Below are 142272 nucleotides of genomic sequence, written 5' to 3' on the forward strand. Positions count from 1 at the left end.
GCCTCACCATCCACTCGTACAACTGCAACATAATGTCCCAGTTCCTGTACTCAGTGCCCTGACTGATGAAGGCCAGCGTGCTAAACGCCTTTTTCACCACCCTGTCCACCTGTGACACCGCTTTCAACGAACTATGCACTTGTACTCCTAGGTCCCTCTGTTCCATTATACTCCCTAGTGCCCTACCATTCATAGTATAAATCCTATGCTGGTTTGACTTTCCAAAATGCATCACCTCACACTTATCTGTATTGAAATCGATTTGCCACTCCTCAACTTCCCCAACTGATCAAGATCCCCCTGGAGTCTACGATAACCTTCTTCACTATCAACAATACCTCCTAATTTCGTGTTATCTGCAAACCTACTGATCAAGCCTTGTGCATTCATATCCAAATCATTGATATAAATAATGAATAACAAGGGTCCCAACACTGACCCCTGCAGCACACCACTCATCACCGGTCTCCATTCTGAGAAACAACCTTCAGCCACCACCCTCTGCTTCCTACCGCCGAGCCCAACTTTGAAACCACCTAACTAGCTCTCCCTGGATTCCATGGGACCTAACCTCCCAGATCAGCCTGCCGTGCGGGACCTTGTCGAAGGCCTTGCTAAAGTCCAAATGGACGCCACTGTCCATGGGTAGCTCTGTCCCCATGGTGCTGCAGTAACACCGCGATCTCAGACACAATGCTCTGGAGAAAAGCTGTGTGTGGCCTGGGAGGCGGTGATGGGAACTGCAGAGCTCTCGGGGGGGTCTGGATTCACCAATCCACCATGAGCCGCACTGCCGTCCCGTTACTTCACTGGACCCACGCTGGATACGGCCAACACATCCCCAGCCCAGACACCCAAGGACAGTGGTGCCTGTCCCCTCTCCTCATCCGCGTCTTTCTTGCAACCATCAGTGCACGTTGCTGGCAGGGAGAGTGCCCTGCCTCACAGCTCCAGTGACCTGGGTCCAATCCTGACCTTGGGCGCTGTGTGGAGTTTGCACATTCTCCCTGTGACCGTGTGGGTCCCCCAACCCTGGGTGCTCTGGTTCCCTCCCACATCCCAAGGAGGTGCAGGTTGGTAGGTTAATTGGCTGCTGTAAATTGTCCCTAGTGTGTGGGTGAGGGGTAGAATGAGGGGGTGGGGGGGGTGGGGGCAGAGAAAATGGGATTGGTGTAAATGGGCAGTTCACGGTCAGCACAGACTTGGTGGGCCGAAGGGCCTGTTTCTGTGCTGGATCTCTCTGTGACTCTGTGACTTGCTGCAATTGTTGTCAGCAGCTGCTCCCAATCGGCTGAGTGGACTGACTCATGCCACTTCCCGGACAGCGACGGGTTCCTGGCAGAGACTGACTTTCCCAGATACACACCCACGGCTGGCATAGACCACCAGCTTTTCCCGCAGTGTGGTTGGTGTGGGAGCCCTGGCCACAATCTTAGATCCCTTCAGAAACAAAGGAGTGTCTGCGCAGACATGTTTTCTCAGATGTATTTATTGAGGCTGGATGACGGCCAACGAAAACTCCTGCACTTTGTGTACAAGTTTTAGAAAAATTATTCAAGATGCATTAAAAAAAACTGGTAGAAAATATTGAAGATTTATGGAAGACCGATTTGCTGAACCTCTTACAGGCTGAAGAGGAGAGTGAGAGTCTCAGTCCTACACAACTGGAAGCTCTCTCAAAGGTACATTCCTGCCCCAACATTTAATATAGAGACTCGGTATAATGATCACATGCATGCTTGAATCCTTATAACAATTCCTTCCTTACAAAGATACCATGCTAAAAGTTCTCTAAGTAGAAAACGTCATCTTTACAAAATAGATACTGATCAACAGTTTTAATAAAGTACTAAAGTGCTGAAGTATATAAGGTGAAGTTAACAAGCAGTGAAGCGAATACAAAGATTGAACAATCAAATCCTGTGTGTGTTGGTTAGTCACTGATTCATCGTACACACTTCAGGCGACCCACAGCTGTGTTGCCGAGTACCTGGAATGCCTCAGTACCTAGGGACTTTACTATAATCTTCTTGCTCCACGTTCTTACACAGGCACATCGATAGGACCATTCCTAGCAACTGCAAACAGAGAGAGAGTCGCATTTTAACCAGAGGAAATGCAGCTTTTAGTTGGCAGCTTGTTGCATTTCTCCAACGGGTCCTGTACAGAGAAAACCTTGCGGTTGCAATGAGCTATTTGGGCAGCTGTTGTACGTACGCATTGTCCCGAAAAGCAACGTGTTGTTTGCTGTCCCTTGACAGCCTATGCATTTTGAAAGCTTGTTGGTGATATCAATGAGAAATGTCCTCTCCGAATTTACCCTGTGTGGCCCTCTAACAATCCTACATGTTTCAGTAATGTTGCCTCACATTCTTCTGAACACGGTAGTGTAGCAGTTAGCGTAACGCTATTACAGCACCAGTGACCCGGGTTCAATTCCCGCCGCTGTCTGTAAGTTCTCCCTGTGTCTGTGTGGGTTTCCTCCGGGTGCTCCGGTTTCCTCCCACATTCCAAAGACGTACAGGTTAGGAAGTCGTGGGCGTGCTATGTTGGCACCGGAAGCGTGGCGACACTTGCGGGCTGCCCCCAGAACACTCTATGCAAAGGATGCATTTCACTGTGTGTTTCGATGTACATGTGAGCCAATCCCCTATCTCTGCCAAAATGTCACTGCTAACGCCGTGGGCTCTCATGACTTCAACTTCTCTCCCTCCCCTCACCTTCCCTCCCCCTCTCCTCTCACCCCCTCTCACCCTCATCTTCACTCTTACCCCATTTTCCCTCTCCCCTACCCTCCAACCCCCTCCCCTCACCTCCCCCTCCTTACCCCCCTCTCCTTCCCCTCCCCTCCCTCTCTTTCTCCTCTCTCTTTCTCCTTCCCCCCTCCTTCCCCCTCTCCCTCCCCTCCCCTCTGTTGGACACGCAAACCTTCAGGATCCCTCCAAGCCAAGGGGCCTTCACTGCTGGGCCTGCTCACTGTTGTTGTGTTCGGAGCAGCTGGAGGAAGTTCCCTGGCCTGGAGAAGACCGTCTCCTTGGCTCCCGCACGTGGTTTCGAGAGAAGGGGTAATGAAGAGCATGTTTGCAAATTCCTTTCCTCGACAGAATTCAGTAACACAATCCACAACAGAGGGGATGCGGCCTCAGTGTGAGTGATATATTAGTTTGTTTGCTCGCTGGGAGGGATGGGGACTGACTGCCATCTCCCGAGAGGAGCGCTGAGGGTCCAGGCGAGAGGGAAGGGTGAGGGTCTGCCTACCTCGATCACTGCCACTCCGATACACACACCAAAGATCAGGCCGATGTTGCTGTAGAGCCACTCCTCGACGCTGGAGACACAGCCCTGGGGCAAGCAAAGGGGAGAAGGCTGTAGAGGGGGGAACTCTGACTGGGTCCACGCACCCTGGGGTGCAAATCACCCGCTGGGTGTCATCTGGGGCCCAGTGACCGCGTGGAGGCACATCCCACCTCCCCGACAGCCTGGACCACACTCCGGCCATTGCCCACCTCCCCAAACCTCCCCTCCCCTCCCCCACACCCCTCCCTTCTTACACACCTGCTTCACAGATACCCCTCCCCTACCTGTCCACCATCCTAATACCCCCCCCACCCACCTCTGCATCCTTCAGTCCCCTCCCTCTCCTACAGCCCCCAACCACCCCCCCACCACCACCTCAGCCCACAGAAAGCTGACCCCACTCCCTCACTCCCTCCTGACCACCGAGCAGGTCCCCGGGGCTGGATCGGGTGCGGGTGGGGTGGGGGGGGCTCCAGATGCCTCTGAGTTCCCGTCAGGGACCCGTTTCCCGCAGGAGTCCAGCCACACGGGGTCCTCGGCCTGACTGCGGTGGGGGTGGAGTCCTCTCCCTGGGATGAGGCATTGAAACACCACCACCCACCACCCTCCCCCCCCCCCCCGCCAGTGCAGGCTGCAACACGGCTGGACTTCCCTCTTCTCCTCCTCACTCCCCCTCCCTCTTCACTCCCCTTCCTCCCTCCCCCTCCTTGTCCTTGCCCTCCTTCCCTCTCCCTCCCCCGCTCTGCCTCGAGGAGGGGTTGCGGACACCCCAATGCATGGTTCACCTGGGCCTGGCCTCAGGCCACCCTCCTGAGGGACTGCCCCGTGGTCCCCAGAGGCTGCGGTGGGTGTCCCCAGAAGCCTACAGCCTCACAGGAGCTGGCAGATCCGTCCCCATCCATCCTACCCCACCTCGCCCCAGGTCTCCCAAACACTCGACTGCACGCAGAGAGTGCCAGGCGTCTGTAACCCAGGGAGCCTCTGTACTTCTGTCAGGGACCCCACCTCAGCCTCCTTCGCTCCAGGGAAAACAAGCCCAGCCTCTCCGAGCTCTCCAATCCACTGATCCAGGTACCATCCCGGTGAATCCCCTCGGCACTCCCTCTGCCTCCCGGCAGCGCGGTGACCAGAACTGCACACGGCTGCTCCAACTGCAGCCCAACCAGTGCTTTGTAAAGTTGACTCTTTATATTCCGGAGAGTCTTACATTCCGAGAACGGGGAAGGATCTGGAACCAGCACACAGACCAAGAACTTCTCACTGTTTTGTTTGTTCTTCATCAAGAGACAAACTTCGCGTGGGTTTAACATCTGAACATTTTTATTAACCAACACCAGAGTGGCTTGCTTTTCCTCTCTTTTTACAGCCACCCGATGTGACCCCTTGCATTGCCTACTGGGAACTGTAGTTCTTTGTTATACCTACATAATAACACACTCACCACGTCCAGCGGCCCAGGAAGCTCTGGGCAAGGAGTCTGCAGGAGAGGCGAGGTTAGTGCCCAGGCCGGTGTTGGGGGGACCAGGCCGGAGGCCTCCCTACAGTGTGGCTGGGTCATCCCAGCCGCTCGACACAAAGCACCCGCCGCCTTCGGCATCTCTCTGCCGCATCGACTGCACAACGCACTGCAGTTCATCACCCAGGCTTCTCCGACCAAACCCACCTGCTCCTCCACCGCCCAGAACAAGGGCAGTAGGTGTGGGGAGGGGAGCGGTTCCCTGCCAAATCACCTGCCGCCCTGATGTGGAAGGGTTTCACCGGACCTTCTGTGTTATTATGTCGTTCTAATAAAGAACTACAGTTCCCAGTAGGCAATGCAAGGGGTCACATGGGGGAGCAGGGAATAGTGGCTGTGAAAAGTGAGGGAAAGCCAGCCAGCCTGGTGTTGGTTAATAAAATGTTCAGATGTCTCTTGAGGAAGAACAAACATAACATGGTGTCAGAAGTGGGAATCGAACCCACAACCTTCCTCGTCCACTGGGGTCCAACTCCCAGAGCTGGCCGAGGGAGCCCCCTCACCGCAGCGGCTTGAGAAGGCAGCTCACCTTCCTGGGGGGGCAGTAAAAATGAAGCACACGGCCCGGGAGGGTGGAGCAGAGCCAGCGGGCACCGAGGGTTGTCCGGTGAGGCGGAGGAGAACACGGGGGCTACCGTTTTGGAAGATTTCCCGTGGGGATCTCGGTCTCCGGGGAGAGGGAAAGCAGGAGAGTGTGGGGGAGAGCGGACTCGATCCGTGCGCCGCCTCCCGCCCCCTGCACGGGGAAGGGGGGCCGGAGGGGGTGCAGGGTGGTCGGTGCCAAGGAGCAGAGGTGGGCACAGAGAGCACTGTGCCAGTGGTGGAGTCTGGCGCACCGGTTTTCTCGTGCCCTGCTGCCCAGGGATCTGGCCACACACAGTCCCACCCCAGATCATCTCGCAGGAAGGACATGGGCTGGTGCACTGGAGCCGGGGGTCCAGCACAGCGGGCGGGCTAATGAGAAGAGGGTCTCTGGAGCTGAAACGGGCTCAGGTTCCAGTGAGCAGACAGTCCAGAGGCTGCTGGAGGCTCCTGCAAACACCTAACGGCAGGGGGAATCCCAACACCAGGCCGGCTCAGGCCGAGCTGTGGCCGGTCACCGACGGTGGGCATCTGTGGGGGGGGGCCACCCAGTATCCACGGCGGCCGAGGGATGAGGGCAACGGAAGGGGCAGGGGGTGGAGGAGGGGTGAGGGATGAGGGGAGTGGAGGGCGGCGGGAGACCGAGGGAGACACAGGACTGAGGGCGAGGAAGGATGGGAGGTGGGCGGTGGTTTCCGGTGCTGCAGGGTCTGGCCTGGGGAGGCAGTGGGGGGTGGGATGAGTGGTGGAGGGTTGAGGTTGCAGGAGGGCGGAGGGAGGTTTCTGGTGCCACAGGGTTTGGGCTGGAGAGGGTTGAGGGCCGAGGGATGAGAGTGAGGGGAGGGTCAGGGGGTGAAGGGAGGTCGCTGGTGCTGGGGGCTCTGGGCTGAAGGGGGGGGGGCCCAGTGCACACTCCCGTTACACCAGGGCCGCGCGGGCTGGCACCCTTGGTTTCCCCAGTCGCCCTGCCGGGGCAGGCTCACTCACCTTGTCGTACGGCGTGACCTCCTTGCAGAAACCCGTCTCGGGCATCGTGTCGTTGTCCTTCCTCTGGTGGCAGGAGCAGGGGTAGAGGGTCCCCGAGCTGTTCCTGATCACCAGGTTCTCCGTCCAGTTTGCGGGGCCCATCCAACCGCAGCAGTGGAGCTGAGGGAGTGAGCAAACACCTCCTGTGGGAACTGCAGCAACAGTGCGCAAAGTCTACAGCACTCGGCATTCCCCACCGCCTGGCCAGTGAAGAGTTAAATACTCACACACTGGGGGAGGGGAGGAAGGTTTAAAGTCACCAGTCAGGCAGAGGTTGTAAATCAGAGGGGTTAAAGTACCAACATGTGATGAAAGGATTAAAAATTAACACTGCGGGCAGGGTTAACTCTTTCACTTAGCGTAATGCTTTACAGCGCCAGCGACCCGGGTTCAAATCCGGCCGCTGTCTGTAAGGAGTTTGTATGTTCTCCCCAGGTCTGTGTGGGTTTCCTCCGGGTGCTCCGGTTTCCTCCCACATTCCAAAGACGTACAGGTTAGGAAGTTGTGGGCGACACTTGCGGGCTGCCCCCAGAACACTCTAAGCAAAAGATGCATTTCACTGTGTGTTTCGATGTACATGTGACTAATAAAGAAATCTTATCTCATCTCACTGGCAGAGCAGTGTGGGATTAATTCTTCTCTGTCTTCCCATAGCCTGCTCCTCGTCCCCATTTGTGTCTGTCCTCCCCCTCCTGTTCTCCCCTCCTGTGGGCATCTGGGCACGTTGTGGTTCTTGGGCCTCCGGACACTGCCTTCCAACTATGTCAGATAACCTGCCCTCGCTGTTCGTGATACTCCCAGCTTCCGATTTTGTTTGAGATTCCCAGCCACGGGGCAGTGCTCCTGCATCTCCCAGCTCTCTGAGACCACCCTCGCTCGTCCCCCTCCGTGCCGAGGTTCGCAGGCGTCCCTTGCCCCTCTCTCAGGACCCACGCGGAAAGTACCGTGTCAGCTGGACCCCCCACCCCACCAGTGAGAGACCTTCCCTCACTCACCTTCCTCTGGATGTAATCCCATGTGGCCCCAAAACTTTTGCCCTGGTTGTCCTGCGGGTTGTAGTTCACGATCATTTGATGAATAACATCAGCTATTTCTGCCTTCAGCTGGAAAGAAAGGCACAGGTTTCAGGGGCCGAGCTGGTGTTTAACCCTCCGAGGAACTGATTGGTGCTGGGTTGTGAGGCTCTCCTGGGAGCCCCTCGAGTCAAAGGGTCAAAGGCTGCCCTGTTGCAGCTGGCACACCACAGAACTGGCTGAGTGACCCGTGGGCCGAGGCACGCGAGGAAGCTGCGCACTTTGTGCTTACTCCACTGCCTTTGCGGTGACTGACCAGAGAGAGAACCGCGCCCGCCTGTCTGGACACCCAGCTGCAGCTGCCAACCGAGCCTTAGGGTGGACGTAGAGAGGGCGTTTTCATTAGTGGGAGAGTCCGGGACCCAAGGGCACAGCCTCAGAATAGAGGGATGTCCCTTTAGAACAGAGATGAGGAGGAATTTCTTCAGCCAGAGGGTGGTGAATCTGTGGAATCCGTCGCCAAGTCATTGGGTGTATTTACTGCAGAGATTGATGGGTTCTTGATTGGGAAGGGGGTTAAGGGTTAAGGGTTACGGGGAGAGGGCAAGAGAATGGGGTTGAGAACGCAAAATCAGCCACAATCGAATGGTGGAAGCAGACTCGATGGGCCGAATGGCCTAATTCTCCTCCAACGTCTTACAGTCTTTAGCCAAGAGCTCCATGTGATGCGGTTAATGTGACTGCTCGTGCAGAGGGCAGAGGTTTATACTGACAGGGTGGAGGGGGCTGGTGTGGGCCACGAATCCCAGATCTGTTACCCTATGTGGTGGATCCCACGTGAACCCACATTGCAGGTGTGAACGTTTACTTCCACTGACGTTGGGCGTGGAGGGAGGAGGGAGTGGGATCGGGATTTGTTCCCCTGGAGTGGAGGAGGCTGAGGGGAGACCTGACCGAGTTAAGCAACATTGCGAGGGGGATAGACAGTGTAGATATTTCACATCTTTCTCCCCTAAAACAAGAGGACGTGGGTTTAAATGAGGAGGAGGAAGTTTACAACGGGTGAAAAACACGACGATGCTGGAGGAACTCAGCAGGCCAGGCAGCATCCGTGGAGAAAAGCAGGTGGTCAACATTTCGGGTCAGGACCCTTCTTCAGGACTGAAGATAGGAAAAGGGGAAGCCCGATATATAGGAGGGAAAAGCAGGGCAGTGATAGGTGGACAGGAGAGGGGAGGTGGGGTGGGCACAGGGTGGTGATAGGTAGATGCAGGTAAGAGATGGTGATGGGCAGGTGTGGGGGAGAAGGGCAGAGCAGACCCACTGGGGGACGGGTCAAAGGTAAGGAGGGGGAAAGGGGGGGTTGAAAAAAGAGAGGCTAGGAAAGGGAAGAAGAGGAGAGTTGGCGGGGGGGGGGGATTACCTAAAGTGGGAGAATTCAATGTTCACGCCATCAGGCTGCAAGGTTCCCAGACGGAAAATGAGGTGCTGATCTACATTCCAGATTCCAGCATCTGCAGTCCTTTGTTTCTCTTGTTTACGGCGGGTCTTGGGGGGTGGGGAGATTTTCCCCCCCCACAGACGGTGGCTGGAATCTGAAACCCACTGTCCGAGGAGGAGGTGGTGGAGAGAGAGAGAGAGAGAGAGAGAGATAGAGAGAGAGAGACCCTCACAGCATTCGAGTAGCCGCTGGGTGAGAATTGTTCAGCGCAACACCCCACCCCCGGGCTGCTGAGCCCACCGGGAGGGGGGAAAGGAGCAATTTGAGTCAGTCGGAGAGGGAGGAGTGTGGGAGGTGTAGGTCGAGGGGGAAGAGAGGAGGAAGGGGGGGACAGGAAGGGGAGTCAGGCACGGGGGGGGAGGAGGGAGTAGGATGAAGAGCAGGAGTTTGGGAGGAGGGGAGGGGAGAGGAGGGGGAGGAGGGGGGAGCTGGGCAGGGAGCGAACGAAGAGGGAAGGAGGAGGGGATATGGTAGGAAGAGGAGGAGCGGAGGGCAGGAGGGAGGAGGAGGGGCAGGGTGAGGAGGGGGCGGGAGATGGAGGGGCAGGAGGAGGAGGGACGATGATGTGAGGTGGGAGGAGGTAGGAGGGGGGCGAGAGGAGGAGGTGAGGAGGTAGGAGGGGGCGAGAGGTGAGGGCGGGGTGAGGAAGGGGTGCAATGAATAGACGGGGGACACGGTATCCCACTCAAGGGCCTCTGCTTTCCCCAGGAGGGATGATTGCGGCCAGCGGGATGGGCTGGGGTGGCAGCGGGTGGTACACCTACAGGATACCCTGCGCCCACCACCTGACTAACCCCCCGCCGCCCACCCACACCCTGAGGGAAGTACCAACCTCCAGGAGGGAGAGGCCGGGTATTCCGGGCAACACTGCTCCCACAACGAATGCTGCTCGCGGGATCGCACTGTGCAGATGGCGGCACCAGCGCCGTTCATTACAGACGAACTCAGGGACATTGAGGCTATATATAAAACGTCCCGCAGCCGAGCAGGAGACATAACAGCAGACAGGAAGTATAGAGGCTGCATTCCTCATACTGGGAGCTTGTTCAAAGATTAACAGATGGGGAAAAGCTGTCGGAAATGTGCGGATCTATCCCAGCGAGCTGCCTGGGACCGGGTCTGGTTAGAACACAGCCTTGGCTCCTGGTCCCTGTTCCTGGGGAAGGTTCCAGGCTCATGTACTGGCAGCACTCCCCATCCCTGGCCCGTCTCCAGCTTCGGAAAACTAAATCATCCCCAGGTCACTCCGCAGAAGTCAGAGCCACGTGTCCAAGGTGACGGAGGCTGTGAAGGAGCATTGTTTAGTTTTATTTTTGGGAGCTGAGCATCACTGGTCGAGGCCAGAGCTTATCGCCGGTAGAAATGGAAAATTCCAGCAGCTCAGGCAGCGTCCATGGAGAGGGAAACGGTTGACGTTTCCCCACCAGAGCCCCTTTGTCAGAACAAACCCCGGTGGAGGGTGGCGGACATGAAACGTTAACCCAGCTTCTCTCCCCGCAGGTGCTGCCTGACCTGCTGAGTGTTTCCGGCATTTCCTGCTCAGATTTCCAGCATCTGCAGGGTTTTTGATCAGTAATTATTGCCCATTTCCTCACTGCACCTGAACTGGGGCCACCTGCTGTGGCTGTTCAGGGGACATTTAGGAATCAGCCCCACTGGTGATGTCGGGAGATTTCCGATGTCCAGATGGCTCTGTACAACAACTTGGCAGGTCTGTGGTCAGATACCACTGACTAATCCTTCTCCAATTCCTGATTATTAACGGAATTTAAACTCCGCAGCTGCGGTGGTGGGATTTGAACTCACACCTCCGCAGTGGTAGCTCAGCGGCCAGGAGTACTAGCCCGCTGTACTACCGCTGTGCCAATACAAGTTGCCTGTGGGGAACGGGTCAGTAGACAGAAGAACTCCCCCTGCCCCAGAGAGAACCAGAACTGGGAGAAGGGGAGGTTGGGTAGGTGGGAGAGAGAGAATCTGACGATTTACTGACGGGACAAGGCGAGGATGTGGCTCTGGATCACCCCGAGGTCCTCATTGGTTTGTTCCTGCGCCTCCCAACCCCTCCAGCTGCTGGATTGGCGGTTAAGCCACCTGTGGGGATGTCTGCCCAGGTCACACCACCGGTGGGGCTGGACCTCATCCACATCCCAGCACTGGAAGCCACCCTTGGAGCACAGGCTGGTGACCCCTCACACACACGCACACACTCGCACACACGTATGCACATGCTCACACATGTATTTGTACACGCACACACACATATGCACACACATGCAGATGCACACACACAAATGCACACACACATACACAGTCTAGCCCAGCTTCTCCAGCCACGTTGGGTCCTCTCCCCAGCCCTCTGAAGCTCGCGAACATGGCCAGCGACTCACCGCGTCTCTCTGGAGGTAGATTAGGACTCCAGCGGTGATCTGTGCAATCAGGATTAGCAGCAAGCAGGTGAAGTACTGGAAAATAAGACTGCCCGTGAGAACAAACCCCGAGCCCCAGGGCAGGGTCGGGACGTCGCAGTCGGTAGAAGGGAGACGGTGTCAACATGTCGATCCGGCCCCAGTGCTTTTGCAACCACTTCCCAACTTCCGCTTTACCCCCAGCCAGAGGATCACGGGCCGCAGTGGGATTTCTTCCAGCTGACCGTCTTCCGAAAGGGAATCATTCTGCACGGAAATGCCTTCGGCCAACGCAGCACCGAGTGCAGTGAGGGGTGGGCTCAGAGACCTCCTATGGTGGGGCAGGCGGGCACGAGCTCCTTCCAGATCTACAGGGGCGGGGCGGAGAGGGGAGGGGAGGGGCCCCTACACTCTCCACCTCTGACAGGGGTGAGCAGGGCCTCTGCCGCCAGACACAGGGGAACGACACCCCTGCCCCGTCGACTTGCCTCAGCACCCACGGGTGTTTGGATCGACTGCCTCCGAGCCCGTTGTACCCGGTCCGGCATTCCACGAGATCCCGGGCTGATCCAGCCCTCCAGGACAACCACCTCCCTGCACAGCCCCACACCATCCCCCACTCCAAGGCCTCGGGGGGGGGGGGGGGGGGGGGGGGGGGGAAGGCTCGTGTGGAGGGAGCCGACCCATGCCCCATGCTCCGATGGCACTCACCAGTCCCAGGAGGCACTTGACCTCGTTGACCGCTCCCAGGCAGCCGAGGAAGCCCATCAGCATGGTCACCGAGCCGACCCCCAGCAGGATGTAGGACCCGATCCTCAGCGCAGACGATGAGGACTCTGTGCGGGGGTGGGTGGAGGGAAACAGAGGCTCTTTTACCCACGGGGACACCACCGGCCGTTGCTGGGATGACCCACGGACCCTGGCTCGCTACACGACCCCTGACCCGGCCGCAGTCTTGCCCCTCCGCCTTTGCACCCATGACTCTCGTTCCAAACACGGAGACACCACCGATAACGTCACACCCCCACCACCCACCACCCCCCACCCACCCTGCTCCCACTCCACCCGGGGTCATGGGGGCGTTAGCAGAAAATCAGCAATGGTACTGACAGCCACGGCCAATCAGGCCCCACTGTCTCCACCAACGTACCTCTCCCCCCGTCCTGCCCCACAATACACCCCCTCCTGCCCCACAATACACCCCTCTCCCACTGTCCCACAAAACACCCCCTCCCACTGCCCCACGATACACCCCCCTCCCACTGCCCCACGATACACCCCTCCTGCCCTACAATTCACCCCTCTCCCACACTGACACACAGATACTCACGCAGGACAGCGATGAAGCTGGTGTTGTCGAGCAGAATCCACAGCCCGAAGCCCAGGATCACCGCACCCAGAATCTGCCCACACAAGTGAGAAAGGTGTTAGCCACATGGCCCGTTACCGTAGAAAAATAGGGTGTTAGCAACGTCGTGCACAATATCAGGCTGGGTCAGAGGTTGGGCCGATGGTGCAATCCCTGAGAAAGATGGAGGAGCCACTGACAGGGAGTGAGGGGGTCCCTGTATCTCCAGAGAGTGAGAGGTCCCTGTATCTCCAGAGAGTGAAGATCCCTGTACCTCCAGAGAATGAGGGGGTCCCTGTACCTCCAGAGAGTGAGGGGGTCCCTGTATCTCCGGAGAGTGAGGGGGTCCCTGTATCTCCGGAGAGTGAGGGGTCCCTGTATCTCCATGGAGGGGGCTGAGGAGGCAGTATCAGTGAGTAGCACCCAGAGTGAAAACCAACAAACTGCAGATGCTGGAAACACCCAGCAGGTCAGGCAGCATCTGTGGGGAGAGCAGATCCTCGTGTGGCTTCCACAGAGAGCATCGACGTTTCAATTGGAAGTGCCAATTTTCGGTGAGGGGGAATCTCCAACATTAATATACTGTGCCTGAGAGGACACATCCCCAACACTGATACACCCTCCCTGTGTGGAGACCACAAAAGGAACCCTCTCTCCTGCCAACGTTGATGTTCAGTCCCAATTTCACTCCTGCCTTAACTTCAACGCTTGGGAGGTTTTGCAAATCAATCAGCGCAAGGATCAGGTGAGTGTCCTTCCGGGGGAACCAGACAAATTCACCCTGAGTCGGTGCTCTGATGCGTGTTGACCTCCATGGTGTTTGGTCCAAGCCTCCAGTGTCCACGTTGCATTTGAGGAGAATGCGGGCCTCCGGACTGTGCTGGAGGTTGCGTTGTGGGCACATGTGTAGAGCGGCAACTGTGGAGGGAGGTCGCTGGTGTCACTGTTGCGAGGGACGGGGCAGGGCCTGTACTCCTAAAAGCCCGCGATGGACTGCGTGTGGGTCAAGGTGTGCGCGGGACTGCCGGCTGAGGACAGTGGGGTGAACTGGACGTCAGCTGTTCCCACGGCCAGGGATGCGGGAGAGTTTCAATGGCCTGTGTCCTCCATAAAGGAGTCGCCGACTCACTGGGCTCCTACCCACGGTGCTGTCCTGGGATCTGGCCTCAGTGGGACGGGCAGTGACGGGACGTGTCAGAACTGAGAGGACAGGGCTCAGGTCGAGGTTAGCAGGGGGTGTTCCTGGACACCCTACGTGCTGGGAGCAGGGCAACGGAACAGGATCCTCACCGCTGCCCTGGTTTGGCCACCGTCTCAGATTGATTCCAGATGCTTGGAATGGTGCCTGAGCTGCAGGTGTTGGGAATGCAGGATACAAGGTTAATGGCAGGACTCTTAGCAATATAGAGGAACAGAGGGATCTTGGGGTCCACGTCCATAGATCCCTCAAGGTTGCTGCGCAGGTCGATAGGGAAGCGTATGATGTGTTGGCCTTCATTAGTCGGGGTATTGAGTTCCAGAGCCACGAGGTAATGTTGCAGCTCTATAGAACTCTGGTCAGACCACACTTGGAGGATTGTGTTCAGTTCTGGTCGCTTCATTATAGGAAGGATGTGGAAGCTTTAGAGAGGGTGCAGAGGAGATTTACCAGGACGCTGCCTGGGTTGGAGAGCATGTCTTATGAGGATAGGTCGAGTGAGCTGGGGCTTTTCTCTTTGGAGAGGAGGAGGATGAGAGGTGACTTGATAGAGGTGTACAAGATGATAAGAGGCATAGATCGAGTGGACAGTCAGAGACTTTTCCCCAGGGCGACAATGGCTAACACGAGGGGACATAATTTTAAGGTGATTGGAGGAAGGTATAAGGGGGATGTCAGGGGTAAGTTTTTTTCCCCACAGAGAGTGTTGGGTGCATGGAACGCACTGCCGGCGGAGGTTGTAGGGGCAGACACATTAGGGACATTTAAGAGACTCTTAGGTAGACCCATGAATGATAGAGAAACGGGGGGCAATGTGGGAGGGAAGGGTTAGATAGATCTTAGAGCAGGATAAAATGTCGGCACAACATTGTGGGCCGAAGGGCCTGTACTGTGCTATGTTAAATATGGGGAATTCCAGAGAGTCATAGAGTCATACAGTATGGAAACAGGCCCTTCGGCCCAACTGGTCCATGCCGACCGAGGTGCCCATCTGAGTTAGTCTCATTTGCCCGCGTTTGGCCCGTATCCCTCTAAACCTTTCCTATCCATGTACCTGTCCAAGTGTCTTTTAAATGTTGTTATGGTACCTGCCTCACCCACTTCCTCTGGCAGCTCATTCCCTATTCTGACCACCCTCTGTGTGACAAAGATTCCCCACAGGTTCCTATTAAATCTTTCCCCTCTCACCTTAAACCTGTGCCCTCTAGTTCCTGATTCCTGTGAAGACTGTGCGCATGCACCCTATCTACGCCCCTCATGATTTTATGCACCTCAATAAGATCGCCCCTCGTTCCCCTAACGCTCCAATGAATAAAGTCCCAACCTGCTTAATGGCATCTTTCCTACAGCAGGGTGACCAGAACTGACCACAATATTCCAAACACGGCCTCACCAACGTCCTTGTACAACCGCAACGTAATGTCCCGACTCCTGTACTCCGTGCCCTGACTGAAGGCGGCCAGCATGCCAAGCGCCCTCTCCACCCAGCGGGGAGGTTGGCGGAGTGGCCAGGTTGGGAGGGGGATGCCGTCTGCCTGTGAGAAGGCACAAGGTTGGCACCATGTGGGACCAGCCCACAGCGCAGCACCACCCAGCCTCCTGACCCAGACCAACGCCTTGGCTGTTCCAAGACCACAGGCCCTGGGATAACCACGGCGGGGGGCATGGGAACACTCGGATAAGAGTGACTGCTGAATCTCAGCTCTTACAGGTAGCTCAACAACTAATCTCTGTCAATTTAATGAATATTAAAAACAGTCATATATTGGTCATAATGTCATGGACAAAGAGAGATACAGGACAGAGACAGGCCCTTCGGCCCACCGAGTCTGTGCTGACCATTAACCACCTATCACAACGCTAATACAGCGCCAGTGACCCGGGTTCAATTCCAGCCGCCGTCTGTGAGGAGTTTGTACGTTCTCCCCGTGTCTGCGTGGGTTTCCTCCGGGTGCTCCGGTTTCCTCCCACATTCCAAAGACGTACGGGTTAGGAAGTTGTGGACGTGCTATGTTGGCGCCGGAAGCGTGGCGACACTTGCGGGCTGCCCCCTGAACACTCTACGCAAAGGATGCATTTCACTGTGTGTTTCGATGTACATGTGACTAATAAAGAAATCTTATCTTACACTAATCCCATTTTATTCTCCCCACGTTCCCATCAACTCCCCCCTGGATTCTACCCCTCACCCACACACTAAGGCCAATTTACAGCGGCCAATTAACCCACTGACCCACACGTCTTTGGGATGCGGGAGGAAACCGGGAGCACTCGGTGGGGGGATCCCATGCAGTCACAGGGAGAGCAGGCAAACTCCACGTGGACAGTGTCCAAGGTCGGGATCGAACCCAGTTCTCCGGTGCTGTGAGGCAGCAGCCCCACCCACTGCGCCACCGCGCAGTTCCGGCTGCCGGATCACGGGAAGGACGCGGAGCCTTTGGGGAGGGTGTGGGGGAGGTTCACCGGGATGCTGCCCGGATCAGAGGGCATGAGCTACAAGGAGAGGTTGGACACAAACTCAGGTTGTTTTCTCCCTGGAGCGGCGGAGGTTGAAGGGAGACCTGGTAGAAGTACGTAAAAGAGCGACAGGTAGGGTAGACACTCAGAGTCTTTTCTCCCAGGCTGGAAATGTCGAATACCAAAGGTTTAAGGTGAGAGGGAAGGTTTAAAGGGAAGTTGTTTTTCATACACACACACACAGAGTGGTTAGGTGCCTGGAACACTCTGCAGGGGAGGTGGTGGGAGCAGACACAAGACGTTTGAGAGGCTTTTAGACAGACCCACGGACAGGCAGGAGACGGAGGGATATGGAGCGTGTGCAGGCGGTAGGGATTAGTTTAAATTGGCATCGTGATCGACACACCGCGCGAGGAAAAGGGCCCGTTCCCGTGCCGTACTGTTCCACTCTACTCTGTACAGCCGAACAATGGCTCAAGAAATAATTTTTAAAAATGTACTTACAAAGAAGAGAAGGTTGAAGAGGAAAAGAAAGTACTTGGTGGCTTTGATGCAGCCCTTCCCCATGTTTCACAATCTGTGGAAAACAGGAGGAAAGAAAGTCAACTCAGGGTAAAACCGACGTCCGCCCGCACTGTCGACGTGTCGCTGCCCAGTTCTCCTGGCAGATCGGGAGTGTCGGACTCTGTCCTCGGCAGGAAGCTGCGGAGCAGGCCGGCAGCTGGTTCGTTGACCCGGGTGTTGGGCAAGCACCCTACTCCCCACCGCCACCTTCCCCCGCGCCCCCCCCCCCCGGCCTGTGGAGAGATGCAGACTCCGGGAGGCAGGGAGCCGTCTGCCGATCACGCACGAGGGGCCCGGCGTTGGCCAATGACAGGGCGCGTTGCTCCACACCAGCCCCCCGCTTCCCCCCACAACCCCGCCAGCAGTGACCCTCGGGCTGGTCTGGAACCAGGGCAGCCAGGACAGGACAATGTTGGAACCAACTCTGCCGCACTCTCGACTCTGGGTCGGACACAGCGGCTCCTCATCCACTGCAGGGGTTTGGTTCTGTCCCCACAGGAGCTGCCCGATCTGCTGGGCGTTCCCAGAATTTACTTCCCTTCCCCACGTCACACTGAACAGCCGTCAGCCAAACTTCATGGTGACAGTTCCCCACACTCAAGCCAAGATCACACACACACACGGCACCTGGCTCCCTGCTCCAGGTCCCCTGCTCCCTACTCCAGGACCCCTGCCCCCTGCTCCAGGACCACCGCCCCCTGCTCCAGGACCCCCGTCTCCCCTGTTCCCCAACTCCCATCTCCACCACCCTCCCGACACCTCCCTGCCCACGGACCCCTCCTCCCTTCCTCCCCCCTCCCCCTGTCCCCAGACCACTCCCCTGACCCCCTCCCTCTGCCCTCCCCTGCCTTGACCCCTGGCCCCTACCCCCTCCCTCCTCGATCCCCTCCACTGATCCCCTCCCCTAACCCCTCCCTCCTCTGCCCCCGACCTCACTCTCCCCTCCCCCACCCCTCCCTCTATCCCCGACCCCTCCCTCCCCTTGCCCCAATCCCTCCCTCACTCCCGCCCCTCCCTCCCCCTCCCCGCCCCTGATCCCTCCCTCCCCCTCCCCCCCGCCCCTGCCCCCTCCCTCCCTCCTCCGTGAGCCCGACCCCACTCCTTGCCCGGAATGTGTCGCCCGACGCCCAGAGTTCCCCACGTGGAGCCACATCTCCCCCGGCAAGAGGACTGGGCTCGTGGACAGCCCACACCTGTCCTCGCTTCCCCCCCCCCCCCCCCCCCCCATGAGGACTATGGGAGCGTTGATCCGACAGGGGAGCAGCCCCGTGTTGTTAGACCACCTCACCTCCTGGGGTGGTGGGGGTGGGGGGGGGGTCACCTCACTCCCTGTCCCCAGGGTACCTCTGCTTCCCCCGTAGCAACCGGATCTCTCCCCATACCTGCCAGCTACTCCCCCTGCCCTCCCACCCACCCCGGGACACCACTGCAGGGGAGAAGGGTTGTTGTTGTCATGCTCACACTGTGAATGTTGGTACTGAACAGGCAGTCAAAGGGTTAATGAGAATCAGCTGCACCTCCTGCCTTTAACGCCCACCCCTTCCCCGGGGGATCAGTCACCTGACCCCGGCTCCCCGCAGCACCCCTTCACAGGGTGTTTTGAGCGACAAAATTCTGGAGCCTACGATTACCTGGAGCCCAAGCAGGAAGTTCTGGCTATTGCACTAGGTGTGGCAGCGCACGCCCCGCCCTCAGCTTCACAACCACACAAGGGCAGGAGGCCAGCCCACAGAGTCACAACGACACAGGCCCCGCCCACCGGAATTAACCCCTTCCCTCCTCACACCCACACACTGCCCCAGGGGGTTCCGGTGGTTACCCAGTGCACGGGAAGGTGTGGAGGGGGTGGGTGAGGTCAGTTCTGGGGAGGGTTGGGACAGTGAGGGGGGTCATTGAGGGGGGACAGTGAGGGGTCAGTGTTGGGAGAGTGAGGGCAGTTCATAGACACGTGCAGGGGGCATCGTCAGTGGGTGAGGGGTCAGAGCGGTGGGGGTCTCCCATTGGGTGAGGGGTCAGGCGGTTTGGGTCTCCCATTGGGTGAGGGGTCAGGCGGTTTGGGTCTCCCAGTGGGTGAGGAGTCGGGAGGTGGGGGTCTCCCAGTGGGTGAGGGGTCAGGGTGGTGGGGGTCTCCCATTGGGTGAGGGGTCAGGCGGTTTGGGTCTCCCATTGGGTGAGGGGTCGGGGCGGTGGGGGTCTCACATTGGGTGAGGGGTCAGGTGGTGGGGGTCTCCCAGTGGGTGATGGGTCTCCCAGTGGGTGAGGGGTTGGGGCGGTGGGGGTTACCCAGCCTGGTACCTTGCTCCCCTCCGGTTTATTCCCGCTCCCTATCCCCCCGCAGACCCCGTGGGGGCCAGGTGACTGAGTTTGTTCGGGCAGACGGGTCAACAAGGTAACTGCGGTGGGAAGGTCACTGGTGTTACAGCCCAGAGCTGGGGCTAACCTCTGAACGCCCACCCCGTGCTGCACCAGGTGCTCACGGCCGGGCAAACTGTGACTGTCCCCACTAATCACCACCGTCATTATCTACACCCCCCTCTCTCCCCCACCTGCCAATCACCCCCTCCTCACCCAGATCTGCCTATCGCTTGCCAGCTCCTGCCTCCAGCCCTCCCTCCCACCCTCTTACCCTCACGCTCTTGATCCTGATGCGGGGTCTCGATCCAAAGCGTCGACGATCGCTTTCCCTCCACAGATGCTGCCTGACCCGCCAAGTTCCTCCAGCACTTTGCTCTGTGGCCCTGTGACCTCCTGGTAGATATAAATTACAGTTTCAGGCTGTGCACAGGTTTGTACATAAGGTAAGATATAAGATATTTATTTATTAGTTACATGTACATTGAAACACACAGTGAAATGCATTTTTTGTGTAGAGTGTTCTGGGGGCAGGCACAGTAGTGTAGCGGTCAGCGTGACGCTATTACAGCACTAGCGACCTGGGTTCGATTCCTGCCACTGTCTGTAATGACTTCTCCCCGTGTGTCTGCGTGGGTTTCCTCCGGGTGCTCCGGTTTCCTCCCACATTCCAAAGACGTACGGGTTAGGAAGTTGTGGGCGTGCTACGTTGGCGCCGGAAGCGTGGCGACACTTGCGGGCTGCCCCCCAGAACATGCTACGCAAAAGGTGCATTTCACTGTGTGTTTTGATGTACATGTGACTAATAAAGAGATCTTATCTTCTAAGTGTCGCCACACTTCTGGTGCCAACAGAGCGTGCCCACCCATACATGTTTGGAATGTGGGAGGAAACCGGAGCACCCGGAGGAAACCCACGCAGACAAGGGGAGAACGTACAAACTCCTTACAGACAGCGGCGGGAATTGAACCCGGGTCGCTGGCGCTGTAATAGCGTCGCGCTGACCGCTACACTACCGTGTTGGTCTAGGTGCCTTTTGCACAAACGCTGGTCAATAAATAGTCCTCCCTGCAGCTGCTCAGGCATTTATTTGAAAACAGGGGCAACTCAATCAGCAGAGTCGCTGCCTCACAGCTCCAGAGACCCGGGTTCGATCCTGACCTCCGGCGCTGCCTGTGTGGAGTTTGCACGCTCTCCCTGTGACCTCCGGGTGCTCCTGTTTCTTCCCAACGTCCCAAAGACAAGCAGGTAACTTCACTGGGCAAATCTAGTAAATCAAACGGGTGAGGTGGCAGGTGGATCAAAAGGGAGCTGATGGAGACGGGTGTGTGTAGTGCTCCAGGGAACTGAGGAGAGGGGTTGCAGGAATGATGGGACTGATCCTTTGGGGGCTGGCATGAACCTAATGGGCAGAACTGCCTCCTTCTGTGCCTTATTTAAGGAAGGGCATTGCCAGTGTGTCAGAGGGTGGAGTTTCTACCGGTCAGTGCTCCACACCTCCCCAACTCCCCCTTTCCAATGGTGTTCCAGACTCTGTCCCAACAGCCACACGCAATAAAAAATCCCCAGGCTGCAGCCTCCGTGATACAAATCCCTCGAACTTCCTCAGTCCCACTCTCTGACCTCTTGTTATGCAAACAGTGCAAATAGATTCAGGCCCTTGAACATGTGGCACATGCAGTTCTAATTCAGCTTGACCCGGAGCATGACGCTGTTGTGCACATTCCTTGCTGCCTCAGAAGGTGGGGGATATTCTGCTGCTGACTTTAATCTGGGGATATTGCTCACCGCAGCACTTCCTTCACGTACAGTACTCTCCCAAGTGACAATCACGCCGTCCAAACAGGTAAACTCAGTCTAAAACCTCTCTGATCCAAAAATCAACAGATCATTTTTTTCTCTCAGGGCACAACTCATCTCAGTCCCACTAAAACTGTGCAACACCCACAGAACATAGAATGGTACAGGATAGGAACAGGCCCTTCAGCCCACAATGTCTGTGCCAACCATGATGCCAATCTAAACTGCCATCTGCCTGCACAAGGTGTATGTGCCTCCATTCCCTGCCTGTTCATGTGTCTGTCTAAATGCTTCATAAACCTCACCGTTGTATCCGCTCACACCACTTCCCTGGCAGCGCATTCCAGGCTCCTAACCGTCTCCATGTAAAAAAACTTGCCTCGTAAATCTCCTTCAAAAAGTCTCAGCACGGTGTTACACTGGGAGCACGGACAGTGTCAGTCTCAGCACGGTGTTACACAGGGAGCACAGACAGTGTCAGTCTCAGCACGGTGTTACACTGGGAGCACGGACAGTGTCAGTCTCAGCACGGTGTTACACTGGGAGCACGGACGATATCAGTCTCAACGCGGTGTTACACTGGGAGCACAGACAGTGTCAGTCTCAGCACGGTGTTACACTGGGAGCATGGACGATGTCAGTCTCAATGCGGTGTTACACTGGGAGCACGGACGGTGTCAGTCTCAGCACGGTGTTACACTAGGAGCACGGACGGTGTCAGTCTCAGCACGGTGTTATACTGGGAGCATGGATGGTGTCAGTCTCAGCACGGTGTTACACTAGGAGCACGGACGGTGTCAGTCTCAGCACGGTGTTATACTGGGAGCACGGACGGTGTCAGTCTCAGCACGGTGTTACACTGGGAGTACCGACAATGTCAGTCTCAGCACGGTGTTACAGTCTGAAACCAGACAGCAACAGTTTCAACATCCTGTCACAATCAGAAGCTGGCGTTACCACAAACAAATTGGACATTGTTCTATGAATCCCCTAACCGTCTTGTTCGTCCCCTGACTCCCACCAACCGCGACTGGGTGATCAACTACAACATTTCACTTACATCAGCAGACTCACCCTCTGAGGACTAGAAGCAGAGTGAATGTCTTGTCCCCTCGGTGGGACAGTGGCTGTGGGTTTCGTTCTGAGAAATCAGTTGGAGCCGTCTAGAATATGTCAGAATTGTATCTCATGGCCCTAATTATACCTGTGAACTAAACGGGAGGGAGTGGGATTCACCGCTGACCTTATCTCAGCACTCCCTGCTAATTAAAGTAGGAAACCTTGCCTTTCCAACCTGCCCACCCAGTGGCGTGTGCTCAGGCCCCAGTCTCAACCATACTCTGCTGTTACTCTTTGAGGAACACCAACTGCTGTTCCTCTCCTGAAATGTCTTAGTGAACATTTCCTGCAGCTCCAGGCACCTGCCCCACTCCTGCAGCCCACAGGCTCCAATAACAACCCTCGTTTGTTGGGCCACCCCCCCCTTGGTCCGAGACCATCGGCTCTGTGGCAACCACAGATCCCCCTCCTCCCCCCGTTGCCTCTGACGTCACCTTCCGAACTTCAACGACTTCCATTCGTTTATTAGCTAAAAGCACTACAAAAGGACAACCAGTGTCAAACTACTACAACTAATACAGAAAAGAGAAGAAAACTATGCATCTACAGAGCTACAGCGATAACGCTAACACCTGCTAAACGCACACGCAGCACTTCAGAGAAGAACGTGGTGCCTTTAACACAGCAAAACATCTAATAAGGTAAGATCTCTTTATCAGTCACATGTACATCGATACACAAAGATGCATTTCACTGTGTGTAGAGTGTTCTGGGACAGCCCGCAAGTGTCGCCACACTTCCGGCGCCAACATAGCACGCCCACAACTTCCTAAACCGTATGTCTTTGGAATGTGGGAGGAAACCAGAGCACGCAGAGGAAACCCACGCAGACACACGGGGAGAACGTACAAATTCCTTACAAGACAGTGGCCGGAATTGAACCCGGGTCGCTGGCGCTGTAATAGCGTTACACTGACCGCCAATGACCTTTGACAGAGAGTCACATTGGGGCCAACGAGTAAAGCTTAGTGAACGAGGTGGGTGCTGGGTGCTACAGACAGGCACAAGAGTCCAGGAGGACCAGAGTCGGTTAATAGATGACAGTCGGTGGGGGGGGGTGGACACAGGTATCTCATGGGCGGGGGGGTGGGTCTGTAGGGCTGGAGGAGGTTACCTAGAGGGGGAGGGGATGGACAAAGATGATAATTTAAAAATTGAGGCATCGCTTAAATGGAAGCCAGCGTAGGGGAGGGAACAGAGGGGAGGTCACTTCTGCGGCCGGAAGGAGACGATGTACCACATGTACGTGGAGTGCGAGAGGCTGCAGCCCCTCTTCGCCTACCTGAAGGGGTTGCTGCTCAAGTTCTGGCCGCGCTTCAGCCCCGCGCTGCTGATCTACAGTCACCCGGTGCGGCGGGGGGAACAGGTCTCGCGGGGGATCTCCTGGTGGGTCTTCTCCTGGGCCTGGCTAAGCTGGCCATCCGCGGGTCTGGGCGGCGGGCGGCCGGCGGCCGAGGGTTCCGGCCGGTCCGCCTGCCCGCCACTCTCTCCTGGGCTTACATCTATGCCCGGGTGTCCTTGGAGAGGGAGCAGGCGGTGTCCGCGGGCACCCCAGGTGAGTTCCGCGATGGGTGGGCCCCTCAGGGGATTGCGTGTGTCATGGACGGTGAGAATGCGCTTCTCCTCCGAAGTGTTGCGCGTGCGTTTAGCGGGTGTTCGTTAGCTTTATTGCTGTAGTTCTGTAGTTTGCATCGTTTTCCTTCTAGTTTCTGTATTAGTTGTAGTATTTTAACACTGGTTGTCCTTTTCTGGTGCTTTTAGCCAATAAACGTTATATAAATAAAAAAGTGTCCAGGAGGACCAGAGTCGGTTCATAGACAACAGTCGGGCGGGGGGGGGGGGGGGGGGGGGGCACAGGGACAGGTATCTCAGGGGAAGGCTGGGTTTGTAGGGCTGGAGGAGGTTACCTGGGGGAGGGGATGGACAAAGATCATTGAGGCGTCGCTGAAATGGAAGCCGGCGTAGGCGAGGGAACAGAGGGGGCAGCGTGGGGTGAACAGGAGGGGGACACCGGTCGCAGAACTCGGCGTTGTGGGGAGTGACACAAGAGTGAGGGGAGCTTTCACAGGTACCAACGGCAGCCTGACCAGTCCCCTACACCTCAGCCACTCCAGCGTCAGTCCCCACTGGCCCTTGGCCCGGCTCCTGGTCCAGCCCCCTCACTCCAGCCTCCTCACTAAGTTCCACCACCGTCACTCCCTTGAAGCGACGGACCCGCCATTCATTAACGCGGCGTCAGAGGCGCTCGGCCTGCGTCGGCAAAACCGACAGCTGATCAAAGACTAAATCTGCCAGATCAGCAAGGGACCCAGTCCCACTTCACCCCTTCTGTGATGTCACTGCAAGATCCAACACAGAACAATCCAGGGATAATCCGTAGGGATGATCTGAGTCGATGCAACACAGGCACAGTAGTGTAGCGGTCAGTGTAACGCTATTACAGCGCCAGCGACCCGGGTTCAATTCCGGCCACTGTCTGTAAGGAGTTTGTACGTTCTCCCCGTGTGTCTGTGTGGGTTTCCTCCGGGTGCTCCGGTTTCCTCCCACATTCCAAAGACGTACGGGTTAGGAAGTTGTGGGCGTGCTATGTTGGCGCCAGAAGCATGGTGACACTTGTGGGCTGCCCCCAGAACACTCTACGCAAAAGATGCATTTCACTGTGTGTTTCGATGTACATGTGACTAATAAAGATCAGTACCTTTATCTTATTTTAACAAGACCTGGGATAATCCATAAGGATGATAGGAGTATACAACACAAAACAATCCAGGGATAATCCATAGGGATGATCAGAGTAGATACAACGCAGAACAAGACCTGGGATAATCCATAGGGATGATCAGAGTAGATACAACGCAGAACAAGACCTGGGATAATCCATAGGGATGATCGGAGTAGATACAACGCAGAACAAGACCTGGGATAATCCATAGGGATGATCGGAGTAGATACAACGCAGAACAAGACCTGGGATAATCCAAAGGGATGATCCCAGCATATGGAACACAGATGAGACAAGGATGGGAACCAAACAAAAGGCCAGCCACACGGAGAGTTGCAGCACAGAAGGAGAGCAGGGCCGTGGGTGACTGTGCGGACGGCTGGGTCTGCTCAACGAGGGAGATGGTGGCTGCCAAGGGGGGGGGGGGGGGGGGGGGGGGTTGGTCAGGAAGAGCTGAGTAACCTCCACAGCGGGGACCCAGGAAGATGTGAAGCAGCCAGGCGGCGAGGCAGTGGGCAGACAAGAAAGGCTCCACTCTGCTGAACCCCCTGAACAGGAAGAGTATGTTTATGGTGCGGAGAATTATTGCAGAACATCAGACAAGGGCCAAGGAGCAGGAAGTGTATCACCCAGTGTATTGAAAGCAGACTCTGTGACAGCTGGATGCATTCAGCTAAAGAGGCTCATGTACAGCTGAGAAACAGTAAATACTGGGCCAGACCAAACCTGGCTCTGCTTTCCAACAGAGACACAGGGGCTGTCAACCCCCACACGCCCCCCAACCCCCGCCCCCCACCCCCCCACAGCCTTGGGCTCCCTCTACGACGAAGCGTGCTCTGACTTACCCTGACAACACCTACATCAAAACCAGATCCATGAGCACCTACTTCATGGATAGATCCAGGGACACATTCTCAACTGTGCCTCACTCACTTGTCCCAGGAAAGGAAGGAGTAGTGTCTTCGATCTGCCCCTCCCCGTGTCCCGAACCTCCACACCCCTGGCCCTTCAGTCCATTGTTCCGATTGCATCCCGACCTCTCTGTTCCCTGCTCCCTGATATTCCCTCCAGGGGCAACTCAAAGCTCAGCTGATTTGGACAATTCTTCATTATCTTTTCTCTGCAGTTACTATTTCTCCAAAGCCTCAATCGTTGATTATCAAATTCAATTACAATTCCCTTCACTGCCAGTACCTCAGTGAACAGGGCTGTGCTTGTTGTCATCTCACAGGTGAGTTCCTGGTATAAAAAATACACTGTTCACCGAGGATCATCTTAATCAGTCCCTCCCTGGGGGAAACTGATGAAATTCAGTCAAAAGTCAGTGACTCCAGTGGAGAATGAACATGCAGTGCGTAAAACGGGTACACACCCCAAACCTGTTGCTTTCAATCAAGGCAGTTAGATTAAAATGGGCCACTTTTGGAGTGGGGGAATCCTCTATTTTAAGGGCCAGCCACTTTTTGCTAGTAAGTAAAGGGAGACAGTACGAAATTATAAGGAGGGTGGATAGTGAGGGACTCAGCCATAACAGAGTTGTCTAAAACTGGAAGGGCACAGATTTAAGGTGAGAAGTGGAAGGGTCAGAGGGAACCTGAGGAACAACTTTTTTTCACCCAGAAGGTGGTTGGAATCTGGAACACACTGCCTGAAGTGGTGGCGGAGGCGGAGACTCCCACATTTAGTAAGTATCCGTCTGAGCGCTTGAATCCCCAAGGGAGAGAAGCCACAGACCTAGTGCTGGGAAATGGGACTGGTATAGATGGGTATTTGATGGTCGGCAGAGACACGGTGGGCTGAAGGGCCTGTTTCTGTGCTGTCTGATCCAATGACAAAGTTGATAAGAAGTATGGGGGTACTGACGAGGGAATTCCCACCGCAGGGAATCCTGTATCCTGACAGAGCAGCAGGGGTACAGTCACTGGGGGTCAGAGAGAGGAGTGATAGACCATAAGACCATAAGACAAAGGAGCAGAAGCCGGCCATTCGGCCCATTGAGTCTGCTCCGCCATTCTATCATGAGCTGATCCATTCTCCCGTTTAGCCCCACTCCCCCGCCTTCCCACCATAACCTTTGATAGGTATCTGAGTAGCCAGGGCATCAATCTCTGCCTTAAATACTACCAATGACTTTGCCCCCACAACCGCCCGTGGCAACAAATTCCACAGATTCACCACTCTCCGGCTAAAGAAATATCTCCGCATCTCTGTTCTGAATGGGCGCCCTTCAGTCCTGAAGTTGTGCCCTCTTGTACTAGACTCCCCTACCATGGGAAACAACTTTGCCACATCTACTCTGTCCAGGCCTTTTAACGTTCAAAATGTTTCTATGAGGTCCCCCCTCATTCTCCGTACTCCAAGGAGTGCTGCCCAAGAGCCATCAAACGTTCCTCATCTGTTAACCCTCTCATTCCTGGAATCATTCTAGTGAACCTTCTCTGATACGTGCCGGCTGCCGAGGGAAGGTGTGCAGGTGAAGGTAGCACCGGTGTTGATGGCGGGGGACTACTCTGCAAGCCCCCACAAGCAAGAGGCATCGGACAACGCTGTGTATAAAGTGAGCCAGTTCCAGACACAATTGACTGACGCTTGGTAACATTCCCATTGGGCGCAGTGCACACCAGCCGCTGAAGCTCCCACCCCCTCAGGAAATCCTTGCGTTCCACTGGCAGGCCCCATGATCACATGGCCAGTGCCTCCCCAGTCACGAGTACCAGAGCTGTTGATGGGCCGGGGCCGGGGCATGGTCACAAACAGGACCAAGGTCCATCCAGAGTCAGAGCACAAACTACCATGGACGGCGCAGACCATGATCCCACCTCTGGGGACATCTGGGGTGCGATGGGCTGGCCCCATCCTGAGAGAGTGGCCTTTTTGATCACAGTCTCTCCCCTGCCGGGGTAAGTCTCGACCCAGCGTGTGGAGATTGACTCACTGAGTCTCAGGGAGTCTGGCTGGAGTCCAAAGAGGCAAATTAAAAATTGGGATTAATGTGGGATTGGATTGGTGTAAATGGGACGTTGGTGGTTGGCACAGACTCGATGGGCCAAAGGGCCTGTTTCTGTGCTGTATCTCTCCGTGACTCCATGAGGCAGCATAGGGTCATATTTCAAAGGCTGTGGGAAAAGACCCTCGAGGTTCACGACATGTTACTCAGGCTGAGCACCGTGCTATCCACTGACGGCAACGTCCCAATGTGATATACCTGCAAGAGAGGGAGTGTGAGGAGCCTCACCCAACATGGAGGGAGTTTGTCCCATGAGGCGTGATGAAGCAGATTGTGCCTGTACTCCCAAGAACTCAGAAGAATGACAAGCGATGTCACTGAACTGCAAAATTTTGACAGGTATTCACAGAGTCAATGCAGGGGTGATTTTCCCCCTGACTGGGGAGTCCAGAAAAAAGCCACGGTCTAGATTAAGCTGTCGGCCATTAAGGATGAAGATGGGAAGACGTTTCTTCATGGCGATGGTGAGTCTTTGGAGTTCTCCACCGTGAAGGACTGTGGAGGCTCGATTTGTTGTTTGTACTCAAGACGAAGATCGGTGGATTCTTGGACATTAAGGGAATTGAGGGATATGGATTTAGTGCAGGAAACTGTGAAGGTAAAAGATCAGCCACGATGTTACCGAGTGTCAGAGTAGTCATGGAGTCTTGAAATAGCCCGTTCCTGCTCCTATCTCAGCCGCAACTCACTGACATTAAAGCTGGACTCTGTCCCAACTGGTGGTTACGGAAACAAAGAAGTCAGCCACCTGGCAATATACTCCTTCACAGAGAGAACACCCCAACGCACCTCTGGGGCAAAAAGGGAAAAATGGTTGCCCACCCCGGACATTCTCTCTTCTCCCCCCCTCCCATCGGGCAGAAGGTACAAAAGCCTGAAAGCACGTACCACCAGGCTCAAGGACAGCTTCCATCCCGCTGTTGTAAGACTATTGAACAGTCCCCTAGTACGATAAGATGCACTCTGGACCTTACAATCTACCTCGTCATGGCCTTGCACCTTATTGTCTGCCTGCACTGCAGTTTCTCTGTAACTGTAACACTTTATGCTGCATTCTGTTATTGCTTTTCCCTTGTACTACCTCAATGCACTGATGTGATGAAATGATCTGTATGGACGGCACACAGAACAAAGTTTTTCACTGTACCTCAGTACATGTGACAATAATAAACCGATTCACCAACTGTAAAGCAGGACAGAAAGGTGAAGGCTTTCAAGTAATAACACAAGGAGTGGACGAGTTAAGGCAATATCTGCATCTGCTCTGTCACGCCCTGTGAAGTGTGTACAGTTCACTGCGATCACCTCTCATTCTTCTGATCTCCAGAGAGTATAGACGCAGTCTACTTACCCACCACCTCAGAGTGAACCTTCAATGCACCCTTTATTGCAAGTGTAGCCAGGACCAATCCATGATATTGCATATGCATTCTCCTAGAGCCCAGTAATAGTTGGAGTAAGATGTCTCTACTCCTGCCCTCTTGCAATAGGAACAACACACCCTTTGCCTTCTGAATCGCATGGTAACTTTGAGTGTCAGAGACACACAGGTACATCTGGACACCAACACCTTCCAATCTCGCGTCACTTAAGAAATACACCCGTCTTAATCTTTTTAGTCAGGGAACTTCACAGTGCAAACTTAGCTGAGGCACGACTCTTAACGTGTGAAGAACTGGGAAAAATCAATGATCAAGAAAATCTAACTTTGCCCAGTTCTAATAAAAGATGTTAAATCTGTTTCTGTCCCCAAAGATGCTGCCTGACTTGCTGAGTCTGTCTGTTTTTATCTCAGATTTGCAGCATCTGCAGGATTTTGCTCACGACCCTGGGTTTTCACATAAATCAGACGAGGAGCGGGACAAACTATTTTCCTTGAGGGCTCTTACAAAGGTCATTGCAAAAACTGACCTCCATTAGTATTATTTCTGCAGGTCATTCACCTCGAGTATTGCTGTTCCTCTTGTATCACACAAAGCTAACCTACCGCCTTCCCTTGGTAGAATCATAGACACAGCATGGAAATAGGCCCTTCAGTCCACTGAGTCCATGCCGACCCTCAACCACCCGTTTACACTCATCAATACCAATCTCATTTTTTATTCTCCCCACGTTCTCATCAACTCCACCCCCCTCCACCCAAGACTCCACCACTCATCTACACGATTTATGGTCACCTATTAATCGAACGACCCGCACGTCTTTGGGAGGTAGGAGGAAACCGGAGCACCCAGCGGGAACCCACGCCATCACAGGGAGAACGTGCAAACTCCACACAGACAGCAGCCGAGGTGAGGATCGAACCCGGGTCTCTGGAGCTGTGAGGCAGTGGCTCTGCCCACTACACAGTGTGCCATCCATGCGTAAAACCTCAATTTTTGCATATTCTGGATTCTCCTGTTGGAAAAGACACCTTCTGATCCTTAACTACTCCAGTTTGTTTCCATGAACCCAAGGCTATGTTCATTTGATCCCATGATCTCCGGATGTCCCGGTAAAACCCCAGCGACCCACGAATTCCTTCCTGACACATCGGGCAGTTGATACAGAGGGTCCCTCCAAACCCATGGTCCCAAAATATTGTCTGACCCCACCGGTCATCAGATATCCCAGTGGTGATCATGTGACTCTATCTTCTTCCAACCTTTTCAGTTGACCCAAGGATGTACGATAATGTTGGGATAGATTGAACTCATCCTTGTAACAGCCCTCACCCCTCGTAAAGCTACTGTCACTTGGAACCTGCAGTAACCCTACAGCATCATAACCCTGAACTATAACCCAACCGTAAGCATATATACCCAACCTACCATAATGCTTTAATAACCTGAACCCTACAGTGACTCAAACACCATCATAACCTTATAGTAACTAAGGCTACATTAACTATTACCCTACCATAACACCTTAATAACCTGAACCCTACAGCGACCCTAATCGTACCATAACCCTAACTCGACCAAAACTCTATAGTAACTCTATGCCTTCCATAACTCTAACCCCATTGTTACAAATATAGTGATCCTAACCCTACAACCTGAACCTTACAGAAACCCTGTAACAACCCAAACCCAAGTGTGACCCCACTGTAACCCTCCCGTTACGGTACCCACTCAGTGTCCAGGCCTGACCTCAAGGCCTGAAACACCCTGTCACTTCCTAAAGCGAACACAACATTTTCCAGCTTGATCCCGGGATCCTGAGAGGTCCCAGTACAATATCAGTGATTCTATAATATCCCAGCGGGATCCCATAAATGTAAATTCCACGTCTAGTGCCGGTCACTCCAATCAGATCCTGAATCAGTTCAGCCTGATGCATAACTGATCCCAGTAACCACAGTGTATCCCTGATCCCGGTGACCCAGGATATCCTGGACTGATCGCGGTGATCCCGGGATATCCCGAAATCAGTGATCGGGATGTCTCTGTTCCCAATTCATGGCCCCAGTGTCGATGGAATTTCCCAGTCGGATCCCAAGTACCTGGAGTTTATCTCTATTCCCAGTGACCCGGGATATCTCGTCCGGATCCCAGTATCCCGGGCTATCTTGTCCCCCCCCCCGTCCGGATCCCACTGACCCCGGTTGTCTCTGTTCCTGGCGACCCGGGATATCTCGCTTCCTCCCCCACCCCCCACCACCACCCCCCCCCCCCCCCCCCCCCACCGTCCGGATCCCAGTATCCCGGGATATCGCAATCTGTCCCGAGTGCCCCGGGATAGCCGCGGGCGGAGGTTCGGGCCGGGGCTGCAGCGAGAGTCCACCAGTACTCACCGGGCGGAGGGCGGCTCGGACCCCGGGCGGAGGGTGGCTCGGACACCGGACCCCGGACGGAGGGCCCTCTCTCTAGGCGGCAGAGCGGAGCGGGACTTCCCGTGCGGAGCCCGGCACCTGATGTAACCGAGAGGGGAGGGCGGAGAGAGGAAGTGAGTGGTGAAGCTGTTCACCCCGGCAGGGGAACGGCGGGGGGGAAGGGAGAGAGAGAGGGGAGAGGGGAGGGGGGGGAGAGGGGAGGGGGGGGAGAGGGGAGGGGGGGAGGGGGGAGAGGGGAGGGGGGAGGGGGAGAGGGGAGGGGGGAGAGGGGAGGGGGGAGAGGGGAGAGGGGAGAGGGGAGAGGGGAGGGGGAGGAGAGGGAGGGGGAGGGGGGGAGGAGAGGGGAGAGGGGAGGGGGGAGGAGAGGGGAGGGGGGAGGGGGGGAGAAGGGAGAGGGGAGGGGGGGAGAAGGGAGGGGGAGGGGGGGAGAAGGGAGGGGGGAGGGGGGGAGAAGGGAGGGGGAGGGGGGGGAGAAGGGAGGGGGAGGGGGGAGAGGGGAGGGGGGAGAGGGGAGGGGGGAGGGGGGAGAGGGGAGAGGGGAGGGGGAGAGGGGAGGGGGGAGGGGGGAGAGGGGACGGGGAGAGGGGAGGGGGAGAAGGGAGAGGGGAGGGGGGAGAGGGGAGGGGGGAGGAGAAGGGAGAGGGGAGGGGGGAGAGGGGAGGGAGGAGGGGGGGGAGAGGGGAGGGGGAGGGGGGGTGAGGGGAGGGGGGGAGAAGGGAGAGGGGGGAGAGGGGAGGGGGAGGGGGGGTGAGGGGAGGGGGAGGGGGGGTGAGGGGAGGGGGGAGAGGGGAGGGGGAGGGGGGGTGAGGGGAGGGGGAGGGGGGGTGAGGGGAGGGGGGAGGGGGGGAGAAGGGAGAGGGGGGAGAGGGGAGGGGGGGTGAGGGGAGGGGGGAGAAGGGAGAGGGGAGGGGGAGGGGGGGGTGAGGGGAGGGGGGAGAAGGGAGAGGGGGGAGAGGGGGAGGGGGGGTGAGGGAGGGGGGAGAAGGGAGAGGGGGGAGGGGGAGGGGGGGTGAGGGGAGGGGGGAGAAGGGAGAGGGGGGGAGGGGGAGGGGGGGAGAGGGGAGGGGGGAGGGGGGAGAAGGGAGAGGGGGGAGAAGGGAGAGGGGAGGGGGAGGGGGGGGAGAAGGGAGAGGGGGGGGGGGAGAGGGAGGGGGGAGAGGGGAGGGGGGGAGAAGGGGGGAGAAGGGAGGGGGAGGGGGGAGAAGGGGGGGAGAAGGGAGAGGGGAGGGGGGAGGGAGAGGGGAGGGGGGGAGGTGAGGGGGGAGGGGGGAGGTGAGGGGGAGGGGGAGTGGGGAGGGGGGGAGGTGAGGGGGGAGGGGGGAGGTGATGGAGTGGGGAGGGGGGAGGGGGGAGAAGGGAGGGAGGGGGGGAGAAGGGAGAGGGGGGGCGGGAGGGGGAGGGGGGAGGGGGGAGAGGGGAGAAGGGAGGGGGGGAGGGGGAGAGAGGAGAAGGGAGGGGGGAGGGGGGAGAAGGGAGGGGGGAGGGTGGAGAAGGGAGGGGGGGAGGGGGAGAGGAGGGGAGGAGGGGAGGGAGGGGAGAGAGGAGGGGGAGGGGAGGGGGGAGAGGGGAGGAGGGAGGGAGGGGGGGAGGGGGGAGAGGGGAGGAGGGAGGGGGAGGGGGGAGAGGGAGGGGGGGAGGGAGAGGGGGAGGGGGGAGGAGAGGGGGAGGAGGGGGAGGGAGGAGGGGGATGGGGGGAGGGAGAGGGGAGGGGGGGAGGGGAGGTGGAGGGAGGGGGGAGAGAAGCGGTGGGGAGGAGGAGGGGGTGGCGGGAGGGGAGGGGGTTGGGGGAATGGTGGTGGGGTGGGGGAGGACGGGATGGGGGTGAGGGGATAGGGGGTGGGGGAAGGGTGGGGGTGGGGAAGAGTTGGGGGAGGAGGGGGCTTGGGAGGGAAGGGAGGGGGAGATATGGGGATGGGGAAGAGAGGTGGGGGTAGGGGGATGGGAGGAGAGGGAGGAGGGAGGGGGAGTGTATGAGGTGGGGTGGGGGAGAGGGAAGAAGGGGAGAGAGGGAGGGGGAGAGAGGGAGGGATGAAAGGGGGGGTGGTTGAGGGAGGGCAGGGCTGAGAGGGAAGGCTGGGAGGAGTGAGGGATAGCGGGGAGGGAGTGGGGAGGGAGCGCAGGAAGGGGTGAAGGTGAGAGGGAGGGTGGCGAGTGGGGAGAAAAGGCGAGAGGGAGGGTTGGTGTGAGGGGGGTGGGGGAGAGGAGGAGGGTGGAATGGGGGTGGATGGGGAGTGGGAGGGCAGGGAGGGGGAGTGGGAGGGCAGGGAGGGAGGAGGGAGGGGGAGAAGGGGAAGAGGGAGAGGAGGGGATAAAGAAAGAGTAGAGGGGGAGAGAAGGAAGGTGTAGAGGAGGGGGAAGGTGGTGTGGGAGAGGGGGGTAGAGGTAGTGATAGCGGAGGGAAAAATGGGGGAGTGGGAGGTGGGGAGAGGGGGAAGAAGGGAGGGAGGGGTGGGGGGGGAATGGGGAGAGGGATGAGCTGGAGAAGGAGGGCGATGGGGAGGGAGGAGGGAGAGAAGGTGGGGAGAGGGAGGGAGGAGGGAGGAGGGAGAGTTGCGGGCCCTGCCCACTGTTCCTGGGCCACGTGGGACCCATCACATCTCGAAACGTACAACAACCTGAGAGGTTCCCTGGGAGAATCTCGAACTCGGCGGGGGGGGGGGGGGGGGGAGGTCAAGGATTTAAAGATAAGGGATGGACAGTTTAAGACAGATGAGGAGATTTTTTTTTCTCTCAGTGGGTCCATCAGTCCTGGAATTCTCTCCCTCAACGGCCAGTGGAAGCAGAGTCATTGAATATTCTTCAGGTTGAATAACCTTTAGATGAGGTGGGAGTCCCACCCCCCACCCAGTGTTCACCAACACAAACCACCAGAGCAAATACTGGACGAGGTGAAATGAAATGACAAACGACCTCGGGGAAGCGAAGTACCTGCAAGCTTCCAGTCTTCTGTCATCGCTCTGGTAGATCAATGCCCCAGAGTTCAGTCGGGCACAGACTGTTACCTCCGTTCTCCTGCACTTAAAGGGACAGTGCTGGCAATTAGCACCTTTGGAGGCCGGAGTTTCAGGAAGAAGGACTTTAACCACTGTACATCCCGGGGTAATGACAAAGGACAATACGTCACTTTAATGAGAAGGGGCAACGATTTGGTCAACCAAGAGATGAGGCAGAGCCGTATCACCGCGGTATATTCCGACAGAGCCGTATCACCACGGTATATTCCGACAGAGCCGTATCACCGTGGTATACTCTGACAGCACCGTATCACCGCGGTATATTCCGACAGAGCCGTATCACCACGGTATACTCCGACAGAGCCGTATCACCGCGGTATACTCTGACAGCACCGTATCACCGCGGTATACTCCGACAGAGCCGTATCACCGCGGTATACTCCGACAGAGCCGTATCACCGCCGTATACTCTGGCGCCGTATCACCGCGGTATACTCTGACAGCACCGTATCACTGCGGTATATTCCGACAGAGCCGTATCACCGCGGTATACTCCGACAGAGCCGTATCACCGCAGTATACTCTGACAGCACCGTATCACCACGGTATACTCCGACAGAGCCGTATCACCGCGGTATACTCCGACAGAGCAGTATCACCGCCGTATACTCTGGCGCCGTATCACCGTGGTATACTCTGACAGCACCGTATCACCGCGGTATACTCTGGCGCCGCATCACCGCGGTATACTCTGACAGCACCGTATCACCGCGGTATACTCTGACAGCACCGTATCACTGCGGTATACTCTGGCGCCGCATCACCGCGGTATACTCTGACAGCACCATATCACCGCGGTATACTCTGACAGCACCGTATCACCGCGGTATACTCTGGCGCTGTATCACCGCGGTATACTCTGACAGCACCGTATCACCGCGGTATACTCTGGCGCTGTATCACCGCGGTATACTCTGGCGCTGTATCACCGCGGTATACTCTGACAGCACCGTATCACCGCGGTATACTCTGGCGCTGTATCACCGCGGTATTCTCCGACAGAGCTGTTTCCCTTTATCCCCTTTTCCAAAGGAGGTTCATTCAGTGATTACGGCATCACATTATTTCAATATCCCATGATTCACAATATTTACAGTCAATAGTTTCACATTACAACACAGCAATCTCTATCCACAATAGCCCCTGTGTCCTCCACCGATCCCAGAAATTCCCCAATGTACCCGTGGATACTGCTCGCTCCTTCTCTAGGGACACACAGATATGGATGTAGCCCCGGGAGAGGGACAGGCGATCGACTGCCCACCCCCACCCCCCCTGCCTAGACCCATGAATGGCCAATTTGGCCAGGCCCAGGAGCAAACAGACCAAGAGACCCCCCACCCCAACCTGACGCACCCCCCCCCCCCTTCCCAGCACTGTGTCACCATGGTATATACTCTGACAGGACTGAGACTCTGTGGTAAACTATAAACAAGGTCATCTGGCCAATATGTGGATGGGAGCAGTTCAAAGGGAAGGACATAGACCAAAAGAATGTAGGATTTGCCTAATGCAGAGCAGGGAGACCTCCCCGGCAGGTCAGGTGGGTCATGTTCTGCGCTCCCAGAGGGAAAATACAAAAAGCTGCAGGGGGAAAGAACAACCAGCAGAACCAATGTCATGAATGGAGAGGGATCAAGTAACCTGAAGCCTATCGAGTATCTGCTTTCCTCTGCATTAAAAATATTCAAAGGTTCTGCCTCCACTGCCCTTTGAGGAAGAGATTTCCGAAGATTTGCAAGAGAAATATTTTTCCCCATCTCTGTCTGAAACCGGTAACTCCTTATTTTTAGCAGCAACCTCGTTCGAGATCCTCCCACAAGAGGAAATGTCCTCTCTGTATCCACCCAGGCCAGATCCCTCGCAGTATTGGAGGTTTCCTGGGACTGCGGCAGCATCCGCAAATTGGGGCTTGGAATGAGAGTGCTTCTAGCGTGCTTTGTCGTTCCATGTGCTTGGTGTCGGGGGACCGACCCTCCCCACCCATTGCCAGTGCGATAGGGCGAGTATCCCGCGGGTACGGCCTGTCTAAGCAGCTGGAAGGACCAGGAAGGGACTTCTGTTGTGCAGTGAGTCCACTTGCCTGAAGCAATGATGTCAGCAGGTTCACTAATAACTCTCCACAGGGATAAGCTATCTTTATTAGTCACATGTACATCGCAACACACAGTGAAATGCGTCTTTTGCGTAGAGTGTTCTGGGGGCAGCCCGCAAGCGTCACCACGCTTCTGGCGCCAACATAGCATGCCCACAACTTCCTAACCCGTACGTCTTTGGAATGTGGGAGGAAACCGGAGCACCCGGAGGAAACCCACGCAGACACAGGGAGAACGTGCAAACTCCTTGCAGATGGCGGCCGGAATTGAACCCGGGTTGCTGGCGCTGTAATAGCGTCACGCTAACTGTGCCTGCCCCTAATATCCCATAAACAGAGAACGGGGAAGGATAGGCGAGTGGGAGCACTCAGATACTCCAGCCAAGAACCAGCACAGCCTCAGTGGGCTGCATGGCCTTTTGCCGTGGCAGGTTTGTGACCCCAGCTCCCATCTTTGACCGGCGAGAGGTCTCCCAGGCACCGCCCAAGATTGGGATCCATCTCCTCTGTTCTGTACTCCAGCCGGTAGCCCTCCCGGCCTCTGTTACCGCCTCCCTCTGTGGAGGACCCCGACGGGAGGAATCAGCCCTGCGTCAGTGATGGAGCTTTCCCCAAAGCACTTAACGGCATGATCACGGCAGTGGGGCTGGATTGGTCCCAGGGTCACTCGTGTTTGCCCACCCGCCCTCAGCCCCCCTCCGAACCTGTGCCTAGACGGGGTTCACTCCATAGCCTCGCACACCCAGCCTGGTCGTCACTCCAACCCTCTGCCAGTAGCCCTCCTCTGCTTGCCCCTACCCCACTACCCCCTCCCCCAAGACTGGAAAGCACCTGCTTCCGTCTCCCTTTTCCTAAACACCTCCGTAAAGTTCCCCATTAACCTGCTCCAATAGCGGCTGTATGTCGGTTCATGCCTGTGCTCCCTCCGACCACCCACCACCCCCACCAGTGTTCCCTCTCTCGTGTGTCAGTCAGCTCCCTCCTGTCACAGTGGGCCCGTGAATTGCAGCACAGCGTCCGCTGAGGCTGAGGAGATTGGAAGAAACCCCCAGTTTAACCCAACGTGAGCTGGGTGCCAGGGGTAGAGCAGCAGCACCTGCCCTGTCCCTGGTGTCCATCCTCAGTGGGGCGGCCTGATGACTGCAGCACCAGGGGCCCTGAGAAATGAACAGCCCCCGCCCTTACCGAGGCTCCACAGACCAGGGTCACACCTGGTTCTACCCCAGATACCCAGCATCTCCCACATCCAGTCCAATGGCCGTCTGCAGCCGAGCGGTGCTGATGCTGGGGATAAGGGTGTGGGGGGGAGAGGAAGGTTGGAGGGGGAGGGTGATGGGTGGGGGGGAGAGAGGTGGGTTGGAAGGGAATGCAGAGAGGGGGAGGGGATGTGTGCAGGAGGAGAGGGGTAGGGTTGGCTCCCATCCCACAGACAGACACACGGACAGAGCACGGAGCAAGTCTGAGACTCCGCACACAGTCCAGGGGTGGGGGTGAAAGAGAGGCACCAGGCAAATCTGCCCGGTGAGGGACGGTCACCCTGTTTGGGGGGGTTCACCCGGTGGGCAGACTCAAGCCTCTTCCATCACGGGTACAGCTGTCCCCACCGTCGAGGACATCCACAACAGGCGATGTCTCAGGAAGGCGACACCCCATCATCAGGGGCCCCCACCACCCAGGCTGTGCCCTCTTCTTGATGCTGCCATCAGGCAGGGAGTACAGGAGACTGAAGACCCCACACCTCAAGGTTCAACAACAGCTTCTTCCCCACTGCCGTCAGGTTCTTGAACCGACCTGAAAGACCCCAACTCTACCTCGGACTATATGTTTCTCTCTCTCTCACAGTTTTGCAGTAGCGTCTCAATCTTGCAGTAGTGTCGCTATGTTTATTGTTTTTTATTTCTGAGTACGTGTAGGTTGTGTCTAATGTATGTTAACTTATGTTAGCTTATGCTTGTCCTCGTCTTGTAATGCACTGTGCTGCTGCTGCTACAAAAGGCTCATTTTCATGGCATTTATACCCTGTACCTATGAAAACAATAAACTTGAAGAAATTTCTTGGTTCCTCAGGTGTAAGTGACTGCTCTCTTCCCTCATAACTATGTTCTAAACTTTTTTTAAAAATTTAAAAATTTTTAAAGTTTTATTTTTACAGCGTGGTAACAGGCCCTTCCGGCCCGACGAGTCCGCACCACCCATTTTAAACCCATATTAACCTAGCCGTACGTCTTTGGAATGTGGGAGGAAACCGGAGCACCCGGAGGAAACCCACGCAGACACGGGGAGAACGTACAAACTCCTTACAGACAGCGACGGGAGTCGAACCCCGATCGCTGGCGCTGTAATAGCATTGCGCTAACTGCTACGTGCTCTCTGGAGCTACCTAATATCTTCCCCTCCCTCCCTGCGATGTGGCTATAACATATTCTCAGAAGGTTAAGTTATTTGCCACACCTACGGAAAGCCTTTGCAGATGTTAAAGATGCTGCTGTAGTGTGTGTTTTCCCCCTGGGTTTTCTTTTGCTATATTACAGAACAAGTGCCTGTCTGAGCTCACATTCAAAACCGAGTGGACAAATGCTTTGCATCTGAGGGCTCTGGAGGAGTTGGTGATGGGGGCAGTGGTTGTCGTCTTCCAGAGTCTCATAGGTCCTTGAATGGAAGATTGGAGAACAGCAAAACATAACTCCACTGCTTAAGTGAGCAGGGAGAGAGAAAGCCAGGAGCTATAGATCAGCCAGCTTGTGAACAGCAGTAGGAAAATTACTGGAATCTATTACTGAAGAAGTGGTAACAGACCACTTGGAAAATAATAACAGGATTGGGCAGGGTCAACATGGATTTATGAAAGGGAAATCATGTTTGACAAATCCATTGGGATATTTTGTAACTAACAGTATAGACAAGGGTGAACCAGATACATCGTGTTTGTGGATTTACAAGATATTGAACAAAATTAGAGTGCACAGTATTGGGGAGAAATCTTTTGGCAAGGACTCAGGATTGGTTAACTGACAGAAAAAAAGGAGTAGGGATTAATGGGTTGTTCTGGGGTTGGGAGTGTGTGATCAGTGGGTTGCTGCAGGGATCAGCACTGGTGTCCACAGTGGTTGACAGTGTGTACCAACGGGATTAGAGGGCATGAGCTCTAAGGAGAGGTTGGACAAACTTGGGTTGTTTTCTCTGGAGCAGGGGAGACCTGATAGAAGCATAGATAGGGTAGAAATGTCAAATACTTGAGGACATGCCTTTAAGATGAGAGGGGGAAAGTTTAAAGGAGATGTGCGGGGCAAGTTTTTTTTACACAGAGAGTGGTGGGTGCCTGGAACGGGCTGCCAGGGGTGGTGGTGGAGGCAGATACAATAGTGGTGTGTAAGAGGCTTTTAGATAGACACATGAGCATGGAGGGATATGGATCATGTGCAGGTAGAAGAGATGTAGTTTATTTTGTCATCGTGTTCGGCACAGACACTGTGGGCCGAAGGGCCTGTTCCTGTGCTGTACAGTTCCGTGTTCTCTGGACCATGAGACCCTGCTCGCTTCTGCTACAGCACTACTCGCTCAGACACTCCTTGCTTATTAGGTCCAAGTTTGATGCTGATACCGAGCTGGGCGACGGTGTGGCTGTGGGGAAGAAGCAGAGAGGGGAATATAGCCAGGCTAAATGAATGGACAGATGTAAGAATGTGAGGTCATTTACACTTAGAAAAAAGAGGGTTTTAAACGGTGAGACATTGAAATGTGCTGGTGTTTAGAGGGAACTGGATGTTCACAAGTCACCGGTGGAAAATGAGCAGGTACAGGAAGCGATTACGAAAGCAAATGATACATTAGCCTTTGCTGCAAGAGTATCTCAAGTCAAGTCGAGTTTATTGTCACATGCACAAGTGCGGTGAGGTACAGGTACGATGAAAAGCTTGCTCGCAGCAGCGTCACAGGCACAGGTACAGATAACACACAGAATGTAAATTATTCGTAAATTATACAAGACAGTAAAGAGAAAAAAGACAAGACGTTAATGCAAAACAAATGCACAATCATAGACAAGTCTGTGGCAGTGCAGGAGGTGGTCCACAGTGTCCCGTTGCTGAGGTAGGGGTTAGGGTTGTGCAGGTCAGTTCAAGAACCTGATGGTTGTAGGGAAAGTAGCTGTTCCTGAACCTGGTGGCGTGGGACTTCAGGCTTCTGTACCTCCTGCCTGACGGTAGCAGCAAGAAGAGGGCATGGCCCGGATGGTGGGGGATCCTCCATGACAGATGCCACCTTCTTGAGGCCAGGCCTCCTGTAGCTGCTGTCAGGGGCAGGGAGGATGGTGCCCGTGGTGGACCGGGCTGCGTCCACCGCTCTCTGCAGCCTCTTGCGTTCCTGTGCGTCGGAACTGCCGTACCATGCAGGATACTTCCAACAGTGCATCTGTAGAAGTTAGTTAGAGTGCTTGGTGACATGCCAAATCTCCTCAAGCTTCTAGGAAAGTAGAGGAAGCAAAGAATCTGAGTCCAGGAGAACAGTCTGAGCCCAATTAAATAGGGTCCTGGTCAAATAACGTCTAGGACACTGGTCTTCCAACCTAAGGAGGGATGGAAATTGTCCATTTTGGCAGGAAGACTAGCATATTATCTAAGTGCTGAGAGATGACAGAGTTGTGAAGTGGAGAGGAGTGTAGGTGCAATAGAGGGGGTGGAGAAAAGGGTCACCGTCTTGGGAGTGGACGGTGTCATGTGATGAAGTCAAACAGAATGGGCCGATATTTGCTCGAGGTTACACAGACAAGCAATGATATTGAAACCAGCAAAATCTTTCCAGGCTTTTCACAGGGCCGATGTTCCCCTGCCAGAACCAGGGATCTCAACACGAGGAGTCAGACATTGTGGACAAAGGTGAGAAGAAGTTTCTTCCCGTCGGAATTAACTGTGAGAGCTGTGGACGTTCAGTTGCTGAGGATATTCACGGCAGCCACCGACTAATTTTAAGACGCTGAGGACGCAAAGTTGGGTGGGAAAGTAAGTTGTGAAGAGGTCACCAGGAGGCTACAAAGGGACCTCGATACATTAAGTGAGCGGGCAAAGGTCTGGCGAATGGAGTGTCATGGGGAAAATGGGAAATTGACCCTGGAGACACAGATACGGCTCGGCCTGCTGAGTTCCTGCAGCGGACTGTTTGTTGCTTGGGAAATTGACCCACGTCGGGAGCAAAAAGAGAAGAAAGCAGCAGATTATCCAACTGGTGAGAGATTGTCGAGCTCTGAGATGTATAGGGATCTGGGTGTCTCAGTGCATGATTCATAGAAGGCTCGAGTGCAGGTATAGGGAAAAATAAGGGCAGCTAACAGAATGTTAGTGTTTATTGCAATAAAAATTGACTACAAAAGCAGGAAGGTTGTACTTCATTTATAAAAGGCATTGATGAGACCACATCCAGAGTACTGCGGACAGTATTGGTCTTCTTATTTAAGGAAGGATGCGTTGGAAGCTGCTCAAAGGTTTACTGGACTAATATCTTGGGATGGGTGGATGGTCCGCAGGAGAAAGGTTGGACAGATTAGGCTTGTATTGGTATTGGTTTATTATTGTCACTTGTACTGAGGTACAGTGAAAAACTTGCCTTGCGTACCAATCGTACAGGTCAATTCACTACACAGTGCAGTTACATTGAGGTAGTACAGAGTGCATTGAGGTAAAAACAATAACAGTACAGAGTAAAGTGTCACAGCTACAGAGGAAGTACAGCCCCATTGCAGGCTCCTGTACTGTAACACAGCTGGTGTACAGCCCCAGTGCAGGGACTGTACTGTAACACAGCCAGTGTACAGCCCCACTGTAGGCTCCTGTACTGTAACACAGCTGGTGTACAACCCCACTGCAGGGACTGTACTGTAACACAGCCAGTGTACAGCCCCACTGCAGGGACTGTACTGTAACACAGCCAGTGTACAGCCCCACTGTAGGGACTGTACTGTAACACAGCAGGTGTGCAGCCCCATTGTAGGCTCCTGTACTGTGACACAGCCGGTGTACAGCCCCACTGCAGGGACTACTGTAACACAGCCGGTGTACAACCTCACTGCAGGGACTGTACTGTAACACAGCCGGTGTACAGCCCCACTGCAGACTCCCGTACTGTAACACAGCCTGCATTGAGCCAGCTGTCACCTCGCATCTGCAGGCTGTTGCTGCGTTGATCTCGAGCAGACAGTGCTGCGATGGGCTGCAGCTGGTTACACATTGGCCTGGTCCCCAGGAGCCCTGGCAGGGAGGAGTGGGGGGAGCTGAGGCGATGGTGGAGGCAGGCCAGCCTTGGGATGTGCTCGGCATTCCTCCACAGCCCAGCCAGTGCCAGGTGACCACACTTCCTGCTCCACAGATGAAAACATTCACATTCTTCCTTTTATTTTTTAATTCTGTGCTCTTGTTATTTGTTTTCCCATCTCCTTCTCTCAGTTCTTCTCCCTGGGGTGTCTCGACTGTTGCCAGGGCCAGCTGGGGTGTTCCAAGGCTTCGGCCCGACCCGACCTCTGTGACAAAACCGCACCCCCTCCCCTCCCCTCCCCTCCTCCCCTCGCTCCTTGCCCCTCCCCCTCCCTCCCTCTCTCTCCCCAACCTCTCCCCCTCTCCCCTATCCCTCCCCAACCTCTCCACACCACCATCAGCCCCTCCCCACCCCTCCCCTTCTCCCCATCCTCCTCCCCTGAGCCTCTCCCCACACCCTCTCTCCAAACCCCTCCTCTCTCCTTCCCCTCCCCTTCTCCTCCTCTCCCCTCTGCCCACCATGATCCCCTCCCCACCCCTCTCCCTACCCCCACCCTTCTGCTCAACTCTCTCCGCCTCCTTGCCCCCTCCCCCCTCACCCCCTTCCCCCCACCCCCTCCCTCAGCCCCTCTCCCCACCCCCCCCACACCCCTCCTCTCGTCCCCACACACCCCCTCAGCCGCTCCTCACCCCTCCCTCAGCCCCTCTCCCCACAACACCCCCTCTCCCCACCCCTCCCTCACCCCCTCCCTCATACCCTCCCTACCCCTCCCACTCCTTCTCCCCACTCCCTCCCTCACCCCCACCCCTCCCACTCCCTCTCCCCACCCCCCACCCCCTCTCCCCACCCCTCCCTCACCCCCACCCCTCCCACTCCCTCTCCCCACCCCTCCCTCACCCCCATCCCTCCCACCCCCTCTCCCCACCCCTCCCTCACCCCCTCTCCCCACCCCCTCCCTCACCCCTCCCCCCACCTTACCCCTCTCCCCACACACCCTCAGCCACTCTGTCCACCCCACCCCATCTCCCCACACCCCTCCTCACCCCTCCCCACACACCCCCTCACCCCCTCCATCAGCTCCTCTCCCCACAACTTACCCCTCTCCCCACACCCCTCCTCACCCCTCCCCTCATCCACCCTCCACCCCCTCTCCCCACCCCCTACCAGCTCCACCACTGTGCCCCCAGTGTCCCCTCCCTCACCCACCACCGTGGTGTCTGGTGCACAACCGATCGCAAGCTCTGTCTCCCCCATCAGCTCCATCCCTGCGGTGGGACAGGCTGAGCCCCTGTCACCAGCAGGACTGCACGGTTCAGTGGGTGGGGGGGGGGGGTGCAGTATCTGCTGGCCTTGGGGGCCACACCTGCGTCATGTAACATAACACGATAAAGCCTGGCGTGTTGCCCTGTGAACCCGTGCTGGGACGCAGTGGTGTTTGGTAATGGATGCTGCGGCTCTGGGACACTTGCCCCCCCCCCCCCTCCCGCCCCTCCCCAACCCCCACCCCTAACGCACTGCCAGTCCCTGTTCGTGCTTCTCCTCTTGTGCTCCACAGCCGACCACGTCTACGGGCTGCCCCACCCCACCACTGCCCACTACCCTCAACCCTCAGCTGTCGCAGTGAAAGCTGGGACATCTGACGTGCGTCTCTGTGACTGACAGTGAACGTGCCGCAGAACTGTGCTCTGGACAGCCTCCACTCTGGGGCCGGCTCAGTGGCGCAGCTGGTCGAACCGCTGCCTCACAGCACCAGGGACCCGGGTTCGATCCTGACCTCAGGTACAGTGTGTGCGTGTGTGTGCGTGTGTGCGCATGTGTGTGTGTGTGCGTGTACGCTTGTGCATGCACATGTGCGCGCACATGTGTGTGTGCACGTGCATGCGTGTGTGTTCATGTACGCATGTGTGTGCACACGTGCGTGTGTGTGCGCGCGTGTTCGTGTGCGTGTGTGAATGCATGTGCAGGCGTGCGTCCGTGTGGAGTGTGCACGTTGTCCCTGTGGCCGCGCGGGTTTCCTCCGGGTGCCCCGGTTTCCTCCCGCGTCCCAAAGTCCTGCAGGACGGTGGCTTAATTGCCCGCTGTACATTGCCCCCGGTGTGCAGGTGAGGGGCAGAGTCTTGGGGGGGGGGGGGGTTGAGGGAGGATAAAATGGGATTAGCATAAATGGATGCTTGGTGGTCAGTACAGACCCAGTGGGCCGAAGGGCCTGTTTCCTGTGTGACTCCTTAACACTTCATCTATGTCCTTTAGAGTTTCCACCGTGATGTTAAAAAGCATTTTCCACTGACATTGACAGCGCACTGGCAGCGCATCTCTCGTACGCTGTTGCTGAGATTTTGCCATTGCCAGAAGGTATGGAGGATTAGTTACTGGCAGCAGAGCTGAGAGAGAGAGAGAGAGACACACACACACACATACAGGAGCCCCTAATCCTTGCCAGGACCTCGTCTTGAATCTCAGTCAGAGTTAACTGCTGCAGACCTCGCCTTTGATTCCGAGGGAAGGAATGTGCTGATAAGTCAGCGTGTGGCAACAGAAGAGGAGCAGGGAGAGTTCGGAGCGCTGCAAGGACCCCTGGCAGAGGATGAGGATAGGAGTTAGACTGCGTGGGTCACTGACCGCTGGCCTCTCGCTCATCGTAAGGCTGTGCACCATCATCATCCTCTTCAGCGACACGGGTGAGCTCCTCCACACTCTGTCGGGGGGGCGGTTTCACCACCGGCGCTGTTCGCTCACCTCCCGTAGGAGGTGGGCATCGTGGGCACTGATCGCCCGTCCCCGGGTGCCCTCGAGAAGGCAGGGGTGAGCCGCCCCCTTGCACCACCGCAGTGGGTCGGGAGAAAAGGTGCACCCCACAGCGCTGGCGGGGAGGGAATCAGAGGTAGGAGTTTCAGAGGTAGGAGTCACGCACAAAAATGGTCCGATTTGCTTTCCTAAAGGACATGGGAGAACCAGATGTTTTTATTTATCTGTTGATCAAATAGTTGCCTAGCCACCACGCAGAGAAGTGTTTAATTGCAGAGTTATTCAATTTGGGGAATTTTTAATTCCCCACAGCTGCTGTGGGTGGGATTTGCATGCACCTGGGTCATCAGCCAAGCCTTGGGAATGTCCTCCAGAAGAGGAGGCTCAACGTCCACCCATTTAGTTTGACCTAATTTATTCCAATTTCCAATACAAGCGATATTCAGGTTTAAGTTACTGACTATACTTTATCCACTGATTACTGGACGTTAGCCATTTTACTGAGCACTGTGAGGTATGAGTATTGTTTCCCAACAGTATTCACACACATTAATTACTGTGTACATTTATCCACTTCCAGTAATTACCGACAGCACTAATGCTAAATACAGATTGCATTTAGCCACTGGTTTTAATTACTGACCGTATTTATTACTGAGTATTTCTTCACTTGCATTAGTTACTAACTGCAGCTATTATTACTGGCAGATTTAGGGCGGGTTTTGCTCTGGTTTGGCCCAGGGTTTGTTGACAGACTGACCTTGAAGTGTTAATGAGTGTGAGGCGTTACTCCCCACTGATTGCATTGATCCGTGTGGTTCAGTGTGAGCTGCCCCAGCTCGGCAAGCAGCCTCCCTTTCGTCATTGCTAGTGAGGGGCCTAGTGTGTGTGGTAACTAGGGCAAGTACAAGCGGGATGATGTACACAGTCATGGGACAATGGTGGACACTGGGTCCTAGTGCCCCAAGGTCACCACGTCTCTTCACAGCCCATCTCTTAACTAGATAAATGCATGGTGAGTGGGGAGCCGTGTGGACATGTCAGGGTGGTGGGGAGCCGTGTGGACACGTTGGGGTGGTGGGGAGCCGTGTGGACACGTTGGGGCGGTGGGGAGCCATGTGGACACGTTGGGGCAGTGGGGAGGTGTGTGGACATGTCTGGGTGGTGCGGAGCTGTGTGGACACGTTGGGGTGGGCGGTGGGGAGCCGTGTGGACATGTTGGGACGGTGGGGAACCGTGTGGACACATTGGGGTGGTAGGCTCAGTAAACACTTGATCTAGTCTAATAGTCTCACTGATCCATCTGCGTCGCTACACTGGACACCTAGTTCCATGTGAACAAGACCAATTCTCCTTCCCCACTGGCTTCACGCTGCTCAGTTGCTTGAACTTGCCTTGGTTTCCCTTGTGTTCAACTGTGGCTCACTGCAAAACCTTCCGTCATCTCTCACAGAAACCGCCTGCTCAGTTCTGGCTAGTTACAACTGAATCATTTTATTGACCCAAACACACAGAGAATCGACACTTCTCATTCACCCTGAAGGGCTTGGCATGAGTAGAGTAGCCACCACTTTCCATTATTAGACTCAAGTAGCCATCCAAACACATGGTGCATTCCCAGTATCTGTACCACAGTCAGCACAGGACCCTAGTGACCTGTGGTTACCACAATAACAAATTAACGTACATTGCCAATGTTGCTTGATTGCAGACTCAACTTGGACACAGCGCCAAGAAGGAAGAAGTGTTTTTCTTCAGGATGCAGCAGATACCTTCCTGATGTATGAGGTATGGTCCTTCAGTCTCCACAGCCAGGCAACGTGACATGTACATGTACAAGCAAGCACACACCAGCAGACGCATTGACACACAGATCTTGCTGTGGACGCGGTAACCAAGCAACCACGTGTATTGTTGTCTGTGCACAACGTGCCAGTGTACAACCTGCAGAAATTTCAGAAGCATACAGCCACTCTGTGTGGAATACCGTGCTCCTGACTCACACCCGCGCAGTCACACTCCCAACGATAAGACTTGGACACTCAAACAGTCTTACTTACAGACAGTCAACTCTCATTAACAGTTACACTCTTGGACAGTGGCACTCTGGACAGGAATGGGTACCAACGTGTTCCCAACAACCCCACACCCCTGTCATGGCCCATCTCCTCACTCACCGCCCGCTTGGATAGAGACGTGTTACGTCTCCTACCATCCGACGTACTCGGATTGCTGTATCTGTGCAGCCACCCCCAGGACACATTCTGTTCCATCCAGCGGGCTTCAACCCCCTTCGTTTCTCCAGCACAGGGGCTCCCCATGTTACGGACGACCTGACTTATGGACATCCGACTTTACGCAAAATCTCCCATACATTCTCGAAGCATTTGTCAAGATACGGATAATACTGTTTCATGGTATTCATTAATGACAGGATACGGTATATATTACCTTAGTTTAATTATGGGTAGTGTCGGGGTGATTCTGCAATGAACTGAAAGAACTATAGCTAGTGTACAGAGAGTGATAGGATGAGGGGTACGGCAGAAAATGGACATTTCTGACATGGAGAAATCAGCTTACGGGCAGATCTCAGGAACAGAACCCTTACGTAACGCGGGGACAACCTGTACCTCCCCTTCACCAGCATTAAATACTGCGTCCCTCCTATCATCAAGTCCCTGGTTCTGCTCCATTTGCTTAGCTCTCTGCACTGAGGTCAATACACAAACTGCTTACTTAATGTCTGAAACATTTTCTGATTTTCTCCTCCAGTACCCACATTTATTTGTAGAAAGTCAAGGTCTTTTTATTTAATATGACTTGCTCAGTCTTCTGATCACTTCACCCTCGAGCTCTCTGTCCCCAGGCCACTTCTTGGCAACTTTACAAGACTCTCCTTGGAACTAATACTCACCCTTACCCCCTCAATTAGCCACGGATGAATCACTTTTGCCTTAGGTCTTTTATTTCTCAATAGCTTGTACATTTGCTGAGGATATACGAAATATTTCTTGAAGTGGTTGCTAACGTTTATCCACTTGAAAGACTTGTAATCTAATTTACTCATCTCCCTCGGTCACTACCTAAACCTTTGGGAATTATTTCAGTCCAAAGCTGAACATAAGTTCAAGATTGAATTGAAGTAAATCGAATTCTTCTAATTGTGATGAATTTTCTGAGATTATTAACTACCCCTGTCTCTTATACACACGAACACTCAGAATCAGACACTCAGAGGCACACTATCTGAGACACAAACACACACACACACACACACACACACACACACACACACACACACACACACACACACACACACACACACACACACACACAGATATCACAGACAAACATGACCCCGGCACATAGACTGACACATGCTTACAGATACGTGGTTCCACAGACACAGGACGCTCACCATGAACGGAAGATCAGAGGCTCACAGTCACAATGCCACCCAAAAACAGATAGACAAACACCCCCAGACCCAATGTACACACAGCCTTGCACAGACTCAGACACTCACACCAACACGTGTGCAGAGAGACAAAGTTGCACTCACTACTGTACACATAGAGTCATAGATTCATAGAGAAACATCACAGAAACAGGTCCTTCAGCCCAACTCGTCCATGCCGACCAAGATGCCTACCTCAGCCAGCCCTATATGCCCATGTTCTGGCCCATATTCTAAACTTTTCCTATCCATGTACCTGTCCAAATGTCTTTTAAATGTCGTTATTGTACCACTTCCACTGGCAGTTTGTTCCATATATACCCACCACCCCCGTGTGAAGAAATTGCCCCTCGGCTCCCTTTTAAGTTTATCCCCTCTCACCTTAAACCTGTGCCCTCTAGTTTTTGCTTCCCTTTCCCTGGGAAAGAGACTAAGACCATTCACCTTACTTATGTTCCTCATAACCTTATACACCTCCGAGATGTAAGCCCACAGATTTGTACACTGACACGCTCTCACAGATGTACAAACCCACTGACACACACAACCTCACACTGTCACGTACGTTCTCAGACACAAATACAGACACAAGCTCGAAGACACTCTCAAATACACACACTCACACACAGATACACACATACCTGCTCATACATGAAGATATCTACACACTTAACATACACACATGTGCCTACACAGACACACACACTTGTTCATTAATGCACACTACAGTCAAACCCACAGGCAAGGTATACACAAAGACTTGTATCAGCTCGCACACAGAAACATACCTGAGACCAACACACCCACAGATACAGCAACACAGGCTCACAACCAATCACACGCATGGGGAGACACAGGCCAGAAACTTGCTGACATCCAGGAATGTGCCCAGATATGCAGCCCTGAGACACTCAATGGGTACCACAACCACAGGTATGGACTGGTAGGTATTCACACTCAGACGTACACCAGCTGACACAATTTCAGACACACAGACTCACAAATACACACACACACACACACACACACACACACACACACACACACACAAACAGTGACAGCTACACACCTACAGATGCACATGCTCAGACACACTCACAGATGTCAATGTTCACACACACACACACATTCATGTATGCACAGGGTCACACTCATGCCCACAGACACAGCTGCTCACAAGTACACATGCTCACAGGTACACATAGTGACAGCTACACACCTATAGATACAAAAATGTTCACACTCACAGATGTAAATGCTCACATACACACAAGCTCCCAAATGTACCAGCTCACAGATAAAAACTCACACACATTCATGGACACTCGTTCTCACAAACAACACCCTCATAGGCACTCACACTCAATCCCACACTCACTTTTTCTCACAGACACTCTCGCTCACAAATGTACAGCCTCAAAGGCACAAACACTCCCTCACAGATACACACACACAGACGTACACATTCACGCTCACAGAGACACACCCGCCCACAGATGCACACAATCGGACAAATAGACTCAGACGCAGTATCATTTACACAAATAAAAACACACACTCACACTCAGACACATACACTCTGTATGTCAGTATTTTATAGGACAAACTATCACCAATGGACTAAGCTGATCTTTTGGAGTCTAAGCACTATTATTCAAGTTCTGAACTCAGCTATCGGACACAGTACACTCCACTACTGAAAATAGGGTGTACTTTAAAGTACTAAATCAATCTCTTGGAAGAAAGGACACTATTTTATAAAGTAAGCCAACTTTTCTGCCATAGTGTATCATATTACTAAAGTACTAAGTGTGAGCTTGGTTCACTGCTCGCTGTGTATTGAACCTATCCATCAAACAGAGTGCACAGTCAGTGTACAGGATGGATCTAACACAGTGCACAGAATGAGTGAGGGACTGAACCTGCTCCATCACTGCGTTGTGAAAATGTCCGGGTTGGCGAAGTGTCTCCGTCCGTGCGGTCAGAGATATAATGGTTCCCGTTATCAGAGTCCAGCACTGGGAGCCCCTTTGTGTTCCTGCTCATCTCCCTCCTGCAGCTGTCTCCAATCTTCACCCTCCCCCCTCCCCACACCTCGCTCCATCTGCCTCCACCCCATCACTCACCCACTGTCTCCCAGCTCCTCCCCCGCTCCCCTCCCCCACCTGGCACAACCTGCCTGTCATCTCACACCCCTCCTCAGTCCGCCAGTCACCTCGGGCTCCTCTCTCGCCACTCCCCTTCCGCTCTTTGCACCGCCCGTCTCACCTCTCCACTCTCAGTCCTGATGCAGGGTTTCGACCCGAAACGTCGACAATTCCTTCCCCCCCCCTCCACGCAGATGCTGCTCGACCCCCTGAGTTCCTCCAGCAGATTATTTGTTGCTCTCTGTCTGTATGATTGTCAGCAGCTTTAAATCCCTGGACATTAACATATCAGGTGACCTGTCCTGGGCCCAGCACATAGCTGCAATCACAAGGAAGGCGCGCCAGAGTCTTTACTTCCTTAGAAGGTTAAGGAGGTCTGGCTTGTCACTGAACACTCTAACAAACTTCTACAGATGTACTGTTGAAAGTGTCCTGACTGGTTGCATCATGGTCTGGGACGGCAATTCCAATGCGCAGGAATGCAAGAAGCTGCAGGGAGTGGTGGACTCAGCCCAATACATCACAGGCACATCCCTCCCCACCATCGGTGGTATCTACGGGAGGTACTGCCTCAAGAAGGCAACATCCATCATCAAAGATCCCCGCCATCCGGGCCGTGCCATCTTCTCGCAGCTACCATCGGGCAGGAGGTACAGAAGCCTGAAGCCCCACACCACCAGGTTCAAGAACAGTTACTTCCCTTCAACCATTCGGTCCTTGAACCAACCAGCACAACCCTAATCACTACCTCAGGAGAACAACACTATGACCACTTTGATCCCCTTTGCACTGAAATGAACATTTTTTTGTTCTAATTGTATTCTTCCTTGTAAAAATTGTGTTTAATGTATGTTTTCCTTGTGAATGCTGCTTATCTGATGCTGTGCGCCTGTGATGTTGCTGCAAGTAAGTTCTTCATTGCACCTGTGCGAACATGTACAGGCACAGGCATGTACAGGGGCAGGCATGTACAGGGGCAGGCATGTACAGGTGCAGGCATGTACGGGTGCATGCATGTACAGGGGCAGACATCTACAGGCGCATGCATGTACAGGCGCAGACATGTACGGGTGCATGCATGTACAGGCGCAGGCATGTACAGGCGCAGACATGTACAGGCACAGGCATGTACAGGTGCATGCATGTACAGGTGCAGACATGTACAGGCGCAGGCATGCACACACATATGACAATAAACTTGACTTTGGCTTTGTTCCTGTTTCCTCAGTTCTTGTCAGGGGGCTTGGTGATCGGGGAGAACCACACGGTGACTCTGAAGGACGAGGAATTATCTTCAATGCGTCCGGCCAAAGCTTTCCACCGCATAGTGTACACACGCGTTCCGAAAACCCCCTCCGCCATTGCCAGGACCCTCGCTGACCTGCCCAGCATGGGAGAAACACTGGAAATGGACACTTTCGAGCAACTGCTGCTGGCCTCGGTCTACGTTGCTCACCGAGGTCAGCGCACCGGCGCGGAGAGCCGCCAGGCCTGGGGCCACCTCTTCTGTCAGCTGGTGGCCGCCATCACCCACGACCTGACCCGCCAGGTGGTCAGGTGTTAAGGCTCTTGGCTGCTGTCCCCACCCAACACCCGCCCCTCCAACCCAGACACTACAAGGCAGCAACAACACACAGGAATTCCGGAATGAAAATGCCGGAACGCCTCAGAAAGCTGGGCTGAAGCTGCGGAGAGAGAAAGGGTCCTCACCTCATTCATTCAAGGAGCGTCCATCGGGTCTGGGAAGGGGTATTGGTGTTGGTTTATTATTGTCACTTGTACTGAGGTACAGTGAAAAACTTGTCTTGCAAACCGATCGTACAGGTCAATTCATTACACAGTGTAGTTACATTGAGTTAGTACAGAGTGCATTGATGTAGTGCAGGTAAAAACAATAACCGTACAGAGTAAAGTGTCCCAGCTACAGAGTAAGTGCAGTGCAATAAGGTGCAAGGTCACAACAAGGTAGATCATGAGGGTCAGAGTCCATCTCATCGTAAAAGGGAACTGTTCACAGTGGGGTAGAAGCTGTCCTTAAGCCTGGTGGTTCGTGCCCTCAGGCTCCTGTATCTTCTACCCGATGGAAGAGGGGAGAAGAGAGAATGACCTGGGTGGGTGGGGTCTTTGATTAGAGGTAAACAGGATGCAGAGAAAGGGGGTGGGGGGGAGGGCAGGGCAGTGGGAAGAGTGTGCTGGCCCTTGGCAGAGTACACAGCCGGAAAGATTTAACAGGATGGGAGGGGGGCGTCGGAGCAAGACAAGCAAAGCTGGGCGAGGAGGAAGTGTCAGCGGAGACATCAGGAATGTCACCTGAAACGTTTGAAGCCGTTGAGGCTGGAAGTCTGCATTGATCCCAGTGACGAAAATAAAGAAAGTAAAAAAACAACCGCGGACGTTGGAAACCTGAGACAAGAACAGAAAGTGCTGGGAAAACTCAGCAGGTCAGGCAGCGTCTGTGGAGAGAGTAAAACGGTCAATGCTTCCGGTCTGAGGTCCTCCTTCAGGTCTGGGAAAGAGAGAAAACACATTAGTTTTCAGTGGGGGAGAAGGTGGGGGGAGGGATGTGTAGGACAGGGGGAATGTCTCCGTTAGGGTGTTGACATGGATTAGTGGGTTAATTAATGGGCTAATTAATCAATTAATGGGTTAATTGACCTCTTGGTCAACACCTAATCCAAGACTAGAAGGGGAAAGCGTTAAAAGGGTTAAACCTAGTCAGCCATTTCCTGTGATCTACACATCCCTCCCCCACCGTCTCCCCCACCGACAACTAATTTGTTTTCTCTGGAGAAACAAAGAACTGCAGATGCTGGAATCTAGATGAAAAACACGACGATGCTGGAGGAACTCAGCAGGCCAGGCAGCATCCGTGGAGGAAAGCAGGCGGTCAATGTTTCAGGTCAGGTCCTGAAGAAGGGTCCTGACCCAAGACGGTGACCGCCTGCTTTTCTCCACAGATGCTGCCTGGCCTGCTGAGTTCCTCCAGCATCGTCGTGTTTATCAACTTGTTTTCTCTCTTTCCCCAGTTCTGACGAAGGGTGTCAGACACGAAATGTTGACTGTGTGTGTCTCTCTCTCTCTCTCTCTCTCCACAGATGCTGCCCGACCTGCCGAGTGCTGCCAGCACCATCCATTTTCCCGTCCTTGACCTCTTTTGGGCTTTGTTGGGAGAGTGTCCGAGCCTGACACCGGGACCGGGACGGGGAGCCGCCCCAGTCCCCACTCCACCCGAACCTCTCCTCACTTCATCCCTCCAGCCGTCCACCCGATAACTCTGCCTGCACCTTCGGATATATTGCTCCCTTGGTTCCCTCCTTGATGTGCTGCATTTTCAACAAAGGGTGGCACTGATCCTCTCTCCCCTGCCATGTCTCTCCCGCACCCGGAGAGAGTGTGACTGCTGTTGTTGTTGCAAAAGTTCTCTGCTACAAAACCCAGAGCTGATGTTACCAGGCAACAGGCTGTTTCCATTGTTATGCCAAGGGCTTTAGAGCTTTACAGTCCTCATAAATCTGTTTGTTATGTATGTGTAATGTAATGACAAAGGTCAGCCAGCCTTTTGCCTGGATTCAATCTTCCTTCTCTCCTTCCACACGCTGTTAAACATTTTCTGATTTTTGTGTCAACAACTCTGGAAGTGCTTCGCCGACTGTAAACCACGCAGGGTCATTCCACGGTCAGGAACGGCTCTGTGTAAATACACGTTCTTTCTCCTGAAAGCCGGGCGTCGCACGGTTCCCTCACCAGGACCCCTCAATCCACTTGAATCCCACAACCTCCTCTGATAGATTGCACTTGGCATGGAGAGGGCTGTGAGTCCCCAGTGAGGGAGGGGCAAGTGGGGTGGGAGGGGGGAATGGGAGGGGAATGGGAAGGAGGGGCAAGGGAGGGGAATGAGAGGGAGGGGCAAGGGAGGGGAATGGGAGAGGGGCAGGGGAGGGGAATGGGAGGGGAATGAGAGGGAGGGGCAGGGGAGGGGATTGGGAGGGAGGGAGGGGCAAGGGAGGGGAATGAGAGGGAGGGGCAGGGGAGGGGAATGGAAAGGAGGGGCTACTAGTGAGAGGGATGAGAGGGAGGGCCGAATGGCCTGCTTCTGCTCCCTTGTCTTGTGATCTTGTGAAGTGCGGGGGGTTGGTGGGGGCAATGGGAGTGAGGGGCTGCCAGAGGGTAATAGAAGTGAGGGGCAAGCGGGAAGTCTCAGAGGGGTATCGGAGACTGAAAGTAGCAGAAGAATTAGTTTTATTTGAACATTTTAATACTGCAAACCCTTGTTTATGATGATCCAGCCGGGAAGGTGCCAGAGGCAGGACTGACTGAAGGCTTTGATGAGGACCTGATTTTGGAGCTGGTGGGGACGCATTGAAGGGATGGGGAGACCTGCACTGTGACTGAGGTCACCGGCTAAAGTGTAGCTGGGACCTGGGTAGCAGAAGAGAAAGTGAATCGGAGGAGGGGTGTGTGTGTGTGGTGGGTCAACTGCAGTATGTTAGCCTTTGGGAGATTCTGGGCTGATGCAGTTCAGGAACAGGACGACAGGGGGGTGGAAGAGTGGGTCTTCGGGATGCGTTAAATTTTGGGAATTAAATCTCCCAAAGCAGGAGGCTGTGGAATTCCTTGACCCCCAAAGCGGCCTGGGTGGGTAATTGGTTTATTGTTGTCACATGTACCGAAGATACAGTGAAAAGCCTTGCGTGCGTGCCATCCAGACAGTCCGCCTGATGAACGGGCTAACAGGTGGGGGCTGCAGGAACTCGGTGCTTTCCCGGGAACGTCGGCCAGAGGAGAGCGAAGCCCACCCCCCCCCCCCCCCGCCGCCTCTCTCCGGGAGCTCCCGGCCCCATCTCCGGGTGCGGGCCGGGCGGCGTGTCGCTGCTGCCACCTCCCGGCGAGGGGCGGCGGTGGGGGGGGGGGGGCAGAAGCACCGGGAGCCAAGGGCGGACAACCCTGAGCTCTGGAGTGGTCGCTGCTTCGTCATACAAGGGGTCGCCCGTTTGGGACAGAGAGCAGGCGGGAGGTTTTCAGTGGGAGCGCCGTGAGGTTCTGGGACTCTGCTCCTCAAGGAGCGGGGTGGGGGGGGGGGGTGGTGAAGCAGAGGCCGTGGGGAGTTTTGTTTTGGGGAGAGGGAGACGGGAGTCCCGGGGAGCGGGGGGGTACCTATCACGGGCAGGGCAGGAGAACGGGCAACGGATGCCCCCCCCCCCTGACTGAATGCCCTGCTCCTGCTCCTGACCCGGCCGCCCAACACCGGACAACCGCTTTTGGGACTTGGGGCGTCGGGGGCGCGCATTGAGCGGCGTCACCTCCACCCCCCCCCCCCCCCCCACCCAGCCAGATTGTGGGCGCGCACACGGTCCCGGGGTGGCTGGGCGTGGGGAGGGGCGGTGGAGATGTTGGGAGCTGGGGGCGGCGGGGGTGGGTGGGTGGTGTCCGTGGGTTCGGTTGCCGGGAGAGGAGGCTCGAGTGGGGTGGGGGGGGGGGGGGAGGGAAGGGTCGATCTTCCCGGAGGGTCCCACGGCCGAGGGACGCGGGGGGTGGGGATTCTCCCGGGAGACCGCGTCCTGCCGCCGGGGAAAGAGCGAGCCGGCAGCGTCCTACCGGGACCCCTCAACCGGGATTCCCAGCCGGGACAACCTCCGGCTGTGGCCGCTCGGCCCGTGGCTGTCTGTGCTACACCGCCCACGTTGTGATGTGTATTGGTTTATTATTGGCACTTGTACCGAGGTACAGTGAAAAACTTGTCTTACAAACCGATTGTACAGGTCAGTTCATTACACAGTGCAGTTACATTGAGTTAGTACAGAGTGCATTGATGTAGTACAGGTAAAAACAATAACAGTACAGAGTAAAGTGTCACAGCTACAGGGAAGTGCAGTGCAATAAGGTGCAAGGTCACAACAAGGTAGATCATGAGGTCAGAGTCCATCTCATTGTATAAGAGAACCATTCAATAGTCTTATCACCCTGGGACAGAAGTCTGGTGGTACGTGCCCTCAGGCTCCTGTATCTTCTACCCGATGGGAGAGGAGAGAAGAGAGAATGACCCGGGTGGGTGGGGTCTTTGATTATGCTGGCTGCTTCACCAAGACAACGAGAGGTAAAGACAGAGTCCAAGGAGGGGAGGCTGGTGTCTGTGATGCGCTGGGCTGTGTCCACAACTCTCTGCGGTTTCTTGTGGTCCTGGGCAGAGCAGTTGCCGTACCAAGCCGTGATACGTCCAGAGAGGATGCTTTCCATGGCCCCAGCTATCGGCCACACCTGGCCGTTCTCCCAGTGTGAGGGGTCTGGGGGTAGGACTACAGTTGTCACTGGATCCCACTCCTGACAGATTAGGAGCAGGCATGGTAGTGTAGCGGTTAGTGTAAGGCTTTACAGCGCCAGCGACCCAGGTTCAAATCCGGCTGCTGTCTGAAAGGAGTTTGTACGTTCTCCCCGTGTGTCTGCGTGGGTTTCCTCCGGGTGCTCCGGTTTCCTCCCACGTTCCAAAGTCATCGAGTTAGAGAAATGTGCTCATTCCCAGTGCACCCCTGCCCTCCCTCCCTCCTCTCCTCCTCCCTACTGCCACCTGACACCCGGTGTCCTTTCATCCAACGCTGTGGTCACTTCCTGCAACTTGTCTATCAATCTAACTACAGTTACTGCAGCTTTTATAAAAAAGAAACTGCGGATGCTGGAAATATAAATTTTTTAAAAATAAATTTTCACTTTCCAAATGCAGCAATGGTTTTACAAGGAACCCCAAAGAGACTGGGGCTGAAAATGCTGGGAACACTCAACAGGTCGGGCAGCATCTGTGGAGACAGAAGCCGTTACTGTTTCAGGTCTAGGGCGCTCTTTATTTCAACGTTTCCAGCGTTTTCAGTTTTATTTTTGCATCCAGGAAGTGCCCAGGTGGGTTCGCGTCGACCTGCATTGGCTCCTGTGCCGGAATGTCGCCAATCTGCACACCCAGTCACACCCCTTCGATGGTCTTTCCATCGTCGCCGGACTTTCAGACGCCGCAGAGACACCCCGCCCAGAAACAGGCCCTCGGTTACACCGACCACCAGGAGTCATAGTATCACCTCATGGAATTAAAGCGGGAGCCTAATATTTGGATGTTTATCATGGATATCATCAACAAGGCTTTGCAATGTTCAAATAAAACTAATCTGTTATTATTGAAGCAAATTAAAGTCCTGATGATGGGTCTTGGCCTGAAACGTCGACTGATTATTTCCCTCCACGGATGCTGCCCGACTTGCTGAGTTCCTCCAGCATTTTGTGTGTGTGTGTGTGTGTGTGTGGCTTCAGATTACAGCATCTGTAGAATCTCTTGCGCCCCTGCTCTATTGAAGCTGCTGCTTATCTAACGGGCGCCGACAAAACGACGCTCGGGAGACCGCCTGCTTTTCTCCACGGATGCTGCCTGGTCTGCTGAGTTCCTCAGGCATCACAGTGTTTTTCGTTCAAACGATGTTTAGGATTGGGCGAGTCTCCGCCTACTTCGGAAAGTACAGATTAACCATCCTGGGATGGTGGCCATCCGTACATCTGAACCGGTTCAACTAGAGGAAGGCGCCGTGAGTTCGCCATCCCTGCCCTGGCGCCTGCTGTTCGGCCAATGTCTAAACCAGCTCAGTGCTCTCCAAGTCTCTCTCTGCTGAGGTCGGGATTGATCAGTCCCACCGAGACGCCCTGATCACACCCCCTCCTTCTGAAGGCCAACCGGGCACGACCCATCCCGCCGCTGCTCTCCGATCGGTCCCCACGCACTCTGCTCCTCCACCCACCCTCGGTCACGTTGTCAGCCGGGGGTGGGTGGACATTGCAAATACTTAATGCTCGTCCCCAAATCCCTCCGCCGGGAATTGGGTATGCAATAGGGAGGGAAGAGGGTGGAGCCGGAGCTGTGGAACTGACGGTTTTGTTTTCAGAAGCGGATGGAGGAGCAAACTAGTGTCGAATCACAGATGTGGATTCACTAAAATTAACATCAGCGGGTTACCCAGAGATGAGGTCACGACGGGAATGTAGAAGTGAGAATGTCAGGTCTCCGGGTTGGAGATTATTCCGGTAGAGTCATCCCGAAGAATGGGTGTCAACCAGCGTCTCTGACTCCCTCGGTTTCCAGCGGGGGTCTTGCACGTCAGACGGGGTCTGGGACAAAGCCAGCTTTGGGCGATTATAGGCAGGGTATTCGTAATGCTCTGGCCTCTTGCCCGCGAAGGCAGTCCATTCCCCGCGGTCCTCACTTTCGGCTCTCGTTCCCCAGTGACCACCATCCCACTCCGCCCCAGATCAACAAGATGCCTCGGCGGGGAATTTCGGGAAAAGTTGGCCATGTCTCCCAATATCTACATCCTGGAAGAAATAAGGAGGGCCAATTTGCCTACTCTACCGTTTGTATGGCGCCTGGTTAACCCGGGCATAGATCACTGTGTAGCCAGGAGGAGGGTCTGTAGAAGGGAGTCCGTGGTCTGCTCACGCCGTCGTCTAGGAACCGGCAGCCGGATGGTTGAAGGGTTCCCGGCGCCGGTACCCAAGGCTGAGGGGAAACCTGTGTATCTACCCCTCTGTGTTTTGGGCAGCTTGGGTGTGTGTGGGGTTGGGGGGGGGGGGGGGAAAGAGACGTTGTAATTAAAACAGTGCTCAGTGTGGGAGGCAGACGCGGGGAGGGGGGGGGGAGAAGCGAAGGGAGACAGGTGCGGAACCCCGAACGTCTCCCCGCCGGACACCGGCTACGGGAGGCTTCAGGCGTTAGGATTACCGCTCAATAAAGCACCAATGCCCTCGTCTCTTCTCAGCCATCCCCCACCTCCCCCCCCCCCTTCATTCTGTGACCTTTAAGAAGAATCTTCCCAGGCTCTTAATTGAGAAGATGGGTGCCCTCGGGAGACCTTAAACCACGGGGGGGGGGGGGGGGAGCAGAGATAGGGTGAACGCACGCCGTCTTTTTTTTCCCGGGGTAAAGAAACCAAAAACTAGAAGGCAGAGGTTTAAGGGTGAGAGGGGGAAAGGTTTAAAAGGAACCCGAGGGGCAACTTCCTTACCCAGAATGTGCTGTGTAAATGCAATCAGCTGTCAGAGAAAGTGGTCCAGGCCGGGACAGTAACTTGGACGGGTACATGGGTATGCAAGGTTTAGAGGGGTATGGGCCAAACCCGGGTGATGGGCACCTTGGCCGGCATGGACGAGTTGGGCCGAAGGGCCCGTTTCCGGGCGGGTGTCACTCTCGATGACTCTTATGAATGGGTGTCACCGAACTGGGTCCCATCCGTGGGCGCCTCTCCAGCGGAGGAGAGGGTCCGGGGTGGGGTGTATGTGTGGGGTGTGTGTGTGGGGGGTTGGTGTGTGTGTGGGGGTGGGGTGTGTGTGTGTGTGTGTGGGGGGGGGTGTTTTTGGGGCCGAGAGGGGCGGTGAGATCTGTAGGGTGAGAGGAGGGCGAGGTAAGTGCGTTACACGCCGCTGGGAAGGGGCGCACTGCACTTGACTCGAACAGTGCTGGAACCCAACGGAATTAAGACATGTCTTACCTTGTAGTCTTCCAGTGCGCCGACAACCTCGGGGAGGGGGGGGGGGGCGATGCTACTGACCTCACCTCTCTCCACGGGCCCCCGGTGGGCTTCCTGACCTCGGGTGATGAGGGCTGTCCCTTCCCTTCGCCGGCAACAGCAGCGGGGAGTTCTCCCCCTTTTGGCAATTTGACTGATGTGACAGCATCTCCCCTTTAAGAGGCCACCCTCAAGAACATCATAAAGGGCCACTCGACCCCTCCGCCCTGTTCTATCACTTCATCGGATCCTGGTTGATCCAATCTTGGCTTCAGCACTACTTTACCCTCGTAGTTCAAGTGTCCATCTCGTTCTTCCTTGAATATATTCAATGACCCCCCCCCCCCGGAGACAATTCTAAATGTTCCCCACACTGGGAGAAAAGAGATTCCTCCTCTGTTTTAACCCCATTCCGAAGTGGTGCCCCTGGATGTAGATGCCCCAGTAGGGGGAAACATTCTCTCAGCATCCACCCTGTCACCCTCCCTCCAATGTTTCAGTAAGCTCACCTCTCGTTCTTCCAACCTCCAGTGAGTAAAGATAAGATTTCTTTATTAGTCACATGTACATCGAAACACACAATGAAATGCATCTTTTGTGTAGAGTGTTCGGGGGGGGGGGGGGGCAGCCCGCAAGTGTCGCCACGCTTCCGGCACCAACACAGCACGCCCACAACTTCCTAACCCGTACGTCTTTGTGGAATGTGGGAGGAAACCGGAGCACCCGGAGGAAACCCACACAGACACGGGGAGAACATACAAACTCCTTACGGACAGCGGCGGGAATTGAACCCGGGTCGCTGGCGCTGTAATAATGTTACGCTAACTGCTACACTACCAAGAACCCAGTCTGCTCCAGCCCTTCACCCCCGGAATCAATCCAATGAACCTTCTCCGCACAGCCTCCAATGCAAACACATCATTCGTAAATATGCAGACCAAAGCTTTACGCAGTACCCCAGCTGCTGTTTCACTGGTGCCCTGTAAAAACTGCATCAAAAGTCCCTAAATACTCCTTGCAATGAGGCCGACATTGTATTTGCCTTCCTAATCAGGGTGTTAACACTTCTGCATGCACTAGAAGCTCCAAATCACACTGTGTCACATTTTGTAGTTTCAGCTCCTTAAATAATAATTTGCTTTTCATTCTTCCTTCCAAGGCATGGGTTCCACTCAATATTGCCTCCTCCGCTCGGATATTCCCCGCCATCTGTTTATCTTTGGCACTCTCAGGTGCAGGGTCCAACCCGCAGGTGTCAACCTGCAGAAGACTCGTGGTGAGAACTGGCACTGACTGGGTGAGAGCCGCTCGCAGCTGTTGGCCGGATACCGTATCTGGCAGCTCTTCTCTCAGCCTTGGCCCCTCCCAGTGTCGAAACCAGTGCTGTGCTTTAATTTAATCGAAAGTGCATCACTTTGCTGATCTTTCCCCAGTGATGAAGTTTTACATTTATTCCTTTCTGGGAAGGCCATTGTTTATCACCTGTCGCTCACTGCTGCTGAGAAGGCGCCGCCTTCCTGAACCATTGCAGTCATTGCTTCACAGAGAGTTGGAGCGTCCAGTGCCTAGGACTACTTCATACCTGAGTGGGTAAAGGCTGCAGGTATCTTAGTTGAGAGTCTCCCAATAACATTTTCGGGTGATGGCGGATCTTTTGGAATTATCTACCCTCATTGATTGCATTTCAACAGAGAGATTGATAAGATTTCTGTTTATTAAAGTATCCAGGCATGCACGGCACAGTTCACACCGCCCCGCAGCTTCAGGGGTCCGGGTTCAATCCTGACGTTGGGTGCTGTCTGTGTGTGGAGTTGGCACAGAAGTCCCCGTGACCACGTTGGGTTTCCTCCCACATCCCAAAGACGTGGCAGTTGGCGACTGTAAATTGCCCCCAGTGTGTTGATGAGTGGTCGGATCTTGGGGAGGGGGAAGTTGAAAACAGGGGTCCATGTAGGATCGGTGTCAATGGGCATTTGGTGGAATTAGAGGAACAGGTATGTAAGCGAATTGCAGGGATGTGTAAAGGTTATAGTAGTGGGAGATTTCAACATTCTCAATATTGACTGGGATTGCAATCCTGCAAGGAGCTTAGATGGGGTGAAATTTGTCGATCGCATCCAAGGAAGTTTTATGAGAGAAGATGTAGAAACTTCTACTGGAGTACTCAACCTGATCTTCGGAAATGAAACCGGCGAGGGGGGCCGTTTACAGGGATCTGCAGGAGGATGGCCTTGAGATAGAAGAGCGTCGGGACAGGTTGGAAGGGCCGAAAGGCCCGCTCCCGCTCCCATTTCTGGTTCAGCCCCCACCCCCCCCCCACCACCACCACCACCCACCCCCCTCCCCACCCCCTCAATGCCAACAGAAGAGACACACCCCTCTTCCTTCAACAAAATATGAATCTCGGCGAGGACTCGTGGCGGACACGGGACATCCACAGAGAGAGAAGGGTCGAGGGGGTGGGGAAGACCCGGGGGGGGGGCGGGGGACCCACCCCAGGGGTCCCGGGCCGGTCAGAGTCTGTTGGCGGCGGGGCCCGAGTCCCAGGCGGGCTCGGGGTAGACCAGGAAGCCGGTGAAGGTGATGTATTTGCCGTGGTTGCTGTAGGCGCCGTAGCCGTCGTGCTGGTGGCTGTAGAGCCAGACGCGGTCGCCGGGCCGGAGGGACAGCATCAGACTCTGGCTCTGCACCTCCCGCTGCTCGGACGCGCCGTCGTCGTAGATCATGGCCTGCACCTCGTCCTCGTTTTTCATCAGCTTCACCGACATGGTCTTGCGGGGCAGCTTGCCCAGGTTGAAGGCGAAGTAGTAGGCGCCGGCGGCGCGGCAGGTGAAGACGCCCCGGGACGAGTTGAAGTCGCCGCCGATGTTGACCAGCTCGGTGTCGAAGGCCACCGGGTCGTGGCGGTAGCGCTGCCCGCTGCTCCCCACCACGCTCTGGGTGCGCGCCACCGAGAAGGCGGAGCGCGGCGGCGGCGGCGGCGGCGCGGGGTAGGACTCGGGCTCGGGCTCGGGGTAGACCAGGCAGCCGCTGAAGGTGGTGTAAGGGGCCGCCTCGCTGTACAGGGCGTACTGGGGGTGGCCGTGCAGCCGCAGCCAGACGGTGTGGCCGCGGGCCAGCCGCAGCATAGCGCTCTGGCTGCGGGCGCGGCGCTCCGGGCCCCGGTGCTCGTCGTAAGCGATGGCCTGCACCTGGCTGCCGTCCCGCATCAGCATGACGGACAGGCCCTTGCCCGGGTGCTTGCCCACCGTGAAGGAGAAGTAGTAGGCGCCGGGCACACGGCAGGTGAAGAGGCCGCGGCGCGCGTCGAAGTCGTGCCCGACGTTCACGTACACGCGGTCGAAGGTGACGGCCATGCGCGGCCCGCCCACCATGCTGCGGGTGCGCGCCGCCGAGAAGGCCGAGCGCAGCTCCTCCTCCTCCGCCGCCGCCGCCGCCGCCGCCCGGCTCGTCACCTGCCACAGCACGGCCACCAGCAGCGGGGCCCGGGCCTGCATCGTCCCTGCGGAGCACACAGCCGCGTTAGACCGCCCGAGGGTGGGGGCGCGCACGGAGGGTCCCCGGCGGGGGGGGCGCGCGCACGGGTGGGTGTCCCCCCCGGGGGGGAGGGGGGCGGGAGCGCGCGCGGGTTCCCAGGGACGTGACGCGCACGGGGGGAGAGGGGGATCCCCGGCGGGAGCGGCGTGCGCGGGGGTTTCCCGGGCGCGCGCCGGGGAGGGGGTGTCCCAGCGGGAGCGGCGCCCGCGGGGGCCAGAGTCCGAGGGCTGCGGCTTCTATCCCCCCCCCCCCTCCCCCCCACTGGAGGCCGCAATCCCGTCGCTCCGGGCCGGGGACATTCGTGCCGGAGTCGCAGCCCCAGCCCCTTGCAACGGGACCAGCTGCTTGTTCCTCTGCCCGGGGGTCCGCTGAGCACAACAGCGGGGGCTGATCTGCAGAGTGACTCGGCGTCTCTGGAGCATCGCTGAACCCCGGAGCTGCCGGGAGTGTAGGATGGGGCCAAGCCACTTTAGGGAAGGAACCTTCCTCTGCCCCCGATCCCGGGCACGGCTCCCGCCTCGGGCCGGCAAGCTTCCCACCAGACTGAAGTGGGTGACTCTCCTACCGCGGAGCCAGAGCGCAGTGCTCGTCCAGGACCCCCAGGGCTATGAATTGTGCCACGTTTCCCTGCCGAATCATTAACCCTGCTGAAATACCTGTCCTCGACACTTCGTCCACACTTTCAACACTGGATCAGCCTGCGGAAATCATAGGATGGAAATGGGGCGCCGGAATCGGGGCCCCGGTGGGTGGGAGGGAGGGAGCGTGGGTACCAGGGTCCCGGTAAGTGGAATGGATCGAGGAAACAAGGACACCGTGGGTGGGAGGGACCGTGGGAACCGGTGCCCCGTGGGTGGGAGAGACCGTGGGAACCGGTGCCCCGTGGGTTGGAGGGACCGTGGGAACCGGTGCCCCGTGGGTGGGAGGGACCGTGGGAACCGGTGCCCAGGTGGATGGGAGGGGGCGTGGAGACCGGTGCCCCGGTAGGTGGGCGAGCGGGAACAGGTGCTCCACTCGGCCACCGTGTCTACCGGAACTTCAACCTCTCCCGCAAATAACGGGGCTGGGGCGGGGGAGACTCCCGCGGGATTCAATGTGGGAATTACAGGCTGGGATCCAGCCCGAGGGGGTCCCATAGTTAACACTGGGCCGTGGGGCAGATCTGTTACTCCCAGGACAAGCTTGTCCTGGTTCTCTGCAGCTCCCTGGCGGGGTTTAGGAAAGTGTATCGTTCCGCCTAGACGCTGGAAGTTGTGTGTCAGATCCCCTGGATTTGACGGTGTGTGAACCCCTCGGTGCCGTCCCCCTGAACCACAGACACGCGTGCCCTGCTCTATTCTACGTGGGTCCCGAGTCATTCCTGCCTGCCTAACCTCTCCGGTCGGGGAACCATGGGACCAGCCCGCCTAAGCGGGGGGAGTTCACACACTGTCGGCACCGGGAGCGTCAGACATCAGTGTCGGGACGTTTCTCATTGGGAAACTGCGCCCAAACTCAGCTCCGCATCCCCCGCGTTGAACAGCCCCAATATAGACAGCACTCTCGTTATACTGGACTTCATAGAGTCATACAGCACGGAAACAGGCCCTTCGGCCCATCTTGTCCATGCCGACTGAGGTGTCCACCTTAGCTAGTCCCAGTTGCCCGCTTTCCCCATATCCCTCTGAACCTTTCCTAACCACGTCCAAATGTTGTTAATGTACCTGTCTCAACTGACCACCCTCTGTGTGAAGAAGTTACCCCTCCGGTTCCTCAGGAGGCTCAAGAAATTTGGTTTGTCCCCTTTGACTCTCACCAACTTTTACCCATGCACCATAGAAAGCATCCTATCTGGATGCATCATGGCTCAGTATGGCAACTGCTCTGCCCAGGACCGCAAGAAACTGCAGAGAGTTGTGAACAGAGCCCAGCGCATTACGGACATCAGCTTCCACTCCTTGGACTCTTTCTTTACCTCTCGCTGCCTTGGTGAAGCAGCCGGCATAATCAAAGACCCCACCCACCCGGGTCATTCTCTGTTCTCTCCTCTTCCATTGGGTAGAAGATACAGTCCCCACACAAGACATTCTCTCTCCTCTCCTATTCCATTGGGTAGAAGATACAGGAGCCTGAAGGCACGTACCACCAGACTTAAGGACAGCTTCTACCCCACAGTGATAAGACTATTGAACAGTTCCCTTATATAATGAGATGGACTATGACCTGACGATCTACCTTGTTGTGACCTTGCACCTTATTGCACTGCACTTTCTCTGTAGCTGTGACACTTTACTCTGTACTGTTATTGTTTTTACCTGTACTACATCAATGCACTCTGTACTAACTCAATGTAACTGCACTGTGTAATGAATTGACCTATATGAATGGTTTGTATGACAAGCTTTTCACTGTACCTCGGTACAAGTGACAATAATATACCAATACCAAATTTCACCTTAAACCTATGCCCCCTAGTCTTTAGCTCCCTTTCCCTGGGAAAAAGACTGTGTGCCTTCACCCTATCTATGCCCCACATGATTTTATACATCACCTTCCCCCTGGATCCTTGCTCCCCTCTCCAAATGATGCACCCTCCTACTCAGCTTCCAGCTGCCCTCAGCTCTGACTCCCTCCCACACAGTCCTGAACCCTCATTCCTGGCTCCCTCCTCCAAATCCACACTCCCCGTCCTGCTGTGAATCTGTCCCCATTTCTCCAGCCCCAGTCCTCTGGCTGACCACGTCTCCCCGGGTGCGACCAAACCAAACCAAACTCTGTCCAAGAGGCGTCACACAATATCACTGCTCTCAAGGGGAAGTCTAAATGACAGTATTCCAAGAAATCACAGCATCTGGCAACCCTCATCTATCCTTAACTAGAAATATGAATGAACCTCATGTGTAGTGAAAGGCCCCGATGGAATAAAAAATTGCACAACCATTTATTCATTTACTACCACCCATTAAATCCATGACCCAGTGCTATTCTGGATCTCTCATCAAAATATTCTTCCTGACGTAGTTGAGCAACTCAATGGGATCATGTAGCTTTCCACAACTTATCCCCAGTGCAACCCTGGCCTCACCCTAATGGAAGATAGGTCTCTTTGGTCTCAACCCAGTACGCCGACTGTCCACTTCCCCCCACAGATGTTGCCTGACCCACTGAATTCCCTCGGAGGTTTGTGTGTTGTCCCAGGGTCCAGCATCTGCAGTCTCTCTTGTGTCTCTGGATTTCTTTGTTATATCTGTCCCTTCCCTACGCACCCAGAACTTAAAATTAACTCCATGATAGGGAAACATTGACTTTGTTTCTCTTTCCTCACCTGCTCAGTGTTTTCAGTATGTTCTGTTTTTTTTAAGCGGGATCACTGCATAGTGAGTCCCTAAATCGCCACTGATGCCTGCTTACTCACCAATGTAAGTCTATTAGTCCACCTTCCTGGAACTGTACAATGCAATAATGCCAGACTGTCTATCATTCCCACGCTATACAAAAAACAAGAGTCACTAAGGCTGCTCCAACTTCCCAGCCAAGTCTCCTCCAGGAGCTCATCAACATACCACTGACATGTAATGACATTTTCTGGCTCCACCAACCCTCCAGGTACTGAGTTCCAGACACCCCCACTCACTAGGGGAACATAATTTCCCCACTTACTTCTTGGATGGTGTTTTCTAGTTTATTGTCACTTAATTGGTCTCAGATGGACAATTATTGGTCAATCACTGCCCAAAGATAATTATTATTCTATCACAGTTCCAGTCTCCTTTTGTTTAGAATTGACATCTCGTCGTAGTGATCATGTTGTAAATCGAGCAATCTGACAATCTCCCCAATTCCTCTTCAATTATTGGCAGTCAGATATGGGATTACTTTACCAACCACAATGATCTCTGACAGTTGTCTTGTAGGCTTCAACACCAGTCATAACCATCCCTTGATTACTCTGTGAGTTGGTCTCTAATTAGGTGTAAAATGTGGGTTGACTTTGTGATTCATGTCAAATTGACATTACTTTTTGTGGTGATAATTTGACATAAACCCAAACATCAACCACTGGGTAACCACTGAGAATCAATAGTTGTCTGCTTGATGTACGCCTCGTGATTATAGTTGGTCAGGTCTAATCATGAATTATCAGATTGGTAGGCAAGTCAAGACCGATTGATTATTGTTCTGTTCATGTCCATTTCTCAGTAACTTACTCACTGACCGTCACAAAATCAATGATATTGTGATTGGATTATGGTGTATGCCCTGGTCCCTTTCTGTTTTCTATGTAAGTTATAGATTCACACGTCTTTAGCCCGCTGAGTCCACTTCACCCATTACACTCATCCTACACTAACCTCTTTTATTCTCACATTCTCATCAACCCCCTCCAGATGCTACCACTCGCTAGTGGTAATTTACAGCGGCAAACTAACCTACCAACCCACACCTTTGGGACGTGGGAGGAAACTGGAGCACCTGGAAGACACCCATGCAGTCACAGGGAGAACGTGCAAACTTCACACAGGCAGCACCTGAGGTCAGGATCGGACCCAGGTCACTGGAACTGCTAAGCAGTCACTCTACCAGCTGGCCATCTCTGATTACCACTTGAATATAAATTAGTTATCATTCCTATATCATCATCGAATCTCCTGCGTACAGGCAGAGGTTCAAGTGCGGTGTCAGTGGAGAGGACAATGAAGGGAGACAGACTTCTACAGATGTGCAGTGGGGAGCATCTGACTGGGTGCATCGCGGCCTGGTGTGGAAACTCCAATGCACAGGAACGCAAGAGGCCACAGAGAGTGGTGGACGGCCTGTTCCATCATGGGTACAGCTCTCCCCACCATCGAGGACATCCACAAAAGGCGACGCCTCAGGAAGGCGACGTCCATCATCAGGGACCCCTATCACCTGCGCCGTGCCCTCTTCTCGATGCTGTCATCAGGCAGGAGGTACAGGAGCCTGAAGACCCCACACCTCAAGGTTCAACAACAGCTTCTTCCCCACTGCCGTCGGGTTCTTGAACCGACCTGAACAACCTTAACACTACCTTGGACTGTATATTTTCTCTCTCTCTCACTCTCTCTCTCTCTCTCTGGCAGTCTCTCTCTCTCTCTCTCAATCTTGCACTAGTGTGGTTATGTTAATTTTGTTGTTTATTTTGGATAATTTGTGTTAATTTAAGTTAATGTTAACTTATGTTTGTCCTCGTCTTGTAACGTAGTGTGCTGCAAGAACCTAATTTTCATGGCATTTATACCCTGGGCATGTCTGCCCATGACGACAATAAACTTGAACTTGATTATTACGTCATGGTCAGAGCTTCACGCTTCACCTTAATCAAGTATCAAAAGGGTGGAGCTATATCAGCTCCATTTGCAACTGACAGTAATGCAATTACGATCCAATCTATGGCTAATTACTCCAACTACCAACTACTGTCACGGTACTGCCCCACACATTTGCCATTGTGTTTAAGCAACAGGAGGGATAAACCTAATTAACCTCATCCTCGCCAGTCTCCCTGAGGCAGATGCACCTGTCCATTACAGCACTGGCAGAGGTGACCATCGCCCGGTCTTGCCCTCACACTGAAAATATCCTCCTTCATTTTGGGATAGACTCAGAACAGACCATAACTGGGTATCCATGAGGCACTGTGGACCATCAGCAGAAGCATACACCCCTGCAATCTGTAACCTCATGGCCCAGCACAGCCCTCACTCCACTATTATTAGCAAGGCAAGGAATCGACGCTGGTTCAAATGAGGGGTGCGCAAGGACATGCTGAGAACAGAACCAGGCACACCCAAAATTACTGAGGTGTCAGCACAGTAAAACTGCAACATCTACTGGGCCAGAACAGCGTTCGATGGAGAGAGTTAGGTGATCACATGGCAGACTAGATCAGAGGTCTGTAGAACTGCCACACCTAGCAGTGAATGGGGAAGAACAACTAAACAGCTACAGGGAGAAGGAGGCTCCATGAGCACCCCATCGCATCTTTGACAGGGCCCAGCACGTGCGTGTTAAAGACAAGGCTGAAGCATTGGCTGTCACATCAAGTATCCCTCCTGGCTACCTTCTGAGATTCCCCACCGTCACACAAGTCAGTTTTCAGACAATTCAGCTGACCCCGTGTGATATCAAGAAATGGCTGACAGCACTGGATGCGGCAAAGACCACGAGACCAGACAATGTCCTGGCGGTAGTACTGAAGCCCTGTGCTCCAGAGCTGTATGTGCCTCTGGCCAAGCTGTTCCAGTTACAACTCTGGCATCTACCTGACAATGTGGGACATTGCCCCAGGTAGGTCACGTTCACTAAAAGCAGCACAGGTCCAATGCAGCTGATTATTGCCCACTCGGTCTACTCTCGATCCTCACCCAGGTGGTGGAAGCGGTTGTCGACACAGCTAACAAGCCGCGCTGTCTCACCAATAACCACCTCACTGATGCTCAGTCTGGGTTTCCCTGGGACGACTCTACTCCGGACCTCATTCGCAGCCTTGGTTCAGATTTGTCCTGAAGAGCTGAATTCTGCGGGGGAGGCGAGAGAGACTGCCCTTGGCATCAAGGTGGCCTTTGACTGAGTGTGGCACGAGAGAGCCCTGGTAAAACTGGTCAACAGGCATCAAGGGGAAAACACTCCAGTGGTTGGAATCACATGCACAAAGGAAGACAGCTGTGGTTCTTGCAGGTTAGTCATCCCAGCCCCAGGACATCAGTGCTCAGGTTCCTCAGGGCAATGTCCTTGGCCCAAACATCTTCACTTGCTTTATTTGCCTTTCATCATAAGCCGGAATGCTCACTGATATCGCACAAAGTTCAATTCCATTTACAACTCCTCAGCAAACGAAGAAGTCCATGCCTGTATGCAACAAGGCTTAGCAACGTTCAGGCATGAACTTCTTCGCCCAGTCTCTCACCACCAACATCCTGGGGGGTCACTGTTGATCAGAAACTCAATTGGACCAGACCAGCCACTTAAATACCCTGGCTACAAGAGCAGGTCAGAGGCTGGGTACCTTGCATTGTGACTCACCTCCTGACACCCGAAAATATCTCCACTGTCTACAAGCCACAAGTAAGGATGGAATACTCTGCACTTGCCTGGATGAGCACATCTCCAGCAAGCTCTGCAGTGTTCTAGACCAAGCAGCCCACTTGATTGGCACCCATCCATCACTTGTCTTGGTTGGAAGGGAGGTCACCGTAAAGGCTCTGGAAGTGAGGGTAGTGGTCTGCTCTTCCTGTGGGATGTAGGAGATTGGGGATGTTCCCAGTGTTCCTGGTGACCACACCTGCAGGAAGTGTGTCCAGCTGCAGCTCCTGTCAGACGGTACGGAGCGGCTGGGGTTGGGGATGGACTCACTGTGGAGCGTCCAGGATGTAAAGAATGTGGTGGACAATACGTTTGGTGAGCTGGTCTCACCACCGGACAGAAAGGGAGGAGATGGAGACCACCAGGAGGGGCGGTCAGGTAGAGCAGAGGTCCTTCCCCTTGTTGGATATTGTTGGGGGGAATGGCTCCCTGCGGAAAACAGCAGCAACCGCCCAGTTGGTAGCACCACTGTGGGTGTGGCTGGATAGGAGGGAGGTAACAGGACTGGGACAGTGTTAGGGGATTCTACTGTAATGGGGGTCAGGTCGGCATTTCTGTGGCTGCTAAAGAGACTCCAGATTGGTATTGTTGCCTCCCTGGTGAGAGGGTCGAGGATGTCTTGGAGCTGTTGTAGGACCTCCTGAAAGGGGAGGGTGAACAGCTGGAGGTGGTGGTACATGTAGGTACCGGTGACATAAGTAACATGAGTTTAGGGACATAGGTAGCTGTTTGAAGAGCAGGATCAGGTTGAAGTCTCTGGTGAACAGAAGGATGGGTGGGATGGACGCATGGCTGAAGGGATAGTGCGGGGGGGGGGGGTGGGCTTTAGGTTTCCGGATCATTGGGATCGTTTCTGGGGAAGATGGGACCTGCGCAAGTGGGACGGGTGTCTCCTTAACCAGAGCGGGACCGACATCCTGGCCGGGACGTTTGTCAGTGCTGTCGGGGATGGTTTAAACTGAGTTGGGAGGGGAAGGGGGCTCAGAGTTGGTGCTCAGCTGGAGAGGTACAATCACCGGAGGAGAGATAGTAACTCTAGTGGGCAGAACAGGTGAGTAAGCGCACGTCAAGGGAATTCAAAGCTAAATTGCATCTATTATAATGCAAGGAGCATAACTAGTCAACTCGATGAACTCAAAGAGAAACAATGGACTGCAGATGCTGGAATATCTAGATGAAAAACCCAATGATGCTGGAGCGACTCAGCAGGCTAGGCAGCATCTGTGGAGAAAAGCAGCTGGTCAACGTTTTGGGTCAGCTCCTGACCCGAAATGTTGACCGCCTGCTTTTCTCCGCAGATGAACTCAAAAGCTTTTAATCAAAACATGGGACTACGATATTGCTGCCATCGCAGAGACATGTTTGAAGGACTAGCAAGACTGACACCTCAATATCCCAGTATATAGAAGGTGGAGGGAGGTGTAAAAGGAGAAGGAGGTATTGCACTGTCAGTCAAAGATTGCTTTACTTCAGTATTGAGGGAGGATATCCCAGAAGACTTCTCAAATGAAGCCATATTGGTGGAGATTAGAAACATAAAAGGGTGTTTTCACTTTGCATTGTATTGCGGATCGCCCAACAATCACCAAGAGGCAGAGGAACAGATATGTAGGGAGATTTCAGAAGAGATAAAATAAAATAAGGTATCGTACTGGGGGGGGGGGGGGAGGTTCAATTTCCTGAATATTAACTGGGATTACCTTAGTGTTAAAGGCTTAGAGGGGGCAGAATTGTTGATGTGTGTCCAGGAGATAGATAGGTATAGATAGACCAATGAGGGAAGGAGCACTGCTGGATCTTTGCCTGCGAATGCTGGTCAAGTGGAGGGGGTATCAGTGGGGGAGCATTTTGGGAATAGTGACCACAATTCAGCTTATTTTAAAGTGGTTATGAAAAAGGATAGGGATGGACCAGTAGGAAAAGTCCAAGTGGGGAAGGTCAACTTCATTAACATGAGGGAGGACCCAGCAAAGGTGGATTGGGAGCACTTACCTGCAGGTAAGTCTACATCTGCGCTGTTGAAAACATTCAACAGGGAAACAGCGAGAGTTCAAGGCCACATGTTCCTGCCAGGGTGAAAGCCAGGGGGAACCAGTACAGAGAATCCTGGATGTCAAGGGATATTTGGGGTTAGACGGTGAGAAAAAGGAAACATATGACAGGTATAGGGAACTAATGATGGGAGAGGCCTGCCAAAAGTATAGGAAGTGCAGGGAGGTGCTTAGAAAGGAAATTAGAAAGGCTAAGAGGAGTCAAAAAAATTACTGACAGACATCGTTAAGATACATCTGAAGGCGTTCTTTATGTATACTGAGGGTAAAAGAAAACCCAGAGAAAAAGTAAGGTCCATTAGGGACAACATGGGCAATCTGTGAGTGGAGCCAGAAACTTTAGATGACGTCCCAAATTAATACATAGAACATAGAATACTACAGCACAGCACAGGTCCTTCGGCCCACAATGTTGTGCCGACATTTTATCCTGCTCTAAGATCTATCTAACCCTTCCCTCTCACATAGCCCCTATTTTTCTATCAACCTTTCATTGGTATTCACAAAGGAAACAGACTTTGTCGGCAGAGAACTCAGTGAAGGGGTAGGTGAGAGGTAGTGCAGGTCTCCGTAAATAAAGAGGATGGACTCAATGCCTCAGTGGGTTTAAAGGCAGAAAGCCCTGCAGGACTGTATGGGTTTTATCCCAGGTTACTATTGGAAGCAAGGCAAGAGATTGCTGGGGCTCTGGCTGGGATTCTTAAATCTTTGCTGGACACAAGTGAGGTACCAGATGACTGGAGGATAGCAAACATGAGATCCCTTTCCAAGAAAGACAGCAGGAAAAAGCCTGGTAACTATAGACCTGCGAGGCCAACATCAGTGGTCAGGAAGATGTTGGAAGCAATTCTGAGGGAGAGGATTAATGATCGCTTGGAAAGGCAGGGACTAACCAGGGACAGCCAACATGGCTTTGTCAAGGGCAGATCCTGTCTGAGCTATTTGATTGAATTCTTTGAAGCGGTAACAATGTGCATCAGTGAGAGCAGGGCAGTAGATGTAATTTACATGGACTTTAGTAAGGCCTTTGACAAGCACCCACATGGGAGACTGGTTCAAAAGGTTTAGGGCATATGTGATCCAGGGCAAGTTGGCAAACTGGATCCAAAATTAGACTGGCGATAGGAGGCAGAGGGCGTTGGTAGAGTGTTGTTTCAGTGATTTGATGCCTGTGTCTTGTGGAGTCCCAGAGGGATTGGATCTAGGACCCTTGCTGTTCGTAGGATATGTAACTGACTCGGATGTGGATGCGGAAAGCATGATCAGAAAGTTCACAGATGAAACGAAGACTGGGGGAGTCATGGACAGCGAGGAAAGTAGTCTTAGGCTGCAGAGAGATGTGTTGGTGAAAGGGGTTGAAAAATGGCAGCTGGAGTTTAATCCAGACAAATGTGAGGTGATGCATTTTGGGGGCTCAGACGTACGCCATGAATGGTTGGGTCTTAGGGAGCATTGAGGGACAGATGGACTTTGGAGTACAAGTCCAGAGATCCTTGAAGGTGGCAAAACAGGTAGATAACGTGGTCAGGAAGGCAGCTGGGATACTGGCCTTCAGTAGTCGGGGCACTGAATACAGAAGCAGGGAGGTTATGCTTCAGCTTCATAAACCTCAGTCAGACCTCAGCTGGAGTACAGCGTGCAGCTCTGGTCACCACACCACTGGAAGGATGTGACAGCACTGGAGAGGGTGCAGAGGAGATTCACCAGGATGTTGCCTGGGACGGAGCAGTTCAGTTGTGAGAAGAGACTGGAGAAGCTGGGTCTCCCTGGAGCAGAGGAGTTTAAGAGGAAACATGATTGAGGTATATAACAACATGAGGGTAGACTGCAGGGAACTCCTCCCCACGTCAGAGGTGGCTAAAACTAGAAGACTTGGAATTAGGGTGAAGGGGGGAGAGATTTAGATGGGATCCGAGGGGGACCTTCTTCACCTAGAGAGTGGTGAGTACCTGGAACACACTGCCCGAGAGAGTGCTGGAAGTTGGGTCACTGTCAGGATTTAAGGAGTGTCTGGATGAGCACTTGAATCACCAAGGCACCCTGGTCAGTGTGGACAAGTTGGGCCGAATGTCCTGTCTCCATGCTGTATGATTCTATGACTCAATGGCACTCTAACCAAGTCATGCACATACCTTACAAAATGCACAGCAGTTGTTCAGCCAGGCGACTCCCGCAGCACCACCCAATCCCACAACCTCCACTATCAAGAAACACCAGAGCAACGGGTGCATGGGAGTGCTGCCATCTACAGGTTCCCCTCCAAGTTATACACCATCCTGACCTCGAAACAAGATTGTTGGCTCTTCATTGTCACTGGGTCTAGATTCCAAAGCCCACTCCCCAACAGCAGGATGGGAGCACCTTCACCAGAAGGACTGCAGCAGTTCAAGAAGGCAGCTCACCCCCACCTTCCCAGGGCATTTAGGTACAGGCAATAAATGCTGGCCTGGCCAGAGAAGCCCACATTCCAAACAAAATAAACCGAGCAAATGAGAAGCAAACCATCATCCAGTTGTTTCTGAATTTATGCTCAATAATCCTGTGTGTTCAGTTCTGGTCACCTCATTATAGGAAGGATGTGGAAGCTTTAGAGAGGGTGCAGGGGAGATTTACCAGGATGCTGCCTAGATTGGAGAGCATGTCTTCTGAGGATAGGTCGAGCGAGCTAGGGCTTTTCTCTTTGGAGAGAAGTAGGGTGACTTGATAGAGGAGTACAAGATGATAAGAGGCATAGATCGAGTGGACGGTCAGAGACCTTTTTCCCAGGGCAGAACGTAATTTTAAGGTGATTGGAGGAAGGTACAAGGGGGATGTCAGGGGTAAGTTTTTTACACAGAGAGTGGTGGGTGTGTGGAACGCACTGCCGGCAGAGGTTGTGGGGGCAGATACATTAGGGACGTTTAAGAGACTCTTAGATAGACTCATGACTGATGGAGAACCATAGGGCTATGTGGGAGGGAAGGGTTAGATAGATCTCAGAGCAGGATAAAATGTCGGCACAACATCGTGGGCTGAAGGGCCGGTACTGTGCTGCAGTGTTCTATTTTCTAATCCATTGATCACCACTGAGCCTCTAGTACTAATTATCATTTTGTTGTCAATTCAACTATTCATCAAACCATGCCCAGAAATCATTTAGTTATTGTGTAGTTGCTGCCAATTAATCATTGGCTGCCTGGTTGTTGAGTTCAGTCTTTACTTCACCATTACAATATGTGCCAAACCCAATTATCACTTAATGGTAACCAGCTACATTAAGTGCAATTATTACACCAACGCAGCTACGTGTAATGCCTTCAATGCGCTAAAATCTCGCAAGGACCGTCGCAGGAATTATATAAAACAAACATCACTGAGCCAGTTAAGGAAGTGCTAAGGCAGGTTGCGGTAGGTTTGCACAAGGAGAGACATTTCAAGGAGCGTCTTAAAGGAGGTCAGGGAGTTGGGTGTGTCCAGGGGCTGAATTCCAGACCCAAGTACCTAGGCAGCTGAAGGCAAGACCATCAGTGGTGGAGGACTTAAAACACAGGGAGGGAAGAAGTGGAGTAACGCAGATTAATCCGTGACAGGGAGGAGACAGGGAGAGGTGGAGCCAATGGACAGAACCAAAGAACAGATGGGACTCCTGAAGATGGGTTATAGAGTCATACAGCATGGAAATGGGCCCTTTGGCCCAACCGGTCCATGATGACCAAGATTCCCCTCTAAGCTAGTCCCATTTGCCTGCATTTGGTCCATAACCCTCTAAACCTTTCCTATCCGTGTACGTCTCCGAGTACCTTTTGAATGTTGTTAATGTACCTGCCTCAACCACTTCCTCTGGCAGCTCATTCCATATACGGACTGCCCTCTAGGTGAAAAAGTTGCCCCTCAGATTCCCATTAAATCTCGCCCCTCTCACCTTAAACCTGACCTCTAGTTCTTGATTCCCCAACCCTGGGAAAAAGACTGTATGCATTCACCCTATCAATGCCCCTCATGGCAATACACCTCTGAAAGGTCACCCCTCATTCTCCCACGCTCCAATGAAAAATGTCCCAAGCTGCCCAACCTCTCCTGATAACTCAGCCCCTTGAGTCCTGGCACACCCTCATAAATCTCCTCTGCACTCCAGTCATTGCCAGACTGGAGACAATGTAAATCAGTAAATGCAGGGTGACAGTCGATTGAAACCGAGGATCTGGGCTGCATTTGGGGGGATGAGGCTGGGAGGTTGGCCAGGGATGCAATTGGAACAGTAAAGTCTGGAGATAACTAGTGTTGGGTGAGGATTCAGCTGCAGTGAGCTGGGGTACACGTGGGGTTAGGCTGTGGTGATAGAGAACATTTTGGGGATGGAGTAGACGTGTGGGCAGGCACGGTAGTGTCGTGGTTAGTGTAACGCTATTACAGCGCCAGCGACCCGGGTTCAATTCCCGCTGCTGTCTGTAAGGAGTTTGTACGTTCTCCCCGTGTGTCTGCGTGGGTTTCCTCCGGGTGCTCCGGTTTCCTCCCACATTCCAAACACGTATGGGTTAGGAAGTTGTGGGCACTCTACATTGGCGCTGGAAGCATGGTGACACTTGCGGGCTGCCCCCCAGACCACTCGACACAAAAGATGCATTTCACTGTGTTTCAATGTGCACGTCACTAATAAAGAAATCTTATCTAACTAATTTTTCCCCATTCTTTCAAGGTATGTGGGCTTTGCAGGCTGAGCTAGCATTTAATTCCCATCCCTAGTTGCCCTTGAGAAGGTGGTGGTGAGCTGCCTTCCTGAACCGCTGCAGTCCTTGAGGCATGGGTGTACCCACAGTGCTGTTGGAGAGGGAGTTCCAGGACTTTGACCCAGTGATGGTGAAGGAACGGGGATATACTTCCAAGTCAGGATGGTGTGTGGCTTGGAGGGCAACTTCCCAGTGGCGGTGGGATTGGAAGGTGCTGTCTGAGGAGTCTCGGTGAGTTGCTGCAGTGCATCTTGTGGATGGTACAAACTGCTGCTACTGTGTGTCGGTGGTGGGGTGAGTGAATGGGTGCGGATGGGCTGCCCATCGAGCGGGCTGCTATGTCCTGTGTGGTGTCGAGCTTCTCGAGTGTTGTTGAAGCTTCACTCACCCAGGCAAGTGGAGAACGTTCCATCGCACTCCTGAGCCTTGTAGATGGTGGACAGGCTGCAGGGAGTTAGGGGGTGAGTTACTCTCTACTGGGTTCCTAGCCTCTGACCAACTCTTGTAGCCCCATTGTATTTATGGCTACTCCACAGTTCAGTTCCTGGTCAATGGTAACGCCCAGGATATTGATAGTGGGGGATTCACTGATGCCATTGAATGTTATAGCTGGATTTTTTTCTGTTTATCCATTTGGTTGTGGACTGCTTCATGATCTGAGGAGCTGTGGATGGTGCTGAACATTGCACAATTGTCAACAAACATCCCTACTGTTGGCCTTACGACTGAAGGAAGGTCATCGATGAAGCAGCTGAAGATGTTTGGACTACGGGCACTACCCTGAGGAACTCCTGCAGAGATGTCCTGTGGCTTGAGATGATTGACCTTCAACCACCACAATCATTTCCCTTTGTGCTGGGTATGGTGTCAACTGGCGAAGGTTTCCCCCCCCCCCCCCCACCAATTCCCAGTCTCCCGTTAGCCAAGGCTCCTTGATGCCAGGCCCGATCAAATGCAGGAGCAACAAACCAGCTGCTGAAAAAACTCAGCGGGTCGAGCAACATCTGTAGGAGGGAAAGGAACTGTCAGTGTAGGAACACTGCATCAGGGCCGAGAATGGAAACGGGAGCCGGCCGGTATAAGATAGGATGAGATCTCTTTACTAGTCACATGTACATCGAAACACACAGTGAAATGCATCTTTTGTGTTCGTGTCCTGGGGGGGGCAGCCCGCAAGTGTCGCCACGCTTCCGGCGCCAATGTAGCACGCCCACAGCTTCCTAACCCGTGCGTCTTTGGAATGTGGGAGGGAACCGGAGCACCCGGAGGAAACCCACGCAGACACACGGGGAGAACGTACAAACTCCTTACGGACAGCAGCCAGAACCGAACCCGGGTCGCCGGCGCTGTAGGGCGTCACGCTGACCGCTACTGAGGGGAAGGGGAGAGCCCGTGGTGATTGAGGGGTGAAGGACGACGGGCAGGTTGTGCCAGGTAGGGGGGAGTGGAGCTGGGAGACGGTGGCAGGTGATGACAGACGGAGGCAGGCAGGGAGAAAAGAAGTCGGGACAGATGGAGCGAGGTGGGGAGGGGGGAGGGTGAAGGTCGGAGACAGCTGCTGGAGGGAGATGAGCAGGAACGCAAAGGGCTACCGGTGCTGGCCTCTGACAGGTAAAGCAGGTGAGAATGGGAACCACTGGGGGAGAGGTGAATGGCAGTTGGAACCAGAATCAAATAGAGTGGGGGAGGGTGTTGAGGGAACATGTGGGTGAAATGTGTATGTATGGTGGGTGTATGGAATCGGGGAGGGGGAAGGAGGACAAGGATAGGTGATGAAGGGCTGGGGGGGGAAGATTTGAGGGAACGGGGACAAAAACGGGAGGACTGGAGGAGGATTGGAAGGAGAGAAGGGTGGGGGGGGGGGGGAACAACCCACCAGAGGGAGGGTTACCTAAAATTGGTAAACTCAATGTTCATGTGACTGGGTTGTAGACTACCCAGGTGGGATATGAGGTGTCGTTCCTCCAGTTCGTGCTGGGCCTTACCCGGGCAGTAAGGAATGCCGAGGATGGACAGGTCAGTGTAGGAATGGGAAGGGGAACTGAAATGGGATGCAACTGGGAGCTCGGGATGGCCATTGTGGACCGAGTGTAGGTGGTCTGCAGAACGGTCGCCCAGACTACGCTCGGTCACGCCGATGTGGAAGAGGCCAACTGGGAGCACCGAATGCAGTAGACAAGGTTGGAGGAGGTGCACATGAACCTTTGCCTCACCTGAATGGGCCGTTAAGGTCCCTGGATAGTGGTGAGGGAGGAGGTGTAAGGAAAGGAGTTACACCTCCTGTGACTGCAGGTGAAAGTGCCAGGGGTCAGAGAGGGATGGTTAGAAGAGATGAGCAGACCAGGGAGTCACAGAGGGAGTGGTCCCCGTAGAAGGCGGAAGGGGGTGGGTGGGGAGGAGAAAATGTGGCTGGTGGTGGGATCTTGTTGCAGTTGGCGGAAACGACAAAGGACGATGTGCTGGATGCGGAGGCCGATAGGGTGAAAGATAAGGACCAGGAGAACTCTATCTGTGTTCTGTCTGGGGGTAAAGGGTATGAGAGCAGAAGTCCGAGAAATACAGAAATTGTGTGAGAGGGCTCCACCAACCACAGTCGAGGGGAAGCCACGGTTCCTGAAAAAGGAGGACACTTCAGACATCCTGGAACGGAAAGCCTCATCTCGAGGGCAGATGCGACAGAGACGGAGAAACTGGGAGAAAGGGATGGTGTCCTTACAAGAGACAGGGTGGGAAGAGGTGTGGTCTAAGTAGCTGTGGGAGTTGTTGGGTTTGTCATTTCAGGTCCATTTGTCACCTGTAGTGAATAGTCACTGTTTAGATCATCTTTAATCATTATTCTCAGAAACCTGTCTAGTTTATGTTATGATTTGATTACTATTAATGAGTATACGACAAGCCCAACCACCTGACTGCTATCTCATATACATCACCAGACCACCTCCTGCCCTGCTCAGTCTAATGGCCAATAGAGGACTGGCACAGATTTGACCTTGGAAAATGCAATTACAGTTGATCGGTGACTGAATGCGGTCTGTGCCTAATTTTCAAATGATTATTTTCCAATTTGCGGCAGATCTTTAGCTAAGCAACTGCAGTGGACTTCGCAGGAGACACAGCAGTGCAATGAGTAAAGCTGCTGTCTCACAGCTCCGGCGACCCGGGTTCGATCCTGACCTCCGGCACTGTCTGTGTGGAGTTTGTACGTTCTCCCCGTGACTGCTTGGGCTCCCCCCAACCAAGGGTTTCTCCTGGTTTCCTCCTACCTCCCGAAGACGTGCGGGTTGGTAGATTAGTTGACCGCTGCGAATTGTCCCTAGCGTGTGGGTGAGTGGTGTAATCTGAGGGGGAAATTGATGGGAAAGTGGAGAAAGTGTGGGGGGTTGCTTGATGGTTTGTGCGGACATGGTGCGCCAAAGGCCCTGTTTCTGCTCCGTGACTCTAGAACACGCACTGCAGCCAAGGTGCACCAGTGTTAGGGATGTTAGTACAAGAGGGTGGTGAATGAGCTGTCACATAATCGGTGTTGTTGGACCTGCATTTGGCCAGATGAGTGCAGAATATTCCATCACACTCATTGACCAGTCAGGGGGTTGAGTCACTTGCTGCAGGATACCCAGCCTCTGGGTCTTGTAGTCACCGGATTCATGCGGCTGGTCCAGTTGAGATTCTGTTCAACGGCAATCTCTGGGATGTTGACGTCGTGGACTCAGTTAGGGTAATATCATTGAATGTCAAGAGTACTTTGATTGGACTTTGTCTTGTTGGAAATAGTCATTTCCTGGCACTTTTGTGGGATGAATTTAACCTGTCACTTCCAGATTATGCCGATGTCTAGGTCTTGCTGCATGGCAGGGGCTGCTTCATTGCTGAGGAGTTGCAAATGGAATTGAACATTGTACGATGTCCCTGAACATCCCACTCCTGACCTAATGGTGGAAGGAGGTCAACGAGCAGCTGAAGATGGTTGGGCCTTGGACACCTCCCTGGGGAACCCTGCAGTGATGTCCCATCTCCATAACCACCATTCTCTTGCAAGGTAAGATTCCAACCACCGGAATGTTTTCCCCTTGATGCACATTGACTTCAGTTTTACCAGGGCTGCGTGACACACACAGTCTGATACTGCCTCGACGTCGAGGGCAGTCACTCTCACCTCTGGGTTCAGCTCTTTAATCCATGTTTGGACCAAGGCTGCGGTGAGATCTGGAGCCGGGTAATCCTGGAGAAACCCAAAGTGGGCATCGGTGAGCAGGTTAGTGGTGAGAGCAGTGTTGACAACAGCCCCCATCACTCTGCTGATAGTTGGGAGTGGACTGATTGGGTATTAGTTAGTTGGACTGGATTTGTTCTACTGTTGGTGAATGGGATACACTTGGGCAATTTCCCACATTGTCGGGTGGATGCCAGCATTGTAACTGGAACAGCTTAACCAGAGGCACCACTAGCTCCAGAGCAGAGGTCTTCAGTGCCACAGCCAGGATGTGGTCTGCCCCTGTAAACCTTTGCTGTTTCCAGTGCGCTCAGCAGTTTTTTGACCTCACATGGAGTGAATCAAATTTTTCTGGAGACCGGCATCTGTGACGGTGGGAACCTCAGGAGGAAGAGAGACGGATCACCCACTTGGTACTCCTGGCTGAACGTGGATGCAAAAAGCCTCAGCCGCGCTTTTGGAACACTTCCCAGGCCCTATGTATTTGAGATGACACGTTCTCGGAGCCTCCTCCTCCCGTTAGCAGTTGAATTATCTGCCATCATTCCCCAGATGCAGCAATGATTAGAGCTTTGATCTGATCCACTGATGGTGAGTTAATTAACTATTGCATTCCATTTACCACAGACCTGTGTGTGTGAGGTAACATGCCTCAATGACTACCGACCAGTGGCTCTGACATCCACCATCATGAAGTGCTTCGAGAGGCTGGTCATGGCTCACATCAACTCCAGCCTCCCAGACAACTTCAACCCACTACAATTCGCCTATCGCCGAAACAGGTCTAGGGCGGATGCCATCTCCCTGGCCCTTCACTCAGCTCTGGAGCATCTGAACAGTAAAGACACCTACGTTAGACTATTGTTTATTGACTGCAGCTCTACCTTCAATACAATAATCCCAAGCAAACTCGTCACCAAACTCCAAGACCGAGGACTCAACACCTCCCCCTATAACTGGATCCTTGACTTTCTACCAAACAGACCGCAATCAGCGAGGATAGGCAGCAATACCTCCGGCACGATTATTCTCAACACTGGTGCCCCTGGCTGCATCCTCAGCCTTCTACTCTACTCCATATACACTCATGACTGTGTGGCCAGATTCTGCTCTAACTCCAACTACAAGTTTGCAGACGATACCACCATTATAGGCTGTATCTCAAACAACGATAAGTTGGAGTACAGGAAGGAGATAGAGAGCTTAGTGGAATGGTGTCATGACAACAATCTTGCCCTCAATGTCAACAATACAAAAGAGCTGGTCATTGACCTCAGGAGAGGGGGCGGTGTATATGCACCTGTCTACATCAATGGTGCTGAGGTCGAGAGGGTTGAGAGCTTCAAGTTCCTGGGAGTGAACATCACCAATAGCCTGTCCTGGTCAAGTCACGTGGATGCCATAGCCAAGAAAGCTCACCAGTGCCTCTACTTCCTCAGGAGGCGAAGAAATTTGGCATGTCCCCTTTGACACTCACCAACTTTTACTGATGCACCATAGAAAGCATCCTATCTGGATGCATCACGGCTTGGTACGGCAACTGCTCTGCCCAGGACCGCAAGAAACTGCAGAGAGTTGTGGACACAGCCCCGCGCGTCAGGGAAACCACCCTCTCCTCCTTGGACTCTGTCTTTACCTCTCGCTGCCTTGGTGTAGCAGCCGGCATAATCAAAGACCCCACCCACCCGGGACATTCTCTCTTCTCCCCTCTCCCATCAGGTAGAAGATACAGGAGCCTGAGGGCACGTACCACCAGGCTTAAGGGCAGCTTCTACCCCACTGTGATAAGACTATTGAACGGTTCCCTTATATGATGAGATCGAATCTGACCTGACGATCTACCTTGTTGTGACCTTGCACCTTATTGCACTGCACTTTCTCTGTAGCTGTGACACTTTACTCTGTACTGTTATTGTTTTTACCTGTACTACCTCAATGCACTTTGTACTAACTCAATGTAACTGAACTGTGTAATGAATTGACCTGTACGATCGGTGTGCAAGACAAGTTTTTCACTGTACCTCGGTACAAGTGACAATAATAAACCAATACATGATTTTTGAGGTGTACCTGGCGCTGCTCCCAGCATGCCCACTGCCACAGGTCGGTGAGGACAAGTAGGTTAATCCCCAGTGCTGGTTCACTCACTACCGGCTGGAGACACAGTCTGGCTGCCACGTCCTTCAGGACTCGGCCAGCTCAGTCAGTGGTGTTGTCACCGAGCTGCTCTTGGTGATGGACACGCAAGTCCCCACCCAGGGGACATTGCACGCCAGCTGCAGAACACCAACGTCAGCTGAGGGAGGACGGTCGGTGGTGATCAGGAGGGGGGGGTGTTTCCTCACCTGCCTTTGATCTGCGCCCGTGAGAAGGAATGAAGTCTGGAATCAGCAGGAGGACTCCGGGGGGCTACCCTCTGCTGCCTCTGTACCATATGGCACCTCCTCTGGTCTCTGTAAAGTATGATTCCATGAGCATGACTGTGTCAAGCTCAGCAGGACCTGTCCAGAGTGATTGCTGGGTTTGAACCTGACATCCACATGGATTCTGGTCATGGAGTCATTCAGCACAGAAACAGGCCCTTTGGCCCACCACATCCATGCTGACCTTTTTAGATATATAGATATTTATTTATCAGTCACATGTACATTGAAACACACAGTGAAATGCATCTTATTGCGTAGAGTGTTCTGGGGGGCAGCCCGCAAGTGTCGCCACACTTCTGGCGCCAACATAGCACGCCCACGACTTCCTAACCCGTACGTCTTTGGAATGTGGGAGGAAACCGGAGCACCCGGAGGAAACTCGCGCAGACACACGGGGAGAACGTACAAACTCCTTACAGGCAGCGGCGGGAATTGAACCTGGGTCACTGGCGCTGTAATAGCATTACACTAACTGCTACACTACCGTGCCCGTCTACACTGATCATCTGTCCAATTTCAGTACAGGTCCTGCCCCGGGTTACAAATGCCCAACTGTACTGTGTTATGTTCTATTTGCTCCTCCAAGTAAGGGAAGGGAAAAAAAACTCTGCACTTATAGAGCACCCATTATCCCAAAGCACTTCCCAGCCAATGAGGAATGCTCGAGGTCTAGTCAGTTGTAGAAAATCTGCCGGCTAATTTGCTCCCACAACAGCAATGTGACTATGAGCGGAGAACGTCTTTGTGACATTGACTGTGATCTGAAAGCCCCTCTCCAGAGACTATTACGAGTCAGTGCTGCGTTTTTCAGAAGTAGATGCCTTTCAGCTGGCACGTTAGACTGGAGTTCCCTCTCCTCTCATACTGAGAGCAACTGAGAAAGAGCAGCAGCCTCCCTGTGTTCACACCAGCAGTTACACGCAAAAAATATCTTTCAGATATCAAACTGGGACATCTATCTCCTGGAGGGAGGAAATAAAAAACTGCAGAGGCTGGAAATCCAAAACAAAAACAGAAAATACAACCTGGAACTTTAACTCCTCAGACGCTGCCTGACCTGCCGAGTGTTTCTGTCATTTTCCGCATTAACCTCAGTCAGGAACACTGGCTGGTTCTCAGCATTGCTACGTACAGTCTGTAGTGGTTGCAATGCTTTGAGACGCCACATTGTACGGTGACGCAACAAACAAGGCGCTGGAGGAACTCAGCGGGTCAGGCAGCATCTGTGGAGGGAAGTGGGCAGCCCATGTTTCATGAGATGGGGTAGGTAGGTAGATCGTCTGGATATCCGAGTCCAGATGAAGGACCTCGACCCGAAACCTTGACTGTCCATTTCCCCCCCACACATACTGCTCGACCCGCTGCGTTCCTCCGGCGCCTTGTTTGTTGCTCCAGATTCCAGTGGCTGCAGTCTCTGGTGTCTCCTTGTATGAAGAAGTTGTGGTTATGAATGCAATTCGTCCCTTTTCATTCTCCTTTCACTCTGTTAATCTGAAGCTCTCTGCATAGCACGGTGTAGTGGGTTCGATCCATTAGTCCAGACTAGCTCTTTGAAAAGGTCTTTCAGCTTAGTCCCTCTGCTACTCTTCTAGACGCACCCAAGCACATAAGTACACTGTTGTCTGTGTCCTCCAACTGCATTCCACACCCGCACAGTTCACTGGGTATGGAGGATCTCACCTGCACCAAGTCCCTTCACCTGTCTCCTCCGATTCCTGCCACTCCCACCCATGGAAAAATGTCCAATCATGTCTTACGAGGATAGGTTGAGCGAGCTGGGGCTTTTCTCTTTGGAGAGGAGGAGGATGAGAGGTGACTTGATAGAGGTGTACAAGATGAGAAGAGGCATTGATCGAGTGGACAGTCAGAGACTTTTTCCCAGGGCGACAATGGCTAACACGAGGGGACAATTTTAAGGTGATTGGAGGAAGGTGTAAGGGGGATGTCAGGGGTAAGTTCTTTACACAGAGAGTGGTGGGTGTGTGGAACTCACTTCCAGCAGAGGTTGTGGGGGCAGATACATTAGGGACATTTAAGAGACTCTTAGATAGACACATGAATGAGAGAGAAATGGGGGGCTATGTGGGAGGGAAGGGTTAGATAGATCTTAGAGCAGGATAAAATGTGGGCACAACATTGTGGGCCGAAGGGCCTGTACTGTGCTGTAGTGTTCTATGTTCATTCTATCATCACTGCAGAATGATGAACACATTTATTAACCTTCTGACCATCATTGCTTTAAACCCACCAGTGGCACTGGTATATTCTACCAGTATTGGGTACTCCGTCCTGGTGCCGTCTCCTCAGCTGCTGCACTGTCCTGGTCTGGTGTGCTCTACTGGCCTGGTGTGGTGTGCTCTAGCATACGCTCTGTGTCTGGTGTATCTGCTGAGATGGTATGATGTGTCAGGTGCACCGTGCTGGTCTACTGCTTCCTTCCACTAAGTGCACTCTCCCTGTCTGATGTCCCCTGCTGGTCTGGTGCACTCTGGTATGTTCTGCTGGTCTGGTACACTCTCCCTCTCTCATGTTCTCTGCTGGTCTGGTATGTTGTGCTGGTCTGGTGCACTCTCCCTCTCTGATGTTCTCTGCTGGTCTGCTATGTTCTGCTGCACTTTCCTTGTCGGGTGAACGGTCACCTCCTGGTGTGCTCTCCTGGCTTAGGGTGCTGCAGGCCCATTTCTAGAAGCTTCAGTGTGCATGTCCTCAAAAGCCTTCAATAACTTGCCCCAGTTACAGTCTACCGTCTGTGAAAACCCCCACAGGATGGCCCCTTGACAGAGCACCGACTCTCTCCACGTGCCGGAAGGTTCCAAGAGCTCCAAGCCCAACTGGCTGGCACTTCCTCCTCACTCTCCCTGGGTGCCTGCAATGCTGTGGGGAGGTAGGGTAACCCTTCTCCAGTAAGCCCAGCCCAGTAGCCCCACTTACACCTTATGTCTTATGCTGGGGATGCAGAGATCCCAGCCCAGCTTTGCCCCGGCTGCACAGCTAGATGTTGTTGTGAAGTAACAGCCCTTAAACCTGGGAGCAGAGCGAGGACAAGTGTTGGCAACGTCCCCACACCGAGCTGGAGCTGGCCAGATCTCCGAGTCTGTCGGAGGGAACGCCAGTGTTTGCCGAGGCAGTGTAACACAAACTGGGAAGACCAACCGTGGCCTCAACAGTGAGCAGAGGGGGAGGAGCTGGGTGTGGGTTGAGTGGGAAGAGCGAGACACGGGCCAAGGGGAGAGGCACATGTCGAAAGGGAGGGAGCGCAGGGTCGAGGGGGAGGGGTGAGGAAGCTCAGGTCAAGAGAAGGGAGGAGGGGTCGGTTAAGAGAGACGTTGGGAGATCAGGGCAAGGGTCAACAGGGTTGCTTGGGGCAAGGGTCAAGGCAAGGGTCAACAGGGTCATTTGGGGCAAGGGTCAATGGTCGCTCGGGGTAACGGTCGACAGGGTCGTTCGGGGCAAGGGTCAACAGGGATGCTCAGGGCAAGGGTCAGGGCAAGGGCTGACAGGGTCGCTCGGGGCAAGGGTCAGGGCAAGGGTTGACAGGGTCGCTTGGGGCAAGGGTCAACAAAGTCACTCGGGGCAAGAGTCAGGGCAAGGGTTGACAGGGTTGATCGGGGCAAGGGTCGACAAGGTCGCTCGGGGCAAGGGTCGACAGGGTCGCTCGGGGCAAGGGTCAGGGCAAAAGATGACAGAGTTGCTTGGGTTAAGGGTCGACAAGGATGCTCAGGGCAAGTGTCAGGGCAAGGGTCGACAAGGTCGTTCGGGGCAAGGGTTGACAGGGTCACTCGGGCATGGGTCAGGGCAAGGGTTGACAGGGTCGCTCGGGCATGGGTCAGGGCAAGGGTTGACAGGGTCGCTCGGGCATGGGTCAGGGCAAGGGTTGACAGGGTCGCTCGGTCATGGGTCAGGGCAAGGGTTGACAGGGTCGCTCGGGCATGGGTCAGGGCAAGGGTTGACAGGGTCGCTCGGGCATGGGTCAGGGCAAGGGTTGACAGGGTCGCTCGGGCCTCGGTCAGGGCAAGGGTTGACAGGGTCGCTCGGGCATGGGTCAGGGCAAGGGTTGACAGGGTCGCTCGGGCATGGGTCAGGGCAAGGGTTGACAGGGTCGCTCGGGCATGGGTCAGGGCAAGGGTTGACAGGGTCGCTCGGGCATGGGTCAGGGCAAGGGTTGACAGGGTCGCTCGGGCATGGGTCAGGGCAAGGGTTGACAGGGTTGCTCGGAACGAGGGTCAACAGGGATGCTCAGGGCAAGGGTCGACAAGGTCGCTCGGGGCAAGGTCAGGGCAAGCCTTGACAGGGTCGATCGGGGCAAAGGCGAACGCAGTGCAAGTGAACGAAGTGTTCCAGACACCCAGTTTGATTCATCGCAGTCGCTACAACGTGCTCAGTAACAATGAATGGAAGGGGACCGATTCTCCACAACACGCAGATCTGCAGAATATGTCCAACAGACAGCAGCACGCCGGCACCTGCCTGGACCCTGTGCTGCAGGAGCCCTTCACCTCCCTCCCCTTCATCTGCCCGCTGCTTCACACAAAAGGCTACTGTTACCATCGGCAGCGGACTGTGATACCTGCCGGGCGGAGGGAGGCGGGAGGCTGAGGACAAGCGGCAACCACCGGGCGCCGAATCATCCACAACTTCGGCAGAGACCCGTGGACCTGCCGAGGTATAAAAGGGGCGCGGGGGGCGGCGAGGAAGGTGCGGCAGTGGGGAGAGAGGGGGGAGGAGAGGAGGGAGAGAGGAATGAAGGAGAACTGAGGGGGAGAAAGGGGGGAGGGAAGACGGGGAGCGGGAGAGGGAGGGGAGAGGGAGGGGAGGGAGGGGAGAGGGAGGGAGGGGAGGGAGGGGAGAGGGAGGGAGGGGAGGGAGGGGGGAGGGAGGGGAGAGGGAGGGGAGAGAGGGGAGAGAGGGGAGGGAGGGGAGGGGAGGGAGGGGAGAGGGAGGGGAGGGAGGGGAGGGGGGAGGGGAGGGGGAGGGGAGGGGGGATGGGAGGGGGAGGGAGGGGAGGGGGGAGGGGAGGGGAGGATGGAGGGGGAGGGGAGGGAGGGGAGGGGGAGGGGAGGGAGGGCTACGAGTTTAGCAGATGGGGAGAGTGATTCCCCTCTCTCTCCTACCCCCATCACTCCTGCCTGTCCTTCCCGCGTCAGGGACTCAAAACATGTCTGCAGGCTGTTGTGGGTGAGGCGGACGGGGGTGCAGAGGAAGGGAGAGGCTGAGAGAGGGGACGGGAGTGTGGAGCAGGAGGGAGGGAGTGGGGAGGGGTGAGGGGTGGGGGTGGGGGGGAACACACACCTCTGGCTTTAGAGAGGGGTTGGGACCACCCACACGCCCTGCCTCCATCCCAAGCTGAGCTGCCCCTCGTCGCCGGACACACAGAGACGCAGGGCAGACACCAACACCTCTCAGTCCCCGCAAGGCTGCCCTGAGACGCCGAGTCTGAATTCAGTCACAAGGGAGAAGCCCTGGGCTGCGACGACAAGGAGATGGGGAGGGGTGGTTGATGTCAGGGATGATCCTCTGGGGATGGAGACAGACCCCCAAAGGCTCCTCAGAGAGCCAGTGGCCGTTTACACCCCCCCCCCCCCCTTACCTCAGTGGTCAGCGGTGTCCCGGCTCGGCTCAGCGTCCCGCCCTGGTGTGCGAGAGGGGGCTCCTGGCTGGGAGAGCGCTGTGCTGCTGGAGCGCTCGCTGCTTGGGGACGGATGCAGCAGGGGCGGCGCGCAAGCAGCGGCCAAAGCACAACATCAGAGAGAAGGGGAGGGGGGGGGGGGGACAGAATCAAGCGACAGGACTGCCCACCGGCTGCACACAGTCGCTGACCGGCCCTGGTTCATTACAAGAGCTGGAGACTGTGCTGGCCCGGGCTGGCTCATACAACCCCAGAAATATCAATGCACATCACCTGATGACACCTCGATACAGGAGAAAGCCTATTCCGTGCCTGCCACCTCTCAGATCCAAGCGTGGGCTAACTGTAAACACAGCTCCACACAGTCTGCATATGATGCATGTGAGCTTGTGCTACATTTAATGCTGGCTTTCTGTACAGTCAATGTTACACCTTTTTTTTGTAATTCATTCCAGAGATGTGGGCTTCGCAGGCTGAGCCAGCAGTTAATTGCCCACCCCAAGTTGCCCTCGAGAAGGTGGTGGTGAGCTGCCTTCCTGAACCCGCTGCAGTCCTTGAGGTGTGGGTGTACCCACAGTGCTGCTGGGGAGAGAGTTCCAGGGCTTTGGCGGTGAAGGAACGGGGATATATTTCCAAGGGCATGACGGTGTGTGGCTCGGAGGGCAACTTCCCGGCGGTGGTGTTCTCCAGGCATCTGCTGCTCTTGTTCTTCCAGCTGGTAGAGGTGGTGGGTTTGGAAGGTGCTGTCTGAGGAGTCTCGGTGAGTTGCTGCAGTGTGTCCTGTAGATGGTACAGACTGTGCGTCGGTGGTGGGGTGAGTGAATGGGTGCGGTTGGGTTGCCCATCGAGTGGGCTGCTCTGTCCTGTGTGGTGTCGAGCTCCTCGAGTGTTGTTGAAGCTTCACGCACCCAGGCAAGTGGAGAACGTCCCATCGCACTCCTGAGCCTTGTAGATGGTGGACAGGCCTTGGGGAGTTAGGAGGGCGGTGTACTGCCTTTACATGTGACAATACACAGTCACAATAACTGCACATACTGCTGGTGATAGGTCTACTTTCGCACAACATAGAAGGAGTCTGTTCACCCCATCGAGTCCATGTCAGGTCACACGGCAGTCCCATTCCCCACTAATTTCCCCGTAACTATAACCTATAAATGTTGCCCCCCCACATTCCCACCAGCTCCACCCAGGTTCTACCCCTCACCCACGCACTAGGGGGCAATTTACAGCGGCCAATCAACCCTCCAGCCTGCACGTTTTTTGAGATGCGGGAGGAAAGCGGAGCGCCCGGGGGAAACCCAGGCAGTCATGTGATGAGTGCTTTTGCCTCCACAATGAGTTGCTGACGGCACGGTCAGCTGCAGGGTGAGGGTGCCCCACCACTCCCCTCCACTCGTTCCAACCATCACCTTCAGATCTGTGTTCCCAAGTTCTTGACCTTGTTGCTGAAGGAAATACAGCTTCAGGTACTGACTGGTGTGTCCTGTGTACAGACTGGTGAACCCCTGTGTACTGACTGGTGTGTCCTGTGTACTGACTGGTGAGTCGTACGTACTGACTGGTGTGTCCTGTGTACAGACTGGTGAACCCCTGTGTACTGACTGGTGTGTCCTGTGTACTGACTGGTGAGTCGTACATACTGACTGGTGTGTCCTGTGTACTGCGGTGTACCCTGTGTACTGACTGGTGAACCCTTGCGTACTGACTGGTGTAAGTTTGTAAATTAATGTAATGATTATGTGCTAATATTAAGGAATGGGAATAAGATTACTTGTTCTGAAATTGTTGTCTTGAACATTATGCATTTATAATTTTTGGATTTTTTTATGAATAAAGAATATTTTGAAATTTCAGAAAAAGGTTAAGTATGTCAAGCACTTCCATGGCAGGAACACCATTTAGACACAGAGTAAGGCTCCTCTATACTGTCACTTCAAACACACACAGGCCGTAGACTGCACGGGTTAGACACAGAGTAAAGGTCCTTCTACACTGTCCTGTCACACGCTCCTGGGATGGGGGCACTGGTTAGACACACAGTAAAGGTCCCTCTACACTGTCCTGTCACACACTCCTGGGACGGGGACACTGGTTAGACACAGAGTAAAGCTCCTGAAGATCTCTGCTGGCTTCACATTGTACTGTGGCTTTCAGGCTTTCCCCATGTCCTGTCTGTAGTACGTGATGCCGGTAGACTCACCAGCATCTCATGTTCCCGGCAACAGTACTAACCCTTACTCACACACAGTGCATCTCTCTGCTCCCTGTCCTTCCCCAGAACCTCCAAGGTACTGTCAAAGTCAAAGCCGAGTTTATTGTCACATGCACAAGTCCATGTGTGCACAGGTGCAATGAAAAACTTACTTGCAGCAGCATCACAGGCACAGAGCATCAGATACACAACATTCACAAGAAAAGCATAAATTAAACATAAATTATAAAATATTTTTATTAGTCACATGTACATCGAAACACACAGTGAAATGCATCTTTTGCATAGAGTGTTCTGGCGGCAGCCCGCAAGTGTCACCATGCTTCCGGCGCCAACATAGCATGTCCACAACTTCCTAACCCGTATGTCTTTAGAATGTGGGAGGAAACCAGAGCACCCGGAGGAAACCCACGCAGACACACGGGGAGAATGTACAAACTCCTTACAAGACAGTGGCCGGAATTGAACCCGGGTCGCTGGCGCTGTAATAGCGTGCACAATCTTTACAAGAAAGAACACAATAAGAACAAAAAAAAAAGTCCATTTTAGTGCAAAGTGATCTAAGTGGTCCTAGTGTTGCTAAACTGCAGTGATTAGGGTTGCGCTGGTTGGTTCAAGAACCGAATGGTTGAAGGGAAGTAGCTGTTCTTGAACCTGGTGATTCACCCTCAGGGATACTTCCAGCCGACCTCTGCGCAGACCCTGATTCTGTAAACCGTACTCCGTAACCCATAGTTAGTGACTCACACTTCTCGGGCTGACCGATGAGCTCACTGTGTCCACAGCCTGCCAACGTCACTGATCTACCTCGGGAGCCCCATTCCCAGTTCCCCTCAGCATCGGATCATCATCCTGCTTCTTCCTCAAGCTGCAACGACCCCATCTCCACACTGTTCGAGTGTCCGTGGCCTCCTCACTGTCGGTGCTTGCAAAGGTGAAGAAGAGGCAGTGTGACCGGCTGAACACCCTTTGCCTTCGGGAGACTCCCCACTAACAGCAGTGTCCGGTATGTGTATACCAAAGGCACCCGTTGGTTCTTGGAGGCACACTCACACTTAATACATTTTGCTTGCTTTATATTGGCAGAGGTCCCACAACCCCTGGCAACAACATCCCCTCCATGTCAAGAATTCGCCTTGCAAAATGCCAGACATGAGAAAAGTACAAGGCTGTACGAGACGTTGGCGAAACCACACTTGGAGTACTGTGTGCAATTCTGGTGGCCCTGCTGTGCGAAGGATGTCATTAAGCTGGAAAGGGGGATGCAGAAAGGGTTCACAGGGATGTTACCGGGACTGGAGGGCTTGAGTTGTAAGGAGAGGCTGGAGGCTGAGGGGTGACCATGTAGAGACCATGAGGGGCATGGGTAAGGTGAACGGTCACACTCTTTTCCCAGGGTAGGGGAATCCAAAAGTAGAGAGCAGAGGTTTAAGGTGAGAGGGGGAAGATTTAAAGGGGACCTGAGGGGCAAGTTTTTCACACAGAGGGTGGTGGGTGTATGGAACGAGCTGCCAGAGGAAGTGGTAGAGGCGGGTACCATTACAACGTTTTTGGACAGCTACATGGATAGGAAAGTTTTAGAGTGAGATGGGCCAAACACAGGCAAATGGGATTAGCCTAGATTTGCACCTTGGTCGGCATGGATGAGTTGGGCTGAGGGGCCTGTTTCCATGCTGTGACTCTAACTACAACTTGGATTTTAACCGGATGCGCCTGGGACTTTGGAAAACTGGAAAAAAGGGGGGCATTGCAATTCCGAGGGGAGACCTGATAGGAGTTTATAAAATTATGAGAAGCATAGATAGGGTGGACAGAATCTTCTATGCAGCCTCCGATGTTCTGAGGTTGATTGTCTGTCTTGATCTTACTCAATAGCTGTGACGTCTATCCACCATTTGGCCAATCCCACCTCCTGTTCCTTCTGTTAATTTGGAAAGCAGATGGTTCATTACCTGGAGAGATGAGGCATGGCATAAATCATTAAAGTCAAGCTGTGTAGATGTACGGTTGCAATAGATTTCATCTTCCGCTGACTCATTCCAGACCAGCCCCAGTAAAAGAATGAATCCAACGGTCGAAAGAGTTGGGGGGGTGGGGAGGTGGCCAGTGTGAAGGGTGGGCATCTCACCTGGATCCACCTATCACTTACCCCTCCCCTTCTCTTTATACTGGCTACCTCCCCCTCTGAAAGAGTAGATGAAGGGTCTTGACCCTCCACCAATGCTGCCTGACCCACTGAGTTCCTCCCCAGCAGCTTGTTTCTTGCTCCAGATTCCAGTATCTGCAGTCAATTTATCTGAAGAATAAATCCATTCTTCCAGTCAGTTTTACCAATGGGTCTGTCCTTTGAGGAGGGATTGAGTAAGCTGTGCTTCTACCTTCCAGAGTTAAGAAGAATGAGGTGACCTCATGGAAAGTTCTTCTGGGGCTTTGACAGGCTGGGTGTTTTCCCCCCGGCTGAGGAATCTAGAACCAGGGGTTCACTGTCTCAGAACAAGTAGTCCTGTCCGAATGTGGGCTTCTTGGAACATCGCTCGTGTGGACCCAGTCGTGACAAGATGCTTCATTCCTCACTTTGTGATGGTGTCTGTGGAGATGATTAATTGCTTGATACTGTTAGGGACTTCTACAGGTAGAGCATACTTCAGGAGTTATGGGGGCAGCAGCCAGTAAAATCCAGACCGTCCCTGGGTTACAAACGCTTGACTTATGGACACCTATGCATATGAACAAGTTGCCATAATAATACTAAACTCAGAAGCCTGAAATGCATACACATGTCCGCTCCTATAAGGGGCAGAACTACTTTCCTCTCTCTCCACTTCTAGTAATTGTTCTTTCTTATCAGTTTTATGTGCTTTTTTTTGCTGTTCAGCACAATACTGTGGAGGTACGGTTACACAGGAACATGGGGACATCGGACATTACAGCACAGTACAGGCCCTTCAGCACACAATGTTGTTCCGACATTTTATCCTGCTCTAAGATCTATCTAACCCTTCCCTCCTACATAGCCCTCCATTTCTCTAGCATTCATGTGGCTGACTAAATATTGCTTAAATGTCCCTAATGTATCTGCCCCCACAACGTCTGCCGGCAGTGCGTTCCACGCACCCACCACTCTCTGTGTAAAAAACTTACCCCTGACATCCCCCTTATACCTTCCTCCAATCACCTTAAAATCATGTCCCCTCGTGTTAGTCATTTTCGCCCTGGGAAAAAGTCTCTGACTGTCCACTCGATCAATGCCTCTTATCATCTTGACTCTATCAAGTCACCTCTCATCCTCCTCCTCTCCAAAGAGAAAAGCCCTAGCTCACTCAACCTATCCTCATAAGACATGCTCTCCAATCCAGGCAGCATCCTGGTAAATCTCCCCTGCACCCTCTCTAAAGCTTCCACATCCTTCCTATAATGAGGCGACCAGAACTGAACACATTACTCCAAGTGTGGTCTGACCAGAGTTCTATAGAGCTGCAACATCACCTCGTGGCTCTTGAACTCAATACCCCGACTAATGAAGGCCAACATACCATACACCTTCTTAACAACCCTATCGACCTGCGCCGCAACCTTGAGGGATCTATGGACGTGGACCCCAAGATCCCTCTGTTCCTCCATACTGCTAAGAGTCCTGCCGTTAACCTTGTATTATGCCTTCAAATTCGATCTTCAAATTATCGATTTTTGTATTTTCTGACCTGCACTTACAGTGACCCTCAAGAAACTTGACAACGTCCACCAAAATCCAGGTTGGTTGAAGAATTCCTTACCAATAGACTTACCAAAATAGACTCAGTCACCAAGTTCTCTACTCTCTGTAGAGTGTGGCTGCCTTTTGAATGGGTGTACAAGAAACACTTCAAGTTCACGGTCGGGTTATCTTCTCCTCCCAGTGAATAATCCCACTCGGCAATATCAACTTAAGGACGTCTGTAAAAATAGAATCTGTACCCAAGGATGGCCAGCCAGTCGTCAATCGCGGGCAAGGATAAATGCGGTAGTCTTCAGAGAACTTTCTCGACACAGTAGTAAAAGGAGGCTGGTTTGTGTGTCTGGATTGCCAGCAAAGTTGTTTGAATAGAACCATAGAACCATACAGCACAAAGCAGGCCCTTCGGCCCACCACAGGCCCTTCGGCTCACCATATTCAGAGGTGTTCTTGTCAATTGAGATGCGCTCCCGTTGTGAATAGTAACTCTTCAGAGCCACATGTCCACACTCAGGTTGACGTAAACTGCAATTGTAACGATGGAAACTGTATTTAATCACCTGTTGTTACCTTTGTGCTTAAAGAGTATAGAACCTCGATGTACCTTGAGTTGAGAGACTCCTTCAAGAGATTCCATCAAGCGAGTGTCCCACCAGGTCCCTCTGTGCATTTGCTTGTTGTCCTGTTACGTCTACCCCTCCCTGTGGTTCATTCAAAGTCACAACGCTGGCACCTGGGTGAGTACTTCATCTGACTTCTTACCCACATCCCCGACTTGTGGCTGCCCAAACTATCAGCCCTCTTTGAGGAAAACCATCCCAACAACACATCTTAGTGCAAATTCCAATTCCTCCCCCCCCCATCTTTCTGAAACATCCCACACAAAGCCCCCTAAAAGAACAGCACAAAGAACAAGCCAAAGAGAATCTGACGGAGTGAAGCTGTTTTCTCATTCTGAGTCCCAGCACCTCTTACTCCTTGCCATATATAAGTGTATAGAAACGTACAGCAACCTCCACGGGGAGATCTTGGGCCATTTAATCAGTTTTTACTGTCTCATAACCTCTGCTGATTCAGCCACCAGCAAAAGATAATTGGTTTTGCTCAGATGGGAACACAAGCTGAATGTTTGCAGAAGGTCTCTGCATGCTCTGTTACCCGATCATTGGAGTGTTTCTGGGGCTGAACTGAATGAGGCCATTTAATTAAACGTGGGGTATGGTAAAGGGATGGACTAGCGGCATGGGTTCTGGGCCATCCTGGGACATGTGTTCAAGTCCCACTTTAGCAGCCGGGGAACTTAAATCCAAGTTTTTGTATGGAAAGAGATAAAAGGCTCAGTAGCAGTAATCATTAAACTACAGATTGTTGTAAAAATCCACTCGGTTCACTGTTGTACTTCAGGGAAAGACACCTGCTGCCCTTACCCAGTCTGGATTATATGTGACTCCTGACCCACCAATGTGGTTGGCTCTTAACAAGCTCAGTGCAGGGTCATAGAATGTAGAACAGTACAGCACAGAACAGGCCCTTCGGCCCACAAGGTTGTGCCGACATAGCTAATCCCTCCTACCTACAGAATGCCCATGTCCCTCCATTTTCCTCTCATTCATGTGCCCATCCAAGCCCCTCTTAAAAGCCCCCAATGAATTTGCCTCCACCACCCTATCAGGCAACGCATTCCAGGCATCCACCACTCGCAGTAAAAAACCTACCCCCCATGTCTATTCTGAATCTACCCCCTCTCACCTTAAATGCATGCCCTCTGGTATTGGATCTCTCAATAATGGGAAAAAGATATTGCTTGTCCACCCTATCTGTGCCCCTCATCATTTTATACACTTCCAACAGATCACCCCTCGGCCTCTGTCGCTCCAGAGAAATGAGCCCAAGTTTGTCCAGCCTCTCCTGATAGCACATGCCCTCTAATCCAGGCAGCATCCCAGTAAACCTCCTCTGCACCCTCTCTAAAGCCTCGGACATCCTTCCTATAGTGAGGTGACAAGAATTGCACGCGATACTCTAAATGCGGCCTAACCAGAGTTCTATGGAGATTCATCATGACTTCTTGACTCCTATACTCAATTCCTCGATTAATGAAAGCAAACATTCCATAAACCTTCTTAACCACCCTGTCTATCTGTGTAGCCACTTTCAATGAGTCATGGACTTGCACCCCAAGGTCTCCCTGCTCTTCAATACTGTTAAGGGTCTTGCCCTTAAGAGCGTACTGCCTCTTGACATTAGTCCTACCAAGGTGCAGGGTCGACGAGGGACAGACAAGAAGTGCTAGAAACCCACGTCCCGTGAGTGGATAAATGAAAGAAAAAGTCGCTGGCTTACCCTGAACTGCTGATGACCATTCTGGTCACCTGTCAGCACACTCTCAGATGATTGACCTCCAACATCCACAACCATCTTCCTCTGTGCACGTGACATTCTAGTCCTTGGCGCGTTTTCCCCTTGAATGCCCATCGACCTCAGCTTGACCAGGATACTTTGGTGCCACACTCGGTCGAATGCTTTTGTGACGTCGCTCTCTGGGATTCAGCTCTTTAGTCTGTGTTTGGACCAAGGCTGTGTTGGACTCTGAATTGTCCTGGAGAAACCCAGACTGGGTATCGGTGAGCAGGTCATTGGTGAGTGAGTGTTGCTTGATGATATGGTCCCCTGCCAGGTGCTTATAGCAATGTCATGGATTCATGGAGCCCAGCGTCTCCATGCCGACCAAGTCACCTATCTGAGCTAATCCCTTTTACCTGTGTTTGGCCCATATCCCTCTAAACCTCTCCTATCCATGTACCTGTCTAATTGTCTTTTAAATGTCATGATTTTACCCGCCTCTACTATTTCCTCTGGCAGCTTGTTCCACACACCCATCGCCTTCTGTGTGAAAAACCTTCCCCTCACGTACTTGTTAAATCTTTCCCCTCTCACTTTAAAACTACGCCGTCTAGTTTTGGACTCCCCTACACTGGGGAAAAGACTGTGGCTATTCACCTTATCTATGCCCCTCATGATTTTATAAACCACTATAAGGTCAGCGTCCTACGTTCCAGGGAAAAAAATCCCAGCCTATCCGGTCTCTCCTTATAACACAAACCCTCCAGTCCCGGTAATGTCCTTGTAAACCTTTTCTGCATCCTCTCCAGCTTAATGACCTCCTTCCTACGGCAGGACGACCAGAACTGTACGCAGTACTCCAAATGTGGCCTTGCCAATGTCTTGTACAGCTGTAGCATGCTGTCCCAACTCCTGTACTCAGTATCCTGACCAATGAAAGCAAGTGTGCCAGATGCCTTCTTCACCACCCTGTCTACCTGTGTCACCACTTTCAGCAGACTATGTACCTGTACCCCAAGGTCTCTCTGTTCCACAACACTCCCCAGGGCCCTGCCATTTACTGAGCAAGTCCTGCCCTGGTTTGTCTTTCCAAAATGAAACACCGCACATTTATCTGAATTAAACTGCATCTGCCATTCCTCAGCACGCTGGCCCAGTTGATCAGGAGCCCGTTGTAATCGTAGATAACCTCCTTCACTGTCCGTTATACCACTAATTTTAGTATCATCACCAATCGTGCCATCTGTATTCTCATCCAAATCGTTAATATAACAACATAGAAAATAACGGGCAAAAGGTGACCGAGGTCCTGCTCGTTCACTTTCTAGCATCCCTGCAGTCACAAGGCACAGGCATAATGAGCGTAACGCCTTTTCCAGCACCAGCGACCCGGGTTCAATTCCCGGCCGCTGTCTGTAAGGTGTTTGTACGTTCTCCCCTTGTCTGCGTGGGTTTCCTCCGGGTGCTCCGGTTTCCTCCCACATTCCGAAGACGTACGGGTTAGGAAGTTGTGGGCGTGCTATGTTGGCACCAGAAGTGTGGCGACACTTGCGGGCTGCCCCCAGAACACTCTACGCAAAAGATGTATTTCACTGTGTGTTTTGATGTACATGTGACGAATAAAAGATATCTTATACCTTATCTTAGTTGTGGACTAACTGCAGCATCAACATTCAATAAAGGCCTTCAATAAATCACTTCATATTGACTGCTCTAGTAGTCGACAAATGCTGACGCATCTGTTTGATCCTTGTTAAGGTTGGGACGTCACTGGCAAGGCCAGCATTTATTCCCCATCCCTAGATGCCACTGAGGAGGTGGGGGTGAGCTGCCTTCTTGAACCGTTGCAGTCCTTCTGGTGAAGGTGCTCCCACGGTACTGTTGGGGAGGGAGATCCGTCAGTTAGACCCAGTGATGATGAAGGAACGGCAATATATTTCCAAGTCGGGGTGGACGGTGTGTCTCTTGGAGGGGAACCTGAGGGTGGTGTTGGGTTGTGCGTGCCCATGCTTGCCCTACGGGGTGTTACGAGCTGTGTGTTTGGGGAACAGTGTCGGGGTGGCCTGGGTGAGTAACTACAGTGCAGTTTGTCGACGTCGCACACTGCAGTCACCGTGTGGTGGAGGTGGACGGAGAAGCAAATGCTCAGGATGGTGGATACCTATTGTTCAAGTTCCTTGGAGTCACTCTTGCCTCGTTATAATTACGCTGAGCCCACGGGAGCTGTTAATGGGCGCGCTTCCCAGACCGAAGCTCTGGTAACACAAAATGACATCCGCAGATCAATGTGTAGAGCAGAACTGTGAATGCTGCGCAGGATTCAGTGTGAGCACAGCACCGTTCTGGTCCCCTAACACAGTCCAAAAACACTCATTTACCAGGCAACCAGTTGCTAGGATACAGTACAGTGGGCCTCACCCTCAGAGATGGCTCCCACCCTCCCGAAAAAAACATTTTGTGCTTGTTGCTGTCAAAAAGCCCAATCACATCGCCGTCTCACACCCTGACATCTGGTCGGAAACTCTCACATTTGCCAGCTCTGCTCTGAGAACAGCTTTCATATTTTATTCAGGCTGGGAGTGCCTGAGGAGATATTTAAACAAGAGTTGCAGGAGATCATTACCAGAAATACCATACCTGCTTTTTGTACATTTTAAACTCCTCTCCATGCGACACTTCAGGGTTTTTTTTAAGCACCGGATATCGAGGCCTTTTGTCTGCCCTCCCGTCCAAAGGCCTGGCTCTCCTGAAGGTCACCATTTTTATTATGAAGGCTATTAAGCATTTGGATGAGAATGTAGCTCGTGAAGGCCATTATTTTTGTACTTGCTCTGAGAAGTGACCCATGGTGCACTTAATCTGACGTGAGATGGTAGTGTTGATTATCAACACCCCTGACAGGGCAACAGGGATTGAATCGTGCTGTGCACAGTGTACAACTTACAGATCAATCACCTCCAATCAATTGCTTTTAAATGTCTCTCGGGAAATCCCCCTGGCTCAGGATCACCTCCCTGGTATACCTCTCGATCATTGGCGATGCCTCCCCTGAACCAATAGCGGGGCAGACTGACACCTTGCTGCCATGATGTAAGTCACAGGTTCAGGTGGGAGCTGCTGGCAGCACGACCTGGAATCTCCAAGCCCACACTTTGCTGAGGTTCCAAGTCGTCCATCTCTCTCTCTCTCTCTCTCTCTCTCTCTCTCTCTCTTGAAGAGTGTCAGATTCAGGATTCAGTTTATTGTCATATACATCAGGGTGCAATGAAATTCCTTCCTCGTGTGAAGCTCACAGAGTGAACAGTATAGATGGTGATAATAAATACAGCAGTAAATACAGCAATGAGCACAAAGCAGCCGAACGGTGCAGAGATTGCAGTCCAGTCTGAAGTAGTGCAAAAAGAAATGCTAAAGTGACCACAGCAGAGGTAGAATTAAGAGTCCTTGATTTACAACCTCACCCTATCACTGCAATTTTTGGTTTACCAAGGATAGAATCTGACCATTTATCGGCCTCCGCTAACCGTATGATTGCCTTTGTTACATTACTGGCCAAGCGATCCATTTTGCTTAAATGGAAGGATCCAATACCCCCTATTACTTTTCAATGGTTCTCTCAAACTATATCATGTTTAAACTTGGAAAAAATTAGGAGTGGTACTGTTGATCCTTCGTTTAAATTTGAGGAAGTTTGGAGTCCATTTATTCAATATTTTCACATGATATAGATCCCCTTATGATAACCTTTTAATTTAGAGGAACGGAGTTGACAACATAATATTGCTCTGTTTCTACTGAGAAATTTTAGTCCAGTTTTTTTTTCTGTTTTTTGTTTTTTTTAATTTTTTTTTCTTTAGCTTAGTTTGGTTTGATATATTGTTTATAATTTTCCTTATTGATTTGGGGATTCTTTTTTCTTTTTTTTATATTTTATAATAAACCTTTTTCTTTCATATTATATTCATTTACTAAGAGATCATTGGATCTACAGATTTCTTTTTATATTTTATTGTTCTTTATGATTATCTATGCCATGATTCTTATCCTGATCTCTTTGCATTACATGTACAAACATTGATATATTAATCTGTATTAATTTGAAAACTAATAAAAAGATTGAAAAAGAAAGAGTCTGAGAACGTAGTGGCACCACCGGGAAGGGGATGTGAGAAGGGGTGATTGGCTCAGAAGTCTGACAGCAGTGGGGAAGAAGCTGTTCTTGAGTCTGGTCATCCGGGCTTTCAAGCTCCTGTATCTTCTCCCTGAAGGTAGAAGAGAGAATAGGAAATGACTGGGGTGGCAGGCGTCCGTGACGATACTGTTAGCCTTCCTGAAGCAACGCACTGTGAAGATGATAGCTGCTGGCCTGGTGTCACGGTGTGGCGGTGATATCGACTAACCGGGATTAATACAGAGAATGCTGGAAACGCGCTGTGGAGAGGGAAGCAGTTAATGTTTCAGATCCAGGACCTTCGATCAGAACTGGGGAAGAAGGGAAACATTAGCTTTAGATAGCAGAGACAGCGGGGAGGGGGAGGTCCATCTCTGATAGGATGAGGGCTGGAGACACTAAAGGCCACAGGTGCTGGAATCTGGAGCTCTAAACAAACAGCTGGAGGAACTCCGCGGGTCGAGCGGCGTCCGTGGAAGGTTTCACGTGCGCCTCCTCCAACCTCGTCCACTGCATTCGGTGCTCTCGATGCGGCCTCCCCTGCATCGGTGAGACCAGGCCCTGTCTGCGGCTGGACATCTTGAGCTTCGGATGCACGTCAATGCTACTCCCCTTCCCAGTCCCACACGGACCTGTCCGTCCTCGGCCTTCTTCGATGCCAGCGCGAGGCCAAACACAGGCTAGAAGAACAGCCCCTCATATTCTGTGGGTATTTTTCAATTTTCCAATTTCAGGTAGCCCACACGCCCTCGTCTCCCTTTCCCACTTCCACCTGTCCACCCAGGGTCTTTGTTCATCTTTTCCTCCCCTTCCCCGCTTCCCACCTTCCCCCCCCCCCCCCTGCTCCCCTTCCCACCCCCTCCCCCTTGCCCCCCTCCCCCTTCAGACTTGATGTGGCCTGAACTCATTAACCCCTGTTTCTCTTCCCACAGATGCTGCCTGAACCGCTGCGGTTCCTAGTTCAGATTTCCAGTCCAGCATCTGCAGTGTTCTTGACTTCCATTCACTGACTGAGCTCTGACAGACTTTTTACTCCTGAACCTTTTTACTCGGAGAATTGCAACAACAATGCAAACATTAGCACCTCTTTGTAGCTCTCCTGCTGCACTGTATCCTAGCAACCCAGTCTCTTGCTAATTGAGTACGAGGGGAGGGTGAAATTGGCAGTGCAAACGTCAGTCAAGATGCTGCCCACTCAAAGTACAATCCAGCTTCTTTGCTGGGCTCCAGATGTTTGGCTGGGGGCTGAGATAGGAAAGTTTCAGGCTGTTTCCTTGGTCCTTCCTGCCTACTGCCAGCCGACATGGATACAAAGCCATCATACAGAACCAGCCTTTGATCTCTTCTGCTCTCAGTGGTATTAGTATTGATTTATTACTGTCACTCGTACTGAGGTACAGTGAAAAACTTGTCTTGCATACCGATCGTACAGATCAATACATTACACAGTGCGTTGAGGTAGTACAGGGTAAAAACAATAACAGAATGCAGAGTAAAGTGTCACAGCTACAGGGAAGTGCATTGCAGGTAGACAATAAGGTGCAAGGTCACAACAGGGTGGATGTTGGAGCACAAATCCTCGGTGTCTCAATTACCTCAGGGGCGCAATTCCAAAGACCAACAGCTTAAGTTTAGGTGCTGCTGGCTGAGGGCACGGATGAGGTGGCCAGTCTCCTCTGGAGGTGAAGCAGTCCGACCTGGAAGCAGCCACTGAAATCATTTCTGCAGTTAGGTAAGGTACCTGAAGGATAACGGAGGGTGTGGGTCATTTCCCCTCTTGAGCCCACTCCACCTTCCACCGAGACCGGACAAGATGGGACAGACTGGAGACACAAGAGCCTGCGGATGCCGGGATCTGGGGCATAAGGAAACGAGCTGCTGGAGGAACTCGGTGGGTCGGGCAGCATCTGTGGAGGGAAATGGACAGTCGGCATTTTGCAAGATAAGGTAGACGGTAAAAACTTCTTACCATGGCAGTAGAGGACCAGTATAAGCTTAAGGCGAGGAGTAAGAGGTTCAGAGAGGGTCTGAGGAAGAATTTTTTTCACATGTGGAGGGTAGTTGGAATCTGGAACGCACTGCCTGTGGGGGGATTGGTGAAACGAGACACTCTCACAATACTGAAGAAACATCTGGACGAGTACTTGAATCACCAAGGCATGGAAGACTACGGATCAAGTGGTGGTAAATGGGGTTAATATGGGGTGTAGCAGCCGGCATAATCAAAGACCCCACCTACCTGGGTCATTCTTTCTTCTCCTCTCTCCCATCAGGCAGAAGTTACAGGAGCCTGAGGGCACCGACCACCAGGCTCAAGGACAGCTTCTACCCCACTGTGATAAGACTATTGAAGGGTTCCCTTATACAATGAGATGGACTCTTGACCTCACGATCTACCTTGTTATGACCTTACACCTTATTGTCTACCTGCACTGCACTTCCCTGTAGCTGTGACACTTTACTCTGTATTCTGTTATTGTTTTTACCCTGTACTACCTCTATGCATTCTGTACTAACTCGATGTATCTGCACTGTGTAATAAATTGTATGATCGGTTTGTAAGACAAGCTTCTCACTGTACCTCGGTACAAGTGACAATAGTAAACCAATACCAATACCAATACCAATTTCTTTACGGTGGGCCAAAGGGCCTGTTTCTGTGCCCTATGATTCCATGACATCGCTGGCCTGTGACCCGACTCCATACCCCCACGTCACAATGCTCCAGCAGTCTCAGACTTGGAAGTAACAGTTGACTCAACACCGGGTCCAAAATTCTGGCATCCTTTCATACAGGAGTATCTCTGACCTTAGTCCTGAAAGGCCTGGTGCTAATTTTGAGCCTGAACCCATCCATCGGTTGGATCAGGACCTTTCTATCCTTAATATCTTCAAAGATTTCAATCAAATCATCCCTTCATCACTGAACTTATGGGGAATGCTATTGCAGTTTATGCACTCTTGGTATTAGAATTGGTTTATTATTGTCACTTGTACCGAAGTACAGTGAAAAACTTGTCTTGCATACTGATCATACAGGTCAATTCATTACGCAGTGCAGTTACATTGGATTAGTGCAGAGTGCATTGAGGTAGTACAGGTAAAAACAATAACAGTAGAGAGTAAAGTGTTATAGCTACAGAGAAAGTGCAGTGCAATAAGGTGCAAGGTCACAACAAGGTAGATCGTGAGGTCAGAGTCCATCTCATCATATAAGGGAACCGTTCAATAGTCTTATCACTGTGGGGTAGAAGCTGTCCTTGAGCCTGGTGGTACGTGCCCTCAGGCTCCTGTATCTTCTACCCGATGGAAGAGGAGAGAAGAGAGAATGACCCGGGTGGGTGGGGTCTTTGATTATGCCGGCTGCTTCACCAAGGCAGCGAGAGGTAAAGACAGAGGAGGGGAGACTGGTGTCCGTAATGCGCTGGGCTGTGTCCACAACTCTCTGCAGCTTCTTGCGGTCCTGGGCAGAGCAGTTGCCGTACCAAGCCGTGATACGTCCTGATAGGATGCTTTCTATGGTGCATCGGTAAAAGTTGGTGAGTGGCAAAGAGGACATGCCAAATTTCTTTAGCCTCCTGAGGAAGTAGAGGCACTGAAGAGCTTTCTTGGCCGTGGCATCTACGTGATTTGACCAGGACAGGCTATTGGTGATGTTCACTCCCAGGAACTTGAAGCTCTCAACCCTCTCGACCTCAGCACCATTACCCTGAGAGGGCGGGGAGCACTGAGTTAGTTCATGTTGCACAATCAATATTCCCTCCCTCAGATGTGATACCCAGAACAGCATACAAGATGAGATGAGATGAGATTTCTTTATTAGTCACATGTACATCTAAACACGCAGTGAAATGCCTCTTTTTGCGTAGCGTGTTCTGGGGGGCAGCCCGCAAGTGTCGTCACGATTCCGGCGCCAACATAGCACGCCCACAACTTCCTAATTGTGGAATGTGGGAGGAAACCCACGCAGTCATGGGGAGAAGGTACAAACTCCTTACAGACAGTGGCCGGAATTGAACCCGGGTCACTGGAGCTGTGAAGTGTTACGTTAACCACTACACTACTGTGCCTGCCCATCAAACCCTGACAAGGAACAGATCATCTGACGATCACCACGCTACTGTTGGTGTGCACACACCAGCTCCAGCGTTCCCTACACTGCTACCTCACACGTTATGGACCACTTTGGGAAGTCCTGAGGTGGTGAACAGCTCCATGTAACTGCAGGTCTTTCCTTCCTCGTCTGCAGCCCACCGCACAACTGGCCACACTGTACTTGCCCCTGACCTCCGCACTGTTCTCCAGAGAGGAGGGCTAACCTTGCCTCATTCTGTACAGCCATGGCCAGGGAATCACCAGCAATGGCGTCTCATAGAGTCATCTCCACACCAACCAGCAGGTACCCATCTATATTAGTGCCATTGCCCGGCACTTGGTCCACAGCCCTCTATTCCTAGTGTAGCGGTTAGTGCGACGCTATTACAGCGCCAACGACGCGGGTTCAATTCCCGCCGCTGTCTGTAAGGAGTTTGTATGTTCTCCCCGTGTCTGCGTGGGTTTCCCTCGCGTGCTCCGGTTTCCTCCCACATTCCAAAGACGTACGGGTTAGGAAGTCGTGGGCGTGCCGTGTTGGCACCGGGAGCGTGGCGACACTTGCGGGCTGCTCCCCAGAACACACGACGCAAAAGATGCATTTCACTGTGTGTTTCGATGTACATGTGACTAATAAAGAGATCTCATCTTATCTTATCAATTCAAGTGCTCACTTAGACCCGAATAGTGTCGGCAACTCTGCTTCCATCACTCTTTCAGGCAGTGTATTCCAGGTACACCCCCCTCCGGGTAAAAAAGATTCTCCTCAGGTCCCCTCTGAATCTCTTCTCCCTTATCCTAGATCTACGTCCTTCTAGTTATATAAGGGGAACATTTTCCTGCAGTCAACCCTATCTTAATTTTAATACCTCAATCATTTCCCCTCTTAACCTTCTCCACTCCAGGGAGAACAGACCCAGCCTCTCCTCATAACTGAAACACCCCATCCCAGGCAACATCCTGGTGAATCTCCTCTGCACCGTCTCCAGTGCTGTTGCATCCTTCCTCTAGTGGGTTGACCAGAGCTGCACGCTGTACTCCAGCTGAGATCTGACCAAGGTTTATAAAGTTGCCATATAACCTCCCTGCTTCTGTATTCCGTGCCCTGACGACTGAAGGGCAGTATCCCCTCTGCCTTCTTAACCTCAGGAAAGGGGGCGGTGTACATGCACCTGTCTACATCAATGGTGCTGAGGTCGAGAGGGTTGAGAGCTTCAAGTTCCTGGGAGTGAACATCACCAACAGCCTGTCCTGGTCCAATCACGAAGGCACCACGGCCAAGAAAGCTCACCAGTGCCTCTTCTTCCTCAGGAGGCTAAAGAAATTTGGTTTGTCCCCTGTGACACTCACCAACTTTTATTGATGCACCATAGAAAGCATCCTATCTGGATGCATCACGTCTTGCTACGGCAACTGCCCTGCCCAACAACCTGCAGAGAGTTGTGGACACAGCCCAGCGCATCACGGAAACCAGCCTCCCCCCCATGGACTCCGTCTTTACCTCTCACTACCTTGGTGAAGCAGCCGGCATAATCATAGACCCCACCCACCCGGGTCATTCTCTCTTCTCTCCTCTCCCATCGGGTAGAAGATACAGGAGCCTGAGGGCACGTACCACCAGGCTCAAGGACAGCTTCTATCCCACTGTGATAAGACTATTGAATGGTTCCCTTATATGATGTGATGGACTCTGACCTCACGATCTACCTTGTTGTGACCTCGCACCTTATTGTCTACCTGCAACACACTTCCTCTGTAGCTGTGACACTTCACTCTGTATTCTGTTATTGTTTTTACCTGTACTACATCAATGCACTCTGTACTAACTCAATGTAACTGCACTGTGTAATGAATTGACCTGTACGATCGGTATGCAAGACAAGTTTTTCACTGTACCTCGGTACGTGACAATAATAAACCAATACCAATAATACCACGTTATCTACCTGCATAGTGACAACAGCATAACCAATCAGGACGGAAATGATTGGGTAATTTCACTGTCAACCAGGCTTGGTGCCCACACAGTTTGCTGTGACTGTGGTTGAGTTTGCACACATAACTTGCATGTAATCATCCTCCATTCATTGCGTAATATCGGAGGTATTTACCCCTATATTGGGTGAAATGTTGCTGTCGAATTCCTCCTCAGATTTCTGAGTGAACTGACATTGTTTGCAGTGAGATTTACAGCCCTCCCTGCCTCCGACACATCAGCTGCTTCAACGCTGTCAACAATGACTCTGATTTTGACATCCTTTGCAAAATTTCTTCATCTACTCCATTTTGTAGTTCCACATTTCATGATCTTTTGTTCTCCATATCTCTGTCCCAAAAACCCATACCTTTTGCGTCCATTTAAGCTAGAGGAGGTGTTGAAAAGCTTCACAGAAATGTTGCCGGGACTGCAGGGCTTGAATTATAAGGAGAGACTGGACAGACTGGGACTGCTTTCCCTGGAGCTCAGGAGGTTGAGGGGGGTGACACGATAGATGTTTACAAAGTCATGAGAGACACAGAGAGTGTAGGTAATCCCAGAATAAGGGAGTCTAAAACTAGAGGGCGTAAGTTTAAGGTGAGAGGGGAGAGATTTAAATGGGACCTGAGGGGCAAGTATCTCACACTGAAGGTGGTTGGTATGTGGAACGAGCTGCCAGAGGAAGCTGTAGAAGTGGGTACAATTACACTGGTTAAATGATACTTGGGCAGGTACACAGATAGGAACGATCCAGGGGGACATGGGCCAAATGCAGGCAAATGGGATTAGTTTGGATGGGAATCTTGGCTGGCCTGGAAGAGTTGTATGCTGCATAATTTTACAAATCTATGAACTTATTTTCTTTTACTTCTTTGCTCCTTTTGTTGCCATGAACTAATTTACTTTCTCATGTTTAGTTTATGACCCTCGGGGATACAAACTGTTTCTGCATCACGTTGAATTCTTCTGTGTAAACCTCCCACTGATCTCCTGCGGATGAACAATACGCTGAGGACGATATCTGAACTGGAGGATGACTCCTGCGCCTCTCTTTCACCATTGAGCTAATTCCATCCTTAATCACAAAACCTACTTGTGGGAACAGCAGCAGTGGTTAAGCTCCTTGCAAAGTAATTACCTAGGGATACATTAAAGCTAAGATCAAGCCAGGGAAATTAAATTCAGTTAATTAAATAAATGGGGATTAAAAAGTGGCTATCAGTAATGAAACTGCAAGTCCAGAACTTTGGTTAAACCCTACTTGAAGCTCGCTCATACGTTGGGGAGGGAGAACATGTACAGTTATCTCCTCTGGTGAATAAGTGAGCCCAAACCACTGACCCTGACATTTCCTGACAGCCGGTTCCTTGGCCGTGCCGAAACACTGCAGAATTTGCAGCAGATGTTCCAGCAACTGCATCCAGTGCTCCCGGTGCGGTCCCCTCTACGTCGGTGAGACCCGACGCAGATTGGGTGACCGCTTTGTCGAGCACCTTCGCTCCGTCCGCCGTGACAGCCAGGACCTCCCGGTGGCCGCCCACTTCAATTCCACGTCCCACTCCCATACCCACACGTCTATCCACGGCCTCCTCTACTGCCACGTTGAGGCCAGACGTAGGTTGGAGGAGCAACACCTCATATTCCGCCTTGGGAGTCTCCAACCCGACAACCTCCCCCCCTCCCCCACCCACCTCCCTTTCCCCTCTCACCTGGACTCACCTATCATCTGAACTCACCTGTCCCCTGCCTGCATGTGCTCCTCCCCCTCCCCCCAACCTTCTTATTCTGGCTTCTGCCCTCCTCCTTTCCAGGCCTGATGAAGGGTCTCGGCCCGAAACGTCGACTGTTTATTTCCCTCCACGGATGCTGCCCGACTGGCTGGGTTCCTCCAGCATTCTGTGTGTTGCAACACTTCCCCGAAGAGGTCTGGGATTTTTTGCGCATGGGTGATCTCAGGCAGAAGTCCCAGGCCGAGCTACATAGAACATAGAGCACTACAGCACAGTGCAGGCCCTTCGGCCCACAATGTTGTGCCAACATTTTATCCTGTTCTAAGATCTATCTAACCCTGCCCTCCCACATAGCTCCCTATTTTTCTATCATTCATGTGTCTATCTAAGAGTCTCTTAAACGTCCCTAATGTATCTGCCCCCACCACCTCTGCCAGACTCTCTGTGTAAAAAACCTACCCCTAACATCCGCCTTATACCTTCCTCCAATTACCTTAAAACTATGTCCCCTCATGTTAGCCATTGTCGCCCTGGGAAAAAGTCTCTGACTGTCCACTCGATCAATGCCTCTTATCATCTTGTACACCTCTATCAAGTCACCTCTCATCCTCCTCCTCTCCAAAGAGAAAAGCCCCAGCTCACTCAACCTGTCCTCATAAGACAAATTGCTGGGGTTTGTTCCATTTCCGACCCTGAGCTCCTCTTGGACTCCAGCGAGGAAGAGAAGTTGTAGAGACTCCCGCCGCCCAGACTACCAGGTTAGAGCCAGCACAGGTGATAACTCCATCACTGGCTCTACTGGTGGCAAACACTGCAAAGGACTCTAGGAGGGCTTGGACCTATTACGGCTCTTACATCTGAGTTTACTTAGATATTTTTGTGTTCTCAAGTAGTTTGTATTTTAGCTTTTTAGAATGTTTTTAATAATGACAGAAACTGGTCTTCAGAAAGTTTGATTCCCCCCATCCCTGTTTACACGGAATACTTGAGATCAGCGGATACAGCAGATTGTCATATACACCAGGGTGCGATGAAGTTCCTTGTTCGCGTGAAGCTCACAGAGTGAACAATATACATGGTAATTGTAAATACAACAAGAAATAGAGCAGCAAACACAAAACAACAGGACGGTGCAAAAATTGCAGTGCAGTCTGAAGTAGCGCAAGAAGAGATGCTAAAGTGACAATAACAGAAGAGGCAGAACTAAGAGTCCGAAAACGTGGCAGCGCCACCGGGAAGGGCATGTGAAAGAGGTGATTGGTTCGGGCATCTGATAGCAGTGGGGAAGAAGCCGCTCTTGTGGCTGGTCGTCTGGGCTTTTAAGATCCTGTTTAATTTTATTGTTGTCATAGGCATGCATACCCAGGGTACAAATGCCACGGGAATTAGCTTCTTGTAGCAGCAGCACAGTACGTGACAATCATGACAAACATAAGTTATCATAAATTTTAACATACGTTATATATAACTAACATGTACGCAAAAATAAATGACAAAATAAAAATAACGACACCAGTGCGAGTTGAGAGAAAAAGGAATATAGTCCGAGGTCATGTTGGGGATTTTCAGGTCAGTTCAAGAACCTGACGGCAGTGGGGAAGAAGCTGTTGTTGAACCTTGAGGTGTGGGGTCTTCAGTCTCCTGTACCTCCTGCCTGATGGCAGCATCGAGACGCTGGCACGGCCCAGATGGTGGGGGTCCCGGATGATGGGTTGTTGCCTTCCTGAGACATGACCTCTTGTGGATGTCCTCGGTGGTGGGGAGAGCTGTACCGGTGATGGAACTGGCCGAGTCCACCACTCCCTGTGGCCTCTTGCGTTCCTGTGCCTTGGAGTTTCCACACCAGGCTCTACATCTGTCGAGGTTTGTCGATGTATCTTCTTCATCTTCTCCTAAAGGGTAGAAAATGGAATGGCTAGGGTGGCAGGCATCCTTGGTGATACTGTTAGCCTTTGAACGCACTGTGAAGATGGACTGGATGGAAGGTAGTGACTGGGGTGTGTCTACAATAGTGAAGTCTATGAGCATCAGCAGCATCCTGACAGATGCCCCAACATTTGGCATGAACATTGACTTCTCCGACTTTAAGTAATCCTCACACCCCTTCCCTACAACACCCCCCCACCACTCTCTTCTTCCCCCTCCCAACCGTGCCTCTTCTCTTCTTCCCTTTCCTAGCCTTTTTTCCCCTCTCTCTCCTTACCTTTGACCCATCCCCTGATGGATCTGCTCTGCCCTCCCTATCTCTATCTCTTACCTGCATCTACCTATCGCCACCCTGCGCCCAACCTGCCTCCCCTCTCCTGTCCACCTATCACTGCTCTGCTTTTCCCTCCTATATATCGGGCTTCGCCCTTTTCCTATCTTCAGTCTTGAAGAAGCGTCCTGACCCCGAAACGTAGACCGCCTGCTTTTCTCCGCCGATGCTGCCTGGCCTGCTGAGTTCCTCCATCGTCATCGTGTTTTTTCATCCTGACAGAAGACTTGTACCAGAGGGTGACCTGTTCTCCAACCCAGACACCCACAACACTGATTCGATGACGTGGAATGCTACCCAGGTATTTCCTTTCCATAAAAAGCAGTGGCAACCCAATCTGTATGCCTCTAGACTTCCACTCAGCCCGCGAGTGACGGAAGGTGGCATTGGGAAGGTGATCAAGCAGCACCGACCAATAACCGTTTGCCAATGAACAGATTGATTCTGGCTCTAAACTTCATCACGTCCCGGTCTAAGGCTGGACGAAAGACCCCCTGCCAGTGAGGAGGTGAGAACGTTGCCCTTGGCAGGGAGAAGTCTTGTTAAACCTGGCTACCTTGAGATCAGGCGGAGGCTGCTCTCTGGCTGGAGTCAGACTTCAGGAAGATGGTTGTGGTTGCAAGAGAGTAACTATCCAGTCCCAGGATGTTGTTCCTGACAAAGCCCCTGTCCCAGACATCTTCAGCGGCTTCACCCACCACCTCCCCTCTTGTGTGGGCGAATTTCTCACCCCCACCACCTGTCCACCTCCCCAGCAGAAGGTACGGCCGCAGACCCTGGCAGACCCCCGACGGAGGCAGGCAGTCCTCTTCATGTGGAACTCTGTGCAGGATGACTGTGTCGGAAGCTGTGGGATTGGTCTTCACATGCGTGCTGATGATATCATCCCTGCAATGGCATCGGCACTGATTAATCATTTTCTACTGACAGACACAAGTGTCACTTACTTTAAAACTAATTTGTAATATTAAAATTGCATTCATATTAAAATATTCCAGAATTTTAAATTATTTGTCACTAATAACGTATTAAATTAAACAAAAAGTGTCACCATGCAAAGTCTAGGAGGTCAATCTTTCTGCTCATCCATGTGTCCCTTAATCTGAGCTGTCATAGAACATAAAGCATTACACCATAGGAACAGGCCCTTCGGCCCACAATGTTGTGCAGAACTAATTAAATTAATGACACCTAATCCCTTCTGCCTGCACATGGTCCGTATCCCTCTCTGCACACTCATGTGCTTATCTAAGAGCCTCTTAAATGCCTCTGTTGCACCTGCCTGCACCCCCACCCCTGGCAGCACATTCCAGGCACCTGCCACTCTCTGTGTAAAAAACGTGCCCCGCACATCTCCTTTGAACTTACCCCTCTCACCTCAAATGCATGCCCTCTGGTATTAGGCATTTTGACCTTGGGGTAAAAGATACTGGCTGCCTACTCCTATCTCTGCCTCTCATAACCTTATAGACTTCTATCAGGTCTCCCCTCAGCCTCTGCCGCTCCAGAGAAAGCAACCCAAGTTTGTCCAGCCTCTCCCCATAGCACATGCCCTCTAATCCAGGCAGCATCCTGGTAAACCTCTTCTGCACCCTCTCCAACGCCTCCACACCCTCCACACCCTCCACATTGGTCAGTGCTGACCTTTGTCAGGGTGGCTCCCACCTGGTGACAAGTTGCAAGATAGCACTGTCCATTCCAAATGGAGAAACTGGACAGGCTGGCACTGTTTTCCCTGGAGTGAAGGATGCTGAGGGGTGACCTTATGGAGGTTTATAAAATCATGAGGGGCATAGATAGGGTGAATGGTCACCGCCTTTTTCCCAGGATAGGGGAGTCTAAAACTGGAGGGAATGGGTTTAAGGTGAGAGGGGAAAGATTTAAAGGGGGCCCAAGTGACAAGTTTTTCACACAGAGGGGGAATCTTTTCACACAGAGGGTGGTGGGTGTGTGGAACGAGCTGCCAGGGGAAGTGGTAGAGGCGGGTACAGTTACCACTTTTAAGAGACATTTGGACAGGTTCGTGAATAGGAAGGATTTGGAGGCCTGTGGTCCAAACGCGGGCAAATGGGACGAGTTCAGGTAGGTTGGTCGGCATGGACGAGTTGGGCCGAAGGGCCTGTTTCTGTGCTGTATAACTCTATGACTCTACAACTGAGATCAGGTAAAGCACTGAAGTTATTCCCCGATGACTGTCTACAGGCAAACCTGCAAGTATGCATAACGTGCTTTTTTCCTCCTTTTAGATACCATTAAACTGTCTAATCTCTGCTCACTCCCACACAATCTGTGGAAAGACCAGGCTCAGCGCGATTAAACAAGCGGATGACACAGAAGCAAGAATCCACACATCAGTGAAAAACTACGGAAATGTTTGCATTCATTTTGTGTGTGGCAGCACAGAGGCACAGTGGTAGAGCTGCTGCCTCACAGCTCCGAGGATCCAGCTTCAATCCCGGCCTCTGGCGCCACCTGTGTGGAGTTTGCATGTTCTCCCTGAAACCGTGCGGGTTTCCTTTGGGCGCTCTGCTTTCCTCCCCAGGTGAATCGGCCGCTGTAGATTGTCCCAAGTGGTCAGATCTGAGGACAACTGTTGGCAATGTAGGGAGAACACTGTGGGATTAGTGCAGATGGGTGTTTGATAGTCAGCACGGACACAGAAGGGCATACTTCCATGCTGGGATGACTCTCTGATCTCCTACCATCTACAAGACACAACTGACAAGCGTGATTGAATATTCTCCACTTGCCTGTTTGAATGTAACTCCCACAGCTCTCCTGAAGTTCAACGTCATCCAGACCTGAGCTCTCCCTTCACCACTAGAACCATTCCATCCCTCCACCACCAGCGCCCCACAGCTAGTGCGGGTTCCATCCACAGATCAGGGCTTCTTCAGCGGAGACTCCCAAACCCACAACACCTCCTACCTAGATGGACAAGGGCAACAGATGCATGGAGATACTCCCAGACCCAAGCTCCCACCACACACCAACTCCTCTTGGAAATACATCGCCACCTCATATCTTCACGTTGAACTGAGAAATTTAACTCTTCAATTTGTTCCTTATGCTTGTTTTGCTAAAGAGTTGGGCTGCTTATCGGAATGTTTTTCTCCATTAATGTTCAACTCCCACATTTCCTCTCTCCTGCCTCACTTACTCTCCACACTTCCTTTTCTCATTAACGGTTAGCGCGACGCTATTACAGCGCCAGCGATCAGGGTTCGATCCCCATCGCTGTCTGTGAGGAGTTTGTACGTTCTCCTGTATCTGCGTGGGTTTCCTCCGGGTGCTCCGGTTTCCTCCCACATTGCAAAGACGTATGGGTAGGTTAATTTGGGTTTAAAATAGGCGGTGCGGACTTGTTGGGCCTGAAGGGCCTGTTACCATGCTGTAAATAAAATTTAAAAAATTTAGTTACCTGTCTTGCCTGACAGCTCGCTTTCTGACCATGTTCTCACTTCCCTTTCATCTACCTGAGAATATTATTCCCCACTCCTTCACTCATTTAAATGTTACACGTGCTGCACCCACACGAGTTTCACTGAAAAAAGAATTATTAGAACCATAGAACAATACAGCACAATACAGGCCCTTCGGCCCACCATGTTGTGCCGACCTTTAAACCCCACTTTAGGTAATACTTGGAGCAAATTAATTGGGTTTACTTTGTTATTAATTCTCAGCTGCTAGTTATGTAAGAAATTAGGAGCCTCTCGTTCTTGCTCCACCATCCACTAAGGTCATGGCTGATCTTTTTCCTGAGTTCCATTTTCTTTCACTAACCATTTTGATCTTCTCAATACCTTAAAAATTGATTAATCTCAGTCCTGTATGTACTCAGGGACCGAGCCTCCACAGCACTCCTGAGCAGTGAATTCCAAAGGTTCACCAGCCCCCTGGGTGAAGACATTTCTTCTCATCTCAGATCTGTATGGCTGACCCTTTATTCTGAGACGGTAACACTTATTCTAGAGATCCTGTCCAAGGGAAATATCATTTCCACATCTACTTTCACAATGTTAAAAAGTCGAGAAAGAAGGCCAGCCCTGGTGATTTATTATTCATAGTGCGCTGGATCTGGGCAAACAAAGATCTCAGAGAGACCGCAGATGCTGGAAATCCGAAACAAAAACAGAAAAAGCTGGAAAATCTCAGCAGGTCAGGCAGCATCGGTGGAGTGGGAAGCAGAGCTGACGTTTCAGCTGGAAGAACAGGGCATCAGCACGGGGAAAGAAGGGAAAGAAGTCGGGTTTAAGTTGCAAGAGAGTGAGGAAGAGGTGGACAGAACAAAGGGAGAGCGACGTGGGGACAAAGTGTGTGTGAGCAGATACCTGGTTGGATTATGGTTGTGCCTTACACTGTGGGTGTGAAATCTGCCAGGTCGTTCATTCACTGGGACTGCTGCTTCAAATGACCCCTGTATCTAGAGGAATGCTTTAATTGGACTTACACAAGCCTTCCTTTACTAATTTGCGATTTATATTTTACAAAAAAATTAGACTATTTAATCGCAGCACACAGTAAAGAATGCCATAACCATGTTCATAAAATGTAAAAGGTCCATTTTACTTTGAGCAGGTGCTGTGAGCAGTTCCTGATCCAGGCACGGTAGCGTAGTGGTTAGCGTAACGCTATTACAGCGCCAGCGACCCGGGTTCAATTCCCGCCGCTGTCTGTGAGGAGTTTGTACGTTTTCCCCGTGTGTTGTGTCTGCGTGGTTTCCTCCAGGTGCTCTGGTTTCCTCCTACATTCCAAAGACGTACAGGTTAGGAAGTTGTGGGCGTGCTATGTTGGCGCCGGAAGTGTAGCGGCATATGCCGGCTGTCCCCAGAACACTCTACGCAAAAGATGCATTTCACTGTGTGTTTCGATGTACATGTGACTGATAAAGATACCTTATCTTATCTTATCAAAGAGAGTCATTCAGCTGCAGTGTCCCTGATCCTGGCTGGTGTTAATCCCCCTCTCATGGTCCCCTATTAGGGAACCTTCTCTCCTGATACACAACACAAAGCATGGGGATATGAACAGAACCCAACAGCTTGATATTGGTATCGAAAATGGGTTATTACTGTCATGTGTACTGAGATACAGTGAAAAACTTGTCTTGCTTGCCATCCAGACAGATCATGCCATAGATAAGTACATCGAGGTGGTTAAATAAAAACAGGATACAGAATATAGTGTTGCAGTTACAGAAAAAGGTAGACAAACAAAGTGCAAGGACTACGACTAGATTGGGAGAGCAAGAGTTCACCTTTAGTAATATGAGAGGTCCATTCAAGAGTCTGATAATATTGGGACAGAAGTTGTCCCTGAGTCTGGTGGTACGTGCTTTTAAGCTTTTGTATCTTCTGGCCGACAGGAGGGGGGAGAAGAGACAATGACTGGGGTGGGAGGGGTCCTTGATTATGCTGGTTGCTTTCCCAAGGCAGTGGGGACTGTAGAAGGAGTCAATGGAGGGGAGGCTGGTTCTCATGATAGACTGGGCTGTGTCCACAACTCTCTGCAATTTCTTGCCATCTTGGGCAGAGCAGTTGCCACACCAAGCTGTGATGCATCGGGATAGGATGGTTTCTATGATGTATCTGTAAGAATTGGTAAGGGTCATCGGGGACATGCAGAATTTCTTAGCCTTCTGGGGAATTAGAGGAACCGGTCTGCTTTCTTGACTGTAGCGTCAATGTGGCTGGACCAGTTAGGAAGTTGTGGGCGTGCTATGTTGGCCCCGGAAGCGTGGCGACACTTGCGGGCTGCCCCCAGAACACTCTATGCAAAAGATGCATTTCACTGTGTGTTTCGATGTACACGTGACTAATAAAGAGATCTTATCTTATCTTAAGTTGTTGGTGATGTTGACACCTGGGAGCTTGAAGCTTTCAACCATCTCCACCTCAGCACCACTGATACAGACAGGGGTGTGTGCTCTGCCCTGCTCCCTAAAGTCAATGACCAGCTGCTTTGTTTTGCTGACACCCAGGCCTTTCCTTCTTCACCCTGACGACTGTAAAATCTCCCAGCCTTCAGCGGGGGAGAGAAATGAGATCGGAGGATGGATCTTATTCAGAAGCGCCCCCTCTGCTTTTACAAACGAATCTGCCTGCTCCTTGAAAGTCAAAGTCGCGTCTACTGTCACGTGCACAAGTACATGTGTGCACAGGTGCAATGCAAAACTTAATTGCAGCAGCATCACAGGCACATAGGCGTTGGAGGCACAACATTCACAAGAAAACCATTAATTGACAACATAAATTATACAACATTATAAAAGGAAGATTGCAGTTAGAACAAAAAATAACAGTCTATTGTCGTGCAAAGTGGCCATAGTGCTTCAAACTGGAACAGCTTCTCCCCCTCCGCCATCAGAGTTCTGAACGGTCCACAAACACCACCTCGTTATTCCTCTTTTGCACTATTTATTTATTTCTGTAACTTACAGTAATTTTTATGTCTTGCACTGTACTGCTGCCGCAAAACAACAAATTTCATGACATATGTCAGTGATAATAAACCTGATTCAGATTCCGATTCTGATTAGGGTTGTGCCGGTTGGTTCAAGAACCAAATGGTTGAAGGGAAGTAGCTGTTCTTCAAGAATAATACTCCTGAAACGATGAGGGGTGGTGTTATAAATTTATTAGCAGTGAAAATATGTAACTGCAAGTATAAGATAACAAAAAGATATGGGATGTTTGTAAGGAAATTATTATTACACAGCTTGGTATATGAAGCAGTTCAATGCAAATTCTCATTACATGAGGCTGTGTTTGATTATCTGTCACCATTGTATGTTTATAAGATAAGATAAGGTCAGGTCTCTTTCTTAGTCACATGTACATCGAAACACACAGTGAAATGCATCTTTTTGCATAGTGTTCTGGGGGGCAGCCCACAAGTGTCGCCACGCTTCCGACGCCAACATAGCACGCCCACAGCTTCCTAACCCATGCATCTTTGGAATGTGGGAGGAAACCGGAGCACCTGGAGGAAATCCACACAGACACACGGGGAGAATGTACAAACTCCTTACAGACAGCGGCCGGATTTGAACCCGGGTCGCTGGCGCTGTAAAGCGTTACGCTAACCGCTACGCCACCGTGCCCGCCCTGAGCAAAGCTGAGTGTGAGGGAGGCTGGCGGGAGGGACGTGGAGGGGACGGGGAGCAGGAGTGGGGATGGGAGGGTAGGAGGGAGGAGGGATGGGTGGGGAGTGGAGGGGAGTGGGGCGGGATGGGGAGGGGGATGAGGGGAAGAGGAGTGGGAGGAAAGAGAGGGGAGAGAGGGAGTAGGTGGGGATGGGAGGAGAGGAATGGTTGGGAGAGGAGTGGGGTGGGGAGCGAATGATAGCGGGAACACAGGGTGAGGATTTGGGGCAGGGGGCAGAGCAAATCAACTTGGCCCGTGGCTGAATTCTGTCCATTGATTTTCAGGAAGAGTTTGCACATCAGGCGTTCTGTATCATTAACCAGCAGGCTTTGAAGTGAAGACTCCCCTGTTAAACATAAATGCAAGCTGTCGTTGTTCAGTTACCATGGAAACTGCGGATCAGGCTGAACCGGCGACTGCGGCCGCCTTTACGTGAGAAGCAAACCACAGATCCGTTGTTCCGTTCAGATGTGTTCCCGGCCCCGCTCCCGGTTATAACCCCCTGCCCTCATCAGTGAGAATGGATGAACCTGGGATGCTTGGAGTCTTTTTTGAGGAAGCTTCCAATACAAATCTTTACACAGGCAGGCAGGACAGTTGATGTTCTGTACAGTTACAACCCATCCTTCCCCAGTCCCAAGCTGCAAGCAGATTCCTCTCTGATGTCACCTGGGGCTCGTGTCGGGATTTGAGTATCACCTAACCCAGCGACTGTAAAGGTTTTGCATAATTCTCTATCCTTTGTGTAATTGAATGGTTGGTCCATTCCCCTGTATCATTCCTCTACCTGAGGATGTAAAGGCACAAAATATGCACCGAACTGATAATTCGTGAGCTCCTTGACAGCTTCAGGAAGTGATGTGTTTGATCTCCATACTGTGTCTCAGAGGATTTTATCACAATCCGTCTCCATGCACAGAGATCGCTGTCAGATGGGCGTGAACAGACTACTAATTGCCTACTCATGAAAGAGAGAAAAAAAATCAAGGAGGTGTTTTTTTTGCTGGATCCACAACGCTAAATAACATAGCAATGAGATTACATACATACGTTATGTGCATTGGCTGGCCTGTCATGGGAAAGGTGTCATTAAACTGGAAGGAGAATTGTTGCAGGACTCGAGGGCCTGAGTTATGGGGAGAGGTTGGGCAGGCTGGGAGTTTGTTCCTTTTAGATAAGATGAGATTTCTTTATTAGTCACATGTACATTGAAACACACAGTGAAATGCATCTTTTTGTGTAGAGTGCTCTGGGGGCAGCCCACAAGTGTCGCCACGCTTCCGGCGCCAACATAGCACGCCCACAACTTCCTAACCCGTACGTCTTTGGAACGTGGGAGGAAACCGGAGCACCCGGAGGAAACCCACGCAGACACGGGGAGAACGTACAGACTCCTTACAGACAGCGGTGGGAATTGAACCCAGGTCGCTGGTGCTGTAATAGCGTCATGCTAACCGCTACACTACTGTGCCTGCCACCTGCACTACCGTGCCTGCCAGAAGACTGCGTAGAAGACTGAGGGGTGACCTTATAGAGGTGTATAAAATAATGAGGGGCACAGACAGGGTGAACACACACTGTCTTTTTCCCAGGGGCTTAAAGAGTAGTGGGCACAGGTTTAAGGTGAGAGGGGAATTATTTAAAAGGGACCAGAGGGGCAACTTCTTCACCCAGAAGGTGGTCAGTATATGGAACGAGCTGCCAGAGGAAGCGGTTGAGGCAGGGTACAGTGACAACACCTAAAAAGCACTTGGACAGGTACATGGATAGGAAAGGCTTAGAGGGCTTTGGGAAAAAGGCAGACAAATGGGACTAGCTTAGATGGGAATCTTGGTCAGCATGGACCAGTTGGGCCGAAGGAGTAACACGCAAAAAGCTGGAGGAACTCAGCGGGTCAGGCAGCATCTGTTGTAGGGAATTGGACAGTCGATGTCCTGGGTCAAGACCCTTCGTCTGGACTGTTGAAGGGTCTGGACCCGAAATATCAACTGCTCATTTCCCTCCACTGATGCTGCCTGACCCACTGAGTTCCTCCAGCTTTTTGTGTGTTACTCCATACTCCAGTGTCCGCAGTCTCCTGCGTCTGTGAGTTGGGCCGAAGGGCCTGTTTCTGTGCGGTATTACTCCATGACTCTGTAAAGTGACACTTCCTGGGCTCGAGAGGATGTTGCCAGGGGTGGCACTGTAAAGAATGAGTTGGTGGCTGCATGCCTCACGCACGGCTTTCCCTGAAGCGTGTCACAGGCCGCACGTGTTGAACTGACACAGCTTCAGGCCCCACAGGGAGGACATACATTCGTAGAGTTATAAAACACAGAAACAGGCCCTTCGGCCCAACTCGTCCATGCTGACCAAGATGCTAATCCCATTTGCCAGCGTTTGGCCCATATCCCTGCAATCCTTTCCAATCCACGTACCTGTCCAAGTGGCTTTTAAGTGTTGCAACTGTACCCGCCTCTACCACTTCCTCTGGCAGCTCGTTCCACATACCCACCACCCTCTGTATAAAAAACCTCCCCCTCAGATCTCCTTTAAATCTCTCCCCTCTCACCTTAAACCCCTGCCCTCTAGTTTTAGACTACCCGACCCTGGGGAAAAAGACTATCTACTCTATCTATGCCTCTCATGATTTTATAAACCTCTATACGGTCACCACTCAGCTTCCAGGGAAGTCAGTTCCAGTCTCTCTTTATAACTCAAGCCCTCCAGTTCGGTGTCAGTTCTTTTAGTAAGGTACCAAGAGCAACAAAGTTGGGCGGCACATCAATTGGCGTTGCATTTAGCGGCGTGTTTGCGGGATCCCAGCAACTGCGACCCGCAGAAGGCACCGTTATTCCCCACACAGAAATCAGGTTGCCGGATCTCTGCCCCGGGAATTCGGGGTGAGGTGGCGGTAGGAATTCCCCTGTGGCGAACGGGGAGAGGGACAGAGTCCTGATTGTGAGGAACTGCTTGCAGGATGTGAACCGTGGGTTTGCTGAGCTTGGGTTATGCGGCACAGGGGCATCACAAAGCATCGTCCTGCTTCCTCTGTTTCACACTTGGCTCCTGCCAAGGAGCGTACAATTAATGCTTTATTATTTAACGCTAGCGGGAGTGAGGGATACAGAGAAAGAGTAAACAGTGTAACCCGAGATCTGTACTGATCCCCACTCAGAGATTTACCAGTTAGTGTCCCTCCTTTTACACTTAATCTAAAGAAGCCTACGTGGGAAATTGCACATTCTAGGGCAGTTGCTTACAGCAAACCTTTAGCAAAACAAGATATGCCTTAAGCGCTTCTTTGTTTCTCGCCAGCACCTGCACATCTTGCAGTCACAACTATAGTCACACCATGGCTGAAGAAATAATAGCTGCACACCATTAACCCTTACATTTCCGGTTACCTTCTACAGAAGTGTCAGAGAGTCGTAGAGGGACACAGCAGGGGAACAGGCCCTTTGGCCCACCGAGTCTATGCTGGGTACCCGTTTACACCAATCTTACTCCAATCCCATTTTAATCTCTCCACATATTTCATCAACGCCCCCCCCCCAGATTCTGCCCCCCTCACCCACACACCAGGGGCAACTTACAATGCTCAATGGTAATCGGTAATTGGTCTATTATTGTCACACATACTGAGGTACAGTGAAAGACTTCTGCTTTGCATGCCATCCAGACAGATCATTCCATACATCAAAGAGGTACAAAGGCAAATGCAATAACAGGATGCAGAATATAGTGTTACAGTTACAGAGAAAGTGCAGTGCAGGCAGGCAAGGGGGCATAGGTTTAAGATCAGAGGCGAGAGATTTAAGAAAGGGACATCAGGTGCAGCCCACGCCAACCCACACGTCTTGAAGCATGTTACTATGTTACCTGATAGAAGTTTATGAGATTATGAGAAGCATAGATAGAGTGGACAGCAGGTATCTTTTTCCCCAGGGTCAAAATGTCCAGGGGCGTGCATTTAGGGTGAGAGGGGGTAAGTTCAAAGGAGATGTGCGGGGCTAGTGTTTTTTAAACACAGAGGGTGGTTGGTGCCTGGAATGTGCTGCCAGGGGCGGTGGTGGAGGCAGATACGATAGAGGTGCTTAAGAGGCTCTTAGATAGGCACATTGATGTGCAGAGAATGGAGGGATACGGACATGTCGGCACCAGGGATTAGGTGTCATTATCTTCATTAGTGCAGCACAACGTTATGGGCCGAAGGGCCTGTTCCTGTGCTGTACTGTTCGATGTTCTATGACAGCTCATGTTACGGGGCACATGGATGAGTAAAAAAGATTGACCTCCTAGACATTGCTTGGTGAGGTTTTTTTGTTTAACTTAATACATTATTGATGACAGATAATTAAAAATTCTTATTTTAATGTGAATGTAATTTTAATATTACAAATTACTCTTTGAAACTCAGTTTTAAAGTAAATGACACTTGTGGCTGTCAGTAGAAAATGATTAAACGGCGTGGACTCAGTAGGTCATAGGGCCTGTTTCTGTGCTGTATCTCTCTCTGTCTCTCCTCTTGCCTCGGGCCAGTATGGGCACGACAGGCCGAAGGGCCTCCCTCCGTGCTGTAACCAGTCGGTAATCCTGTGATGAATCCTGAGCCCACACGTCAGGGGAAGCCTTGAAACTACCCCTGGAGCAAGTCCCCACCACCCACCTGCCGGGTCCGGTCGGAGACCGGCGACTGATCGCACAGACAAACACTTGATCTTTCAACTTACCTCGTCGTGACCCTTGCCCTTTATTTAGAGTCATAGAGTCATACAGCACGGAAACAGGTCCTTCGGCCCAACTCGTCCATGCCGACTGTGTTGCCCAGCGAGCTACCCCCATAAACGACGGTTTATTTCCCTCCATAGATGCTGCCTGACCCGCTGAGTCCCTCCGGCACTTTTGTGTGTGTGTTGGTCCAGATTCCAGCTTCCGCAGAATCTCCTGTGTCCAGTCCCATCTGCCTGCGTTTGGCCTGTAGCCCCCTAAACCTTTCTATCCGTGTACTCATCAAACAGCTCAGTTCCATGAAATACATAAAATTAAGTGATTTTCAACAAATTACTAACATAGTTTTATTGTAAAGAGTGGCAATGTACATTGTACATTGATGTACATTGATGCAGTGTACATTGGAGACACTGTTTTAGCCATTTTGGAAGTCTTGTCATACCATTGGCTTTAACTTTTCAGGATTACGTTGTACACTCAAATAAATGTTACCAAACAACTCAGCACCGTGAAGTACATAAAATAAAGTGCTCAGCCACTATTTCTGGCAGCTCATTCCAAATACGCACCACCCTTTGCGTGAAGAAGCTGCCCCTGATGTCCCTTTTAAATCTCTCGCCTCTGATCTTAAACCTATGCCCCCTTTCCTGCCTGCACTGCACTTTCTCTGTAACTGTAACATTATATTCTGCATCCTGTTATTGCATTTGCCTTTGTACCTCTTTGATGTATGGAATGATCTGTCTGGATGGCATGCAAAGCAGAGGTTTTTCACTGTACCTCAGTATGTGTGACAATAATAGACCAATTACTGATGACTATTGAGTATACCCCTTACAGAGAAGGGGGTGAAGGAGGCCCATGTTAAATATAGACACAGCCAAGGACCAGAGGGACTGGACCTTGTGCCTCTTTGCCGTTGTATCTGCCGCGTGGTTCCGAACTCAGCGCCTAAAATGACAGCTGGGCTCGAGAGGCTGAGTGCAAAATGGTCACGGGCCAGCTTGCGGGAAACGTGGAGAGGCAGAGTGATCTGATGGACCACAGTGACGGAGCTCTGGAGGGGAGGTAGAACAGAGGAGCCTTAACCCTTGAGTGCATCTTTACCTCTTGGAAGTGGCGGGGCGCGTTGGGAGAGCGGTGAGCGAGGCGGATTGGTTTGTGGGCAACGTGACCAGAAGCTCAGGGTACGTAAGCGGGGGAGCAATGTTGGATCCCTACAGAAGGCCTTACATATGAGGATCGTTTGTCGGATCTTGGACTGTATTCATTGGAGTACAGAAGAATGAGAGGGAACCTCATAGAAACATTTAGAGTGTTGAAAGGACTGGACAGAGTAGATGTGGCCAAGCTGTTTTCCTTGGTGGTTGAGTCCAGGACTAGAGGGCACAGTCTTAGAATGAGAGGGTACCCGTTCAGAACAGAAATGAGGAGAAATTTCTTTAGCCAGAGGGTCGTGGATTTATGCAATTCGTTGCCACGTACAGCTGTGGAGGCCCGATCATTGGGGGCGTTTAAGGAGGAGATTGATAGGTATCTAATTAGTCAGGGTATCAAGGGATATGGGGAAAAGGCCGGGAATTGGGACTGGATGGGAGAATAGTTTAGCTCATGGTGAGATAGCGGAGCAGACTTGTATTGTGGAGGGTCGTGGCTGTCACGTGACAACACTGCCCCTACCTGGTTGGATGACAGCACTGCCCATTACCTGGTCGGAAGACACACCACCGTCATTCAAGGTTTGGCTCCACCCCACCCATTAGTGCACACCCGACCATTGGCCCCTTTAAACACCTTTGTATTTGGCCTTGGGCCATTGGCCTGTTTGAACTACCTGGGCTGGACGCCCCCCCCCCAGCCCTCCAGCAGTATAAAGAGTGCCACGTGCTTGGTTCTGTCTCTTTTGTCTCTGAGGGATGCCGAGGTAAGCTGTGCACTGTTTAAGAGAAATTACTTAGGATTCCCAGTAGCGTAGAGCCATGCCTGCACTGGATCAAGGGGTGGCAGGTATTGTATTGACTGTTCCTTGATTGTATGTGCCCAGTTCGGGGTGTGTGTGTGTGTTTGTGTGTGTGTGAGTGTGTTTGTGTGTGTGAGTGTGTGTGTGTGAGTGTGTGTGTTTGTGTGTGTGTGTTTGTGTGTGTGTGAGTGTGTGCGTGTGTGTGAGTGTATGTGTGTGAGTGTGTGTGTGTGAGTGTGTGTGTGTGTGTGCGCGCGCGCGCGCCTTACCCCTGTTGTGATTTCCCCATGCTCTCTATCACCGGCACGCGCGTGAGTGTGTTGCCCTCGTTACCTTTTCCCTGTGTTTGTCTTTATAAATAAATCATTTAAATCTAAGACTGTGTTCAGAGTCCTCATTCTTTGAGATCCTTCAAATCTGTCTCACAACAAGACTCGATGGGCTGAATGGCCTACTTCTGCTCCTTTGTCTGGTGATCTTGTGAAACACTGGTTAGGCTACAGCAAGAGTATTGACTCTAACGCTGGTCACCACAGTTTAGGATGTGACCATTTCCAGGGAGAAGAAATAGGAGCAGAAGGCCATTCGGCCCCTTGCACTTACTCTCCCACTCGATCTTTACCTCAGCTCCACTCCCCTGCACGAACTCCACAGCAGCTCCCTCAACTGGGCGAACAGGTGATCCACTAGAATGGCTCCAGGGATGAAGGGATTTCGGCAACAAGGCTGGAGAAGCAGGGACCGTCCTTCTCAGAGCGGAGGAATCGGGAGGAGTTTCGATGGAGGGTTTACTCAGGTTCACCAAAGTCCCGTAGGGTATTTCCTCCTTTAAGGTTATCGTTTCGCACAGTGTCCACGGTTACGGGAGACCGTTCGGCCTTTTGGGACTGTACGACCCCAGGATCTTCTGTTATACAGAGGAACTTGTTAGGGGCCCTGCCCACTGTGGAAGCTGCAGCACGGCAAGGGTTAAGAGGGTGTGCAGTCACCCGTGCTGAGCAATGTCCTTGAGAGCAGAGCTCCCCTGTGTACAGCCTGGGAGCCGAGGTCACCAGGCACATCAAGGCAAGATGAAGGTGCAGACAAAGGATTGCAAGGCACACACTAACTATTGGACAATTACTTCACTAACACTAAGGTATAATTGGCCATTAACTTGTAGTTTCTATTGGTCATTAACACCTATATTAACGTATTGTGATTGGTATTTTATGTATGCAAATAATGGATTCTAAAGTGCACAGATTTCAGTTGATATCTGTATAAAAATGACAGTTCTTTGCTGAGGCTTTCGAATAGTTCAGCAACAGGGGCCGGACGGCTCTCCTTGTGCCCAAGTGTGGTTGTGAAATGAGTGCCGATTGTCAGAGTCCAGTTAATCGGTGATGACACCGCAATCTGAGAGTTAAAATGCAGTGCTGGAAACGCTATGTTTAAAACGATGATTGGTCTTAAACTGTCCCTTTTTTTTACAATTCAAAAAATCTTGATCAAAATTCTGACAAGCAAACGTATACAGCCCAAACATGATATTTAAGAGGACAATTGAAGTGAATTACTTGGTTCGTGTAACACAGACCAGTCTTTCCTGCACTGAGTGCTGCCTTGCACAGACAGTGGTCCCTGCACTTTAACAGCTGGATGGCAACAAGATATAGTAGAGGTTCCAGGTGATAAGCCCTTCCCACTGACAAATTAACACAAGCTCAAATCTCATCACTTCACTAAATTCAAGATTTCATCTCCAAACCAGAGACTGTGGAGCAAGTAACTTCAACAAATGAAGGGAAGCATTAGTTGCCATTGGTAACAGGATCTGTCTCCGTATCTTCCTCCTCAACTTTATCTGTAGGACCAGTCTTCCTGTCTGTCCCATCTTGACCTCACAATCTACCTTGTTATGACCTTGCACCTTGTTATGACCTTGCAGGCACGGTAGTGTAGCAGTTAGCGCGACGCTATTACAGTGCCAGCGATCTGGGTTCAATTCCAGCCGCTGTCTGTGAGGGTTTTGTATTTTCTCCCCGTGTCTGCGTGGGTTTCCTCCGGGTGCTCCGGTTTCCTCCCACATTCCAAAGAAGTACGGGTTAGGAAGTTGTGGGCGTGCTACGTTGGCGCCAGAAGCGTGGCGACACTTGCGGGCTGCCCCCAGAACACACTACGTAAGAAGATTCACTGTGTGTTTCGATCTACATGGGACTAATAAAGATATCTTATCTTATTGTCTACCTGCACTGCACTTCCTCTGTAGCTGTGACACTTCACTCTGTATTCTGTTATTGTTTTTACCCTGTACTACCTCAATGCACTGTGTAATGAATTGACCTGTACGATCAGTATGCAAGACAAGTTTTTCACTGTACCTCGGTACAAGTGACAATAATAAAGCAATACCAATACCATCAACTGCTCAGGGATCAGAGAGCACAGTTTTAAACTTCTGAGCATAAGATGCAAAGTGGGATGTGAGGGAAACCTTGTTCACTGGAGGTTGTTCACTGCCTATGAGGGTTGTGGAAACAGAGTCAGTCAGGGCCTTTGGGAAGGAGTCGGACAGGAACGTGAGCGGGAATGATTTTCAATGAAATGGGGAAAGAACAAGGGGGAGGAGAGGAATGGAACTTGATAATGCTATTAACGAATCTGGCGGACTGCAAGGTGAGAGATCCAGTGAGACCAGTGGAACATAGATTCATTGTGTCACACAGCACAGAAACGGGCCCTTCAGCCCAACTCGTCCATGCCAACCAAGATACCTATTTAAGCTATACCCATTTGTCTGTATTTGACCTATATCCTCAGAATCAGATTTATTATCACTGACTTATAAGACATAAAATGTGTTGTTTTTGCAACAGCAGTATAGTGCAAAGATATAAATCTACTATAAATTACAAAAATAAATAAATAGTGCAAATAAAAGGAATAACGAGGTTGGGTTCATGGACTGTTCAGAAATCTGATGATGGAGGGGAAGAAGCTGTTCTTGAATCATTGAGTTTGCCTCTTCAGGCTCCTGTACGTCCTCCCTGATGGTAGTAACGAGAGGAGGGCATGTCCGGATGGTGAGGGTCCTTAGTGATGGATGCCACCTTCATGAGGCACCGCCTCTTGAAGATGTCCTCGATGGTGGGGAGGGTTGTGCCTGTGATGGAGCTGGCTGAGTCTATCAGTCTCTGCAGCCTCTTGCAATCCTGTGCATTGGAGCCTCCATACCAGGCTGTGATGCAGCCAGTCAGTATGCTCTCCACTGTACATCTATAGAAATTTATAAGAGTCACTCCGAACCTTTCCTACCCATGTACCTATCCAAGTATCTTTTAAACATTGTAACTGTATCCACCTCTACCACTTCCTCTGGCAGCTCATTCCACATACCTCTGGGTGAAAAAGTTGTCCCTTAGGTCCCCTTTAAATCTTTCCCCTCTCACCTTAAACCTATGCCCTCTTGTTTTAGACTCCCCTACCCTGGGAAAAAGGCGGTGACCATCCACCTTATCTATGCCCCTCGTGATTTTATAAACCTCTATAAGGTCATCCCTCAGCCTCCTTCACTCCAGGGAAAAGTCCCAGCCTATTGAGTCTCTCCTGATAACTGAAGCCCTCCAGTCTAGCCAATATCCTTGTGAATTCCCTCTAGTTTCATCACGTGCTTCCTATAGCGAGGTGACCAGAATAGCACACAGTATTTCAAACTGCAGCCTAACCAGTGATTTGTACAATTGTAACATGACATTCCAACTCTTGTTCTCAATGACATTGTCTGAATCGACTTCATCATGGGAGAAGATATAAGCCAAGTATGGTCTCACTCTCAAGTGAAGTCTACATAATAAGCCAAAGTGTATTAAGAATCAGCGACGTATTAACTTACTTATCCATTCGCAAGATATGGGCAAGCAGTATTGCCCGTCCTTAACTGAACCCCCTTCCTGAACCATGAATATCTTTCTGGTGAATGTGGAAGGGTGCAGAGAGAAAAGCAAACAAAGGAGAAAAGATGGGAATTAGAAAGTGAAAGATGTGAAAATTATAGAAAGAGAATATTTAATTTTTCTTTTAAATCTTCAAATAAGATCAGAAGAAAAGATTCAACAAAAGAGTCTTTGGTACCTATTAAGAATTATTGCACCATTATCTCACGTTGCAGAGGGAACAGAATTATTTATACTTTATTGCTGGTGAGTTCAGTATGTACTTCACAGGAACCTCACCTTCAGAGCCATGGAGACCCTGCACTATAGATGACAGTTTTAAAGATGATTGCTGATTTTTTTTATGGATGCTGGTGAAGGAACTAGTGTTGCAGTGGAAAATCAGCCGTGATCGTGTTGCATGGTCCCGTCATCTCAAAGTCGAGTTTATTGTCATAGGCACAAGTCCATGTGTGCACAGGTGCAATGAAAAACTTACTCGCAGCAGCATCACAGGCACATTGCATCAGATACACAACATTCACATAAATTAAACAAAATTGTACAAGGGGCCAAATGTCCTGTTCCTGCTTCTAATCTTCTCGCACGTTTGGATGCTGAGTCTCCAGATACTGAAGTAGTGAAGAAGAACAGGGGAGAAAATTATTGGATCTCAAGAGCAAGTGCTACAGCAGAATCACTGGAACTTGCAGCCCAATTAACTACTATGGACCTCAGTGGTCTTCTTAAAGGCGAAATGCAGGCCGAGGATGGGGGAGTCTCTCAGGCGACATCGCTTTAAGAAAATTATGGTTGTGCAGCGGTAAATCGGGCCGGGCGTGTGCCGCTTTAAGGGATTCGAACCCGGGCGGCGCGGGCGGGAAATGGCGGCGCCGCCCCCTCCCGGCGTGCAGTGCGGTAAGATGGCGGCGGTGTGGGAGCGGAGCCTGTTGGAGATCGGCGGCGCCGAGCGGGACCTCCCGGCCTGGCGGGAGGTGCGGGCCGACCTGGGTGAGGAGGGGGCGAGGAGGGGGCGGGGGCCGGGGGCGGGAGGGACGGGGAGGTGGGGGTTGACCCGGGCCCGCCGTCCGTCTGATCACATGCGGTTCGCGCGCTCATTTCCCCCCCCCCCGTCTCCCCTCCCCCCCGGGCGCGCCCCCGTCTCCCCCCCGGGCGCGCCCCCGCCCCCCGTCTCCCCCCCGGGCGCGCCCCCGCCCCCCGTCTCCCCCCGGGCGCGCCCCCGCCCCCCGTCTCCCCCCCGGGCGCGCCCCCGCCCCCCGTCTCCCCCCCGGGCGCGCCCCCGCCCCCCGTCTCCCCCCGGGCGCGCCCCCGCCCCCCGTCTCCCCCCCGGGCGCGCCCCCGCCCCCCGTCTCCCCCCGGGCGCGCCCCCGCCCCCCGCCTCCCCCCGGGCGCGCCCCCGCCCCCCGTCTCCCCCCGGGCGCGCCCCCGCCCCCCGTCTCCCCCCGGGCGCGCCCCCGCCCCCGTCTCCCCCCGGGCGCGCCCCCGCCCCCCGTCTCCCCCCGGGCGCGCCCCCGCCCCCCGTCTCCCCCCGGGCGCGCCCCCGTCCCCCCCTCCCCCCGGGCGCGCCCCCGCCCCCATCCCCCCTCAAACCCGGCGCGCCCCCCCGCCCCCCCCGGGCGCGCCCCCGTCCCCCCTCCCCCCCGGGCGCGCCCCCGTCCCGTTCCTCCGGCGCGTCCCCCGCCCCACCTCCCACTCCCCGTGTCCTGTCCCGTCCCGTCCTCCCGGCGCGCCTCTGCCCCATCTCTACCCCCCCCCCCCCACCAGGCGTATGCCCATTCCTTTTCCCAGGTGCGCCCCGTTCCTCGTCTCGTCCACCCCCAGGCGTACCCTTTGCCCAGTCCCCCACCTCCTCTGCCTTGTCCCCCAGGTGTGCCTCCTGCCCTGTCCCCCCGCCCCCCCCCCCCCCCCAGGCATGCTCCCTGTCTCCCAGGTGCCTCCTGTCCCGTACATTCCCCCCCCCCCCCAGTCTGCCAAGCGTGTGCCTTGATCAGTTACCCGCGCCCCGTCTACCCTGATCCTCCCTCCATTGCCCAGGGGAGAGGGCAGATAGGTCGCAGGAACCCCCGAATCCCGGACCGATCTGCCCGGTGTGTCAGGGCTGGGACGGGACACACTGACCAGGTTTCTGCAATGATTCCTCGCTCTCTCTGACTGGTGAATGGTTTTCTCGTTTGCTCCCCTGTTTTAAATCTTCAGCAGTAACAATCTTCGCAAAAGAGGTCGCGTGCTCTCAAAGCTCTGAACTCCTTCGACCAGGGTATATGCATTCTCATGCAAATGAAGAAAACACTGGTGTAGTGCATTGTTGGGTAGATACTGGTGGACTTCAAAGCCATGTGGACAGGCTGGCGGAATGGCTGCGTGGTGGCAGATACCCTGTGTCACCTGGCAAAGTGGAAGATTCCTCAGGCAGGACCTCTCCACGGAGCACAGGACGGATCACGTGCAAGCATTCTGCAGAAGCCCGTGGGAACCTGTGGTGTGCAGGAGTAAAGAATGGACATTTTTCCCTGATGTATTGCACTGTAGGGTATACGGATAGATGCACCTGCCGAGACACTGGGCGTGCAGCTGAGCACACAGTCACCGGAGCACTGAGTCGCTAGCCATTGGCTAGCTGCTGTTGTTCCCAACCATCCCCCGACCCTCAACCCCAGGTAGCAGAAGGTTTCACCCATTGCACCTCTGTGAATCCATTGCACCTGATCCACCTGATGGAAGACGTGCCAAGATCGCAGTGCAAAGGGACTACTGTTGGAGAGATTTCGGTGATGCACCTTGTTTAGTAGCTAAGGACAATGAAGATCTCAGTGGAATAGCAACCAGGTCCCGAACAAAGAATCTGTCACAACTTGGACTGGACCAAGTTATAAACTGCTCTGAACTGGATACAAAGTGAACAAAGATTTTATGGCAGTTGTTTACAGAGATGGTAATTCAAATTTGGAACAATGGAAAGAATCATTAAAGACCACGCTCTCTCATTTTTTCTCAGCAATAACTAATCCAGAAACAGGCTCCAAAATGGGGGCCTAAATTACGTAGGTTGCCACCACTGCTTTGCCATAAGAAAGACAAACACAAACTGGCTAATTGCTGCTCTACCAATTGTATTTTCTGTCATCAGTGCACTAACACTGCTGTTAGTTCACACTGGTCGGTTTGGGTTTTGTCAGAACCTCTTGACTCGGTTCCAAACACGCCCCCAAAGGTAGAATTTCACAACTACTGCCCTTGATGTCGAGGCAGAATCTGACCAAGTTTAGTATTGAAAAGTACATGTAAAACTGATCGTTGGAACTGGTGGAGGGGGATCTCTTCTTGTTGTGGGAGGTATGATTGCAGCCAGATGTCAGCAGAGACCAATTCTCAACCCTAGGATAACACCGTAGGAGTCCCAACCCATCTTCAGCTGCATTTTAAGTCACCTTCTAAAAGTGGGCTTTTTTTTTGTTGCTAATTTCTGTGTTTGGTTCTGTTCAAACTCCTTGGAAAATAGAGCAGTTTGTGGGCACGTGTAAGACCTGGACAACATCCAGGCATGACGAGTAACAGCCGTGCCACAAGTACAGGACTGATCAACTCCAACGAGGGGAGTCTAACCATCTCCCCTTGATAATCAGCGGCATTACCACTGCAGAATCCACACCATTTGCACCGTCGGTACGGTGAGGGGCGGGCCATTGTCATTGAAAATTGACAAACCTTACTGGATGAGTAATCGCGGTGGAAGCTGAGTTTTCTGCTGTGCGTGACTCGTGACTTCCCGGAGCCATTCCACCAGGCACGGTAGTGTAGCGGTGATGCTATTACAGCGCCAGCGACCTGGGTTCAATTCCCGCCGCTGTCTGTAAGGAGTTTGTACGTTCTCCCTGTGTGTCTGCGTGGGTTTCCTCCGGGTGCTCCGGTTTCCTGCCACATTGCAAAGACGTACAGGTTAGGAAGTTGTGGGCGTGCTGTGTTGGCGCCGGAAGCGTGGCGACACTCACGGGCTGCCCCTCAGAACACTCTATGCAAAACATGCATTTCACTGTGTTTCGATGTACATGTGACCGATAAAGATACATCATCAGTTTGCAATAAGTTGGGAATGTGGAAAACATGCATATAAGCTTGCGTAAGCTTGGAATGTGGGGAGAATGGGTTACAGTGGGGATAGGGATTGTTTGTGAGCCAGCATAGACACAATGGGCCAAAGTGGCTTCCTTTGGTGTAGGGAAATATATAACTTGCTGAGGCTTTTCTGACAGATCTTCCAGCAGCTCCTTTGACCTTCATCCTGAGAAGGGCATACAATATCACCAACTGCAAGTTCCCACCCCCAAAGGTCTCTCACCATCACTGTTTAGCAGCGAGTCAAAATTCTGGAACTCGCTGCTAGACAGTGCAGTATAAGTACCTGCACCACGAGAACTGCAGCAGTTCGAGACAGCCCACCGCACAAAAAAGAACAATAAAGTATGCATATTAAAGTAGTTCTCGCCAGTGACCTCTTCGTCAGTGAATTAACCAAAAAAAAGGATGAAAGTTCTGCGATTGCCTGGACGAATGCAGTTCCAATAAGTTCAACCAGGACACATCCACCCACCTTCAGCATTCTATCCATCACCGCAAATGTTTGCATCTCCTCGGCTGCATTGCGGGAACTCGCCAAGCACCTGACCTCTAGAAAGATGAGGGCAGCAGTACGTGGGTACATCGCAGCCTCCAAGTCGTATGCCATCCTTTGTTGGAAATGTATATCACAGTCCCTCAACATCACCGTCAAAATGCCCCTTCTTCACAACTAAATGGCACAGTAGCATAGCAGTTAGCGTAACGCTGTTACAGCGCCAGCGATCCGGGTTCAATTCCTGCTGCTGTCTGTAAGGAGTTTGTACATTCTCCCTGTGTCTGCGTGGGTTTCCTCCGGGTGCTCCGGTTTCCTCCCCCATTCCAAAGACATACAGGTTAGGAAGTTTTGGGCATGATCTGTTGGCGCCGGAAGTGTGGCGATACTTGCAGGCTGCCCCCAGCAGATTCTCAGTAATGCAGAAAGACTCCTATTTCACTGTGTGTTTCGATGTACATGTGACTAATAAATATCTTAACCCTTCATCACCTTGTCTTTACCGAGTGGTCCTTATGAAAAGTGTCAACGTTTGTGTCTTTGCAGCCGACTTGCTTCATGGTTTTTGTTTAGGATGCACGCGTCCTTTACTTGGGACTTCCCAAAGTCCGTGAGCCGAGGATGAATGGCTGATGTACTGTGTCTGTTCTGCAGGTGTGAATGCGATCCCAGGAGTGAAGTACTCCGATAGTGCCGGTGGATTCTTCTATGAAGAAAATGGGAAGGTGCAATCTGTCACCAGAAATCGGTTCATACACTGGTAAGCATTTCTTGCCGAAGGAACCCCTGTAGATGGTGCATAGCTGTTGGAGACTGATTGTGTGTGGTTTGACAACAGAGGCACTTACTACAGTTATCATAATTCTTAGACTCGGATTGGGAACAGCAGCACGTCCCAGATTTTTCGGGTGTTGTAGTCTGGCTGCTGAGTGGCAGTGCTCTCCCGCAGTCGTACGCAATTTGAAGTATAACTTGCCGTGGGTCGGTACTGCTTGGTGCCAGACTTAGTGTTTTACTTGCAAGGCGCAGCCTTACTGGATTGGGCTGAATGGACATGGCTCACATTTTGGTGGCACATTACTGAAAATTTGAGCTGAATTTAAAAGAAAATCTCCAATGAGCTTCAGTAGTATTGTAGCGAGCAGCTGGAAAGTATGTAACTGGTAGTCCACCAGATTGGAGTGCACTTTGTGAAGTGCCTTACACTTCCAGCCAGACCGCTGCTTTGAACTTTGGTATATCCCAGTACTCCTGTCTGCAAGACACTCATCACGTTATGATTGCTGTAGTGAAGGGTGTGTATGTTAATGCTAAATGATTATCTCCACATGTAGCCTCTGTAGATGTCTTACTGTTACAAAGTCAAAGTCGAGTTTATTGTCATCTGCACAAGTACTTGCAGCAGCATCACAGGCACATAGCATTAGATACACAATATTCACAAGAAAAACATGAACTCAATTTTTACAAGAAGGAACACAATTAGAACAAAACAAAGTCCATTTTAGTGCAAAGTGATCCTAGTGTTGCTAAACTGCAGTGATTAGGGTGGTGCCGGTTGGTTCAAGCACCGAATGGTTGAAGGGAAGTAGCTGTCCTTGAACCCGGTGGTGTGGGACTTCAGGCTTCTGTACCACCTGCCCGAGAAGATGGCATGGCCTGGATGGTGGGGATCCTTGATGATGGATGTTGCCTTCTTGAGGCAGCGCCTCGTGTACATGCTACCAGGCATAGTCAACTGTCAACTCTGGCCTGACGACACACCATCCCTTCTGTACCTGATTATTCACCGTCAGTTTAACAGTCACTGTGAAAGAGCTGCTACTTTTAGTTCCAGTGTGCTGGCCTTACTTGGACGAGAAAGGTAAGTTTGGGAAAACAAAATAAAACCCCAATGTTAAAACCCCATCCTGAGTCTTCTCCAGGAGAACACCACTGACGAAATTGCTGAACCAGTTTAAAATCAAGGCAACTAAAAATGGTAGGGATCTTCCATGAAGGTTGCAATTTGCAGCATCCACTGGTTGTAAGAAGCTTTGGGCCCTCTGGATCTGTGCCTTTTATTGAAAGGGACTGTGGTAAGTATGTTTTTAAAGTGCACTATTATGGGGGTGAGCTCTGTAATTTATTCTGCTTGTTTGTTATCCTCCTCTCAAAACTTGTTGCATGATTTGACTGTCAATGGGAAAGATTTCAACTATTAATGCTCTGTCTGTTGTCCTCAGGACCAGCTCTGGTGACACCCTGCAACTGATAGAACAGTCTTTGGATACCAACCTCCTCAACAACACCGTGCGCCTGAAGTTCCTGAACTGTCACGTGCTGCCGGGTGGAGTTCACGTGCACGAGACTCACGACCGTGTGACTTTACTCATTGCCACCAACCAGACCGTGCACAGGATTGTACTCCCCCACCCCTCCCGCATGTACCGAAGTGTAAGTTGTCACTTTGTAGAGGCGTTGGGATAGGGTCAGGATTGTTGGCTGGACCCTGAGTAGTTGGGCTGTAAAGATATTATGATGCGGCTTCCTCATGACTGAAGTGTCTAAGCATCGAAGACAGAGGGTGGTGGTAGATGGAGCGTATTCTGCCTGGAGGTCGGTGACCAGTGGTGTTCCGCAGGGATCTGTTCTGGGACCCCTGCTGCTTGTGATATTTATAAATGACGGGTGAGGATGTGGATGGGTGGGTTAGTAAGTTTGCTGATGATACAAAGGTTGGTGGTGGTGTGGATAGTGTAGAAGGTTGCTGTAGATTACGACAGGATATTGATAGAATGCGGAGCTGGGCTGAGAAGTGGCAGATGGAGTTCAACCTGGATAAGTGTGAGGTGATACACTTCAGGAGATTGAATTTGAAGGCAGAATACAAGGTTAATGGCAGGACTCTTAGCAGTGTGGAGGAACAGAGGGATCTTGGGGTCCACGTTCATGGATCCCTAAAGGTTGCCATGCAGGTCGATAGGGTTGTTAAGAAGGCGTATGGTGTGTTGGCCTTCATTAGTCGGGGTATTGAGTTCAAGAGCCGCGAGGTGATGTTGCAGCTCTATAGAACTTTGGTTCGACCATACTTGGAGTATTGTATTTAGTTCTGGTCGCCTCATTATAGGAAGGATGTGGAAGCTTTAGAGAGGGTGCAGAGGAGATTTACCAGGATGTTGCCTGGATTGGAGAGCATGTCTTATGAGGATAGGTTGAGCGAGCTAGGGCTTTTCTCTTTGGAAAGGAGGAGGATGAGAGGTGACTTGATAGAGGTGTACAAGATGAGAAGAGTCATAGATCAAGTGGACAGTCAGAGACTTTTTCCCAGGGCGACAATGTTAGCACATGAGGGGAGATGATTTTAAGATGATTGGAGGAAGGAATAAGGGGGATGTCAGGGGTAAGTTTTTTTTACACAGAGAGCGGTGGGTGTGTGGAACGTACTGCCTGCAGAGGTGTGGGGGCAGATACATTAGGGACATTTAAGAAACTCTTAGACACATGAATGATAGAGAAATGAAGGGCTACGTGGAAGGGAAGGGTTAGATAGATCTTAGAGCAGGATAAAACGTTGGCACAACATTGTGGGCCGAAGGGCCTGTACTGTGCTGTAGTGTTCTATAAGATTAGAACTTTAAATACTATGGGGAGCGAGAGTTGGTGTGTCTACTTGTCATTACTGGCCCTTCTAAATCTTCATTTTGTGCACTTCCAGGCAGGGTATCCTGTACACTGAGCTGTTTTCCAAAATCAAGCTTCATGTTTGTGCTGCCCTTTCAGGTGAAAGTTTGTGTGTATCGACGGTTTAGTCTCCTCCTCTGCAGGAGTGTGCTTCCTTGTGGGTGAGTTAATTGGTACAGAGTAGCAATGGGGAGAGTGGTTCCTGATGAAACGTGGCCTTCTCAGTCTTCTCCAGCAGTGTCTCGAAGAGCCCCAGTCACTGATTGTACTTATTTGGTGCCTGCAGTCAACTTATTGCATTCCTGCAGAGGTTACTGTCGATTTGGAAGAACTGCAGCATTTGTCATAGACTGAGGTAGGGGAGTTAGCCAGAACAAGTGGGGAAGCTCCCTGCTAAACCTCATTGGAAAGGTCGTGCCAGCCTCAATTAAGTTGCAGTTGAGTTCTGAAGTTGGGTTTGAGCCCACAACTTTTGGACTCTCTCAGAAAGATCGAATGACCACAAGTGACTCTGCCTTATCTGGATGTCAGGGATTGTTTTTGTAGTACGTGATGAGGGGTTCTAAGCACCGCTGATGTTTTTGTTTACTAGCGAGGATGCTCATCGCAGGGAAAAACAATGAGCCTGTGAGTACAGAGTGGTTTACAATCTCCGTAGAAGATTAATGGAGTGCCACTCAGCTGATAAAGGGAGCTTGTGACTTGAACTGGGCAGGCACGGTAGTGTAGCGGTTAGCGTGACGCTATTACGGCGCCAGCGACTGGGGTTCAATTCCCGCCGCAGTCTGTAAGGAGTTTGTACGTTCTCCCCGTGAGTCTGCGTGGGTTTCCTCCGGGTGCTTCAGTTTCCTCCCACATTCCCAGGACGTATGGGTTAGGAAGTTGTGGGCGTGCTATGTTGGCGGCGGAAGCGTGGCGACACTTGCGAGCTGCCCCCAGAACACTACGCAAAAGATGTATTTCACTGTGTGTTTCGATGTACACGTGACTAATAAAGAGATCTTATCCTGTACACAAGGAATCTGGAGAAGAGTAAGATTAATTTATCAAAGCTTTAAAGATTCGTAAGGGACCACGTTTGGGGCTACGTTACCCAAATTAATACCAGAATAAAAGGGTGTCAAGGCTCAGGTCAGAAAAGATGACCGAGGAGCACAATCCCATGTAATGCACCCCGTTCAGGTGCTGCTTGGTTGCTCCACAGTAAATCTCAACAATATCCTTGGCTCTAATCCTCACACTTCTGCTGTGCCAGTGTCGCACCTTCACTGCCCACATCTGTTGTACAATGGTGCATGTAAAATTTTGTACTGGTGCAGAATTGAGTTTTATTACTCGGAAAGTGTAGGCTGAAGGAAATTTCGCCATGTCCTCGAAGTCGGGATCTGACTGTGTAAACTCATTCAGCCACTAAGTGCCCTGAAGCCAAATATGGGTCTGAAGGTTGCCTGCTATTTGGCTGTTGTATTGATCTGCATCAGTCCTGTCTCTCTCTCTCTCTCTCTCCACAGGAGCTGATCAGTGAAGGTCACATCCAGTCCATCTTTACCGATATTGGGAAGCTGAACCTGCGTGATCCAGCGCACAGCTTTTTGATTCCTGGTGTCCCCGGCCACACTGTTAACTCAACGGCGTCAGCAACCTGGCTGAATAGTGACGGAGAGGCCCTGTTTGCGCTGGCTTCTGCATCTGGAGGGATTCTGATAATCCAGCTTCCCGAGCAAGATACTGCAGGTATTGTAGGCTCCGTCGCTAAATGGAGTGGGGATTGTAGTAAGGATCCTGAAATGTCGGCCAGAGAGCGCAAGGAACAATCGCTGGGATCCAGTGTTTGTGCGCGCGCGTGTGTGTGTGCGTGTGTGTGCGCGGGGGAAGGGTGACCTGGGTGCTGGGTAACTGAGGTATTGTCTCTGCAGTGACATGAGCCTGCAGTGCCCGAGGCCACGGTCACGTGATGGGTCGACCTGGACAAAGGATCGACCCAGGTGTGGGGCGGAGAGAAGTTACCAGGGTATAAAAGAGTGAGCACACCGGTAGTGAGGTCTCTTGGATCTGGGGTTCACCACAGGTTAGGTCGCGACTGATGCTGTGGACCGATTGGAGCGGGGCACTGCAGTTAAACGGGCTCTGGCGCGCTCCTGAGATAAGTACCACTTGTAACTCAGCAATAAAGTGTGTTTGCAGCATTGCATGTGCGAGGCTTATTTCTGTCGGATCAGCGAACAATCCTGCTTAACTCTGGCACAACAGGGATTGATTGTCTGAGGCTGGTGTATGCAAGCTGTGTTTGTGATTTGTTCACAGTGTTGACTGACTAATAGATGACACTGATTTTATCTGAACGTACTTCTGGAACATAGAACACTACAGCACTGTACGTGGCCTTCGGCCCACAATGTTGTGTCGACGTTTTATCCTGCTCTAAGTTCTATCTAACCCTTCCCTCCCACATTGCCCCCTATTTTTCTATCATTCATGCGTCTTATCTAAGAGTTTCTTAAATGTCCCGAATGTATCTGCCCCCACAACCTCTGCCTGCAGTGCGTTCCACGCACCCACCACTCTGTGTGTGTGTGTAAAAAAAAACTTACCCCTGACATCCCCCTTATACCTTTCTCCAATCACCTTAAAATTATGTCCCCTTGTGTTAGTCACTGTCGCCCTGGGGAAAAGTCTCTGACTGTCCACTCAATCAATGCCTCTTATCATCTTGTACACCTCTATCAAGTCCCCTCTCCTCCTCTCCAACGAGAAAAGCCCTAGCTCCTTCAACCTATCCTCATAAGACATGCTCTCCAATCCAGGCAACATCCTGGTAAATTTCCTCTGCACCCTCTCTAAAGCTTCCACATCCTTCCTATAATGAGGTGAGCAGAACTGAACACAATCCTCCAAGTGTGGTCTGACCAGAGTTCCATAGAGCTGCAACATCACCTCATGGCTCTTGAATTCAATACCCTGACTAATGAAGGCCAACACACCATACGTCTTCTTAACAACCCTATCGACCTGCGCGGCAACCTTGAGGGATCTACGGACGTGGACCACAAGATCCCTCTGTTCCTATGGTGGGCCAAGCCAGCTGAGGCGGGGTATAATGAAGCAACTGGATCTGTTCTTGGGGAGGAGGGCAGGAAGAAACAGAACAGAACAAA

General features: G+C 52.4%; 4 protein-coding genes and 1 long non-coding RNA gene across 9 annotated transcripts in view; 3 read left to right on the top strand and 2 right to left on the bottom strand.

Annotated features, from left to right (window-relative positions):
- Window positions 1–1473: 1473 nt before the first annotated feature.
- cd82b (CD82 molecule b) lies at window positions 1474–31825 on the bottom strand. Of its 3 annotated transcripts, XM_052029462.1 has the most exons (10): window positions 31683–31825; window positions 19534–19655; window positions 16848–16920; window positions 12671–12743; window positions 12052–12176; window positions 11323–11397; window positions 7417–7524; window positions 6383–6541; window positions 3259–3342; window positions 1474–2078 (listed from the first exon to the last, which is right to left on the bottom strand). In XM_052029462.1, the coding sequence occupies exons 3-10, from the start codon at window positions 16908–16910 to the stop codon at window positions 2001–2003; spliced, it is 765 nt and encodes a 254-aa protein (XP_051885422.1). In that variant the 5' UTR covers window positions 16911–16920; window positions 19534–19655; window positions 31683–31825; the 3' UTR covers window positions 1474–2000. The 3 variants fall into 3 exon arrangements, with proteins under 3 accessions (XP_051885422.1, XP_051885424.1, XP_051885423.1); XM_052029464.1 differs by lacking the exons at window positions 19534–19655; window positions 31683–31825 and adding an exon at window positions 18539–18554; XM_052029463.1 differs by lacking the exons at window positions 19534–19655; window positions 31683–31825 and having other exon boundaries at window positions 16848–17028.
- Window positions 31826–45560: 13735 nt separating this feature from the next.
- Window positions 45561–53506, top strand: LOC127577851 (protein FAM180A-like). Of its 2 annotated transcripts, none has more exons than XM_052029465.1 (3): window positions 45561–45751; window positions 47530–47606; window positions 52654–53506. In XM_052029465.1, the coding sequence occupies exons 1-3, from the start codon at window positions 45658–45660 to the stop codon at window positions 52987–52989; spliced, it is 507 nt and encodes a 168-aa protein (XP_051885425.1). In that variant the 5' UTR covers window positions 45561–45657; the 3' UTR covers window positions 52990–53506. The 2 variants fall into 2 exon arrangements, with proteins under 2 accessions (XP_051885425.1, XP_051885426.1); XM_052029466.1 differs by lacking the exon at window positions 45561–45751 and adding an exon at window positions 46682–46833.
- A 1652-nt stretch (window positions 53507–55158) lies between these two features.
- LOC127577848 (uncharacterized) lies at window positions 55159–59966 on the top strand. Its single transcript, XR_007957447.1, has 3 exons — window positions 55159–55237; window positions 56024–56159; window positions 58303–59966. It is a non-coding gene; the product is annotated as an uncharacterized LOC127577848 (long non-coding RNA).
- A 3360-nt stretch (window positions 59967–63326) lies between these two features.
- LOC127577942 (complement C1q tumor necrosis factor-related protein 4-like) lies at window positions 63327–90931 on the bottom strand. 2 transcript variants are annotated; one of them, XM_052029646.1, is made up of 2 exons: window positions 90868–90931; window positions 63327–64457 (listed from the first exon to the last, which is right to left on the bottom strand). In XM_052029646.1, the coding sequence occupies exon 2, from the start codon at window positions 64450–64452 to the stop codon at window positions 63469–63471; it is 984 nt and encodes a 327-aa protein (XP_051885606.1). In that variant the 5' UTR covers window positions 64453–64457; window positions 90868–90931; the 3' UTR covers window positions 63327–63468. The 2 variants fall into 2 exon arrangements, with proteins under 2 accessions (XP_051885606.1, XP_051885605.1); XM_052029645.1 differs by lacking the exon at window positions 90868–90931 and adding an exon at window positions 90556–90834.
- Window positions 90932–131738: 40807 nt separating this feature from the next.
- Window positions 131739–142272, top strand: part of nup160 (nucleoporin 160) — an 82050-nt gene continuing 71516 nt past the window's right edge. The window contains exons 1-4 of the mRNA XM_052029712.1: window positions 131739–131835; window positions 136109–136214; window positions 137680–137890; window positions 140629–140851. Of these exons, the coding sequence (XP_051885672.1) occupies window positions 131748–131835; window positions 136109–136214; window positions 137680–137890; window positions 140629–140851 (628 nt within the window). The 5' untranslated portion in view covers window positions 131739–131747. The remainder of the gene's footprint in view (window positions 131836–136108; window positions 136215–137679; window positions 137891–140628; window positions 140852–142272) is intronic.

This window comes from Pristis pectinata, chromosome 14, assembly GCF_009764475.1.
Source record: "Pristis pectinata isolate sPriPec2 chromosome 14, sPriPec2.1.pri, whole genome shotgun sequence".
NCBI lineage: Eukaryota > Metazoa > Chordata > Chondrichthyes > Rhinopristiformes > Pristidae > Pristis > Pristis pectinata.

Excerpts from the sequence above, each read along its gene's own strand:
- cd82b (XM_052029462.1), bottom strand. The coding sequence starts at position 16,910 with ATGGGGAAGGGCTGCATCAAAGCCACCAAGTACTTTCTTTTCCTCTTC. Across the intron at positions 12,744-16,847 it reads TCTTCAACCTTCTCTTCTTT|ATTCTGGGTGCGGTGATCCT; the intron begins GTAAGTACATTT and ends TTGTGTGGGCAG. Across the intron at positions 12,177-12,670 it reads CAGCTTCATCGCTGTCCTGC|AGTCCTCATCGTCTGCGCTG; the intron begins GTGAGTATCTGT and ends ACCCCCGCACAG.
- LOC127577851 (XM_052029465.1), top strand. The coding sequence starts at position 45,658 with ATGAGGATAGGAGTTAGACTGCGTGGGTCACTGACCGCTGGCCTCTCG. Across the intron at positions 45,752-47,529 it reads CATCCTCTTCAGCGACACGG|ACTCAACTTGGACACAGCGC; the intron begins GTGAGCTCCTCC and ends GCTTGATTGCAG. Across the intron at positions 47,607-52,653 it reads ATACCTTCCTGATGTATGAG|TTCTTGTCAGGGGGCTTGGT; the intron begins GTATGGTCCTTC and ends CTGTTTCCTCAG.
- LOC127577942 (XM_052029646.1), bottom strand. The coding sequence starts at position 64,452 with ATGCAGGCCCGGGCCCCGCTGCTGGTGGCCGTGCTGTGGCAGGTGACG.